Genomic DNA, 144,179 nt, shown 5'->3' with positions numbered 1-144,179 from the left:
ATCAAAGCACTTAACAATTAAAATCATTTAAAACATTAAAAATTTTAAAACATTTAAAACCCAGTATTAAAAATTTCATTATTAATTTTTAGAACCATAGATCTAATTAAAAGCCAGAGTGAATAAGTGTGTCTTCAGTGCCTTTTAAAAAGTTGCCAGAGATGGGGAGGCTCTTTCAACAGGGAGCACATTCCAAAGTCCAGGGGCTGCAACGGAGAAGGCCCGTTCCCGAGTAGCTGCCAGACAAGTTGGCGGCAACTGACATTCTCTTAAAGTTACTGCAGGAAGATCTGTAGTTCAATGAAGTATGGGCCAACTTTGCATGATGAGGTTCCACATTCAATCTTGGAAATATCTGGAGCTGGAAAGCTACTACAAATAATCTACAAACCAGGGATTCCCAACCTGTGGTACTCCAGATGCTGCTGAACTACAACTCCCATCATAACCAGCTATAATTTATTGTGGCTGTGGGTGGTGGGAGATGTAGTTCATCAACATCTTGAGTACCACAGGTTGGGAACCCCTAGTGTAGGCAATACTGACCTAGATGGACCAGTCATCTGACTCAGTATGAAGCAGCTTTCTACCTATGCTCCCCAGGCAACTTTCTCCTGCCATACCTCTTCTAGCACAACACTGAATGTTTTAGAGACCTATGCCCTATTCGCAAATTATGTTCAATGCACATACAAACTATGTACAGTGTACACACTTACGGATATGTACTCATGTACAGTTATACACGTGTGATGTTCAACATATGTACAATAGTACACTTCCAATCTGTATCTGTATTTGAGGGTGCCTATACCCTGTTCACTTTAAAAGTAAATGCATGTACAGTCATGTACAGTCATTCACCCAAACACAAGTACATGTGTACAGACACCTGCACACCTATATTGCATGTAAATGTTATTGTTATGAAGATAGCCTGTTTGGGGGCTCCCAGCAGCATCCCTGGGACTACAGGCTTGTAGTTTCCATTTTGGACTCTCAGAACTCATGGGACCATGGGCTTACAATTTGCTGACATGCAGGAGTGCAGCTATAATTGAGTGGATGTGTTCAAAGAACCCAGGCCCCTCAGTTCCTGAGAGGCCCCCAGCTCCACCACTCCCTATTTTCTTCATTATCTCCCTCACTCCGAAGGGCTGCCAGGGAGAGGGGTGAACACGGGCCCCCTCTGCCCTAGCTATGCCCCTGCTTACATGAGCTAACTCACAAGGGTAAGTCGGTTAGCAGGTAGCATGGGAAAAGGTAACTCCAGGTCAAGCCACTGCAAGAGGACGATTCCTGGTGCTCTTCTCTCTGGCTCCAGAACAGATGCAGAAGCTGAAGTAGACACAAGTTAATTAAGAGCTATTCTTCTAACAGGAATGGCCAAAGAAGAACTACCCTCCATGTTGGCACATTGGATTAGCCTTTGAACTTATCACTGTTGGGGTCCCTTTTTGGGGGTGTCCCATGCCCTCCCAGCTAGCCTGGGCAAGGCTGACTCTCGCCTCTTGTTTGATGTATGCCAATTAACAGAGACAAGCAGGAGATTCTTTTTCAGTTTCTTTATTCAGCTGAGCAAAGCAAACCGGGCGTCCCCTCTCACAATCATGCAAGAAGTGGCGCACCTCAAAGGAGTTTTACAGACACTTTTATACCCTTGGACAAACCTCACCCCACTTCCCCATTCCCCATATAAGGTTGCCCTTTTGATCAGAGAAGTTTTATTGGTTGATTTAAACAAGCTGTTTTCTTATACATTACCATACACATTTCGTCAGGCCATCAAGGCCCCCAATTCCCTGTCCCTTCCTTGCGGTTTCTAGGCTTGAGCAATTTGCAGCTGTCAGAAACCAACTGTCTGGCCAATTGTTTGTTTTGTGATTAGCACATAAAAATCCCCTTCTCTGACCTTTCCCTAATTTAGCAGATTGTCTCTATTTCCTAATAGTTGCAAGCAGGCTTACAGAAGCAAAGATGGTGCTGGTTAGGCTAACTTAGCTTTCACAGAACCCTTCATCACCTTCTCAGGAAGGAGTAGATAAGGTATAACAGGCTCATCTCTCTAACAGAAGTGTTAATGGTTGGCTTGTGGCTGGGCTAGGGAAGAGTACTCATTAAAACATTTCAATCACACCCAGGTCTTCCTGACCCATTGAAGATAAGTGTTATCATATCTATTCACTCTATCCCATACAGGTTTCTCAAATCCACACACTTCATTGTGTTTTTAGAGCATACCCACCAAAGACTGAACAAGACAAAATGTATTCTTTTGTCCATCACGGATGTCACCCTTCTCAGCAGTGTGGTCAGCATTTGGCCCCAGGGCAAGATGCTGCCTATTTCTGTTTCTGAGGCCACCAAGCAGTGTCTCTCTTCTCTGGATTCGCCCATTGCATGTGTGTGCATCTGGGCACCAGCGACACCATCCTGCTGTGCCTTTACTTTCATGCCTGTCCCACTCTCAGCCTCCAGGTTGGTTCTGTCTCCAGGCCCAATCTGTGCAGCACACTTGCCTCCTGCAAGGAACTGGTGTCTTGGGATCAGACCACCTTTGGACTTCTACTTGCTTCCTGACCCACGAGTGGCACATGGGTCCCCACTCTTATATCCTGTTTTCCTGCTTGTTCCTGGAGATTGGAGTCCCTCAGCACTGGCTGAGCAACAAGTGTCCCAACACATCATCAGAAGGAACTAAGTATACTAATCTCTATTCTGAAACCTCTTGCTCCCCTCTCTTCCTGCTCTCTTCAAAGTCTGAAGCTGTTCTCTAAGACCATTTCTGGTCAGCCTTGAGTGGATTTAATTCAGATCTCAAGCTAAAATGCCTCTTCGTGAGCTTCAACCTCATATTATTGATATTATTAGATTTGTTAGTTAATACTATTAATAAAGATTTCCTTTCTGTACCCCTAGAACCCTAAATAAACCTGACTATATTGGACCTCAACTCTCTGGCAGTCATTTCCAAGACTGAAGCTTTGCACAAATTTATTCTGTAACGAACTGCTCACTCTAGATTTGCTGATTCCCCACACAAGCCTCCGAATCTGTCAGGAGTGCATAGCTAACACTCCATAGCAGTTTCATTAATAGTATACCATCAATACAGCTCTCTAACAATGCGTACTGATAATATAGCTCATATATACAATATATAGAATGTATTATGACAGTACTGAGCCTGGAACACGTGATAAGGTTGTGCCTGTCTTGATGTCAACAGACAATGTCCCAACATGCTCCAGGCGCATCCAAAAAAACAGGTATTTGGAGTGTGTGCAGAGGGGTGCTTCAGATGAACAGCTCTCCTATGAGATAGAGAGATAGGCTGGGAGTGCATTGGGATGTCCTCTGTTGGCATCACAATGGGTGTGCTGTCAATGCAAGTCCTTCCTTATCACATGTGCTGTGCTCCATATTGTCCATCCTGGTGCTATGTCTGAATCGGGCTCTGTTCGACATCTCATCTAATTAAAAATGGATGTGTTCAGCAAAGGTTTGGTTGCCAGGATCTTCCCTGTAGCATTGTGAACTCATTCTACCAACCAAAGGTCATGACACTCAAGGAGCGGAATTAGCACATGGGGTAATATGTTGCTGCAGTGGCCTTTAGCAATATTACTTCCTCGCAAAAATAACCAGGAAGCAGGGGAGCAATCATGACTCAACGGCATGCTGTTTTTGGCACGGTGGTACATTACCCCTCACCTATATGTTTCCTAAGAATTCACAAAACATGAAAACAATTCTCTGCCAATTGCCTTAGAACTCTTATGGATTTTGGATTGGCTTTGATGATGCTTCCCTTTTCTTTTTTCTTTTCTTTTCTCTTTCAAATGACTGTTATGGAGCCAGGGTATGTACTGCATGTATATCTATATAGTGAACATGAACAAGGGTTAATTTTGCTTCAGCAGAAATGTTGGAGTGGGCCCTGGGATAAAAAGTGAAGATGGGCCCTTTCCCTTCCTACGTTCTTCTTCACAGAGGCACAAGAGGGAGAGCAAAGATTGAAATGTCATTCAGCTGGTGGGGGCCCCTCCCTCAGCCCAGGGATATTCAATTGTAGTGATGCCCCTGACTCCATCAGTTTATGGGCCTCTGATTGGTCTGCCTGCCTGTCACACTCCTGCTAATGCTAGAGTCTGATCTCAGCTGATGTCACAGAGCCAGATCTTGCATTATTCATGGAACCACATCAGCCTCGGCCCGGACCCAGGTTCACAGCCTCTTCTGTGATTGACAGAGAATCTTGATACAGAGTCAAACTACATGTTTACAAAAATATGTGTAAATGTCCATAGAGCCCACAAGGGAGGAGCTATAACAGGCTGGATGGGTTCAAAGAACCTGGGCTGCCCAGCTCTTGGGAACCATCTGACTCTGGCCTTCCCTGCCCCCACCCTGGAAGGGCCACACAAGCCCTCGGGAGCTCATTTCCAGCCATTATTTGAACAGAACATCCAGCCAGCCAGCAAATGCCAGTTGGGAATGAGTCCCTGAGGGCTTGTGAGGCCTTTCCGGGACTCTGGCCATGCCCCCTTGCACATTACATCATGCACAAGGGGATGTGGCCCAAGCTCCAGGAAGAGCCCATATGAGCCCTCTGGAGCTCATTCCCAGCCGATGTAGCTGGCTGGATGCATTTTCCCCCCTTTCATTCCCTTACTGGAGGAAGAGAAAGAGAAATAAATGCACCCAACCAACAAACACTGGCTGGGAATGAGCTCTGAAGGACTCTCATGGCCTTCTGGAGCTCGGGTCAGGCACAAGGGGATTTCACTGGTGCACACATGGTGAATGCCCAACAGGGCCACCAGGGATTGGGGTGAACACAGGGTCCCATACCCCTGACTCCACCAGTGAGCCCCCATTTTTCATGAAACTACAACGCGAAGGAATGGAGAGGGAAAGGAGTCCTTTTTCCACAGGAAGAGCCCCAGCTGCTCTCCCCCTCATGAGGTTCCAAATAAAGGATTGTGTTTCTGGAGCCTTGAAAAGGGAAAAGCAGCTTGGGGGAAATTGTTTGTGGAAAAACAGCCAATAGTTCTGCACATGCTTTCTCCAGGAACAGCTTCAGTCAGAGTTGGCAACCTACATGCTGATTGCTTCTTGCCTCAGGGCATTATGACCCCTCCAGCTGCTGTTAGTTCAGCTGCTCTGATGTCACAGAGGGGCTTGAAAGCCTGACTAAACAGCCAATGGCTTCAAGGTAATAGGGCAAACCTTCAGATCTGATGAGCAAGGTCCTTGAGTAACTAGAACTAAATCAAACAGTATGGCCACAATCCAATGTAGAATCAAGTGTGCAGCTTAGTTTATTTCAGTGGGCTGAAGCACACTTAAGTCTGTTTTAGACTGTGAACTGTAAGTATTTTATTTCTTCTCTGAGTCTTCAAATGACACCTTGCTGGTGAAGATTAGCTGAGTAGTCTCAGAGCCTTTCAGTGGAAACTTTTGCTGCCTATATGTGTGCAAGTGCTCATTCTAAAATCGAATGAGTACCAATAAGAAGACTCAGGTTGTGGATTTGGGAAATATGGCAACAGTAGCCACAATTAACAATTCTGCCTAGAATGTGAATTTTAAATACTCAGTGTAGATTCCCCCCTCCCCTGAACCATACAAAGTCCCCTTTGCTTCCATTTTGCACACATTTGGATTTGATTCAAATCCACATTGATTCACATTTGATTCAAATCCACCAGTTTTTTTTTTATGCTCACCACAGTCCAACATCTTGTTTTAGCCTTCCACACTGCAGGTTGTTCCACAAAGCTGTGTGGTCAGTGATAACAGAGAACCAAATGCTTTCTCTTGGGTGGGCTGAATGTCTCAATATGCATAAAATATTACTATGTATGCAGCCTTTCCATAAACTTGGTGATCTATCCATATTTGACTACTTGTGCATCATGGGTGGGAAATATTGCTCTGTATGAATAAATCTGGGATTCAAACATCAATGCATTTTCCCCCATCTGGAATCACTGTTAGGTTATTTTATGTTCCTAGAAGATGCCAGATAGCTCATCATTTATACATACTTCATCACTTACTCAGTTGTATTCACACCTCTTTAATTGTGAATGTTCATTCCCTCTCTGTGTTATAATATATTGCTTCTCTCCTTTAGAGAGAAATTTATTCAAACTTTTGTCATCCTTTGGAAAGATTTTAAGAATGAATATCCCCAGTTTTTCAAAAATTCTTATTTAATAACTAGAAGTGTTTGCAATGTCCAATAATGAATAAAATCCATTTAAAAAAACCAAAAAAACAAAAAACAAAAAACCCACAAACTTTTCCAAGTATATGGGGCTATACTTTTGTTTTTGGAAAAACCCACATTATTTCATACACTGATATTCATTAAAGTTGAAAGACCCTTGGTGTGAAATCTGTTTTTAAAAATCCATTGATGAATAAGAATTTATTATTGCTGAATAGAACAATGTGAGGTGAAGGGCCACAGCTGAGGGGTAGAGTGCTTGCTTTGTAGGCAAAAAGTCCCAAGTTCCGTATTGTTGTAGTAGGTCCAGATAGGGCTAGGAAAGACCTTGCTTGAGGCCCTGGAGCCACTCAGTCAGAGCAGACAGTACTAAGTGAGATGGACCAATGGTCTGCCTCAATGTGAGGCATGTTCATACATGTTCAGAAATGCTCCAAATATTGGTAAGGGCTTAATTTAATCTGATTTTTAAAATATGTTACTTGGGTTCAAATCTTTCGGGCAGCAACCCTTTCCAATCTGGAAGCCCTTTCCCCAAACTTATGATGTGAGGAGTTTCTAAACCAGTTCACTCCGTCAGTGAATGCATGAACTGGAACCAGGCCTGCTAGCCACACCCTGACATCCAGTCGGCTCACCAATGGCTCTCCACATCTACAACTATTCACACATAGGACTCCTCTGTGCAATTGAGAACCCTGGCCAATCAAGTTTCTTGATCACATGGAGGACCCCTACACCTCTGTGGTGAGGGATCCCGTTGTGAAGGAAGCACATTTTGCACATGCCCAGGAACACTTCAGTTCACTGGCAGATTAATGCATAGGCAAGATAGGCACTTGCCTATGGCAGCAAATTTTGAGAGGCAGCAATTTTGGGGGGCATGGGAGCAAGTTAAATCTTTTTTTAAAAAAACCTTTTAGAACCACTGCTGTGTGGCAGGGATGGGGGCAGCAGGTGGGGGGGAGATACTCCAGCGGTGCTGGCGGCAGTAAGGGGAGGAAGAGGAAGAGGAAGAGGAAGAGGCAGCAAGAGCTCCTGCTGTGGGCCTGTCTGCCGCTCAAATGACAGGTTGGGCTATTTTTGTCCCATTTCAGGGCTCTCTGAGCATGTGTGCACAGAGACCTGAAATGGGCTGAAAACGGCCCGACCTATCATTTGAGTGGCAGGTGGGCCTATGGAAGGAGCTTTCACCGCTGTCTCCACCTCCCCCACCTCGGTCTCCCCTTACTGCCGCCAGTGCTGCTGGAGCACCGCCCCACTCCAGCCAACCCCGGTCTCCACCACCATGCACGCCACCATCCCACTGGCAGTTTAAAAAGGGTTTTAAAAAGATTTAAGTTACCCCTGCCCTTCAGCCCTCAAGCCAGGGCGGCAAATCTTTTCTACCTACAAGCGGCGAAAAGCTTAATCCACCCCTGCTTCCATTCATTCTTACTCCATACGTTCAAGAGATTTGATGTGGCACTGAAAACAGATGTAAGCATTAGGTCCTGACACAAATTAACACTTGAGGGGAATTTGCCCCTCTGAACCAGAAATTCAATTAAGTTAGATTTCCCCACCCTCAGTGTCAACTGGAATCAGTACTATCCACCATTTGGCTTCCTAACTGGTGCAGAAGACTGTTAGAATAATATTTAAGGAGGTTACTATTCCCACATGATAACAACATGCTTACTTTGCCTGCAATGCCTTATTCTCCCCCTTTACTGCCATGTATTGGAGCGTATACACCCACTTGTCATTTGTTAGCCGCAGAAAAATCTCATTGACGCTGGACTGCAGCACAAGCTGATAGTGTATTCACAAGAGTAAATGAATGAAGTTAAGCTGCAGAAGCCTGGCCCTGGACTGAAAGAGAATTTATTTACCAGCAGAATGGATTGTCACATTCTGTATGATAAAGGATCCGTAAACTGGTAGAGGAGCTGCAGCTGCTGAATGAAGCTCTTTGTGGAAATGGGTTTCAGAAATGACATAGAAGTTCAAGGTGGCAAGGAGGAATCTAAGAGTGATAAACTCTCTAAATAAATCTCCCCGTCCCTTATAAACATAGCCCTGGCTGATCAGTCTAGATCAGGCCTGCTCAACTTAGGCCCCCCAGCTGTTTTTGGAGTACAACTCCCATAATCCCCAGCCACAGTGGCCAATTGCCAGGGATTATGAGCGTTATAGGACAACATCTGCAGGAGGGCCAAAGCTGAGCAGCCCTGCTATGGATACAGCAAGGAAACAGAATTAGCAGGCTGAGATAACGGTAACCTTCAATTACCTTGCCTCACTCAGCAAGATTGTACAGGACAAATTCAGACATAGTTATCACAGCACAACTCCAGTGAGGTTTTTAATTTATTCTTCCATGATGCACTTGGCATTCTGTATATCAACACAAATCTGCTGTGCTCAAGGAAATCTAGTACAGAAACAAAGGAATGCAGGTCATGTGACTGGTACAGTAGATATAATCACACATTGTGGAGATGGTTTAATTGAAATCATTTATCCTAGGGGTTCCAAACTATGGGTCCTCACATGTTCTTTAACTACAGCTCTCATCATCCATCCACAATGTCATTTTGCTCTGATGGGAGTTGTAGTCCAACAACATCTGGGACTCCAGATTGGGAACCGCTGATTTATCCCAATGGCAGTATAAAGGATGCTATGAAATGGTAACCAAAATAATAAGAATTGGTACAGTACAAAATAAAACCAGAGAGGCTATGTTGAAAGGCAAACAGAAACTGGACCCCTTGACCACTTTCAGCCTCTCCAGGGCCTCTTGTAGTTTTTGAGGATCCAGAAATCTGCCTGAAGGATAATGGCTGCTTCAAATGTCACAATCTAATGGGTACATGGTGGAAATCTGCACTGTATACTATTAAAACTGTAATTATCTTAAGGAAATATATCTTAAGCAAATTATCTTTCCCTCCACTGCCGGCCCCATCTTGTATACACTTTGGAAGTGCGTAGTAGGGGAAACCTGGACCAATGGCAGGCATGTTTCCATGGCATACACAAGGTTAAAAAGACTCACATGCACTCTAAACATAACCATTTCAGTCAGTACACAGTACAGATCTGTAGCATGCACCCATTAAAACTGTTAACTGTCCTTTAGAAGCACCTTCATTTCCATGAGAACTAGAAACTTTTCAGAGAATGAAAGCCACTTGGCTCTGGAAACCAAACTCAGCACCATCTTTTTGACTGCCTTTGCGCAGTGTACATGTGGACATTGGAACATACCAATACCATAGCGAGGGCAGAGAGAGCCTGAGTTCGATGCAAGAACATGGGCTGCCCCTCTGCCTTCCACGGTGCAGCACGGGGTAGTCATGAATAAAATCTATCACTGGCCAATGCCATTTTTTACTAACAAGCAGAAGGTTGCCGGTTCAAATCCCCACTGGTACTATATTGGGCAGCAGCAATATAGGAAGATGCTGAAAGGCTGCATCATCTTATACTGTGTGGGAGATGGCAATGGTAAACTCCTCCTGTATTCTACCAAAGACAACCACAGGGCTCTGTGGGCACCAGGAGTCGAAATCGACTTGACAGCACACTTTACCTTTACCTTTAATGCCATTTTAAAAATATTACATTCATTAAGTAGAAGAGGCTTTTTGCCATGGAATATATAGGAAAGTCTATCATCAGCCTGAAATAACAAATCCCATATGTGAGATTCAGACACAACAGCACCTCCATTAGCAGTTAAGTGAAATTTCCAGTCATTTAATTCACAGTTTGAATCCACCTTCATTCAATATTATGCCACTATAATCCTTAGCTAATAAATCCTCCCATTTCATCCAACAACCAAATATAATTAGGTCAAAGCAACATATTATGTGTAGTTTATAATCACATGTAATCATGATTCTTTTTAAGTACATGTTTTTGTCTTGGCCAAAATGTAGCTGCTGAAGTTGTCTTTTGCAGGTGGAGGCTAATGCAGTGGGGAGAGGAGCTTCTTAAGCTTGTCTCTTGAGGAAATTTCCCCCACCAGAATACTTTCCCTCAAACTGTTAAGAAAAATAAAAACTCTAGCTAAAAAGAAATACAAAATTACATGTAAGGTGTTCCTCAATTCCCCAAGTTTGGTGAAAATCAACATTAAGTTGAGAATACTGATAATCCTTTCTTTAAAAAAAAAAAAAATCTATTAACTTTTTGCTTTTTAAAAAATAGGTAACAATCAGTGCTGATGATCCTAGATTTATTTTGTGAATGTCCACAGATAGATATGCATTTCTCCACTTTTTAGACACGTACAAGTTAATGATGGTAATCATGTTTAAGTGACTATCAATATTTACCAACATATCCCTGAGTTTTCAAGCATTCAAAAAGGTTGTCTGAGATTGTCCAAAATTATATATCTGATGAAGATGGTGTCTCAGCTCATTGCTGAGGTGGCTCAGTCCGGAAGTAGCTCTTGAAAAGACAAGGCTCAAACCAGGGGAGCTTTGCTACCTGAAGCTTTGTGAAGTGGAGTAGGTCTGTGCACAAACCTTGGTTCAAGCACCGGTTCTGCACTGAACCAATTCGGACAATGTCTAAATAAATTTGGTGCCATGGGGAGGGGAGCGGAGAGTGGGGAGCGGGGAGCGGGAGCTTTAAGAAAGAGGAGAGTAGGTCCTTTTGTGATGCAGCTTCCCATATCCTCTTGCATAGAGGATTCTCCTCTGGGGGTAGTAGTGTGCATGGTTTTGGTTCGAGCACTATTTAAAAGCCCTCCGGACCAGTCCGTAATTCCCCCGGTTCGGAGGTTCGGATGGGCGGGGGACTGTTACTTTAAGCAGGGGGGTGGTAGTACTAACCCCCCCCCACCGCTCTTCCCCCTCCGGCGCTGGTCCTTTTAAAAATCTTATTGGGGTGGCAGAGTTCCTCCCCGCTGCCCCTGCCCCCATCGTTGTTCCTTAAGGCTTAAAGAGACTAGAGCTAGTGGTGGGCATGCTCCCTTCGCAGCGTGCGTGCTTGTCTTTGTCGCTGGCGTGCGCGCTGCATGAATGATTTATGTAGCGCGCGCCAGCGACAAAAATGAGCACATGCGCCGCGAAGGGAGCATGCGCGCCGCTAGCTCTAGTCTCTTTAAGCCTTAAGGAACAACGATGGGGGCAGGGGCGGCAGGGAGGAACTCTGCCACCCCAAGAAGATTTTTTAAAGGACCAGCGCCGGAGGGAGAAGAGCGGTGTGGGGGAGAGTACTACCACCACCATCCCCGCTTAAAGTAACAGTCCCCCCTGTGCCGGACCGGGGGAATTCCGGACTGTGCACACCCCTATCTGGGGGTTGGGGGCCTCCTGGTAGTGGGTGAGTCAATCATTAGGACCATAGAGAGATGGGTTTGTGACCTGTGTGTAGACTGTGTAGTGACTTGTGAAATGCAGTTGGGAGGTGTTGGAAACCAAATTTAGGCTGTTGGGTAGCATATTGAAGACCAGGACCCACAGAGTAGTGTTCTCTGAAGAACTACCTGTTCCATGCGCAGGGCCAGAGAAACAGGCAGAGCTGAGGAGTTTCAATGTGAGGATGAGACAGTAGTGCTGGGAGGAAGGGTTTAGATTTTTTAGGCACTGGAATACATTTTAGGGCAAGCAAAGCCTGTGAAAAGGTATGGACTCCACTTGAACAAAGATGGAATCAGACTGCTGGTGCTTAGAATCAAAAGGTTTGCAGAGCAGCTTTTAAAATGATGCCTGGGGGGTTGTTGACAGGAAATGGATGGCAAGCTGGTTCAGCAAGCAAAATCCCTTAAGGTGTGAGGGAAGTGCAGGTGTGGGCTACTACTACTATGACGACGATGCTGAAGAACATTTATATACCACTCTTCAACCAAAGTTCTCAAAGCAGTTTACATTGAAAAATAAATAATACATAAATAAGATGGCCCCCTGTCCCCAAAGGGCTCACAATCTAAAAAGAAACATAAGATGGACACCAGCAAGAGCCAATGGAGGGATGCTGTGGGGGGCAGGAGAGGGCCAGTTGCTCCACCCCCGCTAAATTTTAAAAAAAATCACTTTTTAAAAAGTGCCTCTTTGCTCAGTTAGCAGGCTCAGGCGGCACTTGCTCCAGGCCCTCCTACAAAGGGGCCCCATGCCTGCCCAAATTCTTCCTGAGCTTTTTGAGGCAGGGGGCCAGGGGCACCGTAAACATCTCCTCCGGCAGCCTGGCTGGCCACTGGGATGCTCTTTCCCTGCTGGCAGGCAGGCTGCTGCTGCTCCTCCAGCCCTGTTTGATGGGTGGGTGGGGCTTGCATGGAGGCCTCTCTCCGTTTGCCTCGTGGCTCTGTATCAGTGCATGCAGAAGTGGATCTTAAGAAAGGAGGCAGAGAGGCCAGAACTAGCTGCCCCAGGGCCTAGTGGGGGGGACTGTGTTTATTTAATTTGAAGTGGAATGGTCCATCTGTTAATTTTAAATAATTATTTGAATTTTTTTCAATTTAAAAAAGTTCTATAAGTGGGATGCATTATGGCAGAAAATTACAAAAACTTCTAGAACTGAACACACACACACACACACACACCTAGACCAACATTCTACCCCCATGTGGAGAAATCTGCCCTTTGCCTTCATTTTAAAAAGGGTAAAACACTCCATTTTTGCCCCACTCTTTAGATTACTTCTACTTATCCTTGTGTAATCTCATGTTGTTATGCTACATGCACTAGGAATAATGCAAGAAATTGTGACATGTGATTGTGCAGGAGTAAGTAGTTGTGGAAGAGCCCAGTCGCAAAGCACCACAGATGTGTTTGACACCTGCTGCGATACGAGTGGCTCTGAACCATCTGTGTTACACTGCACAGCATGTAAGCCAGTATCACTAACATAATTGTAATGTAATTACAAAATAATAGTATTTTTCCCCTTACAAATGCGCTATATGTCCAAGCTGGTTTGTGAGACAAGTGTGTGTTTGAACTGTGGAGCAAGGGACACATACTGTGTCCCAGTTGCTTTGTGAATGGTCTAGAAAGTCTATGAATCCATTGGAGGTTATGTTTTTTGTTGTTGTTTTGCAAATGCAGTCTGTCCCAAATAATGCATTCTGTGGGACACTGATCTCCCCCAACCCTGTTTTGGACTATCCAGATATTCCAGGGAGCAAAGAATAGGCTAACCTTCTGCACACTTAGCATGAAATTGGCAGTCAGAACATTTTGATCTGGGCCAATCTGAGATCAGCTTTGCATGTTAAATTGCCCTAAGATCAAGCTGTCTTCTAAGTGGGGCTGCAGTTCTAGAAATCCTGCTGTAGGTATGCAGCTGGCAAGGGGAGGTGGATAGCAGCAAGTCTACGGCAGCTTTAGAAGAGAAATGAAAGAAGAGGATGCACAGCTGAAAGAAGTGAAGAATGGAATGAGAGACAACTTGAAAATGTAACCAGATACAGAAAAACATAGCTGGCAGCTATGGACATCCACAATGCCATTGGTTCTTTAACACTGGTATTCTGTAGCATCTAGGTGGGAATGCTGATCCTTCACCTGGAAGTTTTTCACACGGGGCTTTTAAAGCCCTTTAACTCCCATCTCCTCTGGAATGGAGGGGGTGCATTCACATATTGGGCAGATTTACCCCAAAGTCCCTGCAAGCTATCAGGGAGCAGTGCACACACAATTTGGGTTTTTCACAGCACGTTAGAATGTAGCCCAATTTATATCCAAGGTTAAAAAAAATTCACTATTTGTGATTGTTTAGCAAAGCACCAAGAGGAAATTGCCCACTCTAGTTACGAAGTAGTGCAGAGCCTTAGTGTTGCAGTTAGTCAAGAACAAGCATGGAGACTGTAGTGCGGTACAAAGTAAATAAGGTGTATTAGGTTCAGTGAGATAGGAAAGACCTATCCTGACTATGAGCCACATAGTAAATAGGAGCGGGGAGAGAGAGATGCTCCCATCTGCTCTCCAAGGAGAAAGGAAGTAGAGCTGACTCACCACAGAAAACGCCTGAGGAGTCAAGGCAGGGATCATAGAGCAGAAGCAAAGCAGGGACTGGCAAGGGGACCCGCACTAACCGCTTCTACTCCCAATGCCCTTGTGGTCATTAGGATAGTTGGTGCAAAAAGCCAATGCACTGGAACTCCATCTCCAACAAGGTTTACATTTCTTGGCTAACATACTGGGCAGCCGTAGAGAAGTTACTCTGGATGAGGCCATAGCTCAGTGATGAGCATCTGCTTTTTATTCAAAAGTTCCCAGGTTCAATCCCTGCCACCTCCAGGTAGGACTGAGAAGATGCCTGAAACATTTAAATCAATATATTTTTTGTCATCAACCCATGATATGTTAGTAATGTGGACAAGACTTCAAGGGGCCCCCCATCTGATGTGCCCCAGGCCCCCCAAAGCCTTAATCTGGCCCTGTGTGAGGGTGCAAACCTTTCAGATAAACCAGGAAGAGATAGAGCAGAACCAGGAGTAGAGCAGACAGAAACACATAACAGCTGCTCAAAATGGTCAAATGACAGTAAGGGAGATAGCACATGCCCACGCCAGACTTGGTGTTTAGGTGTTGATATACTAGTGCCAGAAGCCTCTGAGCCAAGATGGGCAAGCTGGAGTGCTTGGTTGCTAATGAAAACATAGATATAGTGGGTATAACAGAAACCTGGTGGAACAATGAGAACCTGCAGAGAATGCTGCAGCAAGTGCTGAGTGGTGCGCTGCTGCTTGGAAGAGCTTTCAGGTGCGGCGGTAAGGGAGGTAAGCACCTACTAATTTACACTTAAAGGCCTCTCCTGCATGGCACCTGCACCAGCTGCTGCTGCACACAGCCCTAGTCTTATGGCTATAGACCACCTCCAGCCGCACAGGCAAGATGTCTCTAAATAGAGATAGCGTGGCGTAGTGGTTAGAGTGCTGGACTAGGACCGGGAAGACCCGAGTTCAAATCCCCATTCAGCCATGCTACTTGCTGGGTGACTCTGGGCCAGTCACTTCTTCTCAGCTTAACCTACTTCACAGGGTTGTTGTGAGGAAAAACCTAAGTATGAAGTACACCGCTCTTGGCTCCTTGGAGGAAGAGCGGGGATATAAATGTTGTTGTTGTTGTTGTTGTTGTTGTTGTTATTTCATTAGTTAAAATAATCGACATAGCAATACCAGGGGATAGCAGAATAGAAGAAAAAGAAATAGAAAAAAATCACCAAATACAAAGATCTACAAATTGAAATTGAAAGGCTGTGGCAGAAAAAGACCAAAATAATCCCAGTGGTAATTGGCACCCTGGTTGCAGTTCCAAAAGATCTTGAAGAGCACCTCAACACCATAGGGGCCACAGGAATCACCATCAGCCAATTACAAAAAGCAACTTTACTGGGAACGGCTTATATTCTGTGATGATATCTATAATAACAGCAACAACATTGACAATAAAATTCAGCCATCCCAGGTCCCTGGGAAGGACTCGATGTCTGGATAAAACAAACCAGTCGATAACACCTGTCTGACTGTGTAAATAAATAAATAAATAAATAATACCAGTTGCATGCCCTCAACTCCTGCCCGTAGGCTTCCAGTGGCACCTGGTGGGCCACTGTGTGAAACAGGATGCTGGACTAGATGGGCCTTGGGCCTGATCCAACAGGGCTGTGCTTATGTTCTTATGTTCTTGAGACCCACTGTTTATCAAAATGAGATGCTGCTGCAATCCAAACCTCAAAATTACATACATGTTATATTTTAAGCAGAAATGAACTATCTTAGATCACACTGAAGCCCTGAATAGAATCATTCTGTTCCCTTTGTGCAAAGGCAATGTTTCATCACCACTACACAAACAGGAAAGACAAAAGTCCCATGGTTGCTCCATGACCCATGTTTGCCACATGGCAGGACTTTCTTCTAACAGCTTCTCTGCTGAGCCCTCAGAGGTAGTTGCTTCCAGCTCTCACAACTCTGGAAATTCCCTCTTACATTTCTTCCTCTTTATGCGAGCATTGGAGGAGTTAGGATTCCAATGCCGCACCACGCCTCTGTTGACTTCTGTGTACTTGATCTGTTAAATGACAGTCAAGGTTGCTTTCCATGAACCTTTCTCAACACTGAAGGTGATGGGTGCATACAATCCGCTTGCAACACCCTGGGAATTCCTGCTATGAAGTTCAGATTACCCATTGATAGGGAACAAGAAAATGTTAACAATAAGATCTTTAACATTCACATAATTTATTTGGAGAGCATTTAAGTGTGCAACATGCTTTGCATGGCCAACTTTATAGGCTGGTGCACATGATCCAACTTAGGGTAGGATACACACCCTACCCTAGTTCAGAAGCTGTGCATGCTTCCATTTTCTGCTTGTGTGTAAGTTAAAAACAAGGCTGGAGGCACCAGCAGTGATCGTGTGCTGAGCAGCAGCTGGGTTGGAGGGCTCCCTCTTATCCAGCAGCTGTACCCAGGTCTATTAATGAGATGTGCATTCATTCATTCATCTCACTGGATTTATAAACTGCCTGATATAAAACATCACCAGGCAGTTTACATAAAAACAAAACCATTAAAGCCAGCATAGTGTAGTAGTTAGAGTGCTGGACTAGGACTGGGGAGGCCCGAGTTCAAATCCCCATTCAGCCATGATACTTGCTGGGTGACTCTGGGCCAGTCACGTCTCTCTCAGCCTAACCTACTTCAGAGGGTTGTTGTGAGGAGAAACTTAAGTATGTAGTACACCACTCTGGGCTCCCTGGAGAAAGAGTGGATTATAAAAATGAAATAATAATAAGAATAAGAATAAGAATAAGAAGAATAAGAAGAAGAAGAAGAAGCCAGATGAAGAGTGCCTCTCCCATCAATATGGTGAGACATAACTTTAATAAATCTATACCAGATCGGTCGTCGTCCGGATCAACAAGGACCGCGCCAGGTGCTGGAGTCCCTGGACATCTGGTGGCAAGTGGGCTACAGGACTCAGGATCTTCAGTTGAGTAACCAGGGCTGGAGACTGCAAGGTTCCTGGAAGAAACGTTGCTTAAGATCTACAAACTGAAATTGAAAGGCTGTGGCAGAAAAAGACCAAAGTAATCCCACTGGTAATTGGCACCCTAGGTGCAATTCCAAAACAACTCGAAGAGCACCTCAGCACCATAGGGGCCACAGAAATCACCATCAGCTAATTACAAAAAGCAACTTTACTTGGGAACAGCCTATATTCTGCGACGATATCTATAATAACAGCAACAACATTAATAATAAAATTCAGCCATCCCAGGTCCTTGGGAAGGACTCGCTGTCTGGATAAAACAAACCAGTCAATGACAACTGTCTGACTGTGTAAACAAGAAATAATAATAGCATTAAAACAAACAGTTGAAAGACAATTACACCTGTGGAAAGGGGGGTGGCATGTGTAGATGAAAAGCCTGCAGAAACAGATGTTTCTTAAGAGCTTTCTTAAAGGTAGCAGAGATGAAAAAGATCTTATTCTGACAGGAAGTGCATTCCAAAGGCCGGGGTGGCTATGGAGAAGGCCCAGTTGAGGTAGGAGGAAACGCTCTCCAACCCAGCCACTGCTTAGTGTAGATGCTAAAGGAAAGAGTTGTGGTATGCAAGGACAAGGCAGTAGTGTGGAAACAAAAATATTAATAGTTTAATGGAATATTTATTATGTACAGAGAGGCAAGTGCAGAGTGCTTTTCACTGCTCTTGCTGCTCGCTGTTTGCTAGCCCTGCCTCTACTCCAGGACGGGGATACAAGTAACTAAAGCCCCATTCAAAAGCTGGCCTGGATCAAGGAATGGATTAACCAAAAACAGCACCTGATTAGGGGTGTGTATGGAACCGCCACACTGCGGGCCGGCACTGGAGTGGGGGGTAGCTGTAAGAGCGGCAGGAGGGTTTACTTACCCCTCCCGCCGCTTTCCTGCTCTGGTGCCGTAATGTTACGAGTAATTGGGGCGGCAGAATACCTCCCTGCCGCCCCTTCCCCGATGTTGCTCTAAAAAAACTCCCAGTAGCCCTTTGCGCGCGCACACGTCTCTGAGTTTTTTTAGAGCAACATCGGGGAAGGGGAGGTATCCTGCCGCCCCAATTACTCGTAACATTACGGTGCCAGAGCGGGAAAGCAGCGGGAGGGGTAAGTAAACCCTCCCGCTGCTCTTAAAGCTACCCCCAAACCGAACCACCCAGGTCCAGACTAGTCCGGAGGCCTTTACAATGGCCTCCGGACCGGTCCGGGCCCATCCCTACACCCGATCACTGCTGGCACCTCCGACTTTGTTTTTAACTCACACACAAGCAGAAAATGGGAGCACTCACAGCTTCCAAGCTAGGGCAGGGCGTATCTCCTATCCTGACTAGATACATATTATGAACCAGTCTTAATCTCGGAGTTTCATGGGCCACAGAGGTTGTCTGCTTGTATGGGCAGCGTAACATCTCAGATAGGTATCTGCAGCAGCTACTTCAGTGAAAAGGGATTGGGGCTGTCATGCTGATAGAAAACTCCAGTTCTATGCCAGCCCTAATTAAATGCTGCCATAGAATACAGTGTTGTGCTTCTCCCTGTTTTCGTAGGCGTTCTTGGCAACCTTTAGAGGATAAAGTTGAGGAGAGTGCCCTAGAGAGTTACAGCGACTTTCTAATACTCTAATTACAAATATACAAGTTGAACAGGTGTGAAGAAAGCGCATGTGTCAGCAGTTCTAATCCCAACACAGCTTCAGCATGCTAGGAACCAAAATGACCTCCCCAGTCAACCCCCACCTCCAAATGCTTCTGCTTTCCTCTTCTTCTGCATACCCTGTCAGTGCCATCACAGGGTCCAGGTATTCCTCCAACCCACCAAGATCTGAAAAGCTGCACTTGCTGAAATTCCCTCTTCTTGATAAAACACTAGAGCCCTAATTCTGAAGGGTGGCCAAACATGGCAGGAGGAGAACTGGTCTTGTGGTAGCAAGCATGAATTGTCCCCTTTGCAGAGCAGGGTCTGCCCTGGTTTGCATTTGAATGGGAGACTACATGTGAGCACAGTAAGATACTCCCTTGAGGGGATGGGGCCACTCTAGGAAAAGCATCTGCATGCTCGCATGCAGAAGGTTCCACATTCCCTCCCTGGCATCTCCAAGGCAGCGCTGAGAGAGACTCCTGCCTGTAACACTGGAGAAGCCGCTGCCTTCTGGGTAGACACTGAGCTCGGTGGACGAGTGGTGTTACTTGTCATAAGGTAGCTTCCTAGGATAAATGCAGTTCCTACTTTGTGATTCGATCTCCCCCCACCCTCCACCTTCTTTTAAAAGCAATACAAAATACTTACACTGAAAACTGTGTCTGGGCACAAAAATTAAAAAGATGCTGCATATTGAGTGTATTTTTATAATAGGCTCAACGTGTTTTGATCTCTAAGCTCTTCCTCAAGGGAAGTTCCTTTCTACATTACTGAACAGGGTGCAAATTGCTCACCTTACACATCTCACACCAAGAACCATAGTACACATAAAGGGGTGGGGAGGGGGGCTTTGAAATGTCTCCATAGGATTGTATAGTAGAGAGGGCAGCTATTCAAGCTAAGGGACATCCCTCTTCCCCTCTGACAAACAAACATAAGAACCTGAGCCCTGCTGAATCAGACTCAAGCCCATCTAGTCTAGCATCCTGGACTATGCAGTGGCAAACGAGATGCCTCTGGGAAGCCCAAAGGGAAGAGATGAAGGCATGCCCTCTCTCCTGCTGTTGCTCCTCCTGCAACTGGTATGCAGAAGCATCTTGCCTCTGAGGCTGGAGGTAGCCTATAGCCCACAGACTAGTAGCCATTGATAGACCCACCCTCCATGAATTTGTCTAAGCCCCCTTTAAAGCCATCCAGGCTGGTGGTCATGACCACATCCTGTGGCATAGAATTCCACAGATTATGTGCTGTGTGAAAAATACTTCCTTTTGTAGGTCCTAAAATTCCTGGCAATCAGTTTCATTGGATGACTCCTGGCTCTAGTGTTAAGAGAAAGGGAGAAAAATCTATCCAATCCCTCTATCGAACCTATCCACACTATGCCTAATTTTATACACCTCTATCACGTCTCCCCGTAGTCAACTCTTTCCCAAACTATAGAGCCCAGGTGCTGTAGCCTTTCCTGGTTAGGAAGGTGCGCTAGGCCCCAATTGTCTTGGTTGCCCTCTTCTGCACCTTCCCCAATTCTATACCTCTTGAGATATAGTGACCAAACAGTACTCCAAATGTGGACGCACCATAGATCTGTATATGTATAAGGACATTATGATATTGTCATGAGTGAAGCCTCTATTGATGAAATGAGATTCAAATCAGATTTAAAGGGTTTTTTAAAAACCACACTAAGAGGCTGTAAGATGCATAAAGGAATTGACTAGGATGACAACTATTTTTGAGCTTCCACTCAGCCACCCTCTGTCCTCTTCTGGTTCTTAGTCAGACAAGCCGAGGCACTTATATCACCACACTGGAAGGCAAGTACCTTTTCATGAGACATTTGTCCAAACACAAAGAACCAACAGGATGTTAGTGCCTGTTTAATGAGGCACTAATTTTCACACTAGCAAACTTGGAAGGGAAACACTGAAGGCAGTCCTGTGAATAGCCATTTGTCTCCTTACCTGTCAGAAACAAGAACTGCCTCTGAATGACCAACAGGGAAGATTATGCAAAGTGGGGAAGAACTGGCCCTCTCCCCCTTTTCAAGCTGACTAAGTGCTCTAATGTGCCACATGAGAGTTATGTATGATATGGTGGAATGTGCATTTGTTCTAAGCAAATTAATTAATAAATGACTGACATTAAGTTTGCTTAGGCAGGTAGGTTACCCAAAATATTTGTGGACTAGTAACACTGGTGGGCTTTGTTGCAAGACTGACCTATCGTGGAATGAAAAGTGGACGGAGCTACACTTGCCCTTCTTGCTCTTTCCAAGTGTGAGTCACGTGGCAATGGGCTGCCTTAGCCACACCCTGATTGGGTGTCCAAAATCTGCTTAGCCCTTCTGGTGAAACTTTCCATCCGAGGAAGTAACTTCAAGAATAGGTGTTTTTCTAGGGCAGGAACTTAGTGGAAAAAATGGTGCATTTTCCACTCTGCTGGACATTTCAGATGGAAGCTGTGTGAATTTTGAAGTTGGCAAATCATTGCCTGAGAGACACTCTCTTGTACAGCCCAGGTGGAGCAGGAAAGACTCACTGCAGTCAAACCATTAATACATTTGCACAATTGCATTTTTATGGTACCAGGTCAATCAAAGGTATCGTAGGATATATCCGGGGGGGGGGGTTGTAGCTCAGTGGTGGAGCAGCTGCTATACATGTGAAAGGTCCCAGGTTCAGTCCTTGGCAACTCCAGGTAGGGCTGGCAAAGATTCCTGCCTGGAACCTTGTAGAGCCATTGCTAGTCAGTGCAGATGATTCTGAACTAGATGAACCAATGATCTGATGTGTTATGAGGCTAGGAGAGATGGTTGCTTTGAGCAGCGAATTCTTTGGGCAGCAGTGAGGCAGCAAGATGTCCTTCTTTCCCCTGCTTAAAAAAAGGGGAGGGAAGAAGCAGATGAGGATGCACAAGCGGGGGGTGGGTGTGTGGGGGGTCAGTATTTGGCATGCTGTCTCAGGTGCACAGAGGCCTTGAGTTGCCTGAGAGCCAAAACTCATTAGCCTCAAGGAAAAATCTGGAGAAGCTCCTGTCAGTATTGCCTCATCAGCAAGTCCAACTAAAACCTCAAGCAAAGTTGAAAGGCCTGCTAGTGGGTAATAGTGGTTGTGTGAAATAACAAGGGAATTCTCCTTCTCAACTTTGACTGTAACTGGTTAGGGTCACACAGTGCAGGCAGAGGTACCACCAAGGGCCAAGTGGGGCAGCAGCTCAAGGGCCCTTGGCTGACTCCTCCCCCCACCCCCTGCTCCAGGTGCCCAGGGCCCATAGGGAGGGTGCTGGAAAGAGGTTTTGCCATGGTGAGTTTGCTGCACCACTGCTGCCATCTCCCCATCTGCACATGAGGATGCTTCTGAAGGGATGTTCCCATTTGCAGATGGGGAGTCAGGTGGGAGAAGGCAGCAGCAGTGTGAGAAATGAATGAGAGACTGCTTCCTCTAGCCCTGAGATGATGCAGGGGCCTCTGGGAGGACAGCACATTTGCCAATGGGGATGGGAGGAAGAGGCTCCTCCCTCTCCCCCTCCCCCTCAGCCAATGGGGCAGGACTTGGTGGCATCAGCTCCTTCTCCCACTCCTCAATGCTGAGTTAAAGCTGCTTCTGTCACCACTGCTGTTACTGGGGTGGGGGGGGGAAGGAGGAGGAATTACCACTGAGATCCTCAACTGCAGTGAAAGCTCCTCCCCCTCTCACCCTTCTCCTTGGCAAATAGGCAACTCAGTGGTGTGAGAGAAGAAGCTGCTACTGCCATGTCCCCCATTTGATGATGATGAGGAGGAGGAGTTGGAGGAGGAGGTTTCACTGTGTTCAGCCCCCACCACCCATAAAAGCAACCTCCCCTACAGAAGAAGTAACGCCTTGACACGCATGTGCCAAGAGCCCCTATAGACCTGCAACTGGCCCTGAATGCAGGAACTGGCAGATGGGAACTGGGTTCCTCCTTGCCATCAGAGACATTATAGACTTTATCTGATGCAGTAGGTGCCAGTGACACTCATTCAAGCACATTCCAGACAAACGACTACTACAAATATTTATATACCTCTTTTTGACTAAAGTTCCCAAAGTGGTTTACATAGAGAAATATATAACAAATAGGATGGCTCCCTGTCCCCATAGGGCTCACAGTCTAAAAAGAAATATAAGATAGACACCAGCAACAGCCACCGGAGGGATGCTCTGTAGGCGGGTTGGATAGGGCAAGTTGCTCTTCCCCTGCTATGTAAAGAGAATCACCACTTTTAAAAGGTGCCTCTTTACCCAGTTATCAGGGGACAAGGCTTGCAACTGCAATGACTTTGCAAGCTTGCGAGGAAATCACATTTCCCCCGCCAAAAAGTCATATCCCCAAACTTAGACCACTTCCTTGAGAGAGCCTGCACAACAAACAGGCATGACTCTATAATGTGATTGTCTTAAAAGGCTCCGAGGTCATGGACTGAAATATGCCAGTGTGGAGAGGGCTGCCTCCCCACAGACCAACTCCCTCCCTAGTTCATTCTGCCGCTCACCACGGCACTCAAGCAGCACTGTGTCAAGTGGCAGAGCAGGGAGTTGGATGAGCATCCCTCAAAGCATTGTGGTGCAGTGTCTTGAGGGAACCTCCTTCAGCCGAGTCTTCTCACCGCCCAGCTCGGAGTATGCTCGGGCTGTGTGCAACTCGGGCATACATATGACCCCAGCACCAAGGTTAAGGGCGCACTTGCACCCTCATCCCTAGCTAAAGACCGGCAGGGGGTGGAGGTAGGTTTGGGGGGGGCAGGAGTGCTGGGATTGGGAGCGATCCTGGTGCTCCACATGAGCAGCCTAGCCCAGGCTGCCCTGGGCTGGATTAGGCTGCTCGTGACAATAGCTTCACTGGGTGTGTGTGCAGGCAGAAGCATTATCTTAAAAGGGTGAGCCTATTCACATGAGCAGCAGCCTAACCCAGGCTAGGACAGGGTTGTGCTGCTCATGGGCAGCACAAGGATCCATCTCGATCCTGGCGCTGCCCTCCCGCCCAACCTGACATTTTACACCACCGGCCTTTAGCCAGGGTTAAGAGGCACGAGCATGCCTGTAATCCCAGCGCCAGGGCCATGTTTATGCTTGGGCTGCATGCTGCCTGAACATGCACAGAGTCGAGTGCCTAGAGTGCCCAACTCACAGGGGAATCCTGTGAATCCTGTAATTGCATTTTGGGATTCCTAGAGGCCAGGATTCATTTTCCTGGTCTCCAGAGATCTGCACTGCTGTGCCGGGAGCAGCGTGGATTGTGTGGACACATGCAGAGTGTGTTGCACACAACACCGGAGATCATTGGAGGGGGGGTGGTAGGTAAGTTTGATCTCGCCTTTCCTCAGCACCCTCCCTGCTGGGCTGCAGTAGTCATGTGTATGACCTTGGTGTATGGTTACTCAATGATAAAGACCTCTGTACATGCTTAGCTCTTTGTTTCATGTATTACAGGACTGAGCCTGGTGTTCAACTCTGGGGCTGGTAGAAATGAAGCCCTGCAGACATATATCAGATGTAGGAAATATTTCTCTCTCGGTACCATTATTGCAGAAAATGTGGTGATTTTATCTTTGTTGCATTGGCACACCCTTAATCGCCAATTTGGCTACATGTTCTCTTGCCACACCAATGCAAAAACCTTCCGCCTTAAATTCTAGATGTTTGCTGCAGGTTAATCTCATATTTTGTCTTTATGAATCGTATATGCCCTCAATTGCACAGTCTTTCCATTTCTGTTGTCTGCCTTGAGATGGCTCTGCTGTAATTCAAGAGCTGACAGTATCGTTTTCCCTTGGGAAACATATTACCTTCTTGTGCTGCTTCTGTGCCCTGAGCTTTCCTTCCATCCTTGGCTGGCACTCTTATTTCTGCTCTGCTGCTGCTTCCTGTGCATCTCTCTCTCTCTCTCTCTCTCTCTCTCTCTCTCTCTCTCTCTCTCTCTCCTGCTGCTGCTGAACTGCATCCCCCTCTGGAACTTGCACAGTCCAACCATCTCTCATCTCCAAACAGCAGTGAATCACACCATCACCTGAAGAAGAAGAAGAGCAAAAGGAATCCACTCGCCTGCTTCGCTTCGGAAGCTCTCCGGAAGCAGGGCAGCAGAAGGCAGAGCAAGATCTTTCTGGTTGGTTGGTTGCTTTCAAACTGAGCTTTTGCTACCTGTCTCTGGGCTTTCGAGCAGCTCCATTGATGTGTGTAAGGAATGTTTTTGTAAAGGCAACTGGAAAAGGGAGACAGCTGCTGCTGCTGCGGCAGTAGCCAGTGCAGCAGAATGAATGTGTGAAGGCAAAGTCTGTGAGCAGTGCCTGTGCTTCTCCTCTCCTACTCTGTCTTCATTCACCATCTCCAGAAGGGACACTGTGGAAAACTGATACCCTAACTAAGCAACTCCTGCACTGGATCTATCACTGTGTACACCTCCCGTGTGAGGAAAATGGTCAACAAAGACATGAATGGATTTCCAGTCAAGAAGTGTTCAGCTTTTCAGTTTTTTAAAAAGAGGGTAAGGATTCTCTTTACATACGCACACATTTATATGTATTGTTATGGCTATGTACTGCACTGCTGGAAAAGAGATCCAGGAAAGGCTTGTTTGTGTTTCTGCTGTGAACAGCATGCAATCGGATGGTCTTTTAAAACCATGCATTAAGGAATGCTATGGTTGTATTCATGGCAACTAGAGCATGGATGAGAGTTGTGGGATGGGGGAATGGCATTACGTAAGCATTGTTTGGTGAGGGATGTATTTATGCCACTCACGGCTCTACCACCGACTTTTATTTGGATAGTCAGAATAGGGTGCTATCTGGAGAAAGATATCTGCAAAGGAGGTGTGTATGCTAGCAGAAGAGCCAATGTGATCAAGTATATTGAATTCTGAGTTTAGATTCCAGCTTAATTAGCCATGATAGCTTAATGAAACTTCCATGTTCAGTGGTAGTATACCTTTGAATACCAAATGCTTGGGATACACAACAGTCTTCATGCCCTAGTTGTGATGTTCCCAGAGGCATCTGGCTGGCCACTGCTGGAAAGAGAATGCTGGGCGAGATCAACTTTTTGTCTGATCCAGCAGGACACTTTTTATATATATTCTTATGTTTGCTGCTTAGCTATTAACTCACTTTGACAAGCCTCTCTGCCTCTCTCCCCGCTCCGTGCCAGTTTCCCTCTAAAGAGAATGGGAATGCTCAGTGACCTACTTCAGTTTCCTGTTCTGTGAAATGGGAACTTGAATAATCTGACATGGATGATGATGATGATGATAAAGATGATGATAAAGATGAAAAAAGCCAAATGTGGGAAAGAACTGCACACATTAATATTATAGATAATATTGATAGAGCAATGAAAGGAGACTAGTAGGATAAATCCAAAAAAAGCCAGTATACTGTCTCTTTCTTGTCCACCTTCCATTGTGACCGGTCCTCCAACATTTCATTCACACCTCCCCAAATGCTGCATTATATCATCTCCATTCATCGCTTTGTGCTAAACTGCTTGCAGGTTCAGTGAAACTGTGACACTGGTAAGCACAGCCTATTACTAATAGAGGCAGAAAAGAGGCAGAAAAGAAAGACCAGACAGCAGTTGCATTGTAAGATGACAATATTGTATCTAGCCTCACTAAGGTCTTTGGGTTCTGCTTGTTGGTTTGCCTGATCTGATGTGTCAGAATCATTGCAGATAGGTTTTGATGAGGCTGAAGGTGGCTTCGTACCCTACTAGGCTGATTTTACCTTCATGGAAATAACTGTGAGTGTGTGTGTGTGTGCTCACACACATACATGAACATAGTTGCCTCCATATAGCTGCTTCCTTCTTCGTACTTTATCGGCATCCACTATCATCCAGGGATCAAGTGTCCCACTGAATTCAATAATATACCTGCAAAATGCTCCTTTTGTTGTGCCAACACAGGTATTCAGAACAACTGAGGTTGAAGCAGGAATGAAGGTGTTTTTCAACAAATGGATGGAACAGCTTCAGTCTGGTCTCTTGATGTAAGGTTTTTCTGAATGATTAGGACCAGGGATTCTGTTTAATGAATGGTAGTAAATCCAAGCAGACCATTTTGTTCGTTCATTCACCTATTCCCCATTCACCTTCTCTCTGCCTTATATGGAGGAAGAACTGCCACTTCTGTAATCCAGCCATCAAGCATAGAAAATATCTACTCAGACACCAGTGCTCAACTCCTCTTAATTCCTGTAGCATAAATGAATCGCTCTGCATGATAAGCAGAGTACAACCATCTCAATGCATCAGATAGCATGTTCAAGACAGTTACCCAGTTATGAAGTGCGTATAGGACTGCAAGACACTCTTGCAGCTCTGCCCTTTCTCACTCTATAGGTCTGCCCTTTCTCCCTCAATGTTGTCTGTCTAGATTGTCTACATTCAGCTCAGTGGAACTTACTTCTGAGTAAATATGCACAAGTCTGAGTTGCATGCCTTGTAAAAATTTCAGGGAAGAACTTGATTGTATTGGTACTATTTGCATGTAGAAATGTTGACATTATGAGTGTTGGTCCTTGGAGCAGGAGTGTAATGGAGTGTGTGTGTGTGTGTGTGTGTGTGTGTGTGTGCAGGGATGGAGCACCGGTACTTCTCGGCTTCTCTGGCTGTTGGGGTGGGCATGGCCATGGGGGCTGTCATGGAGAGCGGCTGCACTTCTGAATTTGCAACTACATCACTGCCTTAGAGATCACTCCAGTGCTCTTTGGAGTGTGCTCAAGTTGTTCATCTTTGGGAAGGAATTGTTTTGAATCATTTCTATTTCATCTAATAGATCTCTATTCCCTGAGGGTCTTCATATGATGCAAGACACTCAAACTATCAACTGGGTGCTATGGAGTTCCTGGTATTTCAGACCCTATGTGCCTGTACTATGAAGAATTAAATGGACCTCTCTGCTACATGCCAAAGAAACAACCTTCCTTGTCTTAAAAGATCATGACAGCCTATGTGAATGACCTTTCTTAAGTAATCACCAGGAATGGTCCAGTCATGAGGCAAGATAGGAACATGGGAAGCTGCCTTATACCAATTCGGACCAGTGGTCCATCTAGCTCAGTACTGTCTGCACAGACTGGCAGTGGCTTGCAGGCAGGAGTCTCTCTCAGCCCCATCTTGGAGATGCCAGGGAGGGAACTTGGTACCTTCTGCATGCAAACATACAGATTCTCTTCCCAGAGCGGCCCCATCCCATGAGGGAAATATTTTACAGTCCTCACAGGTAATCTCCCATTCAAATGCAAAGCAGGGTGGACTCTGCTTGGCAAAGGGGACAATTTATGTTTGCTACCACAAGACCGCCTCACAAGGTGAGGCATTCGCCTCAGGTGGAGGACTATTGGGGCACCAGTAGGGTGGCAACGTATCTCCTCCTGCTGCATTTGGAGCAGCCCTTCAGGATCAATTTGACACTTACAAGCTTTGCAAGGAGTGCCTCTCCTCACTCTCCTTGAAAAGCCTGCAGGGAGGACAAGGGGAGAAGAGGATGCTGTGGGCCACCTGCCCTCTACCCCCACCCACCGCCACCCTGTGCCATTTTCAAAGCTTGCAAGGGTCAGTGGTGAGAGGAGGCTAAAGCCCTCTAGGGCAGGGTTAGGGGGGAAAGGCAGCATTTCATTCATTCATTCATTCATTTGATTTCTATACCACCCTTCCAAAAATGGCTCAGGGCAGTTTACAAAGAGAAATAATAAATAAATAAGATGGCTCCCTGTCCCCAAAGTGCTCACATTCTAAAAAGAAACACAAGATAGACACCAGCAACAGTCACTGGAGGTACTGTGCTGGGGGTGGATAGGGCCGGTTACTCTCTCCCTGCTAAATAAAGAGAATCGCCACATTAAAAGGTGTCTCTTTGCCAAGTTAGCAGGGATAAATTGGCACCTCACCTCAGGCACCACAATACTGTGGGCCACCCCTGGTTGTTCCATGTTATAAAAAGTAACTACCACAAAAGGGGTTAAACAACATTGCTTCGGTGTGTGTGTTTAATCTTGAATATATCCAAGAGCAGCTCTTTGAACCTTGCTCAGCTATGAAATGAAACCTCCCAAAGAATCTGAAATGGTACCCTGATTACCAAATGTCCTAAAGATAAAAATGGTGGCTCCTCTCTTATTTTAATCTCTTTCTAGACAATCTTCTGTTTCCCTGTGCTATCAAAATCCAATTGAGTATTGAAATGTTACACAAGCAGAGTCATCTCTGAGGTACACCAACACTCATAGCTGCAGTTGGGCTGTCTCAAAACAAAGAGACCTCCTCAAAACAAAGAGACAGGAGGTATACATCCAGGATGATTGGAGAAAAAGTGAAGCATATCAAATCCTTGGATGTGTTCTCATAATCACAAGGATCCTGATTAAAAAGTTCATCAGGATCAAGGAGCCCCTTGGAGCCGACTGTGAGAACACAGAATTTCAAGGGAATCCTGGTCAAACCCCCCCATTAATTGGCATTTACCCAGGATACATAGCTAGAATTGAATTAGTCATTTAGCCAGGATAGATAGCTAGAACTGAATTTAGTTATTTGCTGGTCAATGACCGAATAAACTTATCTATCTTTAGTTATCTATTCCAGTTAAATGCTGGTTAACCTGAGAGGTGTGATAAGGATTGCCTTGAAATTCTACATGCTCACAATCAGCTTCAGTCAGCCTGGCTTTTAATGACATCTCGTTTCAATTTCAATTTTAATTTGCTTTTAAATGTTTTTTTAATTGCTATGTATATTTTATTTTAGTGTAAACTGCCCTGAGCCTCTTTAAGAAGGGAGGTATATACATCAAGTAAGTGAATGAATGAATGAATGAATGAATGAATGAAATATTACCTTAATAGAATGAGGTTTCAAAAATATTGGGACGTAATGGCTTAAATACCATAAAATATCAGGACCTAATAGCTTACATAGCATTCTAGTGTAAATCAATCTCAACCCATTCAAATGCACAAACTGAACCTATAAGACAGACACCAGAGAAGAAAAAAAGCAAAGTGAGGTTATGCCAATTTTACCGTTTTCATCTGCTTGTCAAAAACTCTCCGTCTCTGTCATTTCTGCAGGGCCTTGTATTTTGTATTTTAACCAATACAGTATTTGTAATATGAGCATTCTGGCCAATGTAAATATGATAATCCTCAAAAACTGGAAATATGATCCTGCCCAAGTTCAGCATTTTGAAGTGGTATTCATTTCAGTGGGAGTGCTTAACTCTCTTGTTAGAGAGAGGGCATAAAACTATGTGTGTGTGTGTTTGGATTGAGGATTGACCTAATCCTTGACCTAAATTTGCTATGGCTTTCAATCCCAACAACTGCTACAACCTTGCCACCAGAGTTCTCTTCAGGGTGATATCCACTGTGAGAATTACTGCCTGGTGCAAAAACAAAACAAAACAAAAAACCCAACACTGGGGAATGCAAATTCACTTCTGCATGCAAACAGAAAGGCCATGGCAAAATTACTGCCAGAACTCACAAAGTTCACCCCATTGCCTAACAATATCAAAATATTTGCAGTCATCAAAATGCCCTGTCTGAATAACTTTTATATCTAAACTGGGCATCTGACCAGCTCAGTCTGCTCTTCTTCAGTTCAAGCTATGTTTATCAGGCCACAAAAACTCTGAATTGACTGCCACCATAGCCTTATTCACATATTATGTTCAATGTACATATAGTCTGTGTACAGTGTACTTATGCACAGATCTGTACATATGCATGTATAGTTATTCACACGTAATTCTGAATGCAGGTACAACAGGATATTTCCTATTTGTATCATGCATTTGAGGGGGGGCTGTACCCAAGTTCACTTTTAAATAAGTGCATGTACAGTCATTCACACTAAAATGTGTAAGTGTGTACAGACAGCTGAACTCATGTACAGTGTAATAAGAACATAAGAACAGCCCTGCTGGATCAGGCACAAGGCCCATCTAGTCCAGCATCCTGTTTCACACAGTGGCCTACCAGATGCCTCTGGGGAGCCCACAGGCATGCCCTCTCTCCTGCTGTTGCTTCCCTGCAATGTCTGAACAGGGCTTCTATTTCATGAAAAAGAAGTCAGTTAGCAACATTTTCATATTCAATGCACTTGAAAATGTCTATAATCACTGCATCTTCCATAGTGTTCTGGAACATCATCTGAATCAGGCCTTGACAAAACAGCAAATGGATTTGGCATAACTAAACAATAGTTTATTTGGCTTAATCTTTTTATCTGTATTGTTCATTGTGATTTCAGATCTATTTTCTGGACTACCATAAGTGGAAGGGCTGGGACAGCAAAGTAAATGGCAGCCAGGGCAACAGACACATGAATACATGTTTTTTAAAAGAGGCACCTTTTAATGTGGTGATTCTCTTTATTTAGCAGGGGGAGAGTAACTGGCCCTACCCACCCCCAGCACAGTACCTCCAGTGACTGCAGCTGGTGTCTATCTTGCATTTCTTTTTAGATTGTGAGCCCTTTGGGGACAGGGATCCATCTTATTATTTATTATTTATTTCTCTGTGTAAACCGCCCTGAGCCATTTTTGGAAGGGCGGTATAGAAATCAAATCAAATCAATCAATCAAATCAATCAATACATGTTGTTTCTACAAGCCATCTCTCCAATGTATTGCCATGTACTGTGGGACACTTTCTATTTCTAAATTGATAAGATTTTCATCGAGAGGTCAGAGCTATTAGAGCCCAATTCAAGCGATGTCGGGTGCATGTATCAGAAAAGGGGGGGGGACCCCAAACGTGTGCCCTGGGGCTACCTGTAGCCAGTGCCACATGCTGGTTCCTACATATTAGAGCACCAGTGCCACAGACTCCCAGTCATTGAGCCGTGGTGTGTGTGAAGCCTGTGCACAAGCAGCCAGCCGCACCTTGATTCCAATGTGATGCCGACCATGTATATCCCGGCATTGGCAAGCCCATTTTAGACACTCCACGTCCCTTTTAAATCAAGCATCTGCTGAAAGCCTTTCCTCTTTGCCCCTTCCACTTTTAAGTGGTTTTCAATCAGAAAAGAAATGAACTAAGAGTTCAGGGCACACAATGAAACTGACTTTTGTAAGTAGACGGGGTTTTCTTAAAGGAAACAAATCTGTGCTAGTTCTTGTCTCTTGAAACCATATTCATACGAGCATGGGAGCAACGATGCACAATTCATAATTTATACGCACCCTGAAGCAGTCACCTGGAATGCATTCATATGCCTTTCTGCATTCTGGGTTTGCTCTTCCTCCCATGTATGTCTTAAAATATGATGCAAACAGAGCCTGTTCTTGGGGAAGAAACGGAGCTTGGAACAGGATTCACCTGTATCAGCTTGCAAACCGCCCACTTCCAGATGTTTTGGGCAGTTATGCAATGCCAGGCGGTAGCTGCTTTTCCTTTTCAATAGTATTGCAGCTCTTTTTCTACAGTGCAGAAGGAATTTCTTACACAACTGCAATTATCTTAGGTATGATACTGGAGACTTCTAGCAGTGGCATTTAGTCCAGGATAGTCACATAGTTTCCACTCATTCTTCACTGGGAGTTCACACAATATTGTCATCCATCTGGTATAAACCCAGGCTTCCTCTGTCCCTAAACTGTCACATTTATTAATGAAGAATATCTGACTTAAAAAAAAAAAATAGTGGCCCTGCTGCTGCCCAGTGACTGCACAATGGACTGTTAGCAGCACTACAGTTCTGTCTTTTGTTTTTGAGACATGCATCATATGCCCAAATGCACAGGCCACAACAGAAGCAGGAGGAGTAAAAGGAACACGATCAGCCAACTGTGTCCCCCAAACAGCTGATAACTGCTGCAGTGTGGAAATAGTGATGCAATTCCACTGCCACTGATAGTGGAAGAGGACCAACAGAATGAGCACATCTGGAAGTACCCATTAAAACTTGAGCCTGTGTCCAGTGCACTGCATATATTCCTTTTGTTTCCTAGCAGTTTGAGGGTAAAAGAGCGCCACAAGAGCATGAGCATGGGGAGAAATTATGCCTGCAAATTCAATGGGCCCAGACCTAACATTTTCTAGGATGTACCATGCCATTACACTTTCAGATTGCAACCCAGAGATCTTACTTGTTCAATGAAAGCTGGAAAGGATGCAGCCACTTTAACCCCCCTCTGTCCCTCCAATTCTCACCAATCCACCCTTCCATTTGCTGAGAGATGGAACCAGAAGCCTGCTTGCTACAGTAGGAGAAGAAGAAGAGTGGGTGTGGAGTCAGGAGGAAGACCAGGGCAGGCGTCGTAAGTGGCTGAATATTCTCCTACTGCTGCCTCCGAATCTGTAAGTGGCACTGCAGATCTCCAAGCTGAAAATGTCCAATTAACCAGCAATTAATTGCACTAAAAAGGCCACTGGGTTTGAGTGCATTGGTGTGTGTGTGTGTGTGTGTGTGTGTGTGTGTGCACACGTGGGGCAGGGGGGAGAGAGGAGTTCCCATATACTTAAGCCTCACTTTTCTCTTTGCATTAGCAATTCCCTATGATTTTTAACTATAATTTTCCAGACTTGACATACTGGTAAAATATGAAAGTGCATTCATTTTTATCCTAGTAGACTGAGAAGTAGATTAGTGGGCGGAGGGTGGGGGTGGGTGGGGAGAGATGACATGCATTTGCTCTGTCTCCTGGGATTTAGAGGTTATCTCTCTTCTTATGCCTGTGTATTTACATCTGCCTAAATTGCTGCCAGATGGCTCTAATAAGGGCAGTTTTGAAGTGCTTTATTCTATGGTTCCCCTTGTCTTTGCACTTCATGCCCTTAAAAAATGTTCATTGCACAGCTTCTTATGATGGATAACTTTAGTTTTCTTGAAATAACACGGTGTGACATGATTTCTAACCAAATGGAATGGGTAAAGCTAAGAGCGGTGGTGGGTGGGGAGGTCTGAGGTTTTTTACAAATTCTAAAATATCTGTTTTTCTGAAAAGGCAGAGGCAAAAGAAGCCCTACCTTCAGATATCCTCAATTTTAATCAAGGGATGGATAAGAAAGCTACTTGCTTATTTGCTAAAGGCTAGAAGGATAAAAACATGATGGAAAGGAGTAGGAATGTAGGCATTTGCCAAGAAACAAAACGAGAGAATCCAAGGAGAGAAAGAGAAAGAGAGAGAGATTTAAAGGCTGGAATCAGGATTCGCAGGATCTAAAGCCTGAGAACTGATGAAAGTCCCCGCATCCTATGTTTCTCAGAAAATGAAATGTAATTAGCAACTGTGGCTGAACTAAAGACAAGAGGGATGTTAGAGGGCAAAAGAGAAATCCCGTGTGTCCTGTTTATATGCACATCTCAAAATAGGCAGTTTGTGTTTTTACATATATAGGCCCCTCCTCCACTCCACCCAAATCAACAGTGTTCTTGCAGTACAAGAAGTGTTTAATTTCAAACATGAACATTCGCTTGGTTCACGCCTGCCTGCATCTTATGGCCATGGACATGTACTTCAGCCTAGTCTAAGATGTGCGGAGTTTGTTGTGGTACGACAGTGCACTCTGCAAATATTTAGTTGTGCTTGCTTCATTTTATTTCATGAAAAGATAAACATTAATTGCATTACTGGATCTGACCTGGTGCAGCAGTGGCTAGCCAGATGCCTCTGGAGGCTCGCAAGCAAGGAATGGCGGTGATGGCCTTCTTCTGAGGTTTTTTACCTCAGCATCTGGTACACAAAGGTATACTGCCTCTGAAAATGGAGGTTCCATTTAGCTTTCCTAACTAATCAACAGTGATAGTCCTCCTCTCCTCCATGTGTCTAATCTTTTCAGAAAGCACATTTCAGAGATGATCCCCTGCCCTTAAAACAATTCACACAGGTAGCAGCCTTATAACAAGTCAGATCATTGGTCCATCTAGTTCAGTATTGACCCTATACTAACTTGCAGCAGCTCTCCAGAGCTTCAGAGGGATCTTTCCCAACAGGGGGGGAACCTCATGGGGGCAGTGGGGCCCAAGCCCCCTCTGGGATTTCCCAGAGGAGGCAATGTCCCCACTGGGCTGCCAAGTGGGGGTGGTGGGGCTCAAGCCCTAGTCTGGATTCCTGGGGGAAGAAATGCCCCTCTGCCGGCTGCCAAGTAACATCAGCAAACACCCCTGTTTCCCAGCCCTATCTGAAGATGTCCAGAACATAGCAACATATGAAGCTGTCATATACGACCATCGGTCCATCTAGCTCAGTATTGTCTACCCAGACTGGCAGTGGCTTCTCCAAGGTTGCAGGCTGGAATCTCTCTCAGCCCTTTCTTGGAGAAGCCAGGGAGGGAACTTGGAACTTAGATGCTCTTCCTAGAGCGGCTCCCATCCCCCGAGGAGAATATCTTACAGCACTCACACATCAAGTCTCCCATTCATATGCAACCAGGGCAGACCCTGCTTAGCTAAGGGGACAAGCCCTGCTTGCTACCACAAGACCAGCTCTCCTCTTCAGGGACTGAACCTGTTACTTCCCTGCATGCAGAAGGGGTGCTCTACCACTGAGCCACAACCCTTACGCCACTTGTGGGGGTGAGTGAGCCCTGTCCCCTCTCGTGCCTAGCATGGAAGTCAGAGATGGCAAGCAGCAGAATATATGGAAGAGAGTGCCAAGCCCAAGAGCACACCCAAAGGAAGTAGGCTGCTAAGGAGGAGTGTGCAGAATAATTTGCCTGTTTGCTAATTGCATATTATAACACTATAATAGTATTTAAGTCCCTTAAAGAAACATTTTGAGTTGACTTTATGTGGTTAAGTAGTTTTTCAGATATAATTCATCTGGAAGGATGCTTTCCACTTTTTGTTTTGCAACATTACTTTTACAGAGTCAGGAATAGATCCAAGAAGCCACTGCAAACTAGACTCTTTAGGATGATAATAGCTTTTCCCTTGGGAAATGGAAGGGGAAATCTAGAAAATGCCAGCTGTATCTGGGACACTTGCCTATTTTTATTTTTTTATTTTTTTACACTGTCTAAGAGCTATAAAAATAAATAGCAGCATTCTTTCCCCTGCCTCCTTAAACTGTAGTAAGTCGCATTTCCCAATAATAAGGCTCTGGGGGGCTCCAACCCAAATAAGATGCAAATGTCTTTCCCATCATGCTTTTTCTCCTATAATGGCCAACTGGATCATTGAAGTTTAACTGCTTCTAGTTAAAAAAAAAAAAATACAGGTGCTCAGCATCTCTGTGGATTAGGCTTAGATTGCTTTTATCTGTTGCATTCGTGGAGCAGACGCTGTGGACACCCCCATGTGCTCAGCAGATGGGTGGAAATGAGAAATACTGCTGAGAAACTGACAGACTGCAAAGTTAGACATTTTCATTTGGGTTTATTTTAGAAAAATAGTCTAGCTAGCGCTAAGGGCATTTGTGGTTTGCCTGTGTAAAAATCATGCGGATGAAATAGTGGGTGGAGAGCCCTTCGGATTCTCAAATGATTCAAAAGGTGAGAGAAATTGCCAACACTCGAGGGATTCTGCATTGTTCTGTAATGTTCTGCGATGTTCTGCATTGAAGGCCATATTGGAAATAGAGCGTTTCCAGCCCAAGATCCATGGCTAATCTGTGCACTTTGCTTGCAATTATATGACCTCATGAGTAAATCTAGACTCTTGATGCAACAGTGCATCACTGGCAGAAGCTTCTTCCATGAATAGAAGGAGGTCCCTGCACTCACTCCAGGATTCCTTGTGCCAATGGAACTCTCCTTCTGCTCCCAGATGAGCTCCTGCTGTCAGCATGCACTGTGCCAAAGGACTGGATGCCCCCACGTGTGTATCACCAGGCTATAATATGACAAAACCCACTTTGCAATATTCTGATCCTGAAATTTTTATCCAAATGTGCAAAACCTGAGTTATCCTTTTAAAAATGGGATATATGCTCAAATTAGAAATTAACAGTTGAAAATCAAAATGAACTGGGGCTTTCTTGACCATGGCCATGGTTTCCAGACACAGCAGATTTCCAAAGTTATCTCTGGGCTGATCCACACAGTGCCCAGGCATGTGGGTCTTGGAAGCAAGCTCTGGGCTTGCATAGCCTCTTCTGCCTCCTCTTCATATAACTTGTAATGAGAACCAGAGCTTACATTTGGTGATGCCAACAGGAGTTGACATCCATGCACTTAAACCCCAGTTCTCAGTATAATTTATGCATAAGTTGGAGAAGCATGAGCAAGACAACTGTTCTGTCCCATCAAACCTCAATTGAACCTTCATGTTCAGAGGCAGTATACCTCTGAGTACCAGATGCTGGGAGAAAACAGCAGGGACAGGCCATCACCTACACATCCTGCTTGTGAGGATCCAGATAGGTATCCTGTGTGGCTAGGATGTTTTGGGTATAAAGTGTTCTGCCTAAGCACAGAGGGATATGATCAGTGCAGGACCAGACATTTTCCCACCTACTAACCCAATCCAGTATAGCCCATATTTCTTGGAGTGTTGCTGACGCTTTCTTTTAAAAGAACACCCCAACAACATTCTTGAGTACTTAGTGGCAATACAATATTTGTGGCAATGCAACTCTCCCTTTGGTCTCTTGTTTAAGGAGAAAACGAAAGCAGCAAGGGAATTGATTATGAAACTGTTGAAAGGCAACAACATAAACACAAGAAGAAGAGAGAGGAGATCAGGCAGAGGAGAATGCTGGAGAAAAAACCGCAAGAGAGGAGAGATCTTCATCTCTCTCTGTACAATACCTGCTTTTCTTCTCATGCTATCATTGTCTCTTTTTTTATTTTGCCCTTGTTGTGCATCTTCTTTAGCATATGATGCCCATTATTATGCATTTGTGTGTGTGCGCGCACGCACATGCTTTTGTGCAGGGGTGCCGCTATAATTGAGTGGATGGGTTCAAAGAACCTGGGGCCCCCTGCTCCTGAGGGCCCCCCTCCCTATTTTCTTCATTATCTCCCTCACTCCAAGAGGCCTCCAGGGAGAAGGGCAAACACAGGCTCCCTCTCCCTTAGCTACACCCGTGCTGTTGTGCATGAGGTGTGGGATGGGAAAGGCAAAATACAACATCTATGGGACCTCCTTCCAAGTATCATATATAAAAGTTTTAGTCCCTATAGAAGCGTCTAATTTGTTTTTGTTGTAAGCTGCCCAGAAAACAATTTGTTATGGGGTGGCTTCTTCTTCTTCTTCTTCTTCTTCTTCTTCTTCTTCTTCTTCTTCTTCTTCTTCTTCTTCTTCTTCTATTTATTTACACAGTCAGACAGGTGTTATTGACTGGTTTGTTTTATCCAGACATCGAGTCCTTCCCAAGGACAATTTTATTGTCAATGTTGTTGCTGTTATTATAGATATTGTCGCAGAATATAGGCTTTCCCCAGTAAAGTTGCTTTTTGTAATTGGCTGATGGTGATTCCTGTGGCCCCTATGTTGTTGAGGTGCTCTTCAAGGTCTTTTGGAACTGCACCCAGGGCGCCAATTACCACTGGGATTATTTTGGTCTTTTTCTGCCACAGCCTTTCAATTTCAATTTGTAGATCTTTGTATTTTGTGATGATGATGATGATGATGATGATGATGATGATGATGATGATTTACACACAGTCTACCAGATGTTATTGACTGGATTTGGTACTTTAATTATCGGGCCTTTTCCAAGGGTCTGGGATAACTAAAGAAAAATTAAAGATAGCGTCGTAGTACTCGTGCTGTCCCAAGTAGTTTGGCCTTCTGTAGCTGATGTGTTGTATTTTTATCAGTGCCCAAGGTGTCAAGATGGTATTCAAGTTCTTTTGGTACTGCACCAAGGGCACAAACAACTATTGGCACCACTACTGTTTTCTTTTCCCAGAGCCGCTCAATTTCAATCTGAAGGTCCTTGTATTTAGCTGTTTCCTCCAGTTGTTTTTTGCCAACTCGTCTATCCCCTAGGATTGCAATACCAGTTATCAGAACCCGATTCTTCTCAATGACTGTCAGATCCGACGTATTATGCCAGATTATGCGTATTATGCCAGATGATGATGATGATTAACAAACACAGCAACAACATACGAAGCTGCCTATATGGAGTCAGACCACGGGCCCATCTAGCTCAATGCTGTCCACACTGACTGGTAGCTGCTCTCCAGACTTTCAGGCAGGGCTCTTCCCAAGTCCTCTCTAGAGATACCAGAACTGAATGAGGACTAGTCTGCACACAGTGCAGATACTCTGCTACTGAGCTGTGGCCCCATCCACAAGAGACACAAGCTTGATGTGTAAAGGGGGATATTTAATCCACTACAGAGCTCTGATGGGGACCAGATACTTTGGGGCATCTTGACATAATCTTCTTCACTGCAGTCATATCATTTGACTGGCCAAGGGATCATATGAAAAACTCGTCCCTCTGCCATGTGTTATCCGCTGCTTCTGTGTTCAAGGAAGGAGGACATGCCATGTGGGATGCAGTTTGTGGAGTAGCTCGTCGTCTGCTGAGCACGATGACAGCACTGCTCTCATAAATCATCTCAACAGCCTCAATAGCACTTAGTATAGGCTGCCATCCTCCAACTCTCTCAGCTGGCTCTGGACCAGTGCAGAGTAAGAAGCAATGAGCAGCATGTCTGGTCTGAGGAAGACAAGACAAGACTCCCCAGCTCCTTGGCAGCACAGGCAGGAAGCTGCCAAATAGGCCATAGCACTGCTTTGGCAGGCAAACAAGCTGCATACGTTCTTCTAGGGGGAAAAGCCATTGTTTCCCTACACTCTTAAATGGATGCATATCACCTGCAGGGACTGGGGATGGCAAGCATCTGGCTGTGTCTATTAAAACAATGGCATTGACACTGCACCATGTGGGGGTGGGTGGGGGTGGTTTCATAATACAAGTTGCACACTTGCTCAGAATCCAGCTGATTAGCATGTTTGGGGCTGGGAAGGAATCCCCTCTCTCCCAAAATGGAGAGAAGGACCCAGTAGTGAAGCATATACTTGGCAGCAGAAAGATCCACATTCAATCCATGGTATCTCTAGGTAGGGTTGGGAAAGGCCCCTGGAGAGTTGTTGCTAATTAGTGTGGGTGATACTCATAAAGAAGAACCATTGCTCTGACTCAGTAGACAGCAGTTTCCTACAGTATGTACTCACCCCTATGAGATTTGAGAGATTAGATGTGTGTGGAATGGTCAGCTTTCCCAAAGGTGTCACTGTATGGCAGCTCCCGTATACCCTCCATCTGGCAATTGTGCCCTAAACAAGAAATTCAGTAATTTCGAAAAGAATTTGAATTGTCCTCACTCCCAGCTGAAATGAAGCCTTATGTACGTGACTAGCTGCACGGAGCCCTAAGTACATGACTGTTTCACTTGTGTCACTCTTTCGTAACTCTAACTACTGTCAATCAGCTATTCCAGGGGTTCTCGACTTTTTAAAACAAGTGCTTTAAACAAGTGAGTGAGTGAGTTTACATATGCACACACATTGAAATGTTAATGTGTAAATGGAGACAGACTACTCCAATCACTGGTTTACATCCAGACTAACTTACTCATAAGCAGTTTTACTGAAATGAATGGCCTATTAATTTCAATTAGAGTAGGTGAGTAGGGAGCTCGCTGGCGGCCATGGGACAAGGTCCCGCCAATGGCTGCCGCCTTTATTGATTGCTGTGTGCACCATACCCTGGCGGCCATGGGATGCTTATCCACCCCTGTTCCATTGTCCCCATGCACCCGAATTGGAGTACTCTGTGCTAATTTTCTGAAGCCTGTCAGTCAGGCTGAGGGGAGGGGTACTCTGAGCCTCTGCACGTAGCCAGCCAATCAGGAACAGAGGAACTTTCTGCAGCGCACACTGAGGATGCATCAGCTTCAAGGTGATCTTCAGATAAGGAACAAACAGTGTGGGGAGGGAAGAGCATTCTGAGTACCCACTGCAGGGGCGTAGCTACAATTGAGCGAAAGGATTCAAAGAACACGGGCCCCCAGCTCCTAAGGGCCCTCCAGCTCCACCCCTCCCTATTTTCTTCATTATCTCTCTCACTCTGGGGGGCCACCAGAGAGAGGGATGAACACGGGCCCCCTCTCCCCTAGCTACGCCCCTGACCCCCTGGGAACGCTTCAAGTATCCATAGAAGTACTAATGTACTAATACCCCCTTTTGGGATCCCCTGAACCATTCAATAGGGAAATGGGGGTGAGGGCTGGATTCAGTCCTCCCCTCCCTCCCAAGCAGCTCATTGTGTCTAGGCAGGGCTACAATGGCACAATCATGGCTGCTGCCCATGTGTACATTTAGATCAGAGCTGTCTGGTCTTGATCCCATTCTCCAATAGGTAGTTAGTTAGTTGGACATCTTCCAACCAATGTTAAGCACTTCTACATTCCATGGAACCTTCAGCAGGAACAACTGAACTTCGTGTTTCTCTTGCCCATTGAAATCAGTGGGACTTGAAAATATTTAACTTTGGCTGGATTATACCCTTTGCTTTTTAGTGTTAGCCAGAGTTTTAGAATGAGAGAGATCAGATTTACTTTTATCAGAGACATACATGAATAAATACTCTGAAATATCTGCTCGCCTTTGATGATGAATCAGTTCAAAGGGAATCTGTAAAGAGCACCTCATGAATGCCAACTAGTGTCTGGAGGGCAAGTATGGTAGAGAAAAGCAGGCTCAAACCCAGCTCTAAAGCAAGGATTCCCTAATGAATCTTTTCAGGAAGTTTTGCACATCTTTAACTCTGAAGGTAGACATTCCGATGGCTGCTTATCTGCCTTGCTGTAAATGTGCTAATAAGCATGAAGTCCCACAAGAAGACACACACACTCTCTCTCCCTCCCTCCCTCCCTCCCTCTCTCTCTCTCTCTCTCTCTCGCTAGATCTCTAGCAGTACCAGCTTTTTAAAAGCAATCAATATATTTGATATTCCTAGCCATTTCTCTCCATAAAGATGCACCTCCCTAATGACACACTAGCATGAATTAATTTACTCAGGTGCCCACTTTCATCTGGATCAAGTCATTTTTAAAAGCATTCAACTCTGATTTAAAAGGAAAGAAAAAGCAATGTAACCAATCATCCCACCGGCTGCTTGTCTCTCTCTCTCTCTCTGGCTGTGAGGCCTATTAATAATGTACAGCGCTGGATTTCACTTCAGGACTGCTCCATGTTTTGCTTTCTTGGGTGTCAAGCATCTCCCCAGGTGTGTTTCCGGGAGATTTATGCTTTAACCAGAGATGGCCACTAATCAGTAGGTTCACATGTTATTCAGTAATCTTGTCCTCATGGGAAGGAGAAACGAAGGAATCGTTTCCCCTCAAGGCCTGTGCAAGGGAAACAGTTTTCCCTTTGGTGCTCTTCCTCAGTCAAGAGCTCAGATTTATTCCTACAAGGATATTCCGTTTTGTGGTAATTTTTAAAAGGTGATGTTTACATTCTTTCCCTAAATGTAAGGCATTCAGCCTCTCCACTGTTTATATACTTCCACAGTCTACACTTAAGTCAAGATTATTATTCCTGTCTTTTCACCACAGTGTTTTACTCTACTTCCCTTATTACTAAAATGTAAGGAGGTATTGGCATAGCGGTGCAGTATTTGCTATGGCAATGCTGATGTTTTGTACAGATGAAGCCTTGAACAGAGTCAGACTAGTCCAGCCTAGTATTGTTGGCTCTGACTGACAGCACTTTTCCAAGGACTCGGACAGGGGCTTTCTTATCCCTGCTACCTGAGATTCATTAACAGGAGAAAATTGGGGTTGAACTTGGGACCTTCTGCATCCAAAACATGTGCTGACACTGAGCTATGACACTTCCTGCCGCTACTTACTTACAATCTCCCAAAGCTAAATACTGTGGAATTGTCCCTTACTGAGGATGAGAAAGAGACCCCCTACAGTTCTAATCTATACAAATCTGACTTCTTACCCTTTTCTGACAGATGAAAAGGGGGAAATTCTCACCCAAACAGGGGTGTAGTGGAGATGGGACATGCAGGGACTTCTAGTATTTCCTGGCTTCTCTGGTTGTTGGGGTGGGCATGGCCATGGGGGCCGTCATGGAGAGTGTCAACGCGTCTGAATTTGCAACTACATCGCTGCACCCAAATCTCAGCAGACTATATATGAATACTCCCATTTAGACACACACACACACACACACACACACCCCATCAATTCTAGTGTTTTAGCAAGTGATTTCCCAATTCCCAACCAATGGGATATACGCCTACATAACAGTAATATTTAGACATTATGTTGTAGGTTCATACAAGTGTTGGTACACATATACACGGGTATGAATGACTGTACCTGTGTTCATTTTAAAAGTGAACCTGGGTGCAGAGGCAGAGCTATAACAGGGTGCATGGGTCCAAAGAACCCCCTCCAGCCTCCAGGGTTGACTTGCTCCTCTCTGGGACCACCTCACTTGTCTCCTCTCACCTGCTGGCCAGCCACTCCTGGGACTGCTGTGTTGGGCATGGCACAGGGAGGCTGTGCGGGCAAGAGGGAGGGGGGAGCCCGGAAGGAAGCAACGCAGGAGTGGAAGGTCCCAGCATCAGCGTTCTCCTTCTCCCTGCATGTGCTGCTCACCCCCAGTAGCATTTTCCTGCCCATCGCCAGTGGCACACCACATGGAGAATGCCATTGTTGGGGAGAGGGAAGCTGCCACTGTGTCCGGAAGAGAGAACGCACAACAGGGTAAAGAGCATACTGATGTCGGGCAGGAGGGGGTGCTGCCCAGGAGAACACGGGCCACTTATGCCCTCCCTGCGCCACTGCCTGGGTACAGGTCCCTAAAATGCAGGGTACAGATAGGAAATGTACTACTGTGCATGTGCTGAATTTAATGTGTGAATAACCATATGCATGTACAGATCTGTATGTGTACACCCTATGCAGAAAGTACATGCATTAAACATAACATGTGGATAGGATAATATGTGAGGTCAGATGTACAGTGCAAACAGCCTGCATTGTGGCTCTTCAGGTGCTTGACAACCCCCTGTTTTTGCACACCCCCAGGCAGGAAAGCAGCTGGCCAACCAGCCAAAATGAATATATCGATCCCTCGGTGAGCTGCCATACTGCATTGGTGGGCTGCATTCAGTTTGGTGGGTCACAGATTGTGTCGGCCTGAATTATAGCTACAATCAGTATTATTCCACTGGTGGTGATCAGTTCTTCCAGCACTAGTGTATTTGTTTCTGTTGATGGGAGCTGGAAACGGTGTTTAGAGAATCCATAGCAAAAAGTGCAGCCACAGTCTGTGCACACACACACACACACACACACACACACACACACACACACACACCTCACGCCACCATTTTGTGCTCACATTTACCTGAGCAGAACAAGTTTCAGAACAGCCTTTACAGGACCATTTTCTTGTTGCAGCTAGCATTGGTGTTATGTGCAGAGCAGTAGCTCAGATGAACCTAACCTCTCCATCCCCATACGGTCAAGGAAGGAACGTGGCGGGAGTCAGGACATCTGGGAAAGCTGTCGGGATGGGCGTGCTTTAGGCATGTCCATAATCGTATGAGTGGTTTGTGGAGCAGGGACATATCATCCAAAGCAGTCCATGATGTTCAACGCAGGCTAGGGTAGCACATTTCCGACCGGCACCCTGTTCAGCACACATACAAGCTGTGCATCATGGCTCACATACTATGCAGCAAATCATGGATGGTTAGAGAGCTGTCCCTACCGCTTCGAGTCTCTACAAAGAATGTCTGCGCTGCTGCGGAGCAGGACTCTTCTGTTCCTACTAACCATATCAATATAATGAAATAAGAAATGAATTCCACAAGTGCAGTGGTGACTTCCACTGCTTCCAAAGAGCTTCACAACTGTGATTGCTTTACGGTTAGAAGGAATGGAACAGCTCAGCTCTGCAACAGTATATGGATATGCTTTGTAGTGTCTCACAGCAGCCTAAGGCAAGCAGTGGCTCTGTACCCTGGATCTCTACCCTGCCAGGATACAGGTCTTGTGTACTGAGCCTTTGAATATGCACATGATCCTCAACGCATGTTAAGGTTATCTGAGGAGGTCCGTCTCCAGTTGCCACCGGTTCGTCTGGTGGTGATGCAGAGGCGGGCCTTCTCTGTAGCAGCTCCTGGGCTGTGGAATGCACTCCCGGCAGAAATTCGTAACTTGAGATCATTGCTGTCCTTCAAGAGAGCCCTTAAAACCTATCTGTTTGGCCTGGCCTTCCAGGGTTTTAAATGATTAGCTGTTTTTAATTGTTTTAAATTGTTGCCCTGATTTCCAGGGGGTTTAGCTGTTTAATTGGTTTTATTGTGTTTTAATAGTTTGATTTTAATTGTTAATTTGTTTTAATTGTTTTTATCATGCTGTAAACTGTCCTGAGCCATTTTGAAAGGGCGGTATACAAATCAAATGAAAGAATGAATAAATAAATAAACAAACATAGGGAAGCTCAGCATGCAAGGTCTAATAAGACATGCAAGGCGGTTGAGGGTGGTGTTCTTGCCGCTGTGGTTCCAGTGTTCCAATCCCCCACAAACACACCACCGCAGGTTGTTTGTACCCATTTGAAGAACATCTGCACCGGGCTTAAGTCAACACAGGTTTGACTGGTTGTGTAGCTGCATCCAGAGTGAGGTTATTTTCAGCCAGGCATCCCAGGTCTTTGGAAGGGCAGATGGTGCAGAAAGATAGTTGGTGGAATGGGAAAACATTAAAGGGCTTGAGGGCTAACAGGAAAAAACCGCAAGCAGGAGGAATCGCCCGAAGGGAAAAGCTGTTGAGGAGATACTTGAGGAACTGGAGGGGAAATATTTCGCATTACAATCCATCTCCTTTCCTGTCATGTTTCACGTTGTGCTGTCTGGGCTGCATGACCCAGTGCAATGTGCAATGTCACTGCAAGGTTCTCCTGTGCCACCTCGCAGTGGCTTTTGAGATGAGGAGTGCTTCCCACTTGTGTTGCAAAGCTACAGCTCTGAACTAGGAGCCTGGGAAATGGCAGCCTGGTGTGAACAGTGAGGAGCTTTATCACTACCAGTCTGTAAAAATTCCACAGATAGACAGATCATGTATAAAATGATCAGGCTTTTAAGGCCATTGCTTTGTAGCTCCTCCAGTCCAGAACAGACTCAAGGAGCAGAGGTACAAGCTTGAGACATATTGGTAAATGTGTCGCAGCATTCCTTGCAGAGGCGTATCTAGGGGAAATAGCGCCTAGCGCAAGCACTGAAATTGCGCCCCCTGTCCAAACATCTGACACCCATCTTTCAGATAACTTTACCATAATATCAGCTCAAAAATACAAGTCAAGCTCGTTAATCTTTTAATATTCCAAAAACTATTTAGCAGTGGACGTAGCCAGACCAAAAAATGTTGGAAAACTACAAATTTCAGTATGCTGGGGCTCATGAATTACCCAAATACTATGTGGAGGTGTACTTGGAAAACTCAACAGAAGTGCTTGTCTAATTCTCTACTATGCATTGTAGCATCACTATTACATAAGTTTTAAAAATAAATGGAGAATTTGGCATTTCCCAGCTACTCTGAAAATAATTAAAGGATATGCAGAGTAAACTATGTCACTGCTTGGAATATATTCTAGTATTTCAGAAAGACAGTTAAAATGTCAAGTTAAAACAGTTAAAATTGAGAGCAAGAAACTCCCCGTGGGCCTTAATACTAAGGATTTCACACTGATTCAAAGACAAACTCAACATTAATAGCTGTATTATTAAGACATCACATTTAACTTACTTATCACAAGCAAAGTAAGAGCAAATGAATACAATCCTAGCTCATAAGCTTCAGCTCAGTATTCACAAGCCCTGATTCTCTGTACATAGTGCCAAACTGAATATTTGTACAGTGACTTATATTATATTAATTTAAAAAAAAAACTGTAGCCCCTTTGGGGGACTTCCTAAATGCCGTGGGGGGTGTCTCCAAAGGTTCCCCCTCCCCCTGTTGGCCTCTAGGGCCTCACAGAGGCCATTTGAGCATGTGCTGTGGCTGTTTTGTTTTCGGTGGCCCTTTAAAAAAATTAATTTTTAAAAATGGCACCCCCCTTCAAATGGCGCCCAGGGCATGTGCCCTGCCTGCCTCACCCTAGATATGCCTCTGATCCCTTGTGGCACTGAAAGCTATAGTAATAGACTGAATTGTAACAGGAGTTTCCACTATTCACCATATCCAGGGCCAGTTCCAGGTTTCAGGAAGCCCTCAGCAGACTGCCCTCCACAGGCACTGCCCTCCTACCTGGGTACACACTGAGAGAGTCGTACCCCCACCCCCACAAACGCAAAGGCTCTGGGCACAGGGTGGTCTCAGGGATCAGCAGTGTACCCTTGTAGGTTGCCTAGCAATGCTGATACCTGATGCTGTGTGCATTAAGGATCAGCATAAGGGGATGGGGCATAGTGGTAGAGCATCTGCTTGCCTACAGAAGGTCTCAGGTTCAATCTCTACCATCTCCAGGTAGGGCTGGAAAAGACTCCTGCCGGAAACCTTCAAGAGCCATTGCTAGTCAATGTAGGGAATACCGAGTTAGATGGACCAATGGTCCAACTTGGTATAAGGCAGCTTCCTAAGTTGTGCATTTAAGGCTGCAATTCTATGCAAATTTCCATGGAGGTAAGGCCCACTGAAATCCGTTAAGACCTGCTTATGAGTAAGTAGGCATAAGATCAGGCTGCATGGTTGCAATCCTATGAACAATCAGGATACTTACATTCCTTTGCGTCAATGTGATTTTAGCAGTCTGTGTTCCAGATGGCATTCTTGATTATATGCTTTGAATGTGTGCATACTTCTTGGAGCTTTCGGATGCTGTGCACGAAGTGGAGATTAAGCATGCAAGAAAACACTACTTTTCTTGTAGGGTTTTAAGAATGATATTTTGTGTCGCCCCTCACATAAATGCATCCCTGAGAGCAGGTTCACTAGGATGAGAACGCCTCTCTCTCAAACCTTCAGAAAAGAGTCACAGAGTCCTCAGGAGGCACACAGGCACCTCAGCTCGTTATTATTTTGGACCTGCTGTTTATCTTGTGGCTTGTACATTTTATTTTGACAGTGGCTCATTGGTGAGTAATGTTACTAGTTATGTTCCCCCAGGGGTTCGTGTGGGATGGCTCCACTTTTAATAACTTGGTTTGTAACCTTGATTTATTGTGCTGTTGAATATACTTCCTTTAATGCTTTTAGTGCTGGTTCCTCCTTGAGTCTCTAGTTTATACATTCCATCCTTCCTCTAATCCTCTCAAGGGGGAAATATTTCTCCATTTGACTCTCTCTTTGGCAGGTGGATTTCCTCGTCTTGTCCACCTTTTACTTCAGCTAACAACCAGATTACTGAAGCAGCAAAGATGGCCTCGAGCAGGCCACTGATTGAAATTAACTTCTGAGGTGGCATTGGATTATTAGCTCTCATCCGCTCCTGGCCTGGCTCCCAATCTCTGGTTGCTTGCCTGAGGTGGTCAGCGGCAGTGATACATCGTGATTTAGCAACAGAATGGCTTATTAGAGCCATTTGAGACATTTAGGTTAATCAGAAGTTTTTTCAAGGCAACAAGCTACCATGTGGACACGTTCCTAGGGTGGGCTCACATGAAAATCTAACCATGCTTTTGACTGTAGGATGTTTCTCTGAAGGACCATTGTACGTGTCACAAATACTGCCACGAAGATCCAGGTCCTATGGAGAATCAAACACAAGAGCATCATTCATGTGAAATGGAGGGGAAGTGGGATCATTTTGCCCTCCAGATCTTCATGCATCTTTATCCATCTTCATGGTATGGCTCCGGCTCCAGATTTTCATGCAGTGGTTTGAGGACAGCCTTCACACATACAAGCTGTAATAAGGTAGGTTCTCTCAGCACAGTTGAGAACCCTGCGTTTTTCAGAGTCCTCAGCTGTGCGTATATTGTGGCTGCTGCTGATGGGAGTTGTAGTCCAACAACGTCTGGAGACCCAAGTTTGAGAACCCCTGACTAAGCAACACCTCCATCCCATAGATGCCACTAAGCCAGTTCACACCATAGTTAATGGGATAGGTCTGAGAGCTGTGCATGCTCCCCATTTCAGTTGTGTGCTAGCAAAAACCTAGATAGAAGGAGTGGGGAGTGATTGGCTATGAGACAGGATCTGGATAGGACAGCACCAGCACACCTAGCAGCACTTGTCACCAGACATTTATTGAAGGTAGACAGAAAGGTGGCCTACCCAGTTGCTGGCTCCGAGACGATCACTCTCCTCTTCTCCTACCTGGATTTTCACTAGCATGTGACCAGAAATTGAGAGCATGCACAGTGCTCAAAGCTGGCTAGGATGCGTGCCCTACCCCATTAACAATCGTGCAAACTAGCTTCTTGCACTTGCAATCATGCAAACTGGCTAATTAAACTAAACTTATTTAAAGCTCTGCGTTATGTCTTTGTGTTATTCTGTCTTGGAGAAGTTCCTAAAAAGTTCAGATTTATGTTGGAGGCCTGTGTTGCTTGGATAAACTTGCACATACGTTATAAAATCTGTTCCCCTAAGCAGAGGTGCACTTAGGTAATTTTGGAGCCTGGACCTAAAGGCCTTTGGAGCCCGCCCCCCCCCCCCCGCAAATTAAGCATTATACTCAGCTGGGCGACCACACCACCTGTGACAGACTAAAGAGGATTTGAGGGTCTCCAGAGGCTGTGGAGGCCCTGGACTTCAGCCCCAAAGTCCAGGGGTAAGAGTACCTCTGCCCCTAAGCAAGTACTTAGAGAACAATTGCAATACACATGAACAGGTTTTGCTCACAGTTGAATGTGTGTAAGTAGAAGGCATTGAGGGCAACTGTGTGCCTTGCCTTCATATGTTCATATTCAAGCATATGCCATATGAATAGGGCTAATCTCTCAACCTACTCCACACTTTTAGGGTAGGAAAGGCTAGATAGTTTTAAAATGCAGCAAGTTAATTCCCCTGCTAACTTGGCAAAGAGGCACCTTTTACGTGGTAATTCTCTTTATCTAGCAGCGGGAGAGTAACTGGCCCGATCCACCCCCCGCACAGTACCTCCAGTGACTATTGCTGGTGTCTGTCTTGTGTTTCTTTTTAGATTGTGAGCCCTTTGGGGACAGGGAGCCATCTTGTTTTTATTTATTATTTCTCTGTGTAGACCACCCTGAGCCATTTTTGGAAGGGCGGTATAGAAATTGAATTATTATTAATAATAATAATAATAATAATAATAATAATAATAAGAAGAAGAAGAAGAAGAAGAAGAAGAAGAAGAAGAAGAAGAAATAGAAATAGAAAAAATCACCAAATACAAAGATCTACAAATTGAAATTGAAAGGCTGTGGCAGAAAAAGACCAAAATAATCCCAGTGGTAATTGGCGCCCTGGGTGCCGTTCCAAAAGACCTTGAAGAGCACCTCAACACCATAGGGGCCAAAGAAATCACCATCAGCCAACTACAAAAAGCAACTTTACTGGGTTATATTCTGTGACGATATCTATAACAACTGACAATAAAATTCAGCCATCCCAGGTCCTTGGGAAGGACTCAATGTCTGGATAAAACAAACCAGTCAATAACACCTGTCTGACTGTGTAAACAAGAAATAATAATTCAGTTCCAAATAGTGTTATCTTAGTGGCAGTAAATGGTGCTACTGCCCACTCATCCTCATTCAACCTGAGTTATTTCTTTTGTGGATAACATCTAAACAGTATTGCCTGCAGCAGACACTGTCATGCGGGTTATTCAAAGCCCCTTGAGTTGAACGAGGACAGGTCATTTGGTACACCATGCCTGTATGTCTCAGTATGGTCAGCACCACCACCAACAGCAATATGGGCTGCTCAGGAGATGCACGAATCCCTCCCCAGCTGTGCTTTGTGACTTGCCACAGGTAAAATGTGCATTCCATTTATATCCTCATATGAATATGTTTTGAGGGAGAAGTGCAGCTAAGTGTTTTTATGTAACAGGAGTATTCCCATCATGCGGAGCAATCATAACAGGCAAAGCAGACTTCAGGCAGTGCTCAGATGGTGTGCCCATGAAGATAGGTCCTTGCTGATGTTTTTGTTCATGTATGCACTTGCAAAATTATATGTTGTCTAGCATCTGTTATTAATCCTTGTGCCTTGTCATGTTTCCTTTTCTGGAGAATCACATCATTTTAAAGCAAACCTGAGATGTTTTTGGTCCATCGTCATTCACACTGACCTAAAGCAAAATGCTTTCCAATAAGCATGAGTCCATATGGATGCCAAATTTGACATCATAGATGATCTCCTACCTGCAGGGCTTTGCACTGAAGATGATAGTCCTCTATTATGTAACATATATTTTTAGCCTCATTAAAGCTGTACCCTGCTGGCATGCTGAGAGAGACTGTTTACCAGAAAAAACTTTGGAATTTTCTCACACATATTAAAAAACTGAGCATGTGGAGTAAGGAAGCCAAAACAAGTTACCTAAGACATAGACTTCCTATGCTAAGGCAGAAGATGAGAAGGTTCCAGTTCTGATTCTCCAGCTGATGAATCACTGTTGGTGCCTTCACTTCATCTTCTGTTTCCAAAACAAGGTTTTTTTAATTGCAGTTGCCTCAGCAGGATTTGCAAACATATTAGATTTAAAAAAAACAAAAAAAACCTAAAACTTCTAGGCAATATGTTTCTTGAAGTTTGTGACCATGTGTTTTGGAGGTGGGGGGGAACAGTAGCAGAGAGTAAGACGCAATATAAATATCTGAGAGAAAGTTATTGCTTTTACTACTTGTGTTACAATGTGGTTGAAGCAGACTTTACAGATTTTATTTATTTAGTGGCTGACATAATGCACAAGGGTACTTCAGCCCAGTAGTGTTGTCTATACATATGTTGTGCAATTGCACAATGATGTTACACACAAGAGCAAGTCCATTGTAAATAATGGGCTTACTCTTGTGTGATGCCATTTGTGCAATGTTTTGTACAACATGCGTGCACAAAACATTACTGCACTGATGAACCCCTACACAATATGTCAGCCAATATATTTATATCTCATGTTTTACTTTTTTTTAAAAAGCACAGAAATGACAGAGAGGTTTACGATTAAAAAAAATACTTTAAAACAGATCCACACAAACAGTAGAAGCAAAACAGCACATAAAGCAAATAAAAAAGAATATAAAATCAGTTCAGTACAATATTCGCCATCTTGCAAAGTACAGTATTAAAAAGCTTCTGAAACAGGGAGAAAGGATAGCCTTCTTTATCCGTTCAAAAATGGCAAGAGCAGGAGCCAGAGTGATCTCCTTAGAAAGGAAGGTTCACAACTGCATGCAGCCACTGAAAAGGTCCTGCCTGGTAGCTGCCAACCAAATCTCTGTAGATGGTTGACCAGAAAGCAGGGCCTCTAAACTGGAATTCTTGTGCATGTTGAGGGGTGGCTTAGAGAGAGGTGCCCTGTACATCGGGGGAAGGATGTGTACTCACTGAGTAGATGCATTTTTGAGTCACATGTGGTGGGCCAGGCAGACAGCATATCGTCCAAACTGGATTTTTATCAGTTGAGAACACACTGGTGGATCACAGGGACGCTAGTAGACCAACCTACATGTGGGCTAAGTTATGGTGGGCCTATCCAACTTGTGACTCACCGTACTCATGTGTTATGGCTTTCCAGGTGCTTATCAATCACCATGTGTTTTACAATCCCTAGCAGGCAGCAAAAACAGAACAGTTTTTAAACCTTTTGTAGGTTAAAGGGCTATCAATGCAGCCCCAATTCAACTCAGAGGGCATCTCTATCTTCAGAGCAATCCCTGTTTTATTTTAGATTGTAAGGATTAGTTGAGTTTAGATTGTGAGGATTTAGATTAGTTACCTTTGGGAACAGGAAACCAGCTTCTACTTTTTATTCTTTCTTTGTGTAAACCACTCTGATAACGTGTGTGTGTGTGTGTGCGCGCGCGCGTGTGCGCTGAAAAGCAGAATATAAATAATAGTAATAATAGTAATAGTAATAGTATCATCATCATCCTCAGCTACAATCTGGTGAAATGTTTCAGTCCTCTTCAGCCACATCACTTGTTCTTTACCAGCTCTTGCTCCTGACAACACCCCCCCCCCCAATAGGTTTACTAACAGGAAGGAGACCGGCATAGAAGCAGCAATACTGTTGGGAAAGGACTGCCAGAAACATGGTGATTTGCTCTTCTTGCAGTCCTGGGAAAGTTGCAAGACTTTTTGGGAATGGTACTCTGTTCAGATGCCATTGCCACAGCCTCTGGAAAGATTACTTTCCTAGGACTGCAGGAAGAAGAAATGACCTCTCTTCCAGCAGTCCTTTCCAAACAGAAGTTGCTTTGCTGCATCTACATCACTTCTGCCTCTGTAAAGAAAGCAGCTGGGGGAAGACATTGAGGGGAAGGGCTGGCAAAGCAGGCCAAAGTGAAGTAGACCCAGTTCAGCCCAGTTTGATCCAAAGTGGGCAGCAGTTCAATTGGGGTCCAATTAGATCAAACCTGGCTGATGCAGCCCACTTCGCTTTGGCTCCAAATACTGACCCCGAGCTTCACACAGCCCATGTAAGTTGCCATTCATGGCTGGTGAACTGCATTTAGCTTGGTAGGTCACGAGTTGTGCAGGCCTGGCCTCTCTGCACTGCCCTTATATAAAACGGAGGGTTTAGCGTTTGGCTCTAAGCACAATGCTTAGGATGACACAGAAGCTGTTCATTATGCTTTATATTTCACACAAAATAATGTCTAAAGATCCTATCAGAGACATTATATCTGCGGATGTACAATATGGTGAGGGCATGCACACAAGCAGCCTTACCTGGGCAGGGCTGCTCTTGTGCAGTGCCAGGATTGGGCCCGATCCCAGCGCTGCCCTGCCAGGTAGCCCGAGTTTCTTACCTGGGCTTTTACTGAGGTAGAAGAGTGCAAGCACACCCTTCTACCCCAGTTTCCGGTCCTTCCTGCAGCCTGAGCAGCCACAAAGCCAAGTGGCTAGAGCACCCAGCAGAAGGGAAATTCTCCAATGCACCATGCTTCTTGCATGGTGCATTGTGGGATTTCTGGAGGCCAGCCTTCATTTCCCTGGACTCCAGATGGCCGTGCCACTCCCGGCAGCACAGCTCATGTGGACATGCAAGTGGTACAGCCAAAGGAAAGGACAGGATCATCAAAGGGGAAAGATAGGTGCAATCCTGCCTCCCCCACCCCTAGCCCTCCCCACCTCAGTTACAGGGTCATGTGAGCAACCTTAGAGTGTGAAGTGATAAGGTCAAAACAGATAGATTCTATTGAAACAAGCATTCTATTACTTAACATTGATCTGACATCCCCACAGAACACACACATTCCCACACACTCTTGCTTGATATGATCTAGCCAGCATGGTGTAGTGGCTAGAGTGCTAGACTAGGACTGGGGAGACCCGAGTTCAAATCCCCATTCAGCCATGAGACTTGCTGGGTGACTATGGGCCAGTCACTTCTCTCTCAGCCTAACTTACTTCACAGGGTTGTTGTGAAAGAGAAACTCAAGTACGTAGTACACCGCTCTGGGCTCCTTGGAGGAAGAGCGGGATATAAATGTAATAATAATAATATTTATCCATTTGTTTGGACAAGACAACAAAAATCCTCTTATTTTCATTTGGTGAAAGACATGAACAAGAAGTTACTTAACGTGCTCATGTTTCAGACAAATAAGCAGTTCAGTGAGAAGGTTTATGACACCCTCCCATGGTACTTGAAAGACCCCTGGCAATCTTACATCTGTCACAGAATCAGGACTTCCCAGCTTGGCATAGTAGTTATGTGTAACCTCATGAATATACTGTTTCTCAGAAAATTCCATCCTCCCCCAGCAAAGTACTAGACCTAATTGTGCTTAATGGAGGGCGAAATCTCTCAAGCCCAATTCAGAATCTCAATGGCCCCCTTGGGAATGTGTGAGGCTTCTGGCAAGCTTGCAGCCAAACAGGAATTCCATCGGATGGATGTCTTGAGCCTCCAGATGAGACTTATACACATGGCCGCCACCACTTGCATGATCATAGCGACTCAAAAATGGGGTACTGTGGCCATGTCATGGGACATCACAAAGGGGGTGCCATGTTCCAGAAAGGGGCAGAATACTGAGGCAGTGGAACTTCCATCCTTCCCCCAACCAAGAACTGGGTGAGTTGGATACTCCCTGGCACAGAAGAATTGTCAGCGGGGCTGACCATCCTCCCTCTGCTCTGCCATCCCAAACTGATTTGGAAAGGAGGGAGCTCAGGCAATGATGCTGCTTTGTTCTAACGAACCTCTGAGTGTGGTTTTATCAGGGGGCCAGAGATGTTCTGTTCTAGTTCCCTTCAAAAGCCAGTATTGAACTAGTGTTCCAATCCACACAATCTCACATAAAGCTGTGGACACCATTTCATTTTATTTATTTATTTATTTATCTATCAATCAAACTTCTATACCGTCCAAACTTTCATCTCTGGGCGGTTAACATAAAACAGTTAAAACACATATAAAAAGTTAAAACAATTCAACAATATTGCATACAAGTTGCCTGCATTTCCACCTGTATGGGAGCCAAATGGAAGCAGGCTGGTTTGTCATCTGGTTTGGATTGGATCAGGTTAAATATGCTTTGATTCATCCCCAAGTCAGCCACTGCTGCAACCATGGAAAAGACTACAGTTCCTAAGAAGCTCTATGCCTTTTCCAGGACAGCAGGGGGAAAACAATTGAAATCACTGCCAAAAGTCATTTTAAAAGTGAAACCTGTCATGAAGCCATTGCGCGATTGCTGCTGGGAGCAATACAATATAATGTGCCTCTCCTGCTGGTAAATAAAATGAGTTGGGTGGGGTGGGGTGGAGATGATATGGAAATGGTTGAATATTTGGTCTGATTCGAAGCAACCCCTTTGAATCAGACCAATGCAAATTAGATTGGCCTCTGAGGGTTTTAAAGTGACAAGCGGCCCTCCCCTATTGAATCGGTCCCAATTCTCACAGCCCTAATAGTTAGTACTGCATTGGGGAGGAGTCAGAACAGTTTGGGGAAAATTGCATTGACCCCACTTCACGGTCAGAACAGACACATTAACCTCTTTTGTTTAGTTGCATGCCCCTCAGGGGAGTAACACATTCCTTGAGTTCTGAGAGTGAACAGGTTGTGTTTTTCTCTCTTTCATGTTTTTTTCTGAAATAAGACGTGACTATCAACAAGCAAAATGACAGGCTGTGCAGTTTGGAATGCAACAGTAGCTTGTTGCTATCTAGCAAAGATGTTTTCTCATAGTGTTACTTTTCCAGTGGGTCCAAACAGAATTCAATGCCAACGTCAAACAGGAAGAAGCAATATAAGCCACCATGTGGTGGGCTTTAATCAGCCTGTTTAATTAGCCACCTGTACACAGCTTGGACAATGTCGCTTTCATTCAGGCATCAACATTTGAAGTGGATTTCCTGACAGTTACCCTCGAGGTTTCTGGGAGATTATTTCCATGGCCTCTGCATACAATGCACACCTTACATTCACAAAACTGTAGTCCAAGGTGTGATTAGATAATGCCACAGGAAAGAGAGAAAGGATCAGATGGACTGCAACTGAAGTAGAAGGAGTAAAAACATTTGATATCGCTGGGACACAGACACATCAGCCGGCCTAGATCACAAGTGCAGTATTAGTTACTGTCTGGAGGGGAAATGAATATTCATGTTGGAAATGGTGTAGAGTTAGAAGGATGGATGATTGAAAGCTGTAAACATAAATAGGACAAGACAAATAGAAACATGAATCAGCAATGTGGGCTTGTAAGGACTAGAATTAAACTTGACACCAATGTTCCCGGGCACTTCCAGAAAGTGATTCAACAAATTCTCATCTTTGAGCAAAAGAAATTGTACCTGGACCATTTCCAGATGGGGTTTTTAGCTCAGAATGGAGGGTGTGTATTCGCATATCAGCCGGATTTGTGCCGAAGTCTGCGCGAGATATTGGGGAGCACTTCACACACAATTTGGTTTTCCATTGTGGATTAAAGCCTCGCTCAGTTTATGTCCAGGGTAAAAAAATCCACTTTTTGCTTCAGTTTTTTGGAGCAAATTCCAACTCACAGTAAAGCCTAATATCTGGGGAAGCTCCTGCTTATGAAACTGTGTCAAAGTGAGCAATGGTTCTCAGTATTTGCATCAACATCATTTGGTATTCTACAGTGTAAGCTTAATATGTATTGAATGCACAAATTTTGATATTAAAATCAAGGCAAGTTTCTGCTAGCATGTTTGGGAGTGGGATGGTGGAGAGCAGAGAACACAGATACCTCTGAGAAAGTCCTATAAAGACCTTGAAAAGAGTTTGGAGGAGTCTGAAGATGTTTTTCTGTGGTCCAAAGATGATTGGACTTCTGAATCTTGTACAATTGCTTACCTTCCACTCCCCAGGGATGCCCATCCTTCTTCTCTTGTAGGTGAACAACTATTGCCCTCAAGTTCCATGCATACTGGCTCTGTGATAGAAAAAATCCAAGACTAGGCAGATGAATGGCACATTTTGGAGCTTGGAAACATGTTTAAAAAAAACAAAACAAAAAAAACAGAGGCAATGGTATACCCAATGGCAAGTGATGCCTCTTTCCAACAAGCTCTGTTCTCTTAAAAATTGTTGCTTAGACTCCAGCCCGAAACACAAGTATATGTATATATGCATGTCTGCAAATTGGCACTCTTCCCTCTGTGATTTACTAAACAAAATCCTTCTTTCTACATTTGTAGCTACCTTGGGAACAGTTTGGATGATACTTCTCTGACTGGCCCAGCCACACGTGATGAGGACATATGAGCACTGTGACATGGCCTTCCCTCCTCCTAATGTGCAGGGGCACCTTTTCCTATTTACATGGGGAAGCACTGTCTGAATACTATATAGTATAATAAACTAGTATTAAATTAGCAATAGACTAATAATAATTAGTATTTGGGCTGCATGTAGGGGAGCAGTTTGGACTAACTTCCCCATGCAGTTAGGGAAAGGCATCCCACTACACTGGGAGAGGGAAGGACATGAGCACTCACAGCATGCACCTACAGCAGGATTTGAGAATTCCCTGATTATTTGGGGGTGGGGAACTCATGGTTGATCTGTAGAACTCTCTGCCCCCCCCCAAAGTAGTGCCCAGCAGTGCAAATGGGTTTCAAGAGAATAGACCATTTTTCAGGAGATCAGAATATCAACTTTAAGCAGAGGCACTCTTACCCCTGGACCTCGGGGCCTATGTCCAGGGCCTCTACAGCACCTGCCCCCCCCAATCCTCTTTAGCCTATCCCAGGTGGTGTGGTCACCCGGCCGAGCATGATGATGCTTAATTTGCAAGGGAAGGGAGCCTCCAAAGGCCTTTAGGTTCAGGCTCCAAAATTACCTTGATGCACCTCTGACCGTAAGGTTAAAAAAAGCTTAGGTCATCCATCATAATCCTTCTAGAGAAAGAAAAGAAATGGCAGGAAAGAGTACTCTATTAGGACTCTTTCTTTTAAAGGGTTTTTTTTCCCTTTTGAAAAAATGTGCTTAGAAGTACATAGGGATGTACTTGTGAACTGGAATGGGTGTGGGCTTTTTGGCTGTGGAGTGAGCTCTGCTTTCCCTCTCACAATTGCTCCTGTAAGACCCATGTGCAGCCTGTGAACTGAATCCTGGCTGCCAATTCCTGCCCATCCCTCTTTCCCATGCTTCAAGGAGGCTGTCCTCCTCCTCCTCTCCTCCTGCTCCCTGGCATATTTACCCAATCAGGCACTGGTTTGGCACTTTAAAAAAAGATAAAAGGTTATTTTGCACAGTTTTTAAACACTTTAAAATGTTTTGGAGTAGGGAGGCAGTTGGCATTGTGACTGACACAAGGGACAGCTACCTGTCTGGGACTGGGACTGCAGTAGAGGGGAGGGGGGCATTATAGCTTTAGCCCATTATGGTCCCTTTCCATGCCCCCCCAACTGCTCTTTGCCCTGAGAGGAAAACTCACATGGTACCAATGAAACCATAGTGAAGCAAAGGGTTAAAAACTCCACTGAAGGATGGGGCCCCCTGTGGCTGCTCATATTCACATTTACCAAAACTATGTCAAAGGACCCAATCATCCAACAGGCATATCACCTAGTCTAATATCTTGGAAAGTGTATGTAAAAACATAATGCAGAAATAAGCTAGCAGACTCTGCCTTAAGAAGCAGCATCTTCTAACTGTTTTTCACAGGTAAGGTTATTCTGGACGTGGTTTAGCATCCCGAAACAATGTGCATTTTCCTCAGTGGCAAGCTGTGTGCACAGGACTGCCGCCCTCAAAACATATAGAGCAATCATTTTGATTGATCGATGGTAACCACTGACAGCAGGCAGAATGTTGGGACATGGTTATCTCATGGGAAACATTGCTCTTGGCGATTGTGAATGAGATGGATTTATGAATTGAGGCATAAATAGCCGACTGAATCCCCAAGTGTGCTGAACTGACAGATGCCATTGGCAAATGAACCACATTAAATGAAAAGCTATATCTGCTTATGATTACATAACAGGAAAAGCTGTGAATGGGAAAAATATATAATCCCGTGACTCGTCAAATCTCCCTTAATCACACATTTGGCAGTTTTCTAGACTAAGGGATTAACGTGGCTGGATATCATATTGTCAAAAACAAAACAAAATCCCAAGAAACCTGAGAAAAATAGCCATGTGAAATAAGGAAGGAACCCCATATTAACATTTTGCAAATATGAGAGTGCCTTGTAGCAAGACAAAATGCCTACTTGCAAAAAGTGCCGTTGGCATAGCTGCCTTAGTGGCAAGTGAGAGAATCTGAGCCTGCCCAGTTCTAATGTGGGTTAGGATGAATCATGTATGGCTGTCCAACCCTAACCCAGCCCAAGCAGACTCTACTGACAATATTCCTCTTGTCAACTTACCATAACTGAGCCATTAACTGGACTTGTGTAACCTGGAATGGCATGAACGGCTTCTTAAAAGAAATCTATATGGATTCTGGTTCTGTGCCCAAGTACTTCAAGAACAATCTTTGGCATGACAGGATGGCATTTTTCATCAAAGCCAGGAGTACAAAGACATTCACAAATGAAAGAGGATGTTTTTAAGTCCAGATAAAAGCAGATGAGAGTGTGCTAATATAGAAGCGGTTTTTAAAAATAATCTTCCTATTCCTTTTTCGTGGTGGAAGAACTATGTATCTCAGGCATTCCAAAATGGTATGTATGAGTGGGGCCCAGCTCATATTCACCACAGGGTTCAGCATCTCCTTCCTGAGCTGCCCCTCCCTGAGCAATATCATTTAAAAGCCATCATGTTTCCCATGCCCACCAGCAGGCGCAGCAGCCACTAATGGTGGGGATGGCCAGAGAAACTCACTACATGATGTGCCTGACATAAATGGCTTAAACAATATTATTGAGAGGATGGGAACCTCCCCACACAGTGCCAGTTCCCATGATGAAAGTAACGTGTGGTTCAGGCTTGAGTTTTAGAAGGTCCGGTTGTTGTGCTGCTGGTCTGGGGGATCATGTAAGAACCAAAGAGAGAGTGGCTCAAAAAAGCTACATCCAATAGCTCTTCTTACCTACTGTTCCAATGGAGCAAGGAGCTGATCTGGCAGACCACCTGGCAGAATCCTTTGGGCACAGTCATGAAGTTAGGTGATCATGAGGAAACAACCACATTCTACTTCTACAATATAACCTCTGGGATCTGCTGCTGTTCTTATAGGAACATAGGAAGCTGCCATATACCAAGTCAGACCATTGGTCCATCCAGCTCAGTATTGTCTACACAGACTGGCAGAGGCTTCTCTAAGGTTGCAGGCAGGAGTCTCTCTCAGCCCTACCTTGGAGATGCCAGGGAGGGAACTTGGAACCTATATGCTCTTCCCAGAGTGACTCCATCCCCTAAGGGGAATATCTTACAGTGCTCATGTGTGGTCTCCCATTCAAATGTAACCAGGGCAGACCCTGCTTAGCTAACGGACAAGTCATGCTTGCTGCCACAAGACCAGCTCTCCTCCCATATGTCTGAGCAACTCATCACCAAGGGAAGCCAGAGTGGTCCTTTTCAGCACGGCACAACCAGAGTGTTACACAAGGCCTTCTCTGTCTACTACCTACTTGCTCTTTCTCAGCTTATTCTTCTCTAGACTATCATACCCCTTTCCCACAGGTACTACTTTGATGCTCTTTACAGCTGGTGAACAATCCTGTCCACCTGTGCTTTGTTAGATTTCTGTGACCTAGGCCCAGGGACCAAACACCTGGCACAGCACCTACATGGCAGCATGGTCAGTATGGATGCAGGCAGGGCATGTTGTGAAGCATGACTGCTTCATAACAAGCCAAACCATACATCCGCTCAGCTCACATTTTCAGGGCAACAGTTTGGTTCTGTGTCAGCGGAACCAAGTGTTATTCGGACTTCCTTACAGGGCATTGAGTTCTTGCACTCTCATGGCCAAGATGGTGTCTCACATGAAAATTCACCTCTTTTTACAGTGGGTTGATGCAGCAGGAGAACGTCCAAAGTTCCAGCAGTAAAAGCATGACAGTTCTCCAGTGCGGCTGAAGCAATTCTCCCCCTCAAGTCTGTTCTTGGCTTTCATACAATAAAGAAACAGCCAACTTTTTTTTTTCTTTAGAGCTCCAAGACTGCATTTTAAATGTTCTTGGACAGATATCAATGTTAGATTACCCACTTTTTCCACTGTATGTTCCAGTAATAATAGGTGCATGTTTTGCTGAATTGTTTAAGATAACTATAATACAAGGTGGGTTTCATTTCTGAAAACTGGCGGTACGGCTAACAAGTATACCAAGAACTTGTTATCTCTGCCTTCTAAAATGCAAGCATTTTCAAAGTCTGCTCAGCTTCCAGGAACCTTCGGCCAAATTCAGCCTCGAGTTAATTGACCTTAAGACCTTTTTGTGGGTTGTGGGGTTCATTTGGAGCAGTTCATGGGACTGAAACCTAAACTACTTCTACTAAACTAACAAACCACAGAGGTCTTGGCTGAACACATGTGAACCCGAGCCTTGCCTTCCCTAGCCAAACATTCATAAATCGGGTTTAGTTGATTCCAGCAATAGGGTAGGCAAATCTACATCAGCTGGATGTGATGAATATTTCTGCAGGATTTTGGAGTCAGCGGTAAGAGTTTGTTACTGTTTCTTAAAGCCTTCAAGTTTTCCATTCATTTTGGCCTTCTTAACCCATCCAACGGCAATAAAAATGGCCTTGATCATTTTATGGCTATGTTCCTCTTCAAGTACTTGCTTCATTGGTTAAAAATAATTAATAATTCTGTTTTCAAACAGAAATAAATACATATTAATGAGGAAACATCAGAATAAATGGGGATTAAATGCCAGCCAGTGGTTCTCGGGGTAACATTAAGATGTATCTTAATCTAAATATGAGGCATTTCGCACGGTTAGTGTGAAGCGCCAGGAGGGTTCGTGCGGCGAGAGCGGGCTTAGGCCTCCCTCCCCACACACAAGCAGTTGCTTGTTGTTGGGCAGCCAGATCGGCCGCCCAGACGAGTGGCTGCTCCTGTCGGGTACTCCCACGCTCCGCCACAGCTCTGCCAGGAGCTCTGGGGACTGGGGAAGGGGAGCACTGCTGTGCAGTGCCCCAGCACCCCAAACCCCAGGAAGGCACTGGGCGAGTGCGCTTCCCCTCCCACCCCCGAGTGTGTCAGCCACGGCTGCCACAGGAGCAGAAAAACAAGGTTAATGGAGCACTTGCTCCGTTAATCTCATTCCAGAAGAGGGGTTGTCAGGCGGGCTAGCTGCTGCTGTGGAACCACCAGGCTTGCCTGTGAGCCCAGTGGTTCTGATGATCACCAAAAACTGGGCTGGGCTCCCCTAGCCCAGTTTTCAGTGACTGTCAGAATAGCTTCTATGTATCTTTAGAATAAGATACATATCTTTTAGGAATGGGCCTAGATTGAAACCTTCAGGAGAATTCTGTGGCTAATTCTGTTTTCCGTGGGCCAGACAAAGTTAATTGGACATTACATATATATTGTGTAAGGTTTGTATCAGGTCCCTGAAGTTGTTGCATATTGGCATTCACACTGAAGCATGGAATTTGGAATCTTTACATTATATAAACTGAAAAATATTGTTCGCATCTGTATATAGTGCAGCATGGGAATTGGAGTTTGTAAGATGTGTAAGCATCTCTCTATATAATTCGCTATGACATACCCATGGCTAATCCCATGCATGGCAGCTCTTGCAAGAGTTTGCAAGTGAGCTGCTGGGAGTGGGAGAGGAAAGTGACAGCGGTGGCAAAGATAAGGCCAATGGGCAGGCAGGCGGGCAGGCGGGAAGAGAAAGTGGCCCAGAGGGGAAGTGGGGAGAGGAACGGGTGATCAGCAAGTGAGGGGGGGGACGGGCAACTGGCGAGCGGGGGGAGAGAAGAACGGGCTTCCAGTGAACAGGGGGAGGAATGGGTGAGTGGGGAGAGGAAAGAGCGAGTGACTGGCGAGTGGGGGGAGGGAAGAACGGGTGACAGGGAGGAGGAATGGGCAAGTGGGGGGAGCCAAAGGCTGAGTACACTAGTGCACAGATGCTTTGTGCAGGTTCTGCTGGTTCAATTTATTGCTATATTGTTGCTCATCCATATTTTCCATAAACTGAACATCAGAATGCTATTTGGAGTGATACACAGAATTCTATAGATTTTTTATTTTTGCAAATTTCCCTGGCAGCATTATTTTTTATTTAGAATATTGATCTACCATTTTTCAGCAGAAAGGTTCTCAAGGTGGCATACGTAGCAAAAGGGATGAAATGATTGTTACGTGTCCTAAAGGGGCTCACAATAATAATAAAAAAGAGACACTAGTAAACAAGCACTGGGAGACATGCTGTGCTGGACTAAATAAGGATAGTTGCTATCTCTTTGCTAAATATAAAAAAGCCGCCCCTTTAAAAAGTGCTTCTTTGCCCAGTTAGCAGGGGAGAGTTGCTAGGAGGAATGGAGTGGCCTTGTAAAATACTAGAGTGTATTGGCTAGTAGAGACTTGAAATCTCTCTTGGTTTGAGGCCTTGCTTTGCTGCCCAGTATAAATACAGAAACACAAAGCCAGTTGGTCCCTATATTGCAGTGTCACACACACACTGATTAATCTGTAACAGCTGAATCCTTTTCATGCTTAATCAGAAGTAAGTTATACTGAATAGAAGGAGGAGAGCTGGTCTTGTGGTAGCAAGCATGACTTGTCCCCATAGCTAAGCAGGGTCTGCCCTGGTTGCAAATGAATGGGAGACTTGATGTGTGAGCACTGCAAGATATTCCCCTCAGGGGATGAAGCCGCTCTGGGAAGAGCAGAAGGTTTCAAGTTCCTTCCCTGGCTTCTCCAAGATAGGGCTGAGAGAGATTCCTGCCTGCAACCTTGGAGAAGCCGCTGCCAGTCTGTGAAGACAATACTGAGCTAGATAGACCAATGGTCTGACTCAGTATATGGCAGTTCCTATGTTCCTATGAGACTTGGTCCCAAGTAAATGTGCAGCTTTAATGTCATTGTAAGGCCCACAGAGTATCTGGTTATGGATTGCAGGAAGGCAGTGCTGCCAATCTGAAGTGGCTGCTTGTGTTACCTGCTAAGGTACCTCAGCTTACTGCTCAAAGGAGGGAAGCAAGAGGTTGTTCTCTGACTCATCCCTACTATGTTTCTGTGTGTTTTTAGCATAGGCTTATGAGATCACCCAGCATTCCGTGTGTGTGTCCATGTGTCCATCAGCATGTGGGTCCCCCCAATGCCCCAAACTTTGCAATGCCTGGACCAATATCAACCAAATCAGGTACAGTTGTGGGAACACATAGGGTCACCTCAACAGCATAGTTTGTGATGATGTCATCCACCCAAATTCAAGATGGCAGACACGTAAACTTTTGAGGCGCAAGTGAGCTTTCTTGTAAACCCTGTAACCGATTGGAACCAGATTTGCTACAGCTGGAGGGACACTTAGGGATGCCCCAGTGGCATAGTTTGTGATGATTTCATCCATCCTAATTCAAAATGGCGGGTGCATGAATGGTTGAAGTGCAAATGGGTTAACTTGTGGACTGTCTAACCTATTTGAACAAAATTTGGTATAGTTGTAGTGAGTGTCACATAGGGACACTTCAGTGGTGTAGTTTGTAATGATGTCATGCACGTGCATGACATAATGATGTCATGCACTTGATGTCAAGATGGCAGATGTATGAACATTTGAGGCACAATTGGGCTAAATTGTGAACTGCCTAACTGATTTGAACCAAATTTGCTACAGGCGTAGAGACACATAAGGGATACCTCAATGGTGTGGTTTGTAATGATGTCATCAACCCTGATTCAAGATGGCAGATGTGTGAACATTTGACGGGCAATTGGGCTAACTTGTGAATTGCCTAACTGATTGAACCAAATTTGCTACAGGTGTAGGGACACATAAGGGATGCCTCAGTGGTGTGGTTTGTAATGATGTCATCCATCCTGATTCAAGATGGTGGATATGTAAATGTTTGAAGTGCAAGTGGGAACTGATTTGGACCAAATTTGGTACAGTTGTAGGGACACAGGGACACCTCAAACACATTGTGATAATGTAAATCCCCCCCCCTTCAAGATGGCAGATGCATGAATGTTTGAGGTGCAAATGGGCTAATTTGTGAACTGCCTCACCAATTTGGACCAAATTTAATCCAGTTGTAGGGATAGTGAAAGGAAAGTAGGCAGATTAGTTCTTCCTAGAACTTGTTTTTGTAATGAACCAGAAGCAGGAAAGCTTGATCTAGCAGCTGCTAGGCTTGAGGGAAGTAGTTATGCTGGATCAGAAGGCTCTCACTCATGTTTTCTTGACTTGGTCAAGCTTCTGATACCCAAGTTTGAGAAGTTCTGATTCCAGATAATTCATATCTTCAAATAGACACCAAAAGCCATGTGAAAATGTATGAAAACAGGCTAGTAAAATTCATCAGGATAAAGTTTCCATCTGCTTGCAAGACAGATTTAATAAGGCTCAGATTTACTCCATCCTTGCAAAACTACACAACATTCAGTGCCTTTGATAAGTTGACTGAGTTGGAAAATAAATTGTATCATTGTCCAAGAAAAGAATTTTTTTCTTGTCAAGATACCAAACCTTGGTAAATAGGTCAAAACTTGCATTTATGATTTCATCCTTAACAATGTGCTTAACAAATCACAGAAACCATTATCTCTGGCAAAACAAATACCATGGAAACCTGCCAAAGTGAAAACAAAAACAAAAACAATGAAACAATAGAATCCAACCAAACTGCACTTCTTGTAACAAAAAGCATTAAAAAACAAACAAAAAGCACCTGTCTGCAGGCAAAATACCCCTCCCTACAAATAAATGCTTCTGCATGAAAAACAGACTTTGTACCCTATTGAGGAATGTAGGAATTGTAAAAACAGAAGAAGATAGATCAAAAACACATTTTGGTTGTGCATCATGGAAAAATGATTTCACTCAGCATTCCAGTATGTGTGAGAGACTGTGTGTTTTAAATCCTGTGCTTTGTTGGAAAAGTCCAGACAGTATGAAAGCGATGTACCTATCTCCAAGGGCTCATGAAGGGCACAAAAGCACGAAGGTCTAACTGAAATATCAAACAAGTAAAATTACAAACTAATCAACAGAAACTGGCAGTCCTGGAGGGGAAAGAATGCAAAACGAGAAAGCATGGAAAAAATATTGTTTTACTTCGTTGAAGGATGAGTCAATTTATTTGCTTTGTGTCCATAGAGAGACATGTTGGTGTGATTGCCCAAAGACCAACACAACACAACAAATTTGAACTGAACAACTGATCAGAATCACCAATGAAACCTTTCTTAGTATTTGTTTACCATGCATCCTTGGCAACCAGTTGCCGGGCTGCACTCTCATCGCTGTTACAATAGCATGATGATTCATGAAACGGTCCACTTCCTAATTTGCAGCATGAATCTGGCTGTGCTGCATCCAGAACAAACCACCCCCCAAATTCTTTGCCGACTTACACTATGTGCACACAGGAAGTGGGTTCAAGTGCTATCACTTTTTGAATCAATTGATCATTGAGAGCTTTTCTCATTCATCAGCTGAGCAACCCTGTGGAGCTGCTTTAAGATCAATTCCATTTGACAGACTCATTTCAACTATTAACATTGTTTTTCAAGTTCCGGGAGTTTAAATGCAGTTTGGTGGCTCAGTGGGGAGAACCTTCTGAATTAGAAAGGCAACAGACACCATGAATACTAAAGGCATTAGGATCCTGTGTGGACAGGGCTTGGGGTCATCCCTCGTTTAGCCTTCAATCCTCAAATCCCTTGTTCTCAAGCAAGGGGGGATGCAGGCAGGCCCAGCATCAGCAATTGGCCAGCTGGGGCACTGGTCAGGAGCCTTTGATGATGCAGAGGCCTCCATGATGATTCAGAGGCCCTTCACAAATGAGAAGGGTGAGGGGAGATTGTGACAGAGCAACTCACTTGCAAGTTGAACTGTTATCACCTAATAGCACTGCTGGTCCAGCCACAAATGGCAACAGTAAAAGAGGAGCACTCACTGCTGCTCCCTAAATTCCCACCACCACTGGGCCCTGGCAATCTGATCAGGCAACAGTGGTAGCTTCTCTTGTGTCATGGCTGCATACAGTATGTATTCAGGAGTGGTGCATCCAGAAGTTCTAAAATGGCACCCCCGCAGTCAGCAGTGCTGTAGAAGAAGGAGATGCTATCACTGCTGTCCCACAGTAAACCCACAAAGACCCAACAAGGGGAGTTTAGGCAGTGGCAGCTCCTTCTTCAGTAATGCCGCCCATGATGGCACCATTTTAGAAGACTTAGAAATACATCAAGAAGAAGGAGTTTCTGCTGCTAAGCTTGCTGTGCCAAGCGCCATGGGGTGTGTTTGGGTGGGGGGGGGGGTAGGCTCCACTGGATGGATGATGTATGGCAACTAGTTGCTGCTTGGAGGCTGGGTTCCATGGGGGACTTTGCTCAGGCCCACCAAAACCTGCACCAGTCCTGATGCAGGGTAGTGCTGTATATGTGGGGCAGTATCTCGGTTGTTTTCAGTGAATTCTGTGGGACAAAATAAACAAGTTCTAACCATTTCCACAGCTGAGAAGGGGCAAAAACAGACCCTCACCCCAGACCCTGGGGCACATGAAGGTTTATCCCAATGACTCCAAATGTACCATTTTACTAACACTATTCAGTCATTGTCATCCCCACATTCAGTGAATATATGAGAAGGGGACACATGTACACCATCCAGCCATGGCACCCCATACTGACATGTTGGTTGGCCATGTGGTGTCTATACATTCAGCATGGTCTGCAAGGGGCAGCACCAAACGTACAAAGGCTTCCTCTATTTCAGGATGGCACAACTTCAGCCCTCCTACAGATGTTGGACTACAACTCTCACCACTCTTGACTATTGTCCTCTGTGGCTGGGGATTATGGGAGCTGTAGTCAACTGGAGGGCCAAAGTTGTGCAGCTCTGATCTATTTGATATGGAACCCTGGCTGGTCACAGCTCCAAATTATGCAGCAGAACCCTCAGCCTGCTCAATGTTTCCCTTTGCAAATGATGCTGAATTTATGGGTTATGGGCGGCCAGATATCCAGCCAGCACTGACATAGGTTGTGTGGCTAGCTGGAACAGCTCCCTCCCTCCCTCCCTCCCTCCCTCATGCATTCACTGAATGCAAGAGTAGTGATGCCAGAATAGGGCTACTGTTTCCTTTATATTCATAAGAATAGTGTTCATCTGGGGGAAAACAAATCCACTGGGTTGATCTGCAGATGAACTAGACCCATTTAAAGTGGTTTGTAGATCACAAATGAATGTATTCTCACAAAAAGGAGAATACACACACACACACACATATTAAATGTGAGGCCTTGAAAATGTGGTATAGTTGGTAAATTTAGCATCTGTATACACAGTGTAATGGGGTCCCACAGGGCAAGGAGCTGCCGAAGACAGAGGAAAAAAGGAGGAACTCAGAATCAGCACTTTCTAATTCTGCAGTCTCTGTTGCCAAGAGTGGGGCATCAACATAACACAAAGTAATGAGGATACAAAGGGAGTGTCATTTATGCGAAGATTGCTATGTTGTAAGCTGAATGAGAATTGACAATAACATTTGTAAAACCCAAATATAATGGCATATTACACTGAATATGTACAAAACGTGTGTTCTGAATGAACAAGGCTTCTGCCAAGTTCAGTGTTGTTAATTCTTTCTTTATCTCATTTTTTCTAGACTCAGGCTGTTTTTTGTGTGTTTTCTCCAAAGTGAAGTCCAAATGTTGTTCATCACAATCTGATTATCAAAATTTGCTCTGAACTGACAGCCACCACGGACGATAATTCACAAGAAGGAAGTAAACCGAGGATCTGTTTGTCTTTATAGGTACGGAGATGGATTAAGAGTCCAATGGTCAGCATGGAAAAGCATCAGACAAGCAGCCTCAAATATCCGGGGTCCACTGTGATGCATATACCTCAAGGGGAGCCTGACATTGAGTCTCCATTATGCCAGATGTGCTTCAGTGACCATGCTTTTCAAAGAGGAGTTGTCCCTCAGGACACAGAGTCATGTTCCTGGGAAGGCCACAGAAGCTGCAAAGTAAGCAAGCCTTGCCTCACATGCTATCCCTGTATGAATATGCAAGTTTCTGATTTGCTTATGAGGGATTTTTAAGGTGCCTGAAAACAGGGATTGACATCCAGACTAACAACGCACATGGGTAGGGACTCCAAGGGAGAGCTGATTTTTGTTGATCTCCCCTTCTCTTTGTAACTAATGTGACTCACAAAAATATGTCCTGGAGGGTCTTACAGCTATCAGGGATATATTTCTGGGAATCATAGAGGGCTACGGAGGGAAGGGAGATGCATGAAAATCACTGCTCCCCTAGAGCATGTGCTGTGGGTTTTCTCTGTTAATCTGGATGTCGGCCAGGAATGGGAAAAGGCAGCACAAGAGAAATAAACATTTTGGCTGTAGTAAAATCTAATTATTTTGCAGAACCTGGGCTAAAATTATTACTTTCCCCCAAAGAATGATCTTTTAACAAAATAATTTAAGAAAGAAAACTGAGTAAACTGTTGTGCCAGCTGTAAATCGTAGGCATTCCTCCGCACACTACATGAAAAGGCCTCAGTTACTGATTTTCATTAGATTGGCACAATCATATGGAAAAGATTTAGCAGAATGAGGTTTTCTTTGCTAAAGGCACAATAAAGAGAAGATGTTTAGTCAGCAGAGCAGGGTTTCTTAACCTTGGGTCCCCAGATGTTTTTGGACTACAACCCCCATCATCCCCAGCCACAAATGGAGATAATAGTTGTAGTAGTCCAACAGTATCTGGGGACCCAAGGTTAAGAAACCCTACAGCAGAGGGAGGTACAAAGAAGAAATAGCATTCCATATTCTTGCCACATTATTTGAAGGGTCTGTTAAAATATCAGTGTGCACATGCAGATTTTGAATAGGAATTGCTCATAGGTCAGCAGGCACAACTGAGCATTGACATCTGAAGACTAATGTGATATTTAGACTTAAAGATTCAAGCCCACACACACCTCTAGAGGCATGGGAACCGCTACACCATGGTCTGATCCCACACCTCAGGGGAATGTGTGTAGGTGTGACTCAATTAAGCCGCTGTGTGGATGCATCTAATTGCAGGGCTCTTTCCCACCTAATTAGCATCTTGTAGGAAGGAATCGGATGGAAAGGACCTGCACAATCATGTAGGGAAGTGCACAAAACCAGTTTTTCTGGTTTGGTTCAAATCCAAACCAGATTCAAAGTGGACTCAACTGGTTCGGTTCTACCTCCCTCTGGGCTGGAGCCTGGCTTGGCTCGAATTTGAGCTGGTTCAGCCCAGTTCAAGGGGGGCAGGGGACTTCCCTAAGTGATATATTAGTCAGTAAAACTGAAGTTCTTACTCCCACTGGTGGGTGAGGGAGAGGCTGTGGTGGCCACAGGGGGGCTGCAGTGGCTCCCCCTACCTCTGCTGACCCCCCTGAGTCTCCTGAGCCCAGTTCAGCCCTTCAAGCCCATTTCAGCCCTTTATGTACACACAGCGGTCATGTTTTTGGCCTCCGTGCATGCAAATGTGCTATTTGCATGACCACAGTTGTGACCATGGCAACTCAAATGGCCCATGTGCATGTGTGGAGGCCAAAAACGTAGCAGCAGTGCACATGCAGAAGGTCAAAATGGGTCCAAAATGGACCAAACCGGGGCTGGGAGACTCAGCACTTCTTACAATTGGAAATGGGGAGTGTGTGCACTTCATAAAGGCAGTGCTTCAGGGATCTAATGCAGGGATTCTCAATGTGTGGGTCCCCAGATGTAATTGAACTTCAACTCCCATAATTCCCAACCAAAGGCCACTGGGGCTGGGGATTATGGGAGTTGAAGTTCAATTACATCTGGGGACCCACACGTTGAGAAACCCTGATCTAATGTGTCCTTTCAGTCCTTTCAGTTCACCAACCACAAAGTGTGAGAGGCTGTTCAAGCAGCCAAGACCCGCACAAGGAAGCCAAGCCCAGGCTTGGCTGCCCATAAGAACTGCCGGGAGGCAGGGGCTCCTGGCAGCACCTTGGTGGCAAACCCACCTAGGGAGCTTGCCTCATAAACATGGTTAGGGGAGTGAGCCTTCCCTTAACCACATTTCCCTGATTATGTGCCTGTGCCTCCTGTTTGCAGCTGGCGTTGAATCACTGACGGGCACCTGACCATTGCTGAGGGAGGGGGGAATCCCACAATGCACCACACACTCACGTGGTGCATTGTGGGATTTCTGGGGGTGGACAACGTGTTCCGGCCCCCACACCTCCACGCTCCCTGGGGCAGCGGTGGACTGGCTGGGTGCACATTCCATGCACCCAGATGGTCATAAACCTGCCACAGTTGGTGAGCCATCCATAATTTGCAATGTAGTAGTAAGCAAAGAGATATCTCTGGTTACACACTTCTTCTGGGCAGGCACAAGTTTCGTTCAGAGTCTGTAAAGAATCACAAGAGAACAAATCGCTACTGAGTGCCAAGTAGGGGTGTGTATGGAACTGTCTGGCCCGGTTCGGTCCGGCCCCCATCAACCCCTGCCCCGGGCAAACTTTTTTTAAAAAACATTTTAAATGAAAAGTAACTACCTGTAGCCCCTTTGGAGGGCTTGCTGTAGCTGCAGGGGGGTGTCCACGAGAGTTTCCTCTCCTGCCACCAGCTTCCCTCATCACCGCTGCGGCCGGGTAAATGTAGTCTTTTTGGCCCTTTTGGGCCTCTGTAAAGGCAAGCAGCAGCCATTTGGGCCGCCGCCATACATGGCCTCGCAGAGGGCATTTGCGCATGAGCAGCGGCGGCCAAAATGGCTGCTGCTTGCCTTTACGGAGGCCCAAAAGGGCCAAAAAGACCACATTTACCCAGCCGTGGCGGTGATGAGGGAGGCCAGCGGGGGGAGAGGGAAACCTCGCGGACTCCCCCCCCCCACGGGCTACAGAAAGTCCCCTGAAGGGGCTACAGGTAGTTACATTTCATTTACATTAAAAAAAACGTTCACGGACCAGCAGTTCCATTCCGGTCCAGACGGAACGGGGGGCGCGGGTTCGGTTCGATCACAAATGTACAAACCCCCAGACCGAACTGTTGGACTGCGGACCCCCAGACCAGTTCTGCACATCCCTAGTACCAAGTCCAACCCGTATTCCCTGCGACCAAGGTCGCTCACCAGATCCCCAAGGTCCTGAGTCCAAGGATCCAAGGCGTCACAGAGGGAGGTATCGAGGCTCTTGACGAGTTAGTTGTCTCCAGCAGTCCATCCTGAGTGAAGCTGCAGAATTTATAGCAGGTTGCCAGCTGGAATCAATCAGCGCTCCTCCCAGTCAGCTGCCTTCAATCAGTCATGTGCACGCTGCAAGCAACTGGTGCATCTCAACTCCCTGACTTGGCCATGCCGCTTCTCGCGCCTGTGTTCCCTGGCTGGGAGAGTTCCTCCTGGGATTCATCACTCTGCTCTGTCTCCTGCACCAAGCCCTCCTCCTGGCCCATCACGAGTGCCTCCTCCCTCCAATCACAGAGCTGGCCCTCGGGATTCTCCGGTAAATTCACTGCCTCCCACTCCTCTTCTGAGTCCTCGAACAAAGGTCTGACACAGATGGTCCTTGGAAATTGTCTGCAGCGAAAGCAGCCTCCTGCAGCCTTCCCCACCGCCTGCCCACCCACCAACCTGTCTGCCCCGTCGTGAGAACGACCTCTGGGCTTGAGTATAGGAGGCCCCAGCAGACAGAGCCCTGAACAGGCTAAAAGGATTATATTTTATAAAGTATATTATTTTACTCCATGTGAACATTTCTAATTAAAGCATGTAACAGCTTACTCCATGCTAGTCACTTTGCTTTCAAAACAAAGGCAGTGACTTATTATATAGCAAGGGTCACTGTAAATAACCTAGATTTGAAAGAGCTGGCAAAACAAGTTGGAAGAGCAGTTTTGCTTTTATCTGAATGTGGATATATTTTTTCTCTCTTTCAAAACTGGCTGTGCAACTCTGAGGAATACATGGGAATGCATAAGTCCTTCATTAAATACTTTCTCAGATAATCCATCATTATTTATTGATTTATTACATGGAGGTGGTTGGCACTCTCGCTCTGGGCCACCCCAGCACCCCCAAGTGCATTATGGGGCTGCTGAAACCTCCATTCTTCCCTATGGAGAAAAACCTTAAAGCCACTTGTGGGGTGCTGGGGTGGCCCAGAGTGAGTGGTGGTCTAGTGCAAAGAGAGTGCCAACCACCTCCATGGGTTGCTAACCCATGGGATACTGGGTTTTGTTGTTTTTGAAGTGTTCTGGGTGTAGATTCTTTGGTAGCATATAAGATTTTCAATGGCAAACCATGAATCCACTCTCATTGCTAACCTTAAAGACATATAAACTTCAAAAATCACTTAAAAATCAGCCCTTTGCCCAATTCCTTTCAAATAATTCTGATAGCTTCCTTGCCCACTCTAGGAACTACCACCCACCACACTCCACTCTACGACACCCCTTTCTCCCTGATGTGAATCTATACATTTGCTGCAATCCTCATTATTCTCTATGAGGAATTCAAAAACACTTTAACAATTCACCAATAATCAGAGGAGTGTCCAATTGCCTTGGGGTTTTGTGGGTGGTAGGCACCCCTGTCTGTCTACCACCCACCCCGCTTTTGTGCCCCTAGGTGCTCCACAATAGGAGATATGGGCTGGTTCTGGTCCCATTATACTCTATGAGAAAAATAATTGAAAATAATTCAAATATTCATTAAAAAATCGTACTACTGTCCGACTGCTTCAGGGTTTGCATGGTTGTTGGCACCCATGGGTGCTCCACAATAAGGGATAATGGGCTGGTTGCAGTCCCATTATACCCTATGAGGAAAAAATTAAAATAATTTTCAAAAATTCATAATAAATCATACGAGTGTCTGATTGCTTTGGGGTTTAGGTGGCAGGTACCCCTGGGTGCCAGATACCATCCTACCAATTTTTGGATGTCCTAACTGGTTCAAACTGGTTTGAACCAGTTCAAATCGAACCACCCCCTGGTTCGGTTCAAATTCAAACCTGCAGCTCGAACCTGATGGCTGGTTCGGTTTGAATTAGAACCTTCGAACCGTTTCGCACATCCCTACCAGAAAACAGATGATGGCAGAAGCAACAGATGCCTCTTCATATCCTCTCGCACAGGGGATTCTCCTCCAGGGGTGAGGGCCTCCTTGTAGTGGGTGATTTGATCATTAGAGGTATAGAGAGATGGGTTTGTGACCTGCGTGTTGACTGCATGGTGACTTGCCTGCCTGGTGCGAAGGATGCGGACATCACACAGCATCTAGATAGGCTATTAGGCAGTGTTGGGGAGGAGACAGCTGTCGTGCTGCACGTCGGCACCAACGATGTGGGAAAATGTTTTCCGGATGTCCTGGAAGCCAAATTTAGGTTGATAGGTAGTGTATTGAAGTCCTGGACCCCCAAGGTAGCATTCTCAGAAATGCTACCTGTTCCACGCGCAGGTAAAGTGAGACAGGCTGAGCTGAGGGGTTTCAATGCTTGGATGAGACACTGGTGCCAGGAGGAGGAGTTTAGATTTGTTAGGCACTGGGATACATTTTGGGGCAAGCAAGGCCTGTACAAAAGGGACAGGCAGCACTTGAACCAAGATGGAACTAGACTGCTGGCGCTTAAAATCAAAAGGTTTGCAGAGCAGCTTTTAAAATGATACTTGGGGAACAGCCAATGGGAACTGGGCAGTATCTGGTTCGGCACATGCCATCCTTCAAAGTGCAAATGTGCAAAGGATTCAGATAAAACAGAAGGGGACAGAGCAGAACCACATAAAGAGCAGACAGAAGGCTGTGCCAGCTGGTCAAAGAGTCAAAAGAAAGATGGCATACACCAGGTGAGAGATTCAGCGTATAGGTGCTTATATACCAATGCCAGAAGCCTCCAAGCCAAGATGGGTGAGCTGGAGTGCTTGGTTGCTAACATAGAAATAGATATAGTGGGCATAACAGAAACATGGTGGAACAGTGAGAACCGGTGGGACACTGTTATCCCTGGGTATAAACTCTATAGAAAGGACAGGGAGGGGCGCCTTGGAGGAGGGGTAGCACTGTATGTTAAAGAAGGCATAGAATCTAACAAGCTAGAAAACCTAGGTGGACTGGAGTCCTCCACAGAAACTTTGTGGGTGACAATACAAGACCTGAAAGGAAATGTGCTAGCGGGGATGTGCTATCGCCCTCTGAATCAAAACACTGAGAGTGACTGGGAGTTACAGCAGGAAATCAGGGAAGTGTCAAGGAGAGGCACACATAGACTGGCTAAATTCACAGTCAGGTAATGACAAAGAGGTCACATTTCAAGACTTGTTGAATGACTGTGCCCTAGAACAGCTGGTCTTGGAACCGACCAGAGAGAAGGCAACCTTGGACTTAATTCTGAGTGGCACCCAGGACCTGGTGCGTGATGTTAGTCTCATCAACCCTTTAGGGAATAGGCAAATTCAGCATACATGCAGGGAGACAATCACCAAGGATGTCTAACACGGATATTTTGAATTTCAGAAGAGGAAACGTCTCCAGTATGAGGAGTATGGTGGAAAGAAAGCTGAAAGGGAAAATCAGGAGAGTCACTTCACTCCAGAATGCATGGAGTTTACTCAAAACCACAATACTAGAACCCAGTTAGACTGTATACGCAAAAGGAGGAAAGGTACCATTAAGTCGAGGAGGATGCCAGCATGGCTAACAGGTTATGTCAAGGAAGCCATAAAAGGGAAGAAGACTTCCTTCCAAAATTGGAAGGCCTGTCCAAATGAAGAGAACAGAAACGAACACAAACTCTGGCAAAAGAAATGCAAGGTGACAATAAGGGAGGCAAAATGAGTTATCTGCATCTGTCTTCACGGCAGAGGATACTGAGCATATACCTATTCCTGAACCAGGCTCTTCAGGGATGGAGGCTAAAGAACTGAGTCAGATAGAAGTGACAAGAGATGATGTTCTAAACTTTCTGGAAAAACTGAAAACTAGCAGATCTCCAGGGCCTGATGGCATCCATCCAAGAGTCCTCAAAGAACTCAAATGTGAAATTGCTGATCTCCTTGCTAAAATATATAGCTTATTCCTGCAATCAGGCTCTGTACCGGAGGACTGGAAAGTAACAAACGTAACACCAATTTTAAAAAGGGACGAACCTTTTGGAGTTCTTTGAGTGTCAACAAGTGTGTGGTGATCCAATTGAAATAGTATAGCTGGACTTCCAAAAAGCTTTTGACAAGTTTCCTCATCAAAGACTCTGGAGGAAACTTAGCAGTCATGGGCTAAGGGGACAAGTACATGTATGGATTGCAAACTGGCTGAAGGACAGGAAACAGAGGGTAGGGATAGATGGAGAGTTTTCACAATGGAGGGACGTAAGAAGTGGGGTCTCCCAGGGATCTGTACTGGGACCGGTGCTTTTTAATTTATTCATAAATGATATAGTAGCAGGGGTAAGCAGCGAGGTGGTCAGATTTTCAGATGATACCAAACTCTTTCGGGTAGTGAAATCCAAAATGGATTGTGAGGCACTCCAAAAGGATCTCTCCAAACTGGGTGAATGGGCGACAAAATGGCAAATGTGGTTCAATTTTGGCAAGTGTAAAGTGATGCACATTGGGGACGAAAAATCCCAATTTCAAGTATATGCTGATGGGATTTGAGCTGTTGGTGACTGACCAGGAGAGAGATCTTGGGGTCATGGTGGACAGCTCATTGAAACTGTCGACTCAATGTACAGCCGCTGTGAAAAAGGCCAATTCTATATTATGAATCATTAGGAAGAGTCTGAAAATAAAACGGCTAATATTATAATACCTTTATACAAAATGATGGTGTGGCCACACTTGGAGTACTTCATACAATTCTGGTCACCACATCTAAAAAAGGACATTGTAGAACAGGAAGAGGTGCAGAAGAGGGCAACCAAGATGATCAGGGGCCTAGAGCACCTTCCTTATGAGGCAAGGCTACAACACCTGGGGCTTTTTAGTTTAGAAAAAAGACAACTGCGACCTGGCCTGGCTCAGCTTGCGCACAGTGCCTGCTGGGTCGGCCACTGCTGCCTCTCCCCTCACAGTATGCTGGGACGGGAGAGGAGGGAGTCCTGTGCTGGCTTCTGGCTGGCTGCTGCTGCCTGCTTCTGTGTCTGCCTGTGAGTCTCGCCTCCTGGCTGGGCACAAACTACATCCCGGCTGGCCTCATCAGCAGCCCTGCTGGATTGTCTTGCAGAACCAGCACTCTCCGTTCCCTTGCAGCTTGCGCACTGCCTGGCTGCTTGTGCAAGACGAGACGCTATGCATGCATGCATCATGTCACATGCTTGCCGCCTGTTATGGCTGGGCAGGGAAGTGACTTGGGCTGCTCTGCTCCTGTTCACCCCCCCACCTGGCCAAGCCCAGGCCCACTAGAGCCGCCAGGGAGGCAGCAGGCGGCTGCACACAAAAGGCCTGTGAGCAGGCCAGAGGCTGGCCGCAGCTCACCCTCAATCAGCACAGTAGCTCACACACAGCTCGGGCAATTGGCGATGCAGCACAGCCACCCATGGCCCCAAGATAGTCTTTTGAGAATTTGGGGGGCCCCAGGACCACACTTTCACCAAGTGAGGGACCACACTTTCACCAAGATGTTCTGAGGGGAGGGCGCTCCTTAAGATTCTTTGTTTTAGCCAGGAGTGGTCTATGGAATGTGAATCAAATGTTCTATCATTGCCCCAAAGTGATTCCTAGAGGGCTCCTCCTGGCACTGCCCCCAGGAAGAAGGGAAAATATATTTTAAAATATAATCCCTGAAGCAAACCAGGAAGTGCATTTTAACCATTATTCTAGTTCTTCCTGGGGGCAATGCCAGGAGGACCCCCCTAGGAATCAGATTGGCTGGAGCAGCTTGAGTAGCAGCTTGTTCCAGCCGGTGCAACTGTTTAAGAACAGGCATAATGTAGTCTCTCTGGGATACCCCAGAGACCAATCTAGCTGCCAAATTTTGGACCAACTGACGTTTCCAAACTATGTACAAAGGCAGCCAGGGATGTGCAAATCAATTGGGGTACAAATCAATTTGTACACAGATCTAGCTGATTCAAGTGATTTGGAGACAGAACAAATCACCCTTGTGGTCCATTGGCAAGATTCAGGTCCAAATTGAATTGCACCAGATTTGATTTGAATCTGTTCAAGATTCAGATTCCTCCTATTGCTTCCCCCAGATTCTCAGCTTTCATTTAAAAAAAAAAAAAGCTAAGCTCTAGCCCTTGTAGAAGTGGAGTTTAGGGGCAACATGTGTGGTCACTATTTTTCAAGTGTTTGGATTCTTTGGTGTATAATAACTTCCTTCAATGAATCCCTGTGATGATTCATTACATACCTTCATTTCTTCTATTCATTTTGACTGTCTTTGGACAGTGCCAACTGTCAACTGCCATGTGCCAACTACATCCCCCTCCCACCCACAAGGCAGTGTGGTACTACTCAGTTTATATTCTAGGTATTTTTTCAAGTGTTTAGACTCTTTGGTGTCTAATAACCTTTCCTCATAATGAATCTCTACACACCAAAGAGTCTAAATACCTGAACAATTCCTAGAAGATAAGTAATTGTTTTTTAGTAGTTACTTTAGTTCTTTAATAATTTTTAATTATTAATGTAATGTAATCTTTAGTGTTGCCTGTTTGCCTGTTGTTGTACACAGCCCAGAGTCTTCGGAGTGGGCGGTATATTAAATGTCTCTAATAAAATAATAATAAATAAAATAAACTCAGTACCCAGTGGCTTGTGGGTTGGGGGGTAGTTGGCACATGGGATGCCACTAATTCCACACCAAGCAGTGGGGTCAAAATGAACAGAAGAAATGAAGGTCTGTTATGAAGACAACAAAGAATCTAAGCACTTCAAAAATTCCTTAAAAATAGTTTGTGTTTGTCGGGGCTGTGTGTAATTGACACATGGCATTTGACAGTTGGCACTGTCCAGTGACAGTCAAAATGAACAGAAGAAATGAAGGTGTGCAATGAATCCTCATAGAGATTCATTATGAGTAAAAGTTTATTATACACTATGGAATCCAAACACTTGAAAAACAGTGACCACACAATTTGCTCTATAACTCCACTTCTACAAGGGCTAGAACTTAGTTGTTGTTGTTTTTAATTAAAGCTGGGGATCCATGTTAGGGTTAGGATAGAGTGACTTCAAATCCTCATTATTTCCTATGATGGGAATATACAAAACCAGTAAATACTAATAGAATCATTAAACATCAACCAAGTGCCCCGCTACCTTGAAATTTGGGTGGTAGGTGGAACCCATGGGCACCTACCCACCACCCAAATTAGGTGCTCCTAGGACCTTTATAAGTCATCCAAATCAATCCAATCCAAATCAAATCAAATCAAACCCAGATCAAATCAGGGGTGATTAGGAGGGACAGATTTGGACACAAAATAAATCAGGGGGGCTTGGATTTGGGCACAAATGAAAAAAAATTGATTTTTGCACATCCCTAAAGGCAGCCCTACATAAACTGCATTGCAGTAGCCCAACCTGAAGGTTACCAGTTGATGTACCACTGTTTTCAGGTGTACCACTCTTTTCTTCTCAAGGAATGGGCAAAGTTGTTGAATCAGTCACAGTTGGTAAAAAGCACTCCTGGCCACAGCCTCAACCTCAGGCACCAGGGTGAGCGCTCCGTAAACCCGTTTTTCAAAATCGTGAGTAGCCGCGGTGCGGCTCTGTGCCGTGGCTACTCATGAGTAGACCCCCAGTCGGGAGGCTTCAAAGCAGCCTCCCGGCTCGGGGGTCTCTCCAGTATGCCCTGCGTGCTCACGCAGGGGATACTGGAGCTTCTGGGTGCTGCGTGGCCCTCAATCCTCCCAGCCCCCGCCAGCTCCGTCACGGCCGCCCTGAGCAGACTGTCTGACCAATCGTGAGAAGATCCTCTCCCTCTGTAACTTCCCTGGCGAAGGCCATCTATCAGGCCAACCAAGGCTGTATCAACCCCATAGCCCGCCCTAAAGCCAGTTTGAAATGGGTCCAGATAATCAGTTTCCTCCAAGACTGCTTGGAGCAGGCCAGCCACTACCCTCTCAATTATCTTACCCGGCCATAGGATGTTGGATACTGGCTTATAATTATCCATCACCAGGGGATCCAGAGTGGGCTTTTGAAGAAGGGGTCTAAGCACTGCCTCCCTCAGACAAAGTGGCATCCTGCCCTTCCTCAGTGAGTTATTAATGATATCAACTAGGCCAGCTCCAACAATCTCTCTGCAAGGTGAAATTAGCCATGCTGGGCAAGGATCCAAAGAGCAGGTAGTAGGCCATGCTGCTCCAAGCACCTTGTCCACCTCCTCAGGAGTCACAAACTGAAACTTCTCCAATCTAATCTTGCCAGAGGAATTGCTGGACACCTCCCTAACTAGCCCTGCAGAAATATTGGAGTCCAGATCAGCCCAAATGCAAAAGATTTTATCTGGACATAATCCATTGAATGTGTCACAGTGAGACAGTGTTTCCAGAAAGAGATTTGAAACAGAAGGGCTTGAGTTAAACCCCTAACAATCCAGAACCCCTAACAATCCATGCTGGACAAAAACTTGCAGATGCAATATGTGCAGAATAAAATCACTTCCTTGCTATACATACTGCCACAGCATAGGCCTTCAAATGGGCTCCACTGTTCCCTCTAAGGCGTGTATATGTGCATGAGCCCATCTACTCAGTTAGTTTTCGATCCCGCTCAGGTTGAATCCGGAAGGCCCCATTTTGAATGCACATGCGCGCGCGCTGCCTTGATACTACCACCCAGAACAAAACTCATTCCATACAGAGATGAAAAAAAATTAGAAGGACCACTGATGGGCTCTGTGCTGAGTCATCAAATTCATGATGAGCCCTTCTCCATTTGTGCTCCAGTTGTTTATCTTGCCACTTCAGCTCCCATAGTTCTTGCATATACCATGGAGCTAATTTTGAAGTGGGTCGGAGAGGACGCTTAGGAGCATTGATTATAGTGTCAATTTGCTATTACATTCTGTGTGGTTTCTACCAAAGCATTTCTGCTGATGAAAGCAGATATAACATTGAAATGTGGCAGAGCTGGTCTGAAGTCCCACCAACCCTGTTCCTTTCAACATTAGCAACTACAAACATTTAAAAACTGTGAAAAGACTTTATTTTATGCTTATGTATGAATCTCCTAAAAGTGAGTGTGTAGACAGTAAACAGGAAATATTCTTGATCAGAATGCAAATGCTTTCCCTAATTCAATCCTAGAGATGGTAAGCATGATCACTGACCCAACAATTGTTCAGTCCGGGGTGTGTAAATGCAGGGATGTGCTCATTGATGGAATAAGTTCAACTATGAATACACATGGCTGGGTTCTAAATAAGCATTACAACAGCAGGAAAAAGACCTCCATTCATTTTTGTCATTTGGGGAGATTTAGTTAAGACCTCTATTCAGTAAATGGACGAATGATCACAAAAACAAACAAGGCAACTCTCTTCCTAGCCAGCAAACTCCAACTCAGACTGGATAACAACTTTAGAAGACTATGCAAGGGAGGGGTTCAGCTCAGGCCCTCAGCAGAAGGCAGCTGGCTGGTGCAAAGCTATGGGATTGGGGCGGAGCAGAGAAGGAGGAGGCCCTGTAATAGATGGGCAGGATAGGTCTTGACAGATTAACAGGCCCTGCAGGCAGGGGGGCCACTAACTAAATGTCTTGGAAAAGAGTACTAAAATGCCTAAAGCAAGCCCAGAGCACATCTATTGCTATGTGGATAATGAATACCAAACGAAACAAGCTAACCGTGAGAATTTGAGCTTAAAAAGACATTTCATCATCAATGCACCCAGTTTCGTGACTGAATGATGGTTTAGGATTACCAGATTAAGCTCTTGGTTATAAGGTCCGTTTGCCTGTATGGATGTGTATGGAACAATGTGGTATTTTTAAATACTGGTAGCCTTCAGTTACTAGCTGCCTGGTAAGTCTATGTTGTTTCCACAGATTTTCTCCTGTCCCCCACCCTCTGTACCAGCTCATTGCAGTACCCTGCTCTTGGCCAACAATTTGAGTACCCTTGCTTAAAGCATTTGCTGAAAACCAGAAGCTCCCATTCCATCCTAAAGCTGAAAGGAGCCCTAAATGTGCTGTTGGATAAGCAATTATTAGAATATAGCTCTTCAGTGTTTTTCCTTTTTTAGATTGAGCACTCTCAATTTATCTTGGTTAGCAAATGTCTAAATTGCCCTTTAAACTGGCAAGCCAACATTGTGAAATGGAAAATTCAGTTTTGCAGCCATAGCTTCAGGCTGTTTCCCAAACAGTCACTTCTCAGTGCATAGGCTGGCTATAGATATGAAAATTGTACTAATAGGGTTTCCATGGAGTTTAAGGCTGATCTTGTGTATGTCTACGGGGATGTGTTAGACAGAGAGGTCCAGATATGCTTAAATTATAAATGTACTTTTCAACTGATATCAGCTGCAATCTGATATAACTTACTCTGTAGAAGTCCTTCTGAAGTAACCAATTCTGCACTGGAGTAACAGTGCAGAACTCTTTACAAATTCACTGTCCTGGTATAGCTTCTCCTTGTATGCCCATTTCAGTCAACTGCTGCTGCTGTTGCTGATGCTGCTATTTATATACCACTTTTCAACAAAAGTTTCCGAAGTGCTTTACATAGATAGATAGATAGATAGATAGATAGATAGATAGATAGATAGATAGGATGGACCCCTGTCCCCAAATGCCTGCCGTTTAAGAAGAAACATAAGAGAGACACCAGCAACAGTCACTGGAAGTACTGTGCTGGGAGTGGATAGGGCCAGTTACTCTCCCCCTGTTAAATAAAGAGAATTGCCACATTAAAAAGGTGCCTCTTTGCCCAGTTAGCCCAGTTAGTCACTGATCTATTACACTTTCAAGGTATAAATTGGAGGAGGATTGACTATGATTTCTAGTGGGGGTCAAAGCTTTCCTCTCTTTGATCCCTATTTAAGCAACAAGCAATGTAGCATTGAGCCAGCATGGTGTAGTGGTTAGAGTTCTGGACTAGGACCGGGGAGACCCGAGTTCAAATCCCCATTCAGCCATGGAACTAGCTGGGTGACTCTGGGCCAGTCACTTCTCTCTCAGCCTAACCTACTTCACAGGGTTGTTGTGAAAGAGAAACTCTCAAGTATGTAGTACACCGATCTGGGCTCCTTGGAGGAAGAGTGAGATATAAATGTAAATAATAATAATAATAATTGTTATAGCTACTAAGCAGAGGTTACAACCTCATAGTGTAACACAGTCTTTCCCAAGACCATAGTCAGTCAGCTAGCAGGATGTGCCTGAAACACTCTCTGGAATTGTTTGTCCAGGCAGAGAAGAGCATCATTGCCTCCCAAAAACAAACCTAAGAGCAAGACCTCTGACCCTTGATTATGTGTGCCACCACTAAGATCTTCCAGGATTGTAACTAGAGTTTCTAAGGATAAGATTGAAGATTGTGACCGGTGGCTGCCACCCTGCTGGGATGCGGACTCTGTGGACCAGGAAGAGGGAGGGACTCCCCTGCCCTGAAAACGGAGATTGCCAGGCTGTGGTTGGACAAACATCTGTGATACAAATCATGGAGGCTCTTCTCATGATCCATGAGAAGAGCCTGGGGAGGGTTTGCGAGGAGAGCGGGCTAAGCCAGCTCTCCCCACAGATGAGCAGCAGTCTGCTCTGGATGGCCACAGCAGCCACCCACACGACTTCTGGCTTCGTCATGGAGCCAGTGGGGCCTTGGGAGTTCAGGGGCCATGCAGTTCCTGAAAGCTCCAGCATGCCCTGCGCGAGCGCACAGGGCATGCTGGAGAGACCCCCGAGCCAGGAGGCTGCTTTTCAGCCTCCCGGTCAGGGGTGTCCTCATGAGTAGCCACAGAGCCGCACCGTAGCAACTGATTTTAAAAACTGGGTTTGTGGTGTGCTTGCTCTGCAAATCCGGTTTAAGGGGAGGGGGTAGTTTGGTGGGTTAACTGCCTGGAGGCCACTGGGCTTGCCTGTGAGCTCCCCTAGCCAGATTCCACCTGATCATGGGAATAGCCTCATGGTTAGAAAAATTAACCATGGGTTCAGCAATCTCTGGTTTCATGTTATGTGTGAATGCGGCCATAGTATGCAAGTCTAGGAGCTAGGTTTAGTCCCTATTGAGTATATACTTTATCACAAATCTAGCTATGCTACTATGTGTGTTATGTGTAAAATAGCTTTTCGTATGAGCTGTGTGTCAATCTGTCCATCATTATCAATAAATTAACTTGATTAAAAACATTTGCTTGTTTAAAACATTTGTATCTTACTTTACCACAATGACTCAAGGTGGCGCATAACATAATTGTAAAAACCAACTTCATACAATAAAGCAAAATAAACGTAACCACTAAAACTGTGAACCTTAAAGCCTACAATGGAAACACCACCAAACCACATGCCTCTCTATCTCACTGAAGAGATTTGCCTTAGAGGGGTGTGGAAAGGCCAGGAAGGAGGAACACTGACAAATATTATTGCAAGTCATTCCACAAAGCCAGGGCAGCTGCTGAGAAAACCCTGCTTCCACCCATTGATAATTTAACCTTTTAAAATAAAAGATTTAGAGCAGACAAGATCTTAAAAGATGAGTAGGTTTAAACAAAGAGAGGTCCACTCTAAGATAGATTGGACTCAAGCCATGAAGGACAGAAGCTTGGGGTGGTAGTCTTGTGGTAGTGAGTAGTAATATTCCCCTTTGCTAAGCTTGGTTTGCATTTGGATGGGTCTCAACATGTGAGCACTGTCTGCTATAAGATATTCCCCTTAGGGGAATACCACTCAGCAGTAGAGCATCTGCTTGCATTCAGAAAGTCCCCGTTACAATGTCCCTGGCATCTCCAGTCAGGACTGAGAAAGGCTCCTGCCTGAAACCTTGCAGAACCACTGCCAGTCAGTGTAGACAATACTCAGTACCTTGAATTGCATCGCAGAGATTCATCCAACTGCAGTCTGGCAAGCTCTGTTTTAAGGATAGGGGAGCCCCTCCCACCAAGGCTGCATCCTTTAAACACTATGCCATTCAAGCCCTTCTTCTGACAGTGATTGCTCCACCGCCCTCGCAAGAGCCCCGAAACAAAATATTTTTTTTTGGCAGATGCACAATTTCTGGTGGTGGGGGGGAGGGGATCTTGGGAAAGCACTATTTTTCTGTTACTCAAGAAAGGGAAGAGAACGTGATGGCTTCCTAGGAAGGGTTATGTATGTGAGGGAGGGCAGAGGTTCCTGGGGTCTGGCCTGCTGTGACCCAGGATGCTCTTACAATAGCTCACTCTGGCAAAGCAGTCCATGGAGACCAAACCACACTCTTGCCCCCATGGTGGCAAGGAAACTTCTCCAGGGAAACCTTTCATGCATCCTAAGGTGATTTTGACTCCCCATGCCATGTGTCCAGGCATTGCCAGGTGGGCAGATTGGGGAAACACCAGGACTGAGGACAGATCTTTACTCTCATTCAAAATTGGACCGGTGTTGTGCCATATACAGATCTACCACTGTTGGGAATTGCAAGCAAGTGGAACCCTGATTTTCAGAAACTCCAAGAGAGTGGGGTCACCATTCCAGCCAAAAATAAACTGGACATTTCCAAATAGGCAGACAAGCTGGCATAGGGCATGCTTTGACAGCTTCTTTGTGGCAGTCACCAAGAGAGGGAGAGCTGTTGCTGGGGTACCTGTCTCCTTGCTTATATAGAGCAACCTGGCCAGGGTGGCATCTGCCATCTGGCCCTCAGGCATGTCAGGGTGGCATCTGCCATCTGGCCCTCAGGCATCTAGGTCTGACACTCTCGTGAGATAGCAGTCCTTTCATGGTGGACAGTGCTGGTCCTGCTGCCTGGCCTTTCTCATGAATAAGCCTAGGGACTGCACACATCCCCCCAAGAGCAAGGGGCTGGACCCCCCTTCCCCAACATGATTGTGTAAAAAATAGAGCAGAGCCATTCAAGAATTCCTGGTTGTGGCTGCCAACCCTGGGAATCGGTAAACCCGACCCTGGGTATCATCACCCTGCCATATGTTGCTGCCCTAGCACTCTAATGGGGTGCGTATGTTGCTACCTTGAGTGCATGTGCTTGTGAATATACATCCTTGTCACTTCATTTTTGGAGGGCAAAGCACATAATGCCCATCTTGTCATCCCATCCCCTTTCTCTTCTGATTGCCAGGAGGGGGAAACAAGGGACAGAGTGGGAAGAGGGAATTCCCCTCTCTGATTTTGCCATTTGACATGCTGACAAGCTTGGGATGGGTCACAGTGGTGTCCCTGTTGATGGGTAACTGCTTTGTCAGATTAGAAACAGTGAGACAAGGCAAGCGCTCTGAGAGGTGGCCAGCGAAAAGCACCGCAGGCATGGAGCAGGTGCAATCCTGGGCAGGTCTCTGCCACCCTGTCTATGATTACGGTTCCAGAAAATTACAAAACCGTGGTTATGGTGGCATCCAATGTGACACTGCCACTGAAAAACCTCAGGTTACGGTAGCAAAACTCACTACAAACCGAAAGTTCAAATTGAAGTTTGGCGAGGCTTTTGCCATGAAACTGCAGTTGCGTAAATAAATAACTATAACTTATAGAAAGCATTCCCGATCATTGTTGCCACTCTCATCTCCAATAGCAGCAGCAGTCCAAGAGGACACCCAAGCTGACAGAGCAACATGTAAGCCATAGGTAAGCAGGTAGACTGCATACCTCAAGGCTTATCACAGATCCTCCGCCTTAGGATTCTCAAGGGGAGTTGAAAGAGTTGCATGTTCATTGGCAAAATCAGACCATCTGGGCGAGACAATCAGCTGTGATAGCAAGAGGCTTGTTCTAAGGATTAAATCTAAATACAGTGAGGAGATTCTCACGATCGGCCAAAAGCGGGCTAAGGGAGCCTAGCCCACTTTTGGGCGAGCATGAGAACCACTGGGCTCGCAAGTGAGCCCAGTTTCCTCAAAGTGGGTAACCTGCTTAGGTAGCCCTCCCTTAGATGAGGTTAGTGGAGTGAGCGCTTCGCTAACCCCGTCTATTTGATCGAGTATTGCCACACCGCGGCTCTGCACCATGGCAACACATGAGGAGACCCCCTCTGGGAGGCTGAAACAAGCCTCCCGGCCCGGAGGGGGTCTCTCCAGGATGCTCCATGCGCTTGCACGGGGCATCCTGGAACTTCCAGGAGCCACGTGGCCCCCAATCCCTACAGCCCCCACCAGTTCTGTGATGGAGCCAGCAGTCGTGTGGGCGGCCAATCCGGCCACCCAGGGCTGCCAGCGTGCCCATCTGCGGGGAAAGTGGGCTAAGCCTGCTCTCCCTGCTCACCTCACTGATTTTGAGACTCACCTCGGTGTCTGTTTTCATAGTTTTATAATGGATTGATATGGGGTTATTATGCATAATACTTATTTTGATGAGTCAAAAGTGTATGAGCACAAAAGACTTTTCAAATGAGAAATGGCAAAGAACAGTGTGTGAATGCAGGCTGAAATTATGTGTAATTCTGATGAGCAACATAAAATGGCATGGCACACAGCTGGTGCTTCTCCCCTCCCCATTTGCTCCCCTACACAGACACTCACAATTCTAGATGACAGAGCAAATGTCACACCAAGAAGAGTTTGTAAATCTGTTGTATGACTCAGATCTGAGGCATGATAGGCCACTCACCTGTTATGTAAAGAATCAGCCAGTGTTCCGAAGCATTTGTAAAACAAATCTTTATCTTTATGAGTGCTCTAAGGCCTTCTGTGCACCAGCAAAACACTTTTGGTGCAGAGTTACTGTGACCACTTTCCAAGTAGAAAAGGAAATAGGGCAAACAATAGACCGGAGGTACCATTACTATATGAGATATAAGAGAATGTGGGTAATTTTATTATATAAAAGTATTGTTATAAAAATGTATTTTATACAATTCTACAAGTGGCATTGTGAGGAAGATGTACAAGATAATAAGGCCTTTCACATGACCAAAACTTACCTGGCCTGGGGAGAGCTTGGGAGAAGGCAGGAGCCTTCTTGCCTCCCCCGACACAACCGGTGCTTCTCCCATGCTTCCCAGTACTGTGTGACTACACAACTGGGAGTGGGGAAAAGCAGACTGCTGCCTCATGCATCCCACAATGCATCATGTGAGATGCACATTGCATTGGGGGATTTCCCCACAAAACGGTTCTATGCCTACCGGTTCTATGGTCACTGAAATGATGTGTAATTCTGATGAGCAACATAAAATGGCATGACACGTTATTGTAGTTATTGTGTTACAAGAACTGCCCCAGAGTGCTAGCTAAACACTCCAACTGGGCTGTTGGCTTAACGTGGGGAATTAGCTTGGCTGGAGGGAGGAGTTTGGCTTCAGCATCAAATCTGTGCAAGTTTTAGTAACTGGAAATGATGAGGGGGCAAAAATGCAATTCAACAGATTTATTTAGGATAAATGAGGGCATGGGAAGGCACAGGGTAGTTAGGCAAAGCAATAAAATCTTAACTGATAGTCTTAACAAGAATCTCATTGACAGTAATTTAGCTTAGGGTCCAAATTGCAGGTTAATGCTTGCCATAGAAAGTGCTGAAAGGCAGGCGTAGAAGGAAGAAAGGGGTGAGGAAACTCAGAGAGACAGGAGGTTAGTTTACCTATCCTTAATCCAGTGGTGCGTTTGGTGCACTGGCAGGTCTCCTTGCAGGAAAAAGGCAGAAAAACAGGAAGAAGAAGAAGAATGGGTCAGGGGTGAAGACCTACCACTCGAACCCTTGAGAATCAGCAGGGTAAAGGTGCATACAGATTCTAAGGCTTGGCTAGGGGTACTTATACTCAAAAGCATACCAGAGGCAATTCCTAAGCCATGCTCTCTCCCTAGAGGGGCAGAAACCTGGGTAAAACCATGAAGTTTATAGTTGCATGAACTGGGTGCTCTCTATGTCACACCAAAATAGAGCTGTTCTGACAACAATTGCCAACAAGTTCTCAACAAAGGGCATCAAGGAGTTATACTGACATTTGTGAAATACTCTAGATGTAACTGGCATCCAGTGGGTGGTCAATATGATGTTCTGGGCTGAATTTTAACACAGAGTAGAGGCAGGGATTCCATCATTTCCTTGAATGCTACAAACAGGGTCCAATCCAACCAAAGTAAAGCTATTATTGGTGTCAATGGAAATAAGTTAAGCGTATGCTTAAAATGTTGGAATCAGTGGCTGATATCCAGAGCAACCTTCCAATAGCAGGAAAGGAAGAAGTGCCAGTGCAAGAGAGTGCTTTCCTAGCTGTGCTGGACCCATGCAGCCTCAGGTGCGCCACAGTGGGGAGCAAACTTTAACCATGTGCTCTGGGACACATCTGCTCCTCCCACCCCCCTGCACACACAAGGCCACATGGTCGATGCTTGCTTTGGCAGCACATATACTAAAATTGGAATGATACAGAGAAAGCCATATGGTCGGAGAGGTATTGGGGGAGCTCTTCCATGTGTGTCTTCCTTTCTCACTGCTGGAGGAAGGCTGTTCTGGAGTTCAGCCGCTGTGATGTAAAGTGCTTAAATAACTATGGAGTATTTTATTATTGCTAGAGTCAATTGATATAGGCCTTGTATTTAGATGCTGAGTGCTCAACACTTTCTAATAATTAAAGCTCATACAAATGATAAAGTATGTTTGATCTGCGCTTTCTCATTTATTTACAAAAATAATTCAAATATATCACAAGACCAACAACAACAACAACAAAAAGATCTTGCAAAGGTCTTTACTGGTTATGACATGCTTACACCTTGCATCATAGAATTTTTTTTTTTAAACTAAGACACATCATCCATCTTATTAATTAGATTTAGGTTCTTGTAACTCTATTATATACTTTCATACTTTAGAGCATGAAACCTCTAGCCCCATGTGTGTGTGTGTGTGTGTGTGTGTGTGTGTGTGTGTGTGTGTGTGAATTACTGTACCTGCATTCATGTTAACGGTAAACCTGAGTACAGGTCCCCTAAAATGCAGGCTATAGACGGGAGATGTACTGCTTTACCTGAGTTCAGCATATCATGTGAATGACTATATAGATCTGTAGCTGTGTACACTGTACACAGATTGTATGTGTATTGAACATAATGTATGAATAGGGCTTATATTCTGCATCTTCTGAAAATATAATAGCTAAAGAGTATTAGACTCTTTAACATCAATTGAAATAATCTGCTATGCTTGATCCATATGTTTTAGATCCTTTGGAGCCATGTAGTATATAAATAAAATAAATGTTTGGAGATATCTGGGGTTATGATGATCCATCGTCATCATAATTATTTCCTATGGTTATGAAAAATAGTCTCAACAGTTAGCAATAATACTATCACACATTCTAGCCACAGCTTGAATGCACAGAGTGCTCTATAACTGCTGGGAAACACTTGTTTATGCATTCACACTTCGAGGCTGTTCTCACGACCAGTCTAACCCAGCCTGGGGCATGCTTGCAGGGATGCTTGCAGATCCCTCCACTCCACACCCACCTAACCCTCTTAACCCAGCTGTTAGCTGATGTTAAGGATGCACTCGCACCCTTAACCTGGCAACATGGTATAATGTGTCTCCTCGGGCTGAATTCAGGCTGAGGAAACATCGAGATGGGCGGTGCCCGTCTGACAGGGGAACCCCCAATGCAACGTGCATGCCATGCACTGCATTGTGGGATGCCCGGAGGCCGGAACAACAAGTTCTGGTGGCCCCAGATCCCTCCGCCCTGCTCTGTGCAGCTCCGAGCAGGGCTGCCCATGTAGGCACGTGGGAGGTGCACCAAAGACAACCTGCTTGGTCATCTGGGGATAGGTAAGTTGAAAGCATCCTCCCCCCCCCGCCGCACCTACCAGGGGGGATCATGAGAATCGCCCCATTCGCTGCAAATTGCGAAGAATACCAGGACGTGACATGATTTCTTGTCCCAATTTGGCACACTTTCAGGACAGTTTCCACAAGCAAGCTGAGGCAGAGTTTTGGTAGAGACCCCATTCCTCCACTCCTACTATGCCCATAAATTGCTCAAGGCTACCATATGTGCATTAACCTCAGACTGCCAGCAATTCACTGAGGCTAAACTCAGGCACTTGCGCATGGCTATTCAATAAAGGAGGGAAGTTTGTGCTGCTGTTGCAATGTCTGAAGGGATAAAATCAACTTAGGAACATAGGCATATAGGAAGCTGCCATATACTGAGTCAGACCCTTGGTCCATCTAGCTCAGTATTGTTTTCACAGACTGGCAGTGGCTTCTCCACGGTTGCAGGCAGGAATCTCTCTCAGCCCTATCTTGGAGATGCCAGGAAGGGAACTTGGAACCTCGTGCTCTTCCCAGAGCAGCTCCATCCCCTGAGGGGAATATCTTACAGTGCTCACACTTCTAGTCTCCCATTCATATGCAATCAGGGCAGACCCTGCTTAGCTAAGGGGACAAGTCATGCTTTCTACCACAAGACCAGCTCTCCTCTCCTTCTTCATCTCTGGTGTGGTAGATGTGGAAAGATGTGGAGATAGCACCGAGAAGCTGAGAACAAGGAAGTGAGGCAGATGTACTTCCTCTTCCCATAGCAACAGTATCATGCACAAAGGCACTCCCAGTTGCAGCTGTCTAAAGCTGTCCAAGGCTTTATTATTTATTTGTATTATACATATGCATATCCCACCTTTCCATTAAAGAAGAAATACCAGGGTGGCTTGCAACAATGCAGCAAAAATGTATATACACAATAAAAAAGAATAAAACAGCAGTTAATAACAAATCAGTTGAAACACACTAAAATAGCAGGAATAAAAACTCAGCTGCCCACACTGGCTGAAAGCCTACAGGAACAAGAATATATCCGTAGTACAGTACAACAAAAGGTCCATAGGGAGGGAGCACAGCAAACCAGGGAGTGAGTTCCAAAGCCTGGCTGCAACTACAGAAAAGTCCTCTCCCACTTCCCAGCTAAACAGGCCTCCGATACTGGAAAGCATTATCTGGGTAGATCACAGAATGATCTTGCCCTGCAGATCTTTCGCTTTGTCCTGATAGAGATGTCACAAAAACTTTCCATGATTCATTGTATTCTGTTAAGTGGTCCTCAGATTCCTTATTTCTCAGGTGAGAATCATTAAGACCGATCAAGTGACTACTACAGCTTCCATTTTTATGTCTATAGGTCAATGGGGAATACACCTGAGAAACTGGACACTCTGTGATCAGTGTTTCATGGCACAATAGGCTGTGCATGGTCATTGTACCCTGATTCACCATTGTCTGCTAGCACTCTAAAATATTTGAGCAGAGTCAGTTGTTATCAGCCAAAGCTTAAGTGTGCCAGACAGTCACAAAGAAGGAAAGACTCAACAATATACCATTAAACTGTCTGGCTGCTCAAATTGACTTAGTCTGAGCAATGTCTTCAGAAATCTAAACCAAGACTTTTGGAAATAGCATTTGAATGCACCAAGATGCACACAGAGGATCACCGGAACACAGGAAGTTGCCTTAGACCACTGGTCCATCTAGCTCATTATTGCCTACTGGCAGTGGCTCTCCACAATTTCAGGCAGCAGCAGTCTCTCCCAGGCCTACCTGAACATGTGGCCTTCTGCATGCAAAGCAGATGCTCTACCACTGAGCTAAATCCCCATCTCATGTTTTCTAGGGCAAACATTTTTGACAGATGAACTGAAGGCGGGGAGGATGGACATCCCTGTAAAATACAGTGAACAAATTCAGAGGGCAAGAATTCCTGTCAATTCACAGTTATCAGGAATTTAAGAGTGAAGATGAATTCTGATCGGATTGTGAAGGCAGGGATGACTTCAGGACTGTGGATGAGGTTGTTTGTTTCTTTGTTTGTTTGTTTGTTTGTTTGTTTGTTTGTTTGTTTTAATAAATATGGGGTTTGGCAATGGCTCTTCCCTCCTCTCCCTCAGCAACTGTGGGGAAACGGTTGTGGGGAAACTGTGGGGAAATGGTTGTGGCAGCCATTCCTCCTCTCACACCACCGTGCCCTTTAGCTGCCAAAGGGGAGATGCTGATACTGCCATTGAAAAATTAAGCAAATATCTTAGGGGATTCTGTGTTCTTCTCTTACTTTATGCAAGAAGTCAGTCATGCTAAAAGCAATTGATAGAGCCTCTTGTTTTCAGCAAGGCTGGTGCCAGCACCTTTAGGAGTCGTCATCATTAAAAAGTGGGCCTCAGAAAGGCCCACTACTGATTCTGAGATTATCTCTGAACCCTTGGCCTTTTTGCAGGATCATGGAGTGATCTGGCTGAGAGAGTTGCTCTGTTATTACCTTCCATCTCCTATTATCTCCCATCTCATCCACCAAACTAAGGAAAGCCCAACCATGGACCTTAAAGGGAGCCCCTGGAGGGCTATTTGCTGAGGACTCCCTGAAATCTGGAGCTGGTTTTCAGTATGGCTCGCTTACCATAGCCACCAAGAATACATCCCGGGATCCCCTCTACCATTCCACAGATCTTCCAGAGTTCGGTCATGGTTCATGCTTTGCATTTATGTCAATTGATGGGCACATCTTTACTCACTGATACATTTGATCCCACTTGGTAGGAATATCAGGAATTGTCATTACTCATCTTCAATGTGCTTTATTTGCTTTGGTGTTTATAAGACATTATACACCAAAGGAAACTTTCCCCACAGTGTGCACATAATCTGGCACACATTCAGGGGGTTCCCAGAAGCAAACTAATGATCTTTAGCTGTGGCAGATGGCCCCCTAAAGTCTCACTAAAATATTCAAGTTAATTGTAAACTCTCTAGCCTCAAGACACCCAGATTCCAATCCCTGAGGTTAGAGTGCAGATATTCTCCCAAGGGCAACAGGATAACCACTGTCCTAGTCTACCTTTTGCTTTTGCCATCAAGCAATGGAACGTACGTACATAGGAACCTGCCTGATACTGAGTGATACCACTGGTCCATCTCGCTCAGTATTGTCGACACTGACTGGCAGTGGCTCTCCAAGGTATCAGGCAGGAATCTTTCCCAGCCCTATCTGGAGATGCCAAGAAGTGAACCCGGGATCTTCTGCATGCAAGCAGATGCTCTACTACCAAGGTGTGGCCCTATTCCCTAAAGGGAATATCTTACAGCCCAGTGTTCACATGTAGTCACTCATCCAAATATAAACCAGGGCAGACCCCATTGCTAACAATGGGGACTATTCACACTTGCTATCACAAGCCTGGCTCTCTTTTCAAGGAGAAAAAGTACTCCTCCTTGGTCATCATAGAGTGGCAGCTCCTTAGGAGTGCATTTTGTCTCTACTCCACCCTGCCACTGCTACTCCCACTGGGATTTTTCTTTGCCAGAAGGATACCAACTAGGCAACTACACACAGCCTGCCTGACAGTGCCAAGATAAGATTCTGCCCCAACATCATAAAGGCAGGCTGTAATCTTTAAATTGAAAACACAAGAACTCAGGGAGGGCCGGAGGAAATGCTTCCTTATGTATGTCGGTTCATGCTTTATTGGCTGTCTCATTAATTCCACCTGTGACTTTGAAAAGCTTCCTTGGAGTGGAAAAAGGTTTTTTGTTTTTTTTTAAATGTATCAGACAATAATAAAATATCACAAGATTTGTTTCATTCCTTCTCCTTTATAGATGAAAGAACTCTACAATAAGGAAGATCTGTTGGCTCAACCCGATCAGGGAACTTTCTGGACTAACGATGACTCAGGTAAAGACAGACTATAACTTGCATTTAAACAAGTAAAGGTATATCTTTCCAAGCACTGTGAAATACTTTATTTTATTGGACATGTGTTTTTAAACCCTAAGTCATTATCTAATATACAAAAGACCAACGTAAGGAACCCCATTCTCACGATTGGATAATGGGCTCGGATGGGACGAGGGGAGGAAGCCACAAAAAGCTTACCTCCCTCACAGATGATCCCGAACATGCGGCTGGGTGGCTGGATTGGTCACCCAGATGATTGCTGGCTTCTGCCAGTAGAAGGGAGGGAGCAGGGAGGTTTGGGGGGCAGGAGGCCCGTGAAGCATCCATAATGCACCACACAAGGTTGCAAGCAGAAGTCTTTCCCAGCCCTACCTCGAGATGCCAGGGAATTAATCTGGGACCTTCTGCAGGCAAATCAGGTGCTATGGCCTCACCCCCCAAAATGGCATGCATGGGTCTCCCATTCAGCAAATGACCACACCAAGACCTGCTTAGCCTTAGCAAGGTGGCTATATGTGTGCCCTTGGATGATGCTCTGGGACCCAGAAAACCAGGAATGAGCAGATGATGTTTTACATTGCATGTAGTTAAACATGATTGCCTGCTAATTTCTGCAGATCAGACTATTGTTCAATGGACAGCTACAGGAACAGGTTCAAAAGTCACCAACCCTATTAAGTCAATGCTGACAAGCCCAATCCTCTGAATGGTGCAAGTCCCCGCTCTACTTATGGGGCTTGTTCCCTGATTCAGTGATTATTGGATTTTAGCCTTCATCTATTTACTCTCAAGCACATTTGTCACAATACAGCGGACCCGATTTTGCATAGCTGTGGCACTGTGAGTGGTTGGGTGAGCAGAGGAAGAAAAACTTCATCTGCTCATTCCTAATTTTCTGGGTCCAAGAGTATGGTCCCAGACTGGAGAGTTGAACAGGCTGGCCTCCAAATAGACTTCAGACATTTCAGAACATCTGAAGTTGAAATCTGCATAGCAAAGTGACTGACCAAATTTCTTGGAGAATAGACTGATAAGGCACAATACAGCTAATAGCAATGTAAGCAACCTGAAAGGAGTAACTGATTAATTGCCCATTTAGTTTATCATGGCCTAATCCTTCTCTGGCATTTTTACAGAAACGTTTGTCTTCTGGGTTCCACAGTTGTTCCTGTTCAGCTGACAGGAGCTGGAATGGGTGGGTTTTAATTATCTGTATCAAACTGAAATTGTTAAGTTCTCCTTAAATCCATAAGGCTTTGTTCACAACAGTCTTTAGGGCCACAGGTAAAACATAGGATTTTGCTTTCTTCTTTTCAGCCTGTCCCTAGGTAGTAGGTGGGGGGGGGGCGTGATTCCTTAAGGCGAGGTCTTTTAACTGGATCAGAGCAGAGCAGAATTCGTATGAAAGGACAAGACTCTATATTCCTGTTCTGGCCTTCAGCTGTATGAAAGCAGTATGGCTCTTCCCAAGATGGACGTGAATATATCTTTTACTAGCATGGCATGGTCTGGTTAACAAATTACCTCAGCAGGTCTTATATTAGTGTGAATTCCCCAGCCTAGCTTGCTTTCATTCACAATATGAATGCGGCAGTTATCTGTAACATCAAAGTCATATGTCACCCTTACTCCAGGAAACTCTGGGTAGCATTGCAGCTCCACAGCAGCCCTGTTAGTGAGGTAAATTGTGATTTGTTCACCAGATAAACTTTAGGAGCAAGTGGGGATTTATTCTTGGGTTGTCCACATCCAAGGTCAAGGTCCTAGATCCTGTGCCAAAGTAGCTCTGTCTGTTGTTTCTAGAAGTTATCTCATGTAGACAAACTACAACCTTAGGCTGAGAGATGGTGGTTGACATACTGTGCAACATTCAATCTACCATTATTTCCAGTGGCTATCGATTGTACAACTGCATTTGCACCAGGGGCGTGTCTATGGTAGAGCAGGCAGCGCATGTGCCCTGGGCGCCACTTCAAGGGGGGCGCCATTTTTTAAATTAAAGAATTCTTTTAAATGGCCGCTGAAAATAAAATGGCCACCACGCATGCTCAAATGGCCTCTGTGAGGCCCTAAGCCATGCCAGGCCTCGCAGAGGCCATTTGAGCATGCACGGTTGCCATTTTGTTTTCAGAGGCCATTTTTTAAAATAAAATTATTTTAAAAAATGGCCACCACACATGCTCAAATGATCCCTGCGAGGCCCTAGAGGCCAGAGTGGGGAGGGGGAACCTTTGCAGACCCCACACACAGGGCCTTTAGGAAGCCCTCCAAAGGGGCTACAGGTTAAAAAAATTTAAAAATTAATATAATATAAGTCACTGTACACATATTTAGTTTGGCACTATGTACAGAGAATCAGGGCTTGTGAATACTGAGCTGAAGCATATGAGCTAGGATTGTATTCATCTGCTCTTACTTTGCTTCTTGTGATAAGTGAGTTAAATGTGATGTATTAATAATATGGCTATTAATGGTGAGTTTGTCTTTGAATCAATATGAAATCCTTAGTATTAAGGCCCGCTGGGAGTTTCGTGCTCTATTTCTCATTTTAACTGTCTTTCTGAAATACTAGAATATATTCCAAGCAGTGACACAGTTTACTTTGCATATCCTTTAATTATTTTCAGAGTATCTGGGAAAAGTCAAATTCTCCATTTATTTTTAAAACTTATGTAATAGTGATGCTACAATGCATAGTAGAGAATTAGACAGGCACTTCTGTTGAGTTTTCCAAGTACACCTCCACATAGTATTTGGGTATTTCATGAGCCCCAGCATACTGAAATGTGTAGTTTTCCAGCATTTTTTGGTCTGGCTACATCCACTGCTAAATAGTTTTTGGAATATTAAAAGATTAACGAGCTTGACTTGTATTTTTGAGCTGATATTATGGTAAAGTTATCTGAAAGATGGGTGTCAGATGTCTGGACAGAGGGCGCAATTTCAGTGCTTGCCCTAGGCGCTATTTTCCCTAGATATGCCTCTTATTTGTGCAATTCTTGTGCTTTGTGCAACAATACTTTAGCACAATTTTGTGCATGTTCCATTACAAGGCAGACTGAATGTTGTGCAGTATGTCAGCCAGTGACTTACCCAAGTTCACCCACTGGGATCACCATTTTTTGGAGGCAGGACAGCTATGCCAAGAGTTGCTATGCGAAGAGTTGCGTGACAGAGAGAAATTAAACATGCCTAATCACTGCATTATCATAATGGGAAATATTGTATCAGCTATGGCAAGGTGTTTAATGCAAGATGCAGCTTCATGAAACAATCTCAGGGACAAAACAATAAAATATGTGGCTGCACATCGTTTCATTGCTTTATTCCAAGAATGCAGCTGTTTTACCCAAACCAAACACCAAGATTTGAGAAGCCTGGGATTCAGATCTTATATAAAATCTTTGAACTGAGTATCTGGATACTTTTAAATGTCCTTTATACCATTTGAGTGAGTAAGGTCATATTGCAGGGTATCATGATTACTACTTGGCCTCATGATTACGTAAATTGCAAGATAGCAGCGGATTATCAGTTTCAGCTTTTGTTTTTCCTTGCAGTCCTGTGGCTCCAGGTGAATGTTTGCTTCTTAGACTGCTTAATCATGTTAGCATTTTGATGCTTCCAATGCAGCTTTGAAGTTAACTATCCACTGAATTAGCCAGACAACACCCTTGTGACTGAGCTGTTGATAGACAGTTTCACTCCTAAATGCATCTTTTCCATTGGAGTCTCTGGAATGTGCCCTTTGTGTAGGGAAAGTTTTGATTTCTGTGGAGTACAGCAAATCACTGGAGAATGTTACATAGAAGCTGAAGAATGGTGTGAGAGGGGTTTGCTGCTTTCTGGGACTTGTAGTTTTCCACAGACGTATTTTGTATTTTACATGCATTAGTCGCATGTACTGTCAAATTCCTAAAGCTGATCTGCAAGTTCCATGTGTCAGGCTAATGTCTGACAGTTATCAAGATGTTTCCCTTGTAGTCATTTTATCTTTGCTGCCTCCCTCCACATTTTTGAGTAGGGGAAAGTTTACATTGGAAACAGACGTCAGTTTCTAATAAAGGGGAAGAGAAAGCAGAGCAAAGATGAGCAAATATTCTTTTGAATCCTTGCATCATAGAGGCTAGTAAAGCATCTTTGCCCATGAAACAAGATAGGAAGGGAGCAGGAAGAGCAGTTGCCTTGTGTTTCCTGTTCCTGTACTTCCATATTATCCAAAACAGAATGCTCCCATCTTCCCTGGGATGGAGGAAATGCACCAGCTCCCAATGTGGAGTTAGTTTGTGTATCTCCCTATGGGGGAGAAGTGACATTGCTTTTCAAGATGTGGTAGAGAAGTCGAGTCAGGAAGCATGTGACTCTTGCAGTTCCTACTCCTTCTGCTTCTCTATCATATCCAAAGCTGTTCGAGCAGATGAAGAGCTAATAAAGAAAAATGTATTTTTAGAGTTATTAGAAATGGCTCTGAGCCCAAAGTCCCAAACTTTTTGCCGAGCCACATCCAAATTTCAGCATGGCTAGATCCCACCAAAATCTTAATACTTACTTTGGCATTGGCAGCCTTCAATCCCAGCCCCTTGACAATGTCTCCCCTCCAGGGTTATTTTCACTAGAGGCTTGTCTGTCACCTCTGCAGGAATCCACACTTTAGTTGGCATATTGATTGGATAGCTGGTTCGTAGACAGGATCAGTAAATACCACTCTTGATTTCATTTGGAACTGTGATATTTTTACAACAGAAATAATTTTAAATGCCTAGAATAATGAAATCATAAGGCTTAGGGCCAGCGTGGTGTAGTAGTTAGAGTGCTGGACCAGGACCTGTGAGACTTGAGTTCAAATCCCTACTCAGCCATGATACTAGCTGGGTGACTCTGGGCCAGTCACTTCTCTCTCAGCCTAACCTATTTCACAGGGTTGTTGTGAGGAGACAGTTTACTATGAAACTTCCTCTGGGCTCCTTGGAGGAAGAGCAGAATATAAATGTAAGAAAGAAAGAAAGAAAGAAAAAAGAATGAAAGAAAGAAACTTGGACTTCCAGATGTCATCTTGTCCAAAGCCCCTGCAGGGGCAGGGCGGGGTGTGTGTGTGTGTGTGTGTGTGTGTGTGTCTGAATAGTGTCAGACAGTTTCCTGGACATATAATGGTAAGACTTCCTAGTGCCCTACATAAAGTATTCTTATATTTAACAAAGATATCTCTTCTCTCCCCAATCCTGGTCCCCAGCAAATAATTTATGTTTTCTAATCATTTCCCAAGCTTTGCCTTAGAACTGTATAACTTGTTACCAAACAATCTGAAAGCAGCCCACCAACCATATACTATGGCCTACTACAACATCCTTGTTTTGGCTGTTCCGTTGCAGTAATCACAAATGATTGCTGGGCTGAGCTAGACTTGATGGAGCACATGTTGCTTACCAGAGACCCAGTCAGTACTTTCACCACTACAGAGGTCCAGTCTTGTAGTGGTTAGAGAATCGAACTAGGATCAGGGAGTAGACCAAATCTCTGGTCAGATATGAAGCTTGCTGGGTGACCTTAGACCATTCACTAGGCCGGTTCTCATTAGGGGTGTGCACAAAACCACCTGGCCCAGTTCTGTTTGAGTTCAAACCAGACGCAAACTGGACTGGGCCAGTTTGGTTTTGCCTCCCATCAAACCCCTCCCAGTTTGGTTCGGGTTGGGGGGTGGTTTGTCAAACTTTTTAAAAAAATGTTCTTTTTTAAAAATTTACCCCCTCTGGGAGGCTTCTCTGAGATGGGGGGGGGGTTTGTCCACAGAGGTTCCCCCTCCTCCCGCTTGCTTTCCTTTTTGTAAAAATTGCTCGCCATGGCCAGGGTTATGAACCTCCATTTTTAAAAAATGGCTCGGCAAACCCCTGAACTGGGGGCGGGGGGCGGGGAATGTTCGGTCTGGGGTTGAGCCAAACCGGTAGTGATTCAGCTCAACCCGAACCTTCAAACCAAACCAGTTTGATATCAAACCGGTTTAGATTCAAACTAGTTTGCACACCCCTAGTTCTCATGACCAAAACCTGAGTAGGAGGGTCATCCAGCAAGGCTCCAAACCCTGTGCACTCTCCCAAGAAACAGCCACGCATAGGATGGTGCATGACGTACTTTTCTTCCATGCTTGATATAATGCTGGGTAAATGATGTTGGTTGGCTTCTACCAGCCTACCCAGATCACAGCTAGCACACAAACGCTTTCCTATCCTACTACCCCGATTTCACACACACACATGGCCTGAGTGTGCACAGGGCTTGGAGCCTGGCTGGATGTTCCTCCTACCCACTTTTGGTCATAGGGATGGGTCTATTTACTCAGCCTAATTTACTTCACAGTGTGTTGTGAAGATAAAGTGAGAGGGGAACACCACTTCATTCATTCATTCATTCATTCATTCATTTTCATTTACTTTTACACTTACATTTTCATGCTTTACATTTACATTTTTTACATTTACATTTACATCCCACTCTTCCTCCAAAGATCCCAGAGTGGAGCTCCTTGGAGGAAGAGTTGAATTTTAAAAATGTAGTAGATATAGTTGCTATTGTCTTGAACATGTTTACTCAACAAACATGTGGATTTTACCTTAAACATATTTACCTTAATTCTTGGCATTGTTCAGGATTTTCGCCTCAACATAGCAATCTTCTTGTCATTGTGGTCTCTCTTTTCTCTAAATTTTAACCAAGTGATTTTGGGGAAATTTGACACTTCTAGCCAGCTTTTGGTGACTTACAAACTTGTGCAGAGGACAATATGTTACAAGTGTGGTTAAGTATAATGGAGTTTACATATTGACCCTTGATGGGTTCTGACTGTATGCAATGATTGACTTATGCTTGGGTTTTTTCCCCCCAGGGGAAAGGTTAAATGGGTTTTTTACCTCCATCTAATTAAATTAACAGTGCAAGAAACCTGGGTAGGGCAGAATAGAACAAGGTAGTTTGCGTATGTTTCTACAGCATTTCCCCCACCTCACCTATTATATCCTTTTGGACAGGATGACTTTATCTTTTTTTTTCTCCTTTCATGATGGAAGGAAATATGTACTTCTAGCTAGCCTTTTTTATTCTAAGAAAAACTAAAAAGTACCAACTAAGGCCAGCTCATTCTGAAGTTTACACCATGTATTCTGGTTGACAGGCTATTCACTTGTTGAACTAGTGCCTGCTAGGAGATAAACTGGTAGGTACTTGGTATAACTAGGAGTGTGCACAAAACTGGCTGACCCGGTTTGGTTTTGCCCCCCTTGATCCCCCCCATCCAGTTTGGCTCGGGGGGGGGCCTCACAATTCTTTCAGGTCACGACCCAGGCCATACAGGGGCCCATTGCAAATGTGTGGCGGCCTCCAAAATGGCTACCGTGACAGGGGCAAGGCAATCACCCAAACTTGGTGCTTTTATACATAAGGAAAGACAGTGGGGGGAGGGGGATCACCCATGGACCACTACCCCCTGAGGCCTTGGAGAAGCCCCCTGGAGGGGGTAAGTAAAACAAATAAAATATTTTTAAAAAATATTCATGAACACACCCCCAATGCCCAGGTTGGGGGGGGGGAGTCAGTCCGATGTTGAGCCAAACCGGGGGGTGGGGGGTGGGTTCAGCTCAACATCGAGCTGTCGAACCAAAATGGTTCGACTTCGAACCATTTGCACATCCCTAGTTATAACACAAGAGTTTAGAAGAACCTTTAACATAGACAAATGTTGTGATAGGATAATTCTGCTAGCTAATTGTTAGCTAACTGATAACTTTGCTAACAGATAACTGTTAGCTATCCTCAGCAAGTTATCTAAGGCTGGAGTGACATGTTTGCCAGCAAACATGATTTCTAACCCAGTGTTTGCTGCCAACATGCAAAAGGAGAAAAGGCAGTGGGCAGGAGGGAGTACTTAACCTTTCCTTTACCCATGACTTTTCCTTTGCCGTTCCCTCAGACCCAAGCTTCAGTTCTGAAATGTATTTGCCAGTTTACCAGGGAAAGGTAGCTGGGAGGAGCAGTTGCAGAGGAGGGGCAGTGGGCAGTGGGGATGTTAAGCACCCTCATCCTGACCTTCTGCTGCTTCTCCCCTGCAAATGTTACCACCCTCACCACACCTCACCACTGGCTTTTTTGTCAGTGGCAAACATAGCCTGGGAATTTGCTACCTGCTATGCAACCATGCCACACAGGGGCGTAACTATAATAGGGCAAGGGGAGACAGTTGTTTGGGGGCCCACTGCCTTCCCTCCCAAGTTTCCTTTTCTCCTATCTGATGTATGCCCCCCCACCTTCCCAGGGGCGTAACTATAATAGGGCAAGGAGAGACAGTTGTCTGGGGGCCCACTGCCCTGGGGGGGGGCCCAGAGGCAAGTCACATGACTGACTCCCCCAGCTGCACACCCACCTGGGCTTCCTTCAGTTGTATCCATCCTCCAAAATTGATGTGAGTGTTAAGACCCAGAGCTACCAGAACAGCATGGCTTTCTCTAGTACCATTAAATGACTTGCATTATCCACGATTTACAAAACCTTTTAAAAATAATTTAGGATGATGTTCTATTGTGGCACATTGGATATGGATATGGATATGGATATGGATAAGGATATGGATATGGATATGGATATGGATATGGATATGGATATGGATATGGATATAAATTTCACTATGCTTTTTGTTACCACTATTCAGCCTCATTTAAGATTTATTTACTTCGTGAGCTGAACTTTAGTGAGGGGGGCCCATTTTAAAATCTTGGCTCTGGGCCCACTACAACTTTGCTACACCCCTTGCCCTTCTTCACTGTTTGTATAACCCGCTGTAGTTGCCTGTAAGTCTGCACTTCCATTTATCCAAATATCTGAGCCTGTGTGGTGTAGCTGTCAGACTGTTGGACTTCTAAAAGGTAATATTCAAACCCTCTTCAGCAGTGCACGTACCTCTTCCTCAACTCCCCCATACCTGTCGGCTCAATTTCCCCAATGCATGCATATGGCTTTATTTGAATTATGACAACAGCATGGCAGCTGAATTATATTTCAGGATCCTTTCCAATGACCTCTGTTAAGGTGGACAAGAGGGAAGCAAATGCACTGACAATCAACAGCAAATACTCAGCACAACAGTCCTAGGCACAACAAAGTTGAAGAACCAGTCTTAGGCCTAAATAACCCCCCTCTCTCTTCTCATTTTGACCTCAAGCTTGAGCAATGTATAATGTGACAGTGTCCTCTATTGTCTCTGACCCCTTTTCTGCTTCCATGTTCAGTGTGTAAAAACAGGGGTGTTGTTGCTTACTTAAATGCTCCAGGGCCCACAGGGCCCTTGCAGTTTTCTAATTCTACATATGTATCTTTTATCAATCAATGTTTCTATTTGCAGGTGGGGATACAGAACTATAAATCTGGTGCTTAGGCAAATGAAAATCAAATTGTGTAGTAATAATGAGATCTTTAAACAGTGGAAATCAATTTATCCAGGACATTTTTCATATTTTCCTTTAGACTATCTCATCCTGCAAAATATGATTGGTGGGAGATAATTACTTCAGGAAGCAGAGTCCTTGTGCACAGAACCTAGTAGCATTTCATCATTTGCTGAAAATTAAATAGCAGCATGGATGATGCAGAAAGTAATAATCTATTAAGCAAACAATGTCATAGAGAAAGCATGGCTAGAAATAATGATGGATGGGAAATAGGAGATTTTTGCATTACCTCTCTATGTCCTGAAATACAAGTTTTGTGATTTGCAGTTTTAAAATGAGCATGGCTGTCTGCAGGTTGAATAATTTTAGCTGATTAATCATCTGCTTTTTAACCACTTCATCAAATGCATATAAATAAACTTGCAAATTACCAAATCTCAACATGTGCTTTGTTGAGATATTGAAGTGATGAGAGACAATGTACAGTTTAATGGGGCGGGGGGAGCTATCCATCATTGGATAGCACCTTAAGGAAAATGTTTTACTCTTCACTCCTAAACGCACAGTAAAACATACCACAACTGAAATACTCTCCAAAAGTGTGTCGCATATTTGACAATATGCCCTCAGATACTATTTGACAGCTATCATATGAAAACATGCAAATTACATTAACTGTCTGAAATGCAATATGCAAATTTATTTCCTAGCTACTAATTTATTTCCACAATAGCATGCAATTCTGCATAGATTATTCTTTGTTTCTCAATGGGAAATTTAAAATAGTCACTACCTTGGGTTTGGGGGAAAAAAGGGGATCAGGGGCGGCTGATGACTGAGGTGAGGTAAAGCAACAGCCTCAGGCAGTACAGTACTTCCACCCCGGGGTGGCAAGCCCAGGCATCCCACCCAGCCTCATCTGTCTCCTGCTGCCACTCCCCGGCTCTTCTCCACCCTTCCTTCCATCATGTACATCTCTTCTGGTCAGCTGCTTAACCTTCTGGCTAGCAGGGCTGTTAAACTGGAAAATGGCTCCTCAGTGATCTCCAACTGAAATCCCAGATGGCCAGAAGGTGAAGCAGCCAGCCCAAGAGAGATGTATTTTTATTATTGTTGTTGTTGTTACATTTATACTTGAGTTTCTCTTTCACAACAACCCTGTGAAGTAGGTTAGGCTGAGAGAGAAGTGACTGGCCCAGAGTCACCCAGCTAGTTTTATGGCTCAATGGGGATTTGAACTCGGGTCTCCCCGGTCCTAGGAGGGATGGAGAGTGTGGGCCTGGGCACTTGCGCTCCGGTGCCTTCCAAACACCCATCTGCACTGTCCAAACACCCATCTAGCTAGCAGAGGAGATGTGAGGGGGGGGGGAGAGATTACCTGCTTAAATGTCCAACTGCCCAGAAAGTTAAGCAGCTTGGACAGTCATCTGTGAGGGACCCCTAGAAGTGGGGCTATGCAAGGCCAGCAGCAGGGGAAGAGAGGGGGAGGGGCAAAGATGAGGCAGGGCCAGCAACGCAGGAAAACCAGAAGAGGGGCAGCAGCAGGCCAGTGGTGGGGTGACACCCACAGCAGGGGAAGCAGGGCAGTGCCTTGTGGTCAGTGCCCTGTGGTCCACCTTCCGCCTGAGATCATTGCGTCATTACTGCTTTGGGGGGGGATTTGCCCCAGTGCGTTTAATAAAAAGAAAAAGTCTCTAAATAATCAATAATAAAAGCCTCTACACTCCTCAGTCCTAACAAGATTTGTAATTTTCATCATCTCACAATGCCTAAGAAACTATCAGTCATTGACAGAACTTTGAGATTGTTCTTACTATCTTGGACAATGTTGATGTCTTTAGTTTCAACACAGGGTGTGATGGTCTCTAGCACCAGACAGAATACCCAGGCTATAATTCTTACAAAGACAGACACAATGGGGCGCTGGTTTGGATTATACTTGGCCACGGATAGGAACAGTGTGAATAAACTTTCCCCACACGCAATTAGGGAAAGACCGCCTGGGGCACCAGAAGCGGGAGGCAGCAGGGGGAAGATATGCACGCTCACTGTGTCCACATGTCCTTATCACACATGGTCAGCTGGTGAATGAAGTATTGTCCGAAGCAGCATATTGGCCCTTTCAATACTTATACTGTTCTGGTACTCATGGAGTAGTCACATTTTCCAATGAGCTTGTCTGTTGCAGATATGCTGCTAAAGCAGTTGTAGAGCCGGACCTCAAGCAGCCCGTGCCCAGCCGCCATGGCAGCCCCACTCACCCCGCCCCCCCGTGTCTGACATCAGATGGGGGGGCTAGCCATGCCCCCTATCAGACGTCAGACACGGGGAGCGTGGTCTGGCTTCCGAATGGGGCCGCGGGGCTCCATTTGGGAGTTAGAGCCAGGCCGGCGCTGCGTTCACAGTGCGGGCCGGGGAGAGCTGCTTCTGGCTGTGCTGCGAAAGCAGTGTTGACCATCCAACTCCCGAACGGGGCCGCGCAGCCCCATTCCGGAGCTAGATTGGGGCTGGCACTGCATTCGCAGCATGGCTCTTCCCTGCCTTAAAGCTTTAAAAAATGTTACTGATCATTTAAAGCAGGGAAGAGCCGCTCCCGACTGCTCTGTGAATGCAGTGCCGGCCATTTAACTCCTGAACTGGGTCATGTGGCCTCGCTCGGGAGCTAAACCTGCACCCCCTGCGTCTGTCATAAGACGCGGGGGGGGGGGGGTGTCGGGGTCGCGAGGCGTGGCCCCTGAGGGGCGGCAGCCCAGGTGCCTTGAACCCGTTCGCCCAATAGTGGCTCCGCCCCTGTGTTAAAGTTATTATGCACATGTGACTAGCTGCACATGTGACCAACCATTTTAATAAACATTATGATACCAGTAGAAACATTTTTAAAAGAAAAAGAAGAATTGCTCCAAGCAAGCACAGACAAGGTGGTGAGCCTAAAAAACCATGACCACTTATTGCAACACACAACAGCAAACATTCCTCACATAACTTGGTCGGTGTGCTTAGTATTGTATGACTGCAGACCTTTCGTCAGTGTGACCTCAGATGGGTTGAAGTTCCAGAAGGCCTACGTATACTTTTCAAAGAAGAACATGGTTTGACATACAAAACATATAATAAATCTCTGCTAAAAAAAGCGGGAATCACTTCTGCAATTATGAAGGCTCACGTGAATGCTTACTGAGGCACTTAGAGACAGGATTTGTGTAATTTGGAAAGGGATTTCAGTGATTTGCTTTCAGATAAGGCTAGGGACAATTATTCACCCTTTCTTTATAACCCACCTTCAAACAGTTGAAGTATGTAGTCAAGTCTGGCTACATAAACAAATTAGCTCCTTCCAGGCTAAGAAGTGTTTTTAAAGCAGGACATGTCTCCAAAATAGTGGTACAATTCATTTGCCATACTATTTTTTCTAAACAATGACACATTTGAGGAAACTTGGCAAATGTAAAGGTGTTCCACAATCAGCAAGTTAAAAAAAAAAAGTGAACTTCATTCTGTTTCATGATCAGATGAACACCAACCTATGTATTATGTTAAGCCCATTGTTAGGACTGATGTGTTTGTATTTTTCCAAATAGGAAACATGGGGAGAGGCTGCGTCTGGATCAGTACCACAGTGTGTGGGGGGGTGTCTTTAACCTGTTTACCCTCGACCCTTTCCTAGTGATTGATAAGTGAAAGGGATCAATATAGTGTTGTTTCTAGGGGGGCAGAACCTTTCCCCTCCAATGCACTTGCTAGTGTTTACTCTGAAGCTTGTTCCAGCTTACCTTAAGGGGTTTTTGTTGTTGCTGTTGTTGTTAAATGTAATACCAGGTCAGGCCCAGCCCAGCCCCCCACCATAGCTCAGGGCTGAAGTTGAGTGCTGCGGCATTATCCCCACTATGCACACCACTCTAGCAGCAGAGAGGGAGTGCCTTCTTTCTCTTGGCAGCAAAGGGAGATTATTTTTCTCTCCCCAGCATCAGAGTGGGAGCTCTCCCTTGCACCCACTGACAAAGGGGAGGCTCTCTTCTTTATCTCCCACCTTCCCTTCCTGTTCTCTTACCTGCCTTTTCCTCTTCATTTTCACTGATGTTTGAAAAGGCAGAGGGCAGAGAATGAGGAGCAGGACAAAAGAGGGGGACTAGCCAAGCACACTGCTCCTGCACAACTTCTTCCAATCCCCATTCCTCACCCTCCCCACTAGGGAAGAGGAGGAGGCTGTGGCATTGTTGTCACTGCCAGGTGAGGAGGAGCGCCCAGATGGAGAGGTGCAGTGAGGTGGCTGATGGGCACAGGTAACTCCTGCCTCTGCCAGTCTGCCACCTGTGGCGGCCACTTCACCACATCTCATTAGCAGATCAGCTCAGCACCAGGCATTGTTTTGATCCCACATAAAAGTGCTAAAGAAACATAGTGGTGGATGTGATGTGAAAAACTATTTGCAAATAGATGACTATGTGATAGATGTCATTTGTTTTCAGTTGGGCATCAAATGGAAAAAGACATTTCTTCAGGATAGTACTGTGTGAAATGTATTTATTACAGTATTTATACCCTGTCTTTAATAGGGATGTGCTAATTGATTCAAATTTGAATAGATTCAACTCGAATCTAGGCTCTTTAAGCTATTTAAATCTGAATCAAATCATCCCTAAAACGGGTAATCAAATTTGAATCAAGTTTGAATCAAATTGACCAATTCAAATTAAAATTGATTTGCATCAATTTGACAGCCATTTTGGCACCTTCTGAATTCAAACAGCAAAATTTGGTTCATGCACATCTCTAGACTTTAATTGGCTGCTATAACATCTGGTGTTGGACTAGAAGAATCATCTGCCTGTTTCCATGCAAGTATCTCTGCTGCTTGATTGGAGCAAATGTGTATGAAGCACTCAGCTCAAGGACTCAAGAAGAATGTTTCTCATTATAATCATAAACTTCGATAACTTTCCCACACCATTGTTTCAGGAACTCCCCACATACTGTATATATTTCTCAGATATCTGCTTTGTGATGACATTGGTATTAAAGGATCACAAAATTTTAACTGATTTATTATTCCCCCCCACCAAAAAATGTCATCAATACTCATGATAACAATCAGCTATGTGCAAATGTAGCTACCACTTACCCATGAGGTGTGCCTCATGCATCTCTCATAGAAGGTTGCTGCCTATTAATCATCATGCCACAACTGACCAATTACAGTCTCTACCACCTAAGATGCTGCACCAACTTTTTGGTTGCTATGAACACTAAACCCTGCTGAATAAAGAGAATCACCACGTTAAAAGGAGCCTCTTGGACAAGTTAGCAGGGTGACTGTATTTTGCGTATTTGTGTTTTAAATGCTCCCTTTTCTAAGCTTTTGCAATACACTAGACTACACATCAAAAGACAAATCAATAGTTTAAACAACCCAATTGAACTCGGAATTTTAAAATCCAAGAAGCTGGCTCATTCATACAGAGAGGTCCCTTGGGGGGTGGGGGAGGGGAAATCTCTCACAAGCTGCCATTGATTTAATGATCAACAAGAACAGAATCATGGAGTGAAGCTGGAAGTATCTTAATAAGAAACATTGTTTGTCAGATATATTTTAACTACAGGTCAAAGCAGCTAAGAAATGCTGTAATTTTCCATGCTGGGGAATTGCTTTCTCCTAGTACAACAGCCCATCACTTTATGATCTTCCCCTTCTAATCTCCTATCATTAAAGCTTCTTATTGACAGTGTCATAAACCTCCTATAGGGCTAGCAGAACAGTGGGAAAAAAGGGGTGTGGAATTTATGTTTGGCAGAATGTGGCACTCAGATCAGATCAGCATGTCCAAGAGATGTCCAGCAGTCTTTTGACAGTCTCCTTAAATCTCTTGGTTATAAAACAGTAGCCAGGCTGCAATTGGGATTATTGCATTTGTTATTATTGCATCTATTAACTGCTCCCATTGATTGTCCACAGCTTTCACATACATACCTTGATCCACAGCCCAATTAAAGAAGAGCAAATGAAAATAATCCAACAGTCCCAGTCACCTCAGTGGGGCTTGCAACCACAAACTCAACACAGGAATGACCACACTTTTGTACATATCTAGGTATGCTTAAACATCATGAGCAACATCCATTCAACAGGGAGGAATCATGACTAACTTAGTATAGATATTGCCAAATGAGTTCAATGGATTTAAGCACTGGGATTTAACCCTTGTAGGATTATGGTCATTATATAGAAGTCAATCACACTGGCCAATATCCAGTCTAACGTCATGTGCATGGAAGAACATTTCGTTCCCCAACAGGAGAAGGCAATTTTCATCAATCCCTGCTTCCCTTTACAGCCACCTATGTCTCCTGAAAATATGCCCCAGAGGGCCCCACTAAGGGTGTTCACAAAATTGGCTGGCCCAGTTCAGTTCAGGTCCCCCTCAACCCGCCCCCCCCCACCAGTTCAGTTTGGTTGGGGGGGGGTTGCGAACAATTTTTTAAAAACTAATTTTATGTATTTATTGAACTTACCCCCTCTGGGGGGCTCCTCCGAGGCTGCGGGGGTCTCTGGAGGTCCCCCCTCCATCCGCCAACCTCAATTATGTGTGAAATTGCCCTGTTCAGGTCTTTGGCCCGTTCTGGGCCTCACCCCCATCATAGTGGCCATTTTGGAGGCCATGACACATGCCCAATAGGCCTCTGAGTGGCCAGGCCCATTGGGCATGTGCAGTGGCCTCCAAAATTACCACTGTGATGGGGGTGAGGACAGGAATGGGCTGAAGTCTGCACAAATGGGGCAATTTCACACATAATAGAGGCCAGTAGGGGGAACGGTAAACTCCACAGACTCCCCCTCCTGTGGCCTTGGAGTAGTCCCCTGGAAGGGGTAAGTACTACTACTACTACTAATAATAATAATAATAATAATAATAATAATAATAATAATAATAATAAGATCACTTTCCCCCCCCCGAATGGCGGTGGGGGCTCAGTCCAGTTCCATACTGAACCGGGAGGGGGGGCGTTCAGATCAACACCAGACCATCGAACCGAACAGGTTCAACATCACACCATTCTGGGGATCCATTTTGTTTCTCCACCAGATGTTCCTGGGGAGCCCACAGGCAAGAGGTATGTGCATGCCCTCTCTCCTGCTGCTACTCCCCTGCAACTGGTATTGAGAGGCATCGTGCCCCTGTGGCTGGAGGTGGCCCACAGCCACCAGACTAGTGGCCATTGATAGACCTGTCCTCTATGAATTTGTCTAAGCCCCTTTTAAAACCATCCAAGCTGGTGGCCATCACTATATCCCATGGCAAAGAATTCCATAGATTAACTATGTGCTGTGTGCTTGCTTGCTGAAATGTACTTGCTTGCCAAAACCTTTCAGAGTGACTTACATTTAACTGAGGCAAGCAAGGAATTAATTAACTGAGCGTCTCTGAATTTTTAGGATCAAAAGGCCTCACTGCACAACACATAAACAGGTCATTGTCAACTGCTGCTGAACAGTCACCAAATGGGATCCCGGTCAGTTCCTGGGGGAATGACACCTATTGTGACATTATTCTGGACAAAGAACCACTTGCACCTGTGAGCTAAGGCCACAATCCTCAACACACTAAGTTATTAGAGAGTTCAGTGGGACTTCATGCTTAGGAGCATGCTGCACAGCTTTTAGAGGTTGAATCAGAAAATGGAAGCCACTAGAACTATATATATATATATATGCATGCAGTAGCATCTTAAAATACCAGCCAAGTGCAATACTGTGTGATGGGCAGGTTAAACGTCTAATGAATCAAATATAATCATTCTGTCAGCCAATAAACCAATTCGTGTGTTCATCCTTATCTTTATCCCCTTTTCTTAAAGCTGTTAACATTTCCAAAAGAGAACCTCCTTGTTTGAAAAGGCACTCCTTTGGTAAAATGGCCAGATCATTTTAAAGGCTCTCCTGTGTCTCTCAGCGTGATGATATAGAGTTGGGTTGTTTAATTATTCTGGCTACCATTTACTAGATTACTAGAGTTCCCCCCCCCCTCCCTTTAAGTCTGCATTTCAATGCATCTTATGTAGAGAAATATGTGGGATTATTTTAGCATTATATTTGTTTATCCTTTGAAATTATTTTCTATGTAAAAACAAATTCTGAGTCTAAGAAGTAAGATGGAGCATAAATGTATCTAATTTTTGACAACTTTTAAAAGGTCAGTCAAGACACATCTGTTCACCCAGGCTTTTAATTAGATTTATAGTTTTAATAGTAAACACTTTTAACAGGTTTTAGATTTTAAATTGTTCTAATGTTTCAATTTTGGTTTAATGGTTCTTTTTTTTTTTAAATTGTAAACCACCCAGAGATGTGAGATTTAGGCGGTACAGAAATCTGTTAAACAAACAAACAAACAAATAAAATAATCCTAACCATTTGCACTGGCAGATCTGCTCACAATGCTGGTGTAATGTCCTTGCAGAACCAACATAGTGTTGTATTTTGTGATAAAGGCCTCAATAAGCACACCTCAAACTAACCAATTATTTTCTGATGCGGCAAATATCAGCTTCAGGGCATAAATAACTACTGGAAGTTCCAGACAGCTGTTTCTCCAGCAACTTTCTTGTAAAGACAAATGGGGACAGTGGGAATGGCTTTGCAGAAAAGGTACCTACCTAGGGTAAAAGGTACCCTAGAGTCTGAAAAAAAATAGCATCACACAGCTTCCTGGTTACAAGTATTAATTGGGATCTCCATAGAACTCTATTAGAGTGGCATGAGCACAACATGTCTCCAAATACATGTCTGTGATGCTACTCTAAAAGGTTGGGGCAAGGATGTCATCAGTCATTCTGCCTCAGAGCCTCCCAACTCCCTGCAATGTTGAAACAATAACTGTACTATGTATATAAACCACTCTCTTTCAACCTCAGTTCTCTCACACACATGCACACACACACACACCACCACCACCTTTTGATACTGATAGTGGACTACATTGCAAGGCTGTCATTGGGTTTAGCAGTGATCAGCACAGACTTCAGCAAGTTAGAGAGATGCAGGCTATACCCATGCTTTGCATGCAGAAGGCCCCACCTGGGTCAGCTCCTGACATGGCCAGCTCAGATAGCCAGTTGAGAAAGTCCCTTGTCTGAGATCTTAGATGATGATGATGATGATGACGATGACGACGACGACTACCACTACAAAAATTTATATACAATTTTCCAACAAAAGGTCTCAACGTGGTTTACATTAAAAACAAACAACAACAACAAATTAGGAGGCTGTTTTCAAGCACAGGCAAAACCAGGCCAAGAAAGCCCAGCCCTGTTTTGCCTGCACAGGAGAACTGCCGGGAACTGTGAGGCTCCTAGAGGTGGCACGGCAGCAAATCTGCAAGGTAGCTCTGGCTGTTACCCCAGGCTAACTGATCGTGTGTCAGTGCCACGCATCTCCACACAGTCCCTGCACACCAGCAGCCTCCTGGCCGGCATCAAAAAAACTCCCCATAATGGGAGTTCCAGGGGCCTCCTGGCCCCCTAACCTCCCTGCTGCTGACAGAAGCTGGCAATTGTCTGGGCAGGCGATCCACCTGCCCAGCAACAAGGAAAAGGTAGGTCTTGCAGGAGGTAAGCTTTTCAAGGCTTTCTCCCCTCACCCCTTCAAGCCCTTTTCACAGATTGTGAGAAAGGGCTCAAGGTTTGCTGTCCCAAATACAAATGTGCACGAACTGAGGTTCGAGCAGGTCCTTACCTCCTCTTTTGCCACCCCATGAAGCTTCCTGCTGGGGCAGCGCACGTCCCAAGTACCTGTGTGTGGCACCAGCATGTCACAGGTGCCATGTGCATGCTGGCACCATGCATGGGTACTTGGGACACGCACCCTCCCATCAGCAAGCTGCATTGGGCAGCAGGGAAGGACCTGCTCTCCTCTTTCTTTCTGCTTGCTTGCCACCCTCCTCCCTGTGGCACCGCACCAGTGCTTGGACCTTAATTTGTACACATCCTCAGTCCCAAAAGGGCTCACAATCTAAAACCTTAGAGAGCTGATGTCAGGTGGAGTGGGCAGCACTGGCCCAGATGGACCAAGGATGTCTGCCTTAGCTGCTGTATGCCTTGGGGAGGTCCTATCAGGAAATGCTGCCTCATGTGCTCATTTTAGGCTTTGCCTAATTTGCCACATTGGAGGAAGGACAGACCCGAGGAAGTTTGCAAGAGCCATGCCCGCATTGAAATCCACTGGGATGCAAGCCTCGAAGAAGTTCCCTTTCCTTATAGGTTAGTATGGACAGCCCAGAAAGCAGCACAATGCCCCTAAGTATGCTTCAGAGCACTGCACAGATAAACATGTCACTTTGTTTCAGGAAGGAACCCAGTGTGCAAATTGCTTCCCCGGGACAGACACCCGAGTTTCCAAGAGTTCCCTTTGATCACTCAACATTTTAGGTTTCTAAAACGGGCCTTCATTAGATCTCATAGGGCTGTACCATTCTGAAATAAGAAGAGATGCTTTTAAAAAGAGGAGGAGGAGGAGGAGGAGCCTATCGAACCTGATGCAGCAGCCTTTGCTGTTGCAGTCAATGGTAACGAATTAAATCGCCTGCTGCTGCTGCTGCTGCTGCGAAGAACGTGAGCACGAGCGCCCCCTGTGTGTGCCAAGGAGCCGAGGTGAGGGGAGCCGTCTCGGCGTTGGTCCTATATGCCGGCTGCGTGCTGAGAGAGCGAGAGGAAGAGAGACGTCAAGAGGATGCAAGCAGTCGAGCTCAGGATCGCAGAGGCGGGGGAAGCCCTCTCTTCTGTGTCTCTCTCGCCTTCCTTTGCGGAAACGCTTTAGCTGCCAAGATTGGAAAGGGGGCGCCTGCTGCAGCCTCCACCCTTTCGCTCGCCCGGCTGGGAGGAAAAGCCAGTCTCAACAACTTGCCTCTTTCCTCTGAAATGACACATGGTCAGGAGCCCAGCTGTCTCCCTCCGCTGCTAAAAAGAGAAAGGGGAAGTCGGGTGGGTGGAGGCGAGAGAGAGCGCGCCAACCTGCCGTTGCTTCTGCCCTAACGTCGTCTCTGAGCGAAGCTTTGACGTAGAAAAACCCCAGAGCATAGGGTGATTCCTGCCCAACTGCCTCTGGCCTGCGATCCCCAGAGGTGTGAAGCTGAAGCACCGAGGCTCAGTCCGTTCAACCCTTTGCTCCCGCCCATACAGTTTTCAATACTGTACTCTGGCTTAACTGATTTGGGGATCGGCTGCTCAATCCCTCCCTGTCATGGACAACTAAATCCCCATTCGGCCATGAAACTAGCTGGCTGACTCTGGGCCAGTCACTTCTCTCTCAGCCTAACCTACATCACAGGGTTGTTGTGAAAGAGAAACTCAAGAATGTAGTACACCGCTCTGGGCTCCTTGGAGGAAGAGCGGGATATAAAATGTAAAATAAATAAATAAAATACATCAAAATCCCATTCCATCCCAAACCCTCTCCAGACGATTACAATATATAGACCACACACTCTAGGGAAATGGTTCTTAACGAGGGGGCCTCCAGATGTTGTTGAACTACAACTCCCAGCATTCCCAGCTGCGGGTTGTAGTTCAGCAGCAACATCTGGCAGACCTGTGGAACCCCAGCAAGGGAGCAAGGCATCTGAGGATTTCCCCCCTCTCCCTTTGTAATTAAAACCCACTAAATTTCCTTACTTCTTCCCTCCTCCCTTCCCTCCCTTCCTCCTAAATCATCTTTCGAAAGTCTCCCAGGGATCCATCCTGTTGCTGATGCATCACTTATAACAGACTTGCATTTCTAGTTGCCGCACTGGGCGTGTGTGTGTGTGCATGTTGTGTATATAATATGCAAGCGATGATTTCAGTAAATTTCAGGTTATGTTGCAACAACAGGGCTAATGCTGAACTTTAGTTCTCTGGTATGTAAATCACCTTTAATACGAGGTTCAAAAACCGGGCAGCCAGATCAGCAAGTTTCTTTCGTTCACGGCCCGCCTCCCTGCGAACTGGGAGACGGACGACGGCCCAGGCAAGGAGACGCTCTGTTGGGATTATAACAAAATAAAAGGATCGCGAGGAGCAGAGTTCCAAAACTGCTTTGTGTTGGGATTTTAAAAGAAGGAAGGGAGAGAGATAACGATCATGCGAGGGAAAGAAGAAAAGTCTTCCCTGAAAGGTTGGTTAAATATTATTTTCGTGGCAGGTTTCCAAGTGAAGATTATCCTTTCGCCAGAACCTGCAACTTCTGGTCTAGTGGAGGAAGAAAGAGATTGAATTAATAGGGGCACGCTTGCATTACCATATTTGTGAACATTTCTATCTGGTGTGGAATCAAGGAAGGCAGAATGGTTTTGTTTCATTTGACTGGAAGTCACAGACCTGTCAAATCTAGAAGGAGGAAGGATAGAACTTCTGCACTCTTCTGACACCTATGATCAGTGCAAGGCAAAACCAGAATGTTTTAAGAGAAACTGTCTGTAATGTAATCCCACTCAGACGTTTCATTTTACAGGAGTCTGTACACATGTACATAGCTTTGTAGTCCTATTCACACATTATGCTCAACACGTGTGCAGTGTTACACTTCCTATCTGTATACTGCATTTGAGGGGCTGTACCCAACCCAGGTTTACTTCAAAAAAGGACAGTCATCCGCACAAAATCATGTACACGTGTACAGACAACTAATGTCTGAATACGGCTTGTGTGTAATATAAACATGAACCTGAATACACGCCTCCTCAAATGCAAGTTACACATCGGAAGTGCCCTACTGTGCATGTGCTGAACATGGTGCGTAGGTAGGGCTAGAGTCCATAGCAAATCTGTTGTATTTTTGCCAGGCTTGAATTCTACAGGGATGTAGGCTGCACTCAAAGGTTTTGAGCAGAAGAGGTTTTGTCAAAAGGGATGGAGGCGCAAGAAAGGGACAATGGCTTGATGGAGCGCAATAGTTTCCTTAAAAACACTTTTATTTGGTACGAGAAGGTACCCTCATTGACCCAAAACGAGCGAGAGAGACACATTCCTCTCTGCCGCATCTTCCAGCAAGCAATGAATGTCACCTTTTCTTGGGGCTGTCCGCATGCTATTGTTATTGGGTTTTATGTGGCCATACATACTGTGTGATGTTTATGTCAGTCCTGTGGCTGACGGGTGGCTGGCTGAAAGGAGGAGAGGCGTCCGGAGTTCAAGCGCGCCCTGCGCTTTCCTTCTCTGTCTTAGGAGGAGACACGGAGAATCAATGAAAGTAATAGTGGGGGACTGTATGTGTGTGGAGCCAGAAAGAACAGCGTGAGAAGAATCTCTTAATAAAAGGACTCGTTCAGCGATCGTGTACCAGTGATCGATAAGCTGCACCATTAATAGACACCAATGAATGGATGGATGGATGATGGATGAATGGGACGCCGGGTTAGGAACCAGGCAGGCTGTAGGGCCGGCCGGCTGCGGCGCAGCGTGTGGCGTTCGCACTGCTTGTGGAAGGCGAGGAGGAGCAAAGGCCGCCGTGGCGCATGCGCGTGCCGGGTTGTTGGGTGCTGTTGCTTCTGCACGCTGCCAGCAATGTGCTCTTTACAAGGTTTATAGCTCCCTGTTGCTGGAGGCTCTAGGGATCTGTCCGGTTGTTTCTTGTGGTGGAAAATACCGCTGGAGGAGGGGAGGGCAGGGGGGAAGGACACGAGCGGAGAGGATGTGTCATGGAAAGAAACAGAGGAGCAAGCGATTCGGGAAACTGGGAACTCTTGTATTTGGGGGCTGCTGATTTCCTGGCCTGTGGGCTGTTCTTTAAGAAAGCTGACGCGTTTTTAGTGAGCTGGGGTAGGCAGTGGTTTTTCTCCAGCCTCGACTTCCTAAAGAATTCGACAAGGCAAGCCTTTTTGCTCGGATTAGTCAGCCTAGATGCAGGTTTTGCAATCTTGAAAGTAAACTGGCGGCTCTCTGCAGGCTGCACAAGCGAAACGTCCACACCGCCCGAGCACAATTCGAACTTGGAAGAGGAAGAGGCAGGCTCCCCCTCCCAATTGACGTCTGGCGCTATGCCGCCTGCTCCTCTCTGTAGTGCAATACAGCAAACTCCAGAGTTCGCAAAGAATGCTTGCGAAAGATGGTCTTGCGCGGGGGCGGGGACACACAGAGTGGCACAAGCCTGAGAAATGTTGCAAGTTGCTTGAGACGCGAACAGCGGGATGGGCTGCATCGATGGACACAAACAGGGACGTTGCTAGGGGAGAAGGGGCCCTGTTGTTCAGCCTCTCTCAGGCAGCCCCTTGGAGTGAGGGAGATAATGAAGGAGATGGAGGGGCCCTCCGGATCTCGTGGCCGGGTTCTGTGAAGCCATCCGCTCAATTATAGCTACACCCCTGGACACAGAGCAGGCCAATAATCAGCCTTCTAGAACCTTCTTTGGACTAGCAGTAGCATCCCTATGAGAACAGAGTGAGACCTCAGAAGAAGGGATAGTAAATGCATCCCGGTGGCGTTCCTTTTAGAACTGCGTCTCTCTGTACGCTTATTTGGGAGTAAACCATCCCGTTAACTCTCGAGCACGCACGCTAAGGAACCCCTTTACCCTCACATTAATGGGACGACCCTGGAATACATAGCTTGCAGATTGCATTCAGAATTGGGGGGAAAGGGATGGTGTTGTTGGCTTTAATATTGCAGGGAGAGTGTTCACAAAATGCTATTTTACTGTATTCGCATCAAGCATGCAATTTGTTGATGAAGTTCGCTCTCCTCTCCCATAATGCGTAAAGTTGGAGGAGGGTATGGAATGGAAACAAGGAGCATTCAGTCAATTCGTGTTGCATTTTCAGTAGGGTCGCATGTAACAAGTTTGGAATGTGGCGGTCACCGCTACTAACAATCCGGCTGGAATGCAGCCTCCCCCGGCTCCTGCACCGCGCACGCAAAGTTGCTTCTCGCTTCCCCCCGGCACCCCGCGCCGCTGCGTGCCACTGCCACCTGCACTTCGCCAATGGGAGGCGTCCCGGTCAACTCCATTCATAAACAAACCTCACGTGTTCTGCAATGCTGTTTATGGGAAGAGAATAAATTATACAGCGTTCGGGCACATACTATTCCTATGCGATTATGCAAATACAAAATTATGAATTGCGGACTGAGTCAGTTGTTTTGTTTTATTTCCGTTGCTTTTGCAAACACAAGAAGCTTTCCACCCCTTCCTTCCACTAGAGCAGACTGGATTTGTATTTATTTATTTATTTATTTATTTGGCCCTTTTTGGCCGATGTTTTAAGAAGGCGTTTTCGGAAATATTCCAGTCAGTCTGTCAGTTCCAAGGTGCGGCCGATCTCCTTGAAGGGGCGCTTCAGTTCTGTGGAACTGAAAAAGTCGGGGCAGGAAATCTCGTTCCCCTGAGTCACTCTCTGCGGTTCCTTGAAGGAAAAGTAGATTCTTATCAACAGTCATCCCAGGCGACGGCGGCTGCTTTTGCTGCTGAGCAGCAAATACCAGCAATCCTTGCAGGGGCCGCCCCCAACTCCCCGGGCCGGTTCCCCAACTGGAGGCGCCATCCACAAACTGACAGGGAGAAGAAATTGTTGAGGCTGCGGGGAAGGGAGAGAGCGAGCGAGAGAATTTTGGTAAGAAACTCTGATCAGAAACTCTGATTTAAACTTATGCTCTCTTTTGTTACTTGCCGGCCTGCTGCAGCTACAAGGACAAGCATCTCCGGCTGCTCCCCATTATCTGATGAGTTTAAACTGGAGTGACAGCAGGTTAATCCCACTCCCCTTTGGCCCCGGACGTTTCCATTTGGCCAAGGATTGACTCTTTTGAAGCCGGCTGTTCTGAGCCTTGAGGTGGTGCCAGCCACTTCAACCAATGGACAGCTTGCTGAACTCTCCGTCCTACCGCGACGCTCTTTGGCAATTAATAAATACCAGCTGATAAGCTGGAACCGCTTGGACTCCAGCGGTTACTGTTTCACTGTCATTTACTTGGAGGTGGCTTTAAAAAGAAAAAGCAAAATGTCAGGGAGGGTGGGAGAAGGGGAAGTCCATGCAGTCGTAATGTAATCCTCTGAGAAAGGCTGTGATTCTTAAGCCACTTACTTCGTAGTAGTACTACTGGAGTATTTTGGGGTTTTGCTTTGTTTTTGAGCAAGCCTATTGATTGCAAGAATACGAAATACAAACATGTCCCATATTACTCATTACTCAAAGGACTTTTTCGTAAAAGGATTAAGAACTAAAGGGACCTGAGCGTCTGTAAAGACCACCAAATCTAGTTATAAAACCTACAGCCCGATGTTATACATGTTTGCTCAGATGTCCCACTGAGTTTAATGCCATTTACTCCAAAATAGGTGTGCAGGAGTTTGTAGCTTTGGTACCTAATCTGTGAGGGAACTCCCACAGATTAATTTTAATAGTGTGTGTGGGGGTGATCTTAATTTACTGGCTCAATGCACCTGGGATTCAGGCTCCGGGGAAGCCTTTGGCCTTAATCTCAAATGTGTGTGCGGGAGGAGATTAATTGTGGCCGTTCCTTGATTAGTGGAAGCCTCAAATGCTTAAAAAAAAACACAACACCCACACACAACCCAATCCCCATCTTTCTATTACAAGTTCTGTAACTGTAACTAGTTCCTACGGATTAAGTACTGGGGTTAGACTCATAGGAACATAGAAAGCTGCCATATACAGAGTCAGACCATAGGTCCATCTAGCTCAGTATTGTCTACACAGACTGACAGCAGCTTCTCCAAGGTTGCAGGCAGGAATCTCTTTCAGCCCTATCTTGCAGACGCTAGGGAGGGAACTTGGAACCTTCTGCTCTTCCCAGAGCAGCTCCATCTCCTGAGGGGAATTTCTTACAGTGTTCACCCATCAAGTCTCGCATGCAGAGGTGCACCTAGGTAATTTTAGAGCTTGGACATAAAGGCCTTTGGAGGCCCCACTCCCCTGCAAATTAAGCATCATCATGCTAGGCTGGGTGTCCACACCTCCCGGGACAGATTAAAGAGGATTTGGGGGCCCCCAGAGGCTGTGGAGGCCCTGGACCTCAGCCCTGAAGTCCAGGGATAAGAGCACCTCTGTTCTCATTCCTATGCAACCAGGGTGGACCCTGCTTAGCTAAGGGGACAAGTCATGCATAATGCCAATGGCTTATTGGCCAGGGATGGGAAGGAGCTGGGGCGTATCTAGGGTAGGGCAGGCAGGGCACATGCCCCGGGTGCCACTTGAAGGGGGGCGCCATTTTTTAAAATTAAAAATTTGTTTTAAATGGCCACTGAAAACAAAATGGCCATTGTATATGCTCAAATGACCTCTGTGAGGCCCTAGGCTATGCCAGGCTTTGCAGTGGCCATTTTGTTTTCAGCAGCCATTTTAAAAAACAGTTATTGTACAAAATGGCCACCGCACATGCTCAAATGGTCCCTGCAAGCCCTAGAGGCCAGCGAGGTTAGGGGGAGAATTTGCATACACCCCCATGACCTTTAAGAAGCCCCCCGAAGGGGCTACAGGTAAACTTTTTAAAATAATATAATATAAGTCACTGTGCACATATTCAGATTGGCACTATGTACATACAGAGAATCAGAGCTTGTGAATACTGCTGAGCTGAAGCTTATGAGCTAGGATTGTATTCATTTGCTCTTACTTTCCTTCTTGTGATATGTGAGTTAAATGTGATGTCTTAATAATATGGCTATTAATGGTGAGTTTGTCTTTGAATCAGTGTGAAATCCTTAGTATTAAGGCCCGCTGGGAGTTTCGTGCTCTATTTCTCATTTTAACTGTCTTTCTGAAATACTAGAATATATTCCAAGCAGTGACACAGTTTACTCTGCATATCCTTTAATTATTTACAGAGTATCTGGGAAAAGTCAAATTCTCCATTGATTTTTAAAACTTATGTAATAGTGATGCTACAATGCATAGTAGAGAATTGGACAGGCATTTCCGTTTAGTTTTCCAAGTACACCTCCACATAGTCTTTGGGTATTTCATGAGCCCCAGCATACTGAAATTGGTAGTTTTCCAGCATTTTTTGGTCTGGCTACGTCCAATGTTAAATAGTTTTTGAAATATTAAAAAATTAACGAGCTTGACTTGTATTTTTGAGCTGATATTATGGTAAAGTTATCTGAAAGATGGGTGTCAGATGTTTGGACAGAGGGCGCAATTTCAGTGCTTGCCCTAGGCACTATTTTCTCTAGATATGCCTCTGGGAAGGAAACCCCTGTTCAGGAGCTGTAGGCCTCAGATTATCTGGAATGGTGTGTGGGGAGGCAGGGCAAACAACTGGAGACAGGGCCATCTCTGCCATGACCAGTTTGTGAGCTTTGCCAGGCGGGCGGGGGGCACATCTAGCCTCTCTTAGAAAAAGAATGCTAAATGTAACCAGGCCACGTTAATGTTCTCCTCATCCCTAACACAAAATGATCCCTGCATAAGGGCCAGTTTGGCTCTGTGGGTCGTTTCAGAATCCACCGTGGATGTCTGAAATAAGGGCTATCCCGCATAAGGCCTATAGGGAACAGTGAAGTGAGGGCCTTTCCATGGTATTGAAGTGCTGAAGAATGAAAGAGGAAGCCAGCTCACTTCCAGCAAAATCCTTCTGGCTGCCCACGAAGTCTACTACTGTGAGGACAGAATTCTGTCCAAACCACGGAGCTTCCGCAAGTAGAGTCTGCAAGGCAGCCGCCCGCGCAAGACAGCTCCTCTCTCGGGAGCGAGTGATTCCTTCTTCCCGCACCCTCTCGGAAGCCGGGAGTGGGGGCCAGGCCAGCAGCCCAGCAAGTGCCCCAGCCCAGCAAGTGCCTGGCTGCTGGGGAGAGGCAGGGCTGCTGGGCTTATTTCTGCCGGCAACGGCGTTCGGAAGAACAGAAGGGAAAACATCATCATTCATTGTTTTGCGTCCCTCCCAAGGGGTTAAGGAGGAGTCCCGGCGTTGCGTCGCTTTGCCTTTCTCCGCTCCGGCTTCATCACATAGCAATTTGCACCGGAGCGGGGAGGGGGAATCCGCTCCTTCCTCTGGAAGCAGCTTGCCGGAGCCTTTCGAGCGTCAGGCAAGGGAGGGGCGCGCTGGCTGCCAGGGGCCGGGCGCCAGAGCGGGAGGTCGCGAGGCAGTCCTGGGCGCCTGGAGCGGCCGGCGACGCTCTTCCTCATTGTTCCCGGCGGGCTCCTCCCCTTCTCTCTTTCCCTCCTCCTTCCCGCGATGCTGGCCTATAAAAGCCCTCCGGCGAGCGACAGCGCCGCACAACTGAGCTGACTCGAAGGGCTGGTGGGTTGCTTGCACTGCGCGCTTCTCTGTGCCACCTAACTCGCTAGCTGGCTTTGCCGATTTGACTCCAGCCCCTGCATTCTTCACCCATCAGTTTGGATTATTTCTGCTCACTGGCGCTCTTACCCAGCTCAGCAATGACAGTAAAAACGGAAGCTTCTGGATCCACGCTAACCTATTCGAAGATGAGAGGGATGGTGGCGATCCTGATCGGTGAGTGGGAAGGAAAGGAGCCCCAAAGCCGGGCAAAGGAGCCACAAGCGGCGCCTCCTGGAAAATTTCCTAGAGTCCAGAGGCTTTAGGCAGTGCAGTGCGGAGCGTGATGAATTTGATCAAGGATCGGGAAAAAGAGATCTACTAAAAATGCAAAGGGGGAAAAAGGATTGGAGATTAATCTGTGCTAATACTTTTTTTTTTTTAAAACTTGCAGCTTTTATGAAACAGAGAAGAATGGGGCTGAACGACTTCATTCAAAAAATCGCCACCAATTCCTATGCATGCAAGCAGTAAGTACCTTTACCTCCTGTAGAAATTCTCCGGAAAATGACAGTAACTTATTTTTGAAACTTCTAAAACAAGATGGAGTGATAGGCAATATAATTCTTTAGATGGGAGAATGGGAAACCTGTGGTTCCCCCCACAGGTGTTTTGTGGTTTTTTTTGGTATAAAATAGCATTAACAGTATGACCCTAAGCATGATTATTCAGAATGTAAGGCTCATTAGTTAAATTAAATGGGAATAGTTCCTAGCAAATATGTGTAGGATCGCATTTTAGTTTTGCTAAAACTGTGCAGTTATCGTGTGCAGATGGAAATTTTCATGATAGGAATGTGTGTCATTAAATAGTTCTTTTGGCTTTAAATCAGAGGCTGTTGAAGTATTCCAAGTTGAAAAATACAAAAGTTCTGAGAACACTGTATGGCATTCAGTTTCTGTGTCTGGCTGGGGCACAATAAACTGGAGAATGGCAACTAGTCTAGATTTCCTGATCCCTCAGCCCTGCTAGCCTCTGACCTTTAATTACAGAGGAAACTTAAGTCTCTTTGCGCAGAAGGGTTTGTTCCTGTCTCCTGTTTCATCTTAGCCCTGAAACCAAATAAGCTGTTTTAGTGTCTTTTAGTTTTCTGCCAACCTGAAATGTTCTCCAATAGAATGTTAGCATGCCCCCTAGTGGTGTGATTTTTTAATGCTCTTTTCCTTGTGCAACTGTTCTAATTATGTCATGTCTAATCTCTGCAGCCCTGAAGTTCAATCTATTTTGAAGATCTCGCAGCCTCAAGAGCCTGAACTTATGAATGCCAATCCTTCTCCTCCAGTAAGTAGCCTTTATTGTGTGCAGCTTTTCCAGAGCAGAGCTTAATGTGTCAGTAATAGAAACAGGTTTTAAATAGTTGTTCTATCCATTAGCAATCTGACAGGAATTGCCTTTCAGTTCAGAACGTAGTGTGGTGATATAACTTGGAAAGATACATTTTAGAATAAGTATATAGCCTTAGTCTAGAAGTAGAAAGGAGAATATAGATGGATGGATGGATGGTTTCCTATTTTATTTATATAGGAAACATGGCTAAACTTTTGAGTGCCAGCATTAAAGCATACTATCTTTGCTATTTGAATCCTATAAGAGTATGTAACCTGCTGTGTTCACTGAAGATAAAAAAGGGCATTTTTAAAAAGTCAGGATAGTTTAATGTAGGTTGTTAAAAATGTAACAATCTATTTGGATAAAATATTAATCCCCCCCCCTTTTCCCCATTTCAGCCCAGTCCATCCCAGCAAATAAATCTTGGTCCTTCATCTAACCCACATGCTAAACCAGCTGATTTTCATTTCCTGAAAGTTATTGGAAAAGGCAGTTTTGGGAAGGTAAGCTACATACTGTATTTTTTTAATCCATTTTAAAAATGTTTTATATAATGTCTAGGGCTGGATAGTCAAAGCTTTTGTTAATGAGGTGGATTCCTAAGCAAGTTCCCCTTAGTTTTGCCTCATGGCACCAGGAAACTCATAGCTTAGTACTGAGGATTAAACCAGTTGGTGTATTCTGGAGAATTTAGCAAGGAACAGAGAAAACATGGAAGAGCAGTTGGGTACAGGGCTGGGCATCTTTGCAAGAAGGTTTTGGCAAGAAAGTTCATGGAGAAGATTTCTTTGAATTATAGTCCCAGTGGGTTATGTTGTCCAGGTCCCTGCCCTAAGCCAATGTCCTCCACCCATTACACTGATCCATACTCTTAACATTCTTAGCCTATCCAGTTGCAAAGGGTGACTGTATCCCTCACTAGCATGTGGCTCCAAGTTAGTGTAATGGGCTTTAGATATTGGTGATTGCAGTTATGACTTGATTTCCTGCAGCACACAAGCAATGATTTGATTTATTTCAGGTTCTTCTTGCAAGGCACAAAGCAGAAGAACAATTCTATGCAGTGAAAGTCCTCCAGAAGAAAGCAATCCTGAAAAAGAAAGAGGTAAATACCTAGTTTTTCCCATTGGGATGCCTTTGCAATTAAGAATATAATAATAACAGACTGTCTGTTGTGCTGTTGAATTTTAAATGGTCCCTGTCCTCCTTTTCAGGAGAAACACATCATGTCAGAACGCAACGTCCTACTAAAGAATGTGAAGCACCCTTTCCTAGTAGGACTCCATTTTTCTTTCCAGACCGCTGACAAACTGTACTTTGTTCTAGACTACATCAATGGTGGAGAGGTAAGCAGAGAGAGCACACACAAAAAACCCCATGGGGCCAGGGGGATGGAGTTGTTTGGAGAGGGTGATCGAAAGACTCAACTTCCCTGTACCCTGAGAGACAAGCCAGCCCTGCCATGTGTACAACACAGCATTGTACTGTTTCTTCCCATTTGGTATGGAAGGGAGTTTGAGGGGAGGAGTTATTAGATTCAGTGTCTCCTGCTTGCCAGCATCTAATGGCAGGAAATGGCCAGATGATTACTGGGCCATTTCCTACAATTGTTCTCTCTAGCTATATATGTTGAGTTTAATTAAATGCATTGTTTGAAAGATTTTGCAATTGTTAACAGCTCCCCCCTCCCTCTCCTGTCTTCTACAGTTGTTCTATCATCTCCAGCGGGAACGTTGCTTCCTGGAACCACGAGCTCGTTTTTATGCTGCTGAAATTGCCAGTGCACTGGGTTACCTGCATTCTCTGAATATAGTTTATCGGTAAGGAAAGGCGCATGATTGTGTGTCTGTGAAAACTTTGGAATGTAGCTGCTAATACATAATGAAACTGTGTTTTTGTAAATGGGAGGTCAGGAATCTTGTGCATCTTTTAAGATGCCCAGTGCAGGTGTTGGGACGAGTGCAGGGCACCTTTTTAAGGGGCTTTCACTTGTGGTTTGTGTGTGAGAATCAGTAAGTGGGTTCCACTCTTACACACAAACAAAATTTCATTTGTGGTTCTTCTTTAAAACATGTTTGAGGACTATATATCAAATCAGTCAGTTTCAGAAGAACTCCCATTTTGAAAAATTGGCACAGAAGACCATTGTTCAGAAGAAAAATGGTAAGAATGAAGACCAACCAGCTGATGTGTCTGTTTTCCTTCTCCTTTTTGCCACAGAGACTTGAAGCCAGAGAACATTTTGCTTGATTCTCAGGGGCACATTGTCTTGACTGACTTTGGACTCTGCAAAGAGAACATAGAGCACAACGGCACAACTTCCACATTTTGTGGCACCCCTGAGGTAGGCTTGAGTTCTGCTTTATCTCAGTGACAATGATCTATTTGTTCAAAGTGCACAACAAGAAAAGGAATTCCCAAAAAAGACATTCTGTGCTGGTGGGGTGATTCAGACAGCCTCAGATTTATGAGCTTTCTGACAAGGTAGCAAAAAGAGAGAAAGATCCTTCAAATGATAGCCTTTGGGTGCAATAAAGGACACCAGTACTATGGGAAATGCTGTCAAAATAACTTCCACGTAGACAGAATATATTCTAAAGCCTATTGGGCTGGTTCTCGGTCCATGTGTGCAGACCTAAATTCATTTTACAGAGGTCTTCTGAAGCAGAACATTTGAAAAACAGGGATATGAAAACTGGGGATAAGTGTATTGGCTTTGTCTTCTCATTGTCTTTGGCTTCTGTTTTATCTAATGTTTCTACTCATCTTTTTGTTGGTAATAGTACCTTGCCCCTGAAGTCCTTCACAAGCAACCTTATGACTGGACTGTTGACTGGTGGTGCCTTGGAGCAGTTTTGTATGAGATGCTTTATGGACTGGTAAGTGGAAATAGAAACTGACCAATGACATAAGCCTAGCAGTAGTGTCCCCAACAGAACTGCCCTTAGAAAGCCCTGGCTGGGTGTGGGGCCTGAGGCAAATCAGCCAGTGTTGAACCCCCTTTCAGCTAATTTTGATGGGGATTCAAATAGTGGGGCCTGGGGCGGTCACCCTGCTTGCCATGCCTTAAAGACAGCCGTGCCCATCTGTAGTGGGAAGCAGCTACATCTTGGCTCCACAGAACTTCTGCTGTTAGTGGATCCTATATTTTGCATGTGCCTCTCACATCCAGCAGTTGTATTGCTAGTCCTTAGGACTTGAGATTAAACAATTCATAAGGAAGGGGAAGGGAAGGGATGTAGCTGCAGGTGGCTTCATCACCACTGCACTTTCATGTGTGTATCAAGATGACCATTGGGAACATTCAGGGTATTGTAGTCGTGCAATAAAATGTGCACTAGTTAATCTGTGTTTTTCTCCCTCTTTTCCAGCCCCCTTTCTATAGCAGAAACACAGCAGAAATGTATGACAACATCTTGAACAAGCCTCTGCAGCTAAAGCCAAATATTACCAACTCTGCTAGACACCTTTTGGAAGGCCTCTTGCAGAAGGACAGGACCAAGAGGCTGGGAGCAAAGGAAGACTTTGTAAGTGTCTCCTTGAGAGTTCAGGGAAGGGGAGGCTTTTGGGAAGTCTGCTGGACAGCTCAAGTCATCTTCAATTACTCTTGTCTGAATTGATGTAATTTCCGTTTCCTCAACAGATGGAGATTAAGAATCACATCTTCTTCTCCCCAATTAACTGGGATGATCTCATTAATAAGAAGATTACACCCCCTTTTAACCCAAATGTGGTAAGTATTGCTTCTAATTATAGGCTTGCTAAAGAGGGCTTCTGTTTATACGGGGCTGTCCAAAGGCTGAAGATAAAAATAATCAAAGGCAGGTTTTTAGTGCATGATTGGCCTGACCCTGAAGACAGCTATGAAAGATCTTTGGCTTTAAATGCTGTCTTCAGTGTATTCATGGGAGGAGTCATGCAAGCTGACTTCATAGCTTGCTCCAAATGCATAGTTAGCGCTTTCCTTTACATTCAGGGGGACGGCATGGCCTTACTACATTTGATATCCTAGCACATTTAGTTTCTGCAGTGACCCAACAAGCCTAATCCAAAACACTTAGAGAGCCCACTGAGTTCAGACTTACTTTGTTTTAGGCTGCCAGGCCTTTCCAGTTGAGATTAAATTGGCCCTAGCTAGGCCACTGAGTCCAATAGTCTTGCGTTCAAACGACATATGCACTGGCCTTCTTGACTATTAAGTAAGCACAACTTTGGGATAGTTGATGATGTGCAAATGACAAACGTCTATTGGACTCAATGGCCATGAAATACTACTACTGTGCAGGATGCTTAGAATTTAGCCTTTATTGTTGAATTCAAGTTCAGAGCTAATTAAAAACAACCCCCAAATTCTCATGTGTTAAAATCTTGACAAAAAGTGACCAGATCTCTGAACAAAAACTGGTCCATGAAGGGCTGCACCATTAACCTTTCTGTCTTCTTGTCCAGTTAAGAACTGATTGGGACATTCTTGGTAGTCTAGTGTTAACACCAAAACCCTCTTTCTTTGTTGTTCTCCAGAGTGGCCCCAGTGATCTGCGACACTTTGATCCCGAGTTCACAGAGGAGCCTGTCCCAAACTCCATTGGCCAGTCTACAGACAGCATCCTCATCACTGCCAGCGTCAAGGAGGCTGCTGAAGCTTTCCTGGGTTTCTCCTATGCCCCACCCATGGATTCTTTCTTGTGAATGTCTATGATTGATTGTTTCCCCACCGCTCCCCGTTTTTCTTTAAATTATGACCCTTTTGTTGGCCTTCTGGTTGAGCTGCCAGACGTCCAGTCATCTTGAATAAGAAAGTTTTGCACATCTTCCCTTCATGGCAGCTTTGCAGCCTTAATTTCAACTCTACTGCTGTTTGCTGGAAGCTTGTTTGTTTGTTTGTTTCCATTGTTGTTTGTTTCGAAGAGCAGATATGACTCCTTTTAAATGAACTTGCAATACATTTCACTTCTGGTTCTTCCCACCCACCAAAGTGGTGCTATCTCCTTTGGAAATTGAAGGAGGAGGAAAAACTGAAACAAAACAGCAACTGCTGCCATAGACTGCCATAGATCGTAAGCATTAGAACAACATGCTGTGTGTGTTAGTTTTAAGGGTTGTGGGTTTTGTGTTCTTTTTTTGGAGATAATGTTCCGAAAAGCCTTGCTTGAAGATCTTTCTGGATGTGATAAGGATTTTACGAAAACGTGCCTTTTTTCTGATGAGATCTTGCAAGCTCCAAAGCTTTTCCTGTCAAGAGTGTTTCTTGATTCATGCGTGGGTTTGCTATGTGGACAATGGTATGAGTGTGGTATGCATATTATGCAGATGGACTTTAGTTCAGAAGCGTCGGTGTGACACTCGCGGGACACTACAATGTGGGGCATTGTTTGTTCCTTCCATATTTGGAAGACAATAAATTAATAAGTGTCGATAGTGATTTTTTTTTTAAAAAAAAAAAATGTAAAAAGTGTACAGTTAATAACGAAAACTTTCAAGATGGGCTTCGATGACTTGTATCTCAAATGCCTGAAGAAGGCATTGCTGCTATGGAAATAATATATGTAAATATAAATATTTCTATTTTTAGAAAGGGTTTCTATGGACCAAAATGCCCCAGCTGCAGTCTGTCAAAGCTGTTGGTTTATTTCTTCTTTATACGATCTGAAGAGAATCGTATAAATGGTTTTTTTGTATAAACTGTAAAATTGGGGGCATTATTTATAGTTTGTGTTATATTACTTTTTTGTTTGCATTCCAGGTTGTATGTATTGTAAAAAGACCTGTACAATTGGTTGCAATGCTAGATGTATATTTAAAAAGGAAAAAAACACTTTAAAGGCTTATAATGTGTACCACCATTGTAATGTAATTAACATGGTTATAATATGTACCACTTTTGTGACCAAATTCATTGGTTTGCAGTAAAATCTTGGACAATATTTCTATAAATGCTGCCAGTTCTTTCTTTTATAAATACAAGACCAGTTTCTCCTCATCCTCCTGATGCCATCAACATTTAGCATTTTTCTGCATTGGAATGGACTCCTGAAATGTATTTCCTATAGTAATTAAGAGCACTTCCCCTGTACTGCACAGCAATGCCAAGAAACGTATCAGGGCTACCCAAGGTGTGGCTGTTGGTTTGTTAAAAGGCTTGCAGATGAGCCTGTGGTGCATCAGCCATGGACTGTCCAGCTGCATTTGTGATACTTTGGTGGTAATAGACACCAAGGTTTGGCAGCAGCACAAGAGAACTGGGATGGTATAGTAGTATAAAGGCTGAGCTAGGGATTGGAAAGGCCCCAATACACATTTCACCTCTACCTCGGGCCAGGCCAAGGATCAGTAGCATCCTGAGCAAGGAGTGCCTTTGGGGTCCTGCCCACCGCCATCTTCCCCCACCCACCGCTAATTTACTAGCACTGCCAAGTTATGTTCAGGCAAGATTGCAAAACCTAGTTGTGTAACAAGCTCTGCTGTTCCCAGGCTTTCTTAGCAATGCCTGTGAGGAGAGCCCATTTGCCGCCAGGAATCTCCTGTTCCAGTGCTGCGCTCCCACTGAAGTTTCACAGGCCTTTTGCCACTTCACTGCAAACAAGTATACTCATGCAGCACATTGCAAGTTCTGCTTGGTGGCCCCCTTCAGGTAGATGCCCTTTGTGGCAATCTTGGCTTGCCCACCCCTAAGGCTGACTCTGTCTCCATCATAGACGCACTGGTTAGCCTTAGGGATGGCAATCCCTCCTTTGACAATATAGGGAACATAATACTCCCAGGTGATTACCTAGCATTATCAGAGCCAATACTAAAATGAATTGGTAGTTGTTAGGGTGCCTCAAGACTCCAGCTGACATCCAATTACCTCCCCATTGGCACTACAGGACAGTGGCAATTTTCATCACAGCTTTGGGAACTTTTGTTGAAAAGCAGTATATAAATATTGGTCATATCCAAATCAATTGACATTTTCCTCTGAAGCCCACTGTGCTTCTTAAAAATATATCCGTGAGGATCATGAAAACTTCTGGGGCATTTTTGGGAGGCAAAGAGGACTTCAGAGGGGAGGGAAGACTGAAAAAAATTACCCCTCCCCATAGCACCAGTATTCTGTGAGTCTGGATTTCAGCCTCTGTTTTCACTTTGCAGGGTTGGTGTAAGGAGAAGAAGAAAATAGACCTGTGCACTTATTTGTTTATTTTTTACATTTTTACATTTATATCCCACTCTTCCTCCAATGAGCCCAGAGCGATGTACTACATACTTGAGTTTCTCCTCACAACAACCCTGTGAAGTAGGTTAGGCTGAGAGCAAAGTGAATGGCCCAGAGTCACCCAGCTAGTATCATGGCTGAATGGGGATTTGAACTTGGGTCTCCTTGGTCCTAGTCCAGCACTCTAAACACGACACCACACTGCTCTTTCACATTAAGAAAATTTGGATTTGGATTCTACCCGATCCAAATTTGACAATATCATATTTGGATTATATGGGCTCTGGCAATCTCAGATATTGGATCAGATTTGGAATCTGAATCTGAAATCTGACTTAAATATGGATTCCCCCCCCCCCCATAGTGGTCAATGGGAAAATCAAAAGAAAATCACTAAAAATTACTGGTTGGTTCTAGATCCTTGTAACTTGCCACACGTGGGCAAGGAAGTCAGGACCCCCTGTAGTGAATTTGAAGATAATTGATCAATCCACTGATTTGGGGTGAATTTTTGATTTTTTTAAAAAAAGTCTTAAAAGGGTGAGATTTGGCTTGTTTTAAGCCAGATCTTTACAAAAACTTCTGAAACTTCTGAAATGATGGTCCCTCCTTTGATCATCATTCCACCAGCATGTGAAGGAATCTGCCCTTTGCCTTCATGAAAAGGGGTAACAGCATGCCCCTTTGCCCCCCCCTTTATATTTCCAAAATGGATGGGCATACAGTTATGAAATCTGTCACATCTGCAGTCCACATTGGCAAGACTGTGTGTAATTTTTTTCAAAGCTATGGGTTAATCCCCTGATTTTTGCTGAATTTGGGACAATTTTGGATAAAATCTGAATTTTCAAATCTGAATTTGCCCAGGCCAAGAAGATAATACATGTGAAGCATTTGTGCATTAGAAGGTGCTATAAAATTCTAAGTACTACTAATAGAAGTAATTGCCATTGAAATATACTTGGAGCAGAATTTGTTTAGATTGGTAAAAGCATTCTATTCTTATGCACAGTCACTAGAGTGTAATCCTTACAAGTCAATCCCACTGTGTTCAGTGAGGCTTATTTCTAGATATATGTGCATAAGACTGGAGCCCCAGACGGGTATTTTATGTTGCTGACTGTTGGCTGCCAAAGTTAGGCCTTCCAGCAGTGAACCTTGAAATATTTGTTCTTGATGTTGTCTAGTTATCAGGACTGCATGCTTAGTACAATAGAGTAAAGGAATTTTTAATTCTAATGAAAGCATCTAGCATCTCAGTCAGGTGATACCCAAAGATAAAATTCCATTAGTATGTTTCTTAGTATGCTTCTGTATGGAAAAAAGTTTGGATCCACTTGTTTTTATATTGCTAGTTACTTTATTACAATTAGCACCAATATCTGGAAGTGTGCCTAGATGAAGGCTCCAGAACTGTGGACCAAAGAGCCTTCTGGTCCAAACCTGTTTGCTCCCCACATATCCATATCCATAGTCCAAAAAACTTGTATGTCACAAGCAAATAAGTGCATTGCAGAAGAGGTGCTTGTAGATTAGCAGACAACATTAGGGATGTGCAGAATGTTCTGAGTTCGGAATGTTCCAAGCTCACAATGGGCTGTTCCAGGTGTTCTGAGCTTGGGACAGAATGCCCAAATGAAGGGCCTCTTCTGAGCTTGGAACAGAAGGACCCTGTTATAAGTTGGGACATTCCGAGCGTTCCGATCGCCATTGTGGACACCAAAATGGTGCTCTTCTGGCATCTGCACACACACAGCAGCCATTTGCATGGTCAGTATCGCCACACAAATGGCTGCCACACATGTGCAGAGGCCAGAAGAACACCATTTTAGAGTCCAAAATGGCACTCATAATATTTCAAGTGTTTCAAGATCATTCTCAGAACAACCGGCTCGACCAATCGTTCCATTGGTTGTTCCGACAGAACATTCCAGGCATTTGCGTTCCTTTCTGTGCTCAGAACGGAATGCAAATGTTGTTCCACATGCTTTAGGGAAAGTGGTGTACAAACACTCCTTCTCCCCAAAAGTACCTTAGTCAATTTGATCTAAGGGGAAACACATTTCCAGCAATGAAACCCTGAGGATACACATGGGTGTATATAGCATATCTAGAGTTAATCTCTGTCCTGATAAAACCTATTGGCTTATATACAGCACAAGCTGCAGCACACATTCTAACACAGCATGCGGGCAGCTGGTCTTGTGGTAGCAAGCATGACTTGTCCCCTTAGCTAAGCAGGGTCTGCCCTGATTGCATATGAATGGGAGACTAGAAGTGTGAGCACTGTAAGATATTCCCCTCAGGGGATGGAGCTGCTCTGGGAAGAGCACGAGGTTCCAAGTTCCCTTCCTGGCATCTCCAAGATAGGGCTGAGAGAGATTCCTGCCTGCAACCCTGGAGAAGCCACTGCCAGTCTGTGAAGACAATACTGAGCTAGATAGACCAATGGTCTGACTCAGTATATGGCAGCTTCCTATGTTCCTGTGTTCCTAAGTGCATACATGGGGGGGGGGGAAACCGCAATTGTGATTTTGCAACCATAAAAACCTTGCTCCTTTTTTAAACAAAGAAAATTAATCCTGAATGCTCAGGATTCAGAATTTTTTGCCTGACACTAAATTCCACACCCATGTGTGTGTGGCTTGATCACAGAAATTCAGAATACACTAACCTCTGCTTATGGTGTACTCATTCATTAAGAACAAATGGTTGTAGAGGATGACGTCCATTTGCCACGGAGGGCAAAAAAAGATGAATGTCGATACCATTCATTCACCTCTTATCACCAATAGGCAGCCTGATCCAGAGCTGAGTTAAAGTATTTGCCTTGAAGTTAGTTTACTTCCATAGCAGCATCAGAGCCTTACACCTGCATATCTGATGTAAGAGGAATGTACTGTGTTTGTTACACACAATCATTCTGTTGACTCTATAACATACAAATCAGGCCTTTGATTGGGATTGTTTTTAATCTTCTGTTCAAGTACAATTGCACTTTCTATTGAGTTAAAAATTTCATGCACAATGGAACTGCTGATGCACAAGCAGAGAAAGCACCACAACTCTGTTTTATTTACTGGAAGGAATTATGTCTGTCTGTCTGTGCTTGCTGAAAACATTGTTGTGTGGGTCTCAAACCCTTTGGACTGGCCTTGCCAAAAAAGTGAACAAATGTAGCAAAGAGGATAAAACAATCGCAAAGAAATACAGGCAGAGGGTGGTAAGAAGCAGAAAATAAGAAGAGATGGAAGGAAAAACCTCCTTTTGGAATACACTAGAAAGTCTGCTAAAATTACCACAGGAGACCCCACAAGCTTCTGTATTTGCACAGTTTATAGAATCAGTACTTTCTAGCTTGACATGTTTTCCCCTAAGGGCATAAGAAGTGATGGAAAATCAGGGCAGTAAATAACCTACCTTCCAGAAAAGAAAAGTTGAGTGTTGAAGGCAAAGGCTGCAATCTGCCAGATAACTCCACATGTGACCTTGAGAAAGTCATATAATGTTTCTGTTAAATGGAGCTACTGGCTGATATTTTATTTCCTGCTACAGTAAGTTATTAGAGGCTCAATGTGCTGCACAAACTAACACTGGGAAAAATGTGACCCAATAAATGTTATCTATGCCACTTGGCAACTATGCCTATTGAGATACTGACTGACATCCAGCTTAACAAAGTGCTGTTGCAGTTAACGCTGTGTGCACTAAAAAGAGAAGGGACAAATTTTGTCACTCTCCTTTTCCCTCTGCCACCCTCTGTGACTCCCGAAAAAATGTCCCTGAAGGCTGTGCAACCCTCAGGGACATATTTTCAGGATTCACAGTCAGCTTCCGAGGGAAGGGAAGATAAACAAAAATCAACCTTCCCCTGTAGTGCACAGATAGCAGGGCTGTAGAAGCATTTCTTTCATATGGATGTCAGCCATTGTATGTCAGGAAAAGCTTGTGATGTATTTGGCTAGAGCAGGGATTCTCAACCTTGGGTCCCCAGATGTTGTTGGACTTCAACTCCCATAATCCCCAGCCCCAGTGGCCTTTGGTTGGGGATGATGGGAGTTGAAGTCCAACAACATCTGCGGACCCAAGGTTGAGAACCTCTGGGCTAGAGGAATACTGGAAAATGCTATGCAGAAATGCAAGGCATTTGTTGTATCGTTCCTGCCCACCTCCAGGCATATGTATTTATTGGGGAAGTATTAAAAAATGATCCATTAAGAACAATTTGAACATATGCAGCCAGAGTGAGGCACTGTTATGTCCAGCTGATTGACGCCAACTCTCTTTTTTAATCATGGGGGGACGGGAGAATACTTTGCATGAATCATGCACATTTTTTTAACTGAGCATTTTCTGTGATTTTACCCAATCTTTGTCATATGAACAAGGCTTTAAAACATACAGTGTCAAGCAAATTGTGTATGGTGTATACTCCTTTTGAGTATTTGGTATTGGAAAGGCTTTTTCATATGATCTTCAAATGAGCCTTATATCAAATCAGACTATTATCTCAAAGCCAGAATAATGTAGTCCAGGTAATTTGGACTGATAAACCTGCATTTGATCCCTACGTGGCCATGAAGTTACTTGGGTAGCTTTTGATCAATCACTGTTTCTCTCAGCCTCACCTACCTTACAAGATGTAAGGATGTAGTAGTGAGGATAAAGTAGGATATCCTCCCCAAAGTATGCCACTCTGAGTTCCTTGGAGAATGGGCAGGATATAAGCAGGAGAGAAAGAGAAAGAGAGAAGTGGGGGGCGGGAGAGAGAGACATCCTAACCAATGCTGCACATGTGTAACCAAAAGAAGCACATATGCTACATATGCACACTCTGGGTGTTAGAGTATGGGGGTGATTTTTGCCATTTCCCCAATACCCTGGAAGCACTCTGTGTAATGTGCAAATATGTCCCTGAGCACCCTCAAGGACATACTTGATGTTGCACAGAGCACTTCTTGGGGAAGGAAAGATCAGCCAAAAACCAGCTCTACCTATGAACTCCTACACTGCTGAAGTGAAAGTGCATCTGCTGCACACATCCTTCTTTTGATTGCACACATGCTGTCAGCCAGAGAGAGCAGATTAAGAGGGTGTGCCAACAATGGAAACAGTGCAGCGTCAAAAGTGAATAGGTGGATGACCTCTTAACTGGAAAATGAAAAGGAGAGTAGTGGGAAACTGGCCATTTTAAACACAAGGTTCCCACATTCACATCCCACAGTTTCGACGGTCTGGACAGTCATTTATGAAGACACACTGCTTATCTTTTTGGTCACGATACCCAAATACTAACAAGAAACAGGACAATGTTCCCTGGAAAATATATGCATGATGATATATAAAGCCTTGAAATATCTCATTATCTCCTGTAGAGGCATAGGTATTACAATCATGCCTTCTGAGAGGAAGGCCTGTGAAGCAATTTTCTGCTGAACTGCGTTTTAGTACTACTGCAGAATTTAGATAAACAGTGACACCCTGTGGTAGCTAAAGACATGCAACCCAACTTCTTGCTCAAAAAGAAAATTAAAAAAATCATTTTAGATCTTTCAATCCCAGCAAATGGCTAAATACTGGGAAAGTGCTAAAATCTTATCTGTATCAAAATGCTTCGACAATGAAATGCCACATTACAAATTCTATAAGGATGCATAAAGGTATAACTATGATAGGCAATTTCACGTCTGCATACACAACACATTTTCTAAGACAGAGGAATAAGAAATCATGTTAGACCACTCACAAGATGTTTTTATGACTTTTACAGATATATTGCTTTGCTCATGATCCCATTTATGCAACTGAAAATATTGCTAAGAATAGACTTTAAAAGGTTATGAGTGGAATGTAATATACTGCATTTGTGATCAAGGAAATGACTGTTATCATTAATAATAATAATAATAATATAATAGAACTGCCCAATGGAAGCAACATCAAGAACCTGGAAGAGAAAGAACATTACAAATACTTGGGCATTCTCCAGGCTGATAACATCGCACACACTGAAGTTAAAAGAAAAATTGGAAGTGAATACATCAGGAGAGTTAGAAAAATCCTAAAGTCCAAACTCAATGGCGAGAACACCAGACAAGCCATAAATTCCTGGGCTATACCTATTATCAGATATAGTGCAGGAATAATAGACTGGACCCAGGCAGAGCTAGAGACGCTAGATCGTAAGACCAGGAAAATCATGACCATCAATCATGCTCTGCACCCCCACAGTGATGTAGATAGGCTATACCTCCCTCACAGCTCAGGTGGAAGAGGAATGCTGCAAGTCCATCAAACAGTAGAGGAGGAGAAAAGAGGCCTTGAAGAATATATCAAGGACAGTGAAGAAGAGGCACTTAAAATGGTCAATAACGCGAAACTATTCAACACCAATGAAACAAAGCAGGCCTACAAGAAAGAACAAGTCAAGAACCGAGCAGAACAATGGAAAAATAAGCCCCTGCATGGTCAATATTTGCACAATATAAGTGGAAAATCAGACATCACCAAGACCTGGCAATGGCTTAAGAATGGTTACTTGAAGAAAGAAACAGAGGGTTTAATACTGGCTGCGCAAGAACAGGCACTAAGAACAAATGCAATAAGAGCAAAAGTCGAAAAATCCACAACAAACAGCAAGTGCTGCCTTTGTAAAGAAGCAGATGAAACTGTGGACCACCTAATCAGCTGTTGTCAAAAGATCGCACAGACTGACTACAAACAAAGGCATGACAAGGTAGCAGGGATGATACACTGGAACATCTGCAAAAAATACAAGCTACCTGTAGCCAAAAATTGGTGGGACCATCAAATTGAAAAAGTGGTAGAAAATGAAGATGTAAAAATATTATGGGACTTCCGACTACAAACAGACAAACATCTGCCACACAATACACCAGATATAACTGTAGTGGAGAAGAAAGAAAAACAAGTGAAAATAATCGACATAGCAATACCAGGGGATAGCAGAATAGAAGAAAAAGAAATAGAAAAAGTCACCAAATACAAAGATCTACAAATTGAAATTGAAAGGCTGTGGCAGAAGAAGACCAAAATAATCCCAGTGGTCATTGGCGCCCTGGGTGCAGTTCCAAAAGACCTTGAAGAGCACCTCAACACCATAGGGGCCACAGAAATCACCATCAGCCAGTTACAAAAAGCAGTTTTACTGGGAACAGCCTATATTCTGCGACGATATCTATAACAATTGACAATAAAATTCAGCCATCCCAGGTCCTTGGGAAGGACTCGATGTCTGGATAAAACAAACTAGTCAATAACACCTGTCTGACTGTGTAAACAAGAAATAATAATAATAATTCGATTTCTGTACCGCCCTTCCAAAAATGGCTCAGGGTGGTTTACACAGAGAACTAATAAATAAATAAGATGGCTCCCTGTCCCCAAAGGGCTCACAATCTAAAAAGAAACATAAGATAGATACCAGCAACAGTCACTGGAGGTACTGTGCTGGGGTGGATAGGGCCAATTACTCTCCCTCTGCTAAATAAAAAGAATCACCACATTAAAAGGTGCCTCTTTGCCCAGTTAGCAGGGGTTAACATGCAGCCATCCTGGATCTATATATGGATGACCCATCCCATTGAGTTTAAGGGAACTTACTTCTAAGTAAGTATGTACATATGGAGGCAGCCATGGACTATTTTCACTGATGTGTGACTGTGAAATTAAATTGTAACCTTTACATTTATAAGCACCTATCAGCACAGCCTGCTACAGAAGCAAAGACGTAATTTTCTAACCTCAAGAGGGCCTATAGGCCATTCCACACACTACTGGGCAGCAAGGTTGGGTTTGCAGTTTGAAAGAGAGCCACAACCAGCCCTGGATGCCCATATCGGCATGATAGAAAGACACATATTACATATTTAGTTGTGCTGTGATAGGGCATTAATGAACGGGCATTACTGAAGCTAAGAAGGCATGGTCCTAATTAGGGATGTGCACAGAACTGGTTTGGTTGGAATCCGGACTGCATTCATGCCGCCCCTGGGTGCCTTGGTTCAGGTTTGAATGAGCCAGGGCCCGGTCTGGTCTGGCCATTGAGCTGGCTCGAGGGCTTGATGGCCATATTTGTAAAGGGGAATCCAGCAAGGACCCCCCTTTACAAGTAAAGGGATGCTGTGGGCGGGTGGGGGGAGTTCCCCCCTTTTACCTTACAACACACACAGTGGGATGGCCGCAGTGGCCACAGAGGCTGCAGGATGGGGGCAGCGAGGCTGGTGACAGCTTCTTCCAGCTCCCCGCCTGCCTCCCAAATGACACTGTGGGTCAGTCTGCAGCCCATTTCGGGCCTCTCTGTGCTCGTATGCATGAGCAAAAAGGTCCCAAACGGGCTGCAGACCAGACTGCGCTGTCATTTGGGAAGCAGGTGGGGATCTGGAAGGAACCCTTGCTGATGCCTCCGCCATCCCCAGAATGATGGAGGCGGCAGTGAAGACTCCTCCCAGCTCTTGCCTGCCCCCCAAATGACAGCACAGGCTGATCTGCAGCCTGTTTGGGGCCTTCCAGTGACTGTTACTGGTGTGTGTCTTAAGTTTCTTTTTAGAATGTGAGCCCTTTGGGGACAGGGAGCCATCTTATTTGTTTGTTATTTCTTTGTAAACCGCCCTGAGCCATTTTTGGAAGGGCGGTATAGAAATCGAATTATTATTATTATTTATTATTTCTTGTTTACACAGTCAGACAGGTGTTATTGACTGGTTTGTTTTATCCAGACATCGAGTCCTTCCCCAGGACCTGGGATGGCTGAATTTTATTGTCAATTGTTATAGATATCGTCGCAGAATATAGGCTGTTCCCAGTAAAGCTGCTTTTTGTAATTGGCTGATGGTGATTTCTGTGGCCCCTATGGTGTTGAGGTGCTCTTCAAGGTCTTTTGGAACTGCACCCAGGGCGCCAATTACCACTGGAATTATTTGGGTCTTTTTCTGCCACAGCCTTTCAATTTCAATTTGTAGATCTTTGTATTTGGTGATTTTTTTCTATTTCTTTTTCTTCTATTCTGCTATCCCCTGGTATTGCTATGTCGATTATTTTCACTTGTTTTTCTTTCTTCTTGACTGCACTTATATCTGGTGTATTTATTTATTTATTTATTTATTTATTTATTTATTTATTTATTGTTTACACAGTCAGACAGATGTTAATGACTGGTTTGTTTTATCCAGACATCGAGTCCTTCCCAAGGACCTGGGATGACTGAATTTTATTATCAATTGTTATAGATATCGTCGCAGAATATAGGCTGTTCCCAGTAAAGCTGCTTTTTGTAATTGGCTGATGGTGATTTCTGTGGCCCCTATGGTGTTGAGGTGCTCTTCAAGGTCTTTTGGAACTGTACCCAGGGCGCCAATGACCACTGGGATTATTTTGGTCTTCTTCTGCCACAGCCTTTCAATTTCAATTTGTAGATCTTTGTATTTGGTGACTTTTTCTATTTCTTTTTCTTCTATTCTGCTATCCCCTGGTATTGCTATGTCGATTATTTTAACTTCTTTTTCTTTCTTCTCCACTACAGTTATATCTGGTGTATTATTATTATTATTATTATTATTATTATTATTATTATTATTATTATTATTATTTCTGTGCATCCGGGCTGAAGACCAGCTCCAAATGGGCTGCAGACCAGGCCGTGCTGTCATTCAAGAGGCAGGCAGGGAGCTGGAAGAGCCCTTACTGCCTCCTCTGCCATCGCCAGGATGACAGAGGCAGCAGTGAAGGCTCCTTCCTGCTCCCTGTCTGCCTCCCAAATGATAGTGCGGGCTGGTCTGCAGCCTGTTTGGGGCTGGTCTGCAGCCTGGATGAGCAGAAAGGCCCAAAGCAGGCTGCAGACCCGGAAAACAGGCCACCCTCCCCGCAGCTGCTGAAGGTGCTGCTGCACAGCAGCATGTTTTTGAAGGTAAAAGGTGGGATTTCCCCTCACCTCCACCACAGCTCTTTACTTGTAAAGGGAAATCCTGGCCGGATTCCCCTTTACAAGTTTGGCCCTCAAAGCAGCTTGTGAGTGGTGGGCTTGGCTCAGCTTGGCTCAGAACTGAGCACCACCACCACCACCAGTTCAGATCGAATTCAAGCCTTCAAGCCCAGCTGGCTCGAGGGCGAACCGGCTCAAGGGCGAGCCAGTTTGCACATCCCTAGTCCTAATCAACATTCTGAGTGGGTGGCCTGTGGGTGATCCACATATGAGCAAATGATTTGTGAGCCACATACATATAAACTTAGGTTCTATAGGATGTGAGTTGTTGTGTTTTAAAGTCATCAGTCCAAACTTCTCCTGATGTGGAAAAGGCCCAGGAAGAACAATTAAGTTGAAAGAAGTTGAAATGTTGAAGGAAGTTGAAGGAATTTACATCTAAGCACACTCATTGGTCGACCCTCTATTATGCTCAGCAGCATGCTCACACTTCCTGGTAGCATCTCCTATGGGAAACCTGGCAATTCCCCTTTCCCAACCATCAGGGACCACTATAGCAACTAAGGAGAGACAAGTAGGAAGGTAGGTTTGCTCTTGGCACTGATGGAGTCTATTCACACGACCGCTTGAAAGCGGACTAAGGGAGCCCAGCCCCTTTTTGAGCAGTCGTGAGAACCGCTGGGAGCTGCTGGGTGCCCCCCTTTAAATGAGATTAGCAGAGCGAGTGCTCTCCTAACCCCAATTTGGTGACTGTGAATTGCCACGGTGCAGCTCCACGGCACGGCAACTCATGAGGAGACCCCCGACCAAGAGGCTCCAACAAGCCTCTGGCCGTGGGGGTCTCCCCAGAATGCCCCATGCACTCATGTGGGGCATTCTGGGACTTCCGAGGGCTGGGCAGCCCCCGATCCCCACCACCCTTCCCAGCTCTGTGACAGAGCTGATAGTCATGTGGTCAGCCAAATCGGCCACCCCAGGTGAGCTCCCTGCCCATCTGTGGGGAGAACGGGCTAAGCTCCAGGGAAGGGACCTCTGAAAAACAACTGCTGTTGAACAACCAGCAGCAGAAGCAACAACAGCAGTAGCAGCAACAATAACTCTAAGATGATTAAAAATGGTGGAATGGCTACTGGGGTGAACACAGGGCCTAAGGGTCTGAGAAAAGGTTTGAATGCTTGTAATGGGAACATTCTGTGATTAAATGCTGACTATGGGAGGGTTCTCACAATCAGCGTGAAGTCTGGTGCCTGAGAACCTTTGGTTCCTGGGGAGTGTGCCCTCACAGCAGGTGTTGCAGTTGCAGGGGAGTAACAGTTGCAGGGGAGTAGCAGCAGGAGAGAGGGCACGCCCTCAACTCCTGCCTGTAAGCTTCCAGTGGCATCTGGTGGGCCATTGTGTGAAACAGGGTGTTGGACTAGATGGGCCTTGGGCCTGAGCCAGCAGGGCTGTTCTTATGTTCTTATGTGTTGTGTAAACTCACCAAAGCCCAGTTCCCAAGCCTTCCATCCAACATCTGACTGACATTTGTAACTGATATTGGAAGTTAGGGGCAAAATGTCGGGTGAAAGTGTAAGGAAACAGATTTTGATGAGATCACATGACACACCCACCAGACTTATCATCGATTGTATGAAACTTCAAGCAGAAGCCTTGTTCTTGACATTGGTTGTTTATGCTGACAATACTGATCTGATTAACCAAGCTTTCATTCAAAGCAAGGCTCAATCTCCCAGAACCTGGCTGCTTTTAATGCCAGGGCTCAGTCCTGGAATATGGAAAGAAATACATTCTTGCAAATTAACT

At 44.9% G+C, this 144,179-nt stretch overlaps 1 protein-coding gene across 3 annotated transcripts; it reads left to right on the top strand.

Moving 5' to 3' along the window:
- Positions 1–24,872: 24,872 nt before the first annotated feature.
- SGK1 (serum/glucocorticoid regulated kinase 1) lies at positions 24,873–131,165 on the top strand. 3 transcript variants are annotated; one of them, XM_053287944.1, is made up of 14 exons: positions 24,873–25,365; positions 69,278–69,493; positions 95,146–95,221; positions 124,307–124,382; positions 125,118–125,193; positions 125,640–125,744; positions 126,263–126,346; positions 126,456–126,587; positions 126,949–127,061; positions 127,462–127,585; positions 128,025–128,120; positions 128,613–128,768; positions 128,885–128,974; positions 129,763–131,165. In XM_053287944.1, the coding sequence occupies exons 1-14, from the start codon at positions 25,297–25,299 to the stop codon at positions 129,928–129,930; spliced, it is 1,581 nt and encodes a 526-aa protein (XP_053143919.1). In that variant the 5' UTR covers positions 24,873–25,296; the 3' UTR covers positions 129,931–131,165. The 3 variants fall into 3 exon arrangements, with proteins under 3 accessions (XP_053143919.1, XP_053143937.1, XP_053143928.1); XM_053287962.1 differs by lacking the exons at positions 24,873–25,365; positions 69,278–69,493; positions 95,146–95,221 and adding an exon at positions 120,207–120,227; XM_053287953.1 differs by lacking the exons at positions 24,873–25,365; positions 69,278–69,493; positions 95,146–95,221 and adding an exon at positions 123,839–124,089.
- Positions 131,166–144,179: the final 13,014 nt, after the last annotated feature.

Source organism: Hemicordylus capensis, chromosome 1 (assembly GCF_027244095.1).
Source record: "Hemicordylus capensis ecotype Gifberg chromosome 1, rHemCap1.1.pri, whole genome shotgun sequence".
NCBI classification, from domain to species: domain Eukaryota; kingdom Metazoa; phylum Chordata; class Lepidosauria; order Squamata; family Cordylidae; genus Hemicordylus; species Hemicordylus capensis.
The sequence above is the reverse complement of the archived record's forward strand: the minus strand, read 5'-3'. Positions and strand labels throughout refer to the sequence as shown.

Coding starts and splice junctions, on each gene's coding strand:
- SGK1 (XM_053287944.1), top strand. CDS start 25,297: ATGGTCAACAAAGACATGAATGGATTTCCAGTCAAGAAGTGTTCAGCT. Junction 25,366..69,277: donor TTCAGTTTTTTAAAAAGAGG/GTAAGGATTCTC, acceptor TTGTCTTTATAG/GTACGGAGATGGATTAAGAG. Junction 126,588..126,948: donor ACTACATCAATGGTGGAGAG/GTAAGCAGAGAG, acceptor TGTCTTCTACAG/TTGTTCTATCATCTCCAGCG.